The 121,896-nt window shown below is 40.4% G+C and overlaps 6 protein-coding genes across 8 annotated transcripts; 3 read left to right on the forward strand and 3 right to left on the reverse strand.

Annotated features, from left to right (window-relative positions):
- Positions 1–1,773: 1,773 nt before the first annotated feature.
- LOC129171364 (uncharacterized) lies at positions 1,774–3,025 on the reverse strand. Its single transcript, XM_054759946.1, has 2 exons — positions 2,922–3,025; positions 1,774–2,865 (listed from the first exon to the last, which is right to left on the reverse strand). The coding sequence occupies exons 1-2, from the start codon at positions 2,946–2,948 to the stop codon at positions 2,272–2,274; spliced, it is 621 nt and encodes a 206-aa protein (XP_054615921.1). The 5' UTR covers positions 2,949–3,025; the 3' UTR covers positions 1,774–2,271.
- Positions 3,026–10,193: 7,168 nt separating this feature from the next.
- mrpl37 (mitochondrial ribosomal protein L37) lies at positions 10,194–29,735 on the reverse strand. Its single transcript, XM_054759945.1, has 8 exons — positions 29,281–29,735; positions 22,757–22,940; positions 20,984–21,099; positions 20,454–20,642; positions 18,306–18,460; positions 16,999–17,130; positions 15,587–15,661; positions 10,194–10,836 (listed from the first exon to the last, which is right to left on the reverse strand). Exons 1-8 carry the CDS (start codon positions 29,657–29,659, stop codon positions 10,759–10,761), a joined length of 1,308 nt encoding a protein of 435 aa, XP_054615920.1. The 5' UTR covers positions 29,660–29,735; the 3' UTR covers positions 10,194–10,758.
- Positions 29,736–37,091: 7,356 nt separating this feature from the next.
- rpl23 (ribosomal protein L23) lies at positions 37,092–41,577 on the forward strand. Its single transcript, XM_054760579.1, has 5 exons — positions 37,092–37,173; positions 38,369–38,452; positions 39,634–39,762; positions 40,398–40,511; positions 41,446–41,577. The coding sequence occupies exons 1-5, from the start codon at positions 37,161–37,163 to the stop codon at positions 41,526–41,528; spliced, it is 423 nt and encodes a 140-aa protein (XP_054616554.1). The 5' UTR covers positions 37,092–37,160; the 3' UTR covers positions 41,529–41,577.
- Positions 41,578–45,999: 4,422 nt separating this feature from the next.
- Positions 46,000–70,370, reverse strand: engase (endo-beta-N-acetylglucosaminidase). Its single transcript, XM_054760481.1, has 14 exons — positions 70,205–70,370; positions 69,575–69,651; positions 69,258–69,459; positions 67,432–67,580; positions 64,629–64,780; positions 63,730–63,878; positions 62,388–62,559; positions 61,358–61,461; positions 57,486–57,597; positions 53,178–53,365; positions 52,932–53,074; positions 50,496–50,592; positions 49,993–50,104; positions 46,000–47,623 (listed from the first exon to the last, which is right to left on the reverse strand). The coding sequence occupies exons 1-14, from the start codon at positions 70,303–70,305 to the stop codon at positions 47,216–47,218; spliced, it is 2,166 nt and encodes a 721-aa protein (XP_054616456.1). The 5' UTR covers positions 70,306–70,370; the 3' UTR covers positions 46,000–47,215.
- A 5,648-nt stretch (positions 70,371–76,018) lies between these two features.
- On the forward strand, positions 76,019–91,479 carry LOC129171365 (serine/threonine-protein phosphatase 4 catalytic subunit B). Its single transcript, XM_054759947.1, has 9 exons — positions 76,019–76,143; positions 76,713–76,980; positions 78,438–78,489; positions 78,572–78,622; positions 78,783–78,884; positions 81,220–81,393; positions 84,169–84,295; positions 85,581–85,770; positions 90,989–91,479. The coding sequence occupies exons 2-9, from the start codon at positions 76,871–76,873 to the stop codon at positions 91,116–91,118; spliced, it is 936 nt and encodes a 311-aa protein (XP_054615922.1). The 5' UTR covers positions 76,019–76,143; positions 76,713–76,870; the 3' UTR covers positions 91,119–91,479.
- Positions 91,480–102,173: 10,694 nt separating this feature from the next.
- aldh3b1 (aldehyde dehydrogenase 3 family, member B1) lies at positions 102,174–120,535 on the forward strand. 3 transcript variants are annotated; one of them, XM_054760209.1, is made up of 10 exons: positions 102,174–102,314; positions 103,413–103,603; positions 103,754–103,864; positions 106,539–106,659; positions 112,716–112,801; positions 116,639–116,720; positions 116,847–117,239; positions 119,123–119,289; positions 119,363–119,462; positions 119,851–120,532. In XM_054760209.1, exons 2-10 carry the CDS (start codon positions 103,442–103,444, stop codon positions 120,036–120,038), a joined length of 1,410 nt encoding a protein of 469 aa, XP_054616184.1. In that variant the 5' UTR covers positions 102,174–102,314; positions 103,413–103,441; the 3' UTR covers positions 120,039–120,532. The 3 variants fall into 3 exon arrangements, with proteins under 3 accessions (XP_054616184.1, XP_054616186.1, XP_054616185.1); XM_054760211.1 differs by lacking the exon at positions 116,847–117,239 and having other exon boundaries at positions 119,851–120,535; XM_054760210.1 differs by lacking the exons at positions 102,174–102,314; positions 103,413–103,603; positions 103,754–103,864 and adding an exon at positions 109,819–109,867 and having other exon boundaries at positions 119,851–120,534.
- Positions 120,536–121,896: the final 1,361 nt, after the last annotated feature.

The following is a 121,896-nucleotide window of genomic DNA, read 5'->3' on the forward strand; positions in this document are numbered from 1 at the left end:
TAAAGTAATCTGAAAAAATTTCCAAAAAGCGTCAACAATGCTCCGTGTGTAATGTAATGTGACATGTATATTAACCAAGCTACAGCAACATTGTTATGATTATTAACGTTGTTATGCCGATCGAACTACATTACTGGCGTATTGACACTTAGCCATAACACACCAGCTAGCTACTAGCTTCACCACAGACCTGTCCGAAGCGCATCAGACGCCTCAAACCACTACAAAAAGGTGAGGCTACAGTACATACACTGCTCAAAAAAAAATAGAGGAACACTTCAAAAACACATCAGATCTAAACGGGGAAAAATGATCTTGAATATCTTTCCTGATAATAAGTGGGTGATGTATTAGTAACAAAATGATGCCACATAATTTGATAGAAATGAAAATGATCACCCTATAGAGGGGGGGGAAATCAAAGACACCCCAAAAATGAAAGTGAAAAAATGATGCAGCACACTGGTCCATTTAGCTAAAATGTCATTGTAGCAACTCAAAATGATTCTCAGTAGTTTGTGTGGCCCCCACGTGCTTGTACGCATGCCTGACAATGTCGGGGCATGCTCCTAATGAGACTACAGATGGTGTCTTGGGGCATCTCCTCCCAGATCTGGACCAGGGCATCAATGAGCTCCTAGACAGTCTGAGGAGCAACCTGGCAGAGGTGTTCTATTGGGTTTAGGTTTTTTTTTAGCAGTATATTTGAGCCGACACCACTGCTACTGTGTTTTTATTTCTGAGTTTGGAAAAGTTAATGCTAGGTGTAGGTGTTGCATTCTACGACGTAGTTATGTGAAATCAATTCACCGAGAGTTCCGGTAATGCTTAGAATGGCTGAAATACACAAAATGCTGTAAATATTACATGTTATTATCATTACATTATTATATTATTACATAATGAATGTAACGGTTACCACATGCTTACAGCAGGAATAGAAATCCATAAAACCTTGTTGGAGGTTTTTTTTATAGCGGTCTGTATAGGCGGCATATGTGAATCCCATTACGTGCACTACTGAGCGGTCGCTTTTTATCTGTTTTAATATCTTTAAAACGCACAGAAAAGAGAAAGACGTGGTTATTTCTCACATAAGGATTGTAGATGACAGGCACAATTCCAAAAACGTGCACTTTTCGTTGAAGACATGGAGATGAAGATTGGTCACCTTCAAAACACAGAATGTTAAAGTGTAAATATCTCTGGAGTTGCTTATCCTTCATTGATTGTTTTAAATTGGCTTATTATTGAGCGTAAAGAGGTCTTTATAGCCTGTTTGATTGGATATTTGCCTACACATCGAGGATGAATTTTCGCCACGGCCAGCCCCTGTCCCCCACAGTATATTGCGGTGAAAATATGTTTATATATCATGTATAATTTATTTTGACGAGAAATATACTGAACCAAGACCACCATCTACCTGGAGAAGCGTTTGCTTACTCTGCTTTAGCTGAGAGGTGTCACTCCGATGTTGTCACATCTGGAAATGAGACTGAACAGCAAGCTCGTTTGACATGGCTGGTGCCATCAACTACTGTATAAAAGCCTTTTTTGTGATTTACCGTTCATTTTCAAAACCACTGCAGAACATAATTACAAACAAGATATAACATGTTTAAGCAAAGTTGCCTTAATCATATCAGGGACCCTTTAAAAGAGTTCTATGACATAAGCTTTACCTTTCAAGAATAGTAAGGTAAAGCTTGTGTGAGGGAGAGATTGTGAGGTATTGGCCGGCATGAGGATCCCAAGATGCGAGAGCCAGCAGGTGGTGCAATAGGATTTATTACAAAAAGATGCAAACAGAGGAGCCAAAAACAGAGACTAAACAAAGTACAACAAAAGATCACCCGGAGGAGTCACGGGGAGAAAACACTCTAAAGCTAAACTAAAGGAGCTACCAAAAAAGGTGAGGCAGACCGGCAAGGACTATAACTACACTAACAGAAAACACTAGCAGCAGCACTGGGCTAGGCAAAACTGAATACACACCGCAGCAGGCAAGCGTGAGGAAAAAGGTAACAAAAGAAGCAGCAGGACGCTGGAGGAACTGCAGGTTGAAGCGCAGGAGGTAACTTGTACGTCGTGGTGTGTCAGAGAAGAGCTACAATGAACTGGCACCACACTGCAGGAGCCTGCTGCTTATCAATTGTCCTCCTTAAGGAGTTGCAGGTGTGCCAGGAGGGAACTGGGTGGTAGGAGGTGCACTGAAACACAGAGCAGAGGGAGAGAGAGCAGCACACAATTCCTAACAGTACCCCCCTTTTATACGACGCCCCCTGGCGGCATACCTGGTTTGTTCGGGTGAGACGAGTGGAAGTCACGGACAAGGGATGGGTCCAGGATACAGGAGCGGGACACCCAGGAGCGCTCCTCAGGGCCATACCCCTCCCAATCCATCAGGTACTGCACACCCCTCCCCCTTCTTCTCACGTCAAAGATGGCTCTCACGGTGTATGCTGGCTGGCCATCAATGATGCGCGGAGGAGGCGGAGCCTCGGCAGGAGGGCACAGCGGGCTGGTGCTCACTGGTTTGAGGTGGGAAACGTGGAAAACCGGGTGAACCTTGAAGGAGGGCGGCAGCTTCAGTCTTACAGCGGATGGGTTGATGATGGCCTCAATGGGATAAAGTCCGACGAATCTTGGGGCGAGTTTTCTATTGGTGCCCGCCAAGGGGAGGTCCCGGGCCGAGAGCCACACCTTCTGTCCACGACGGTAGGTGGATGCCGGAGTTCTGCACCGGTCCGCCAGTTGTTTGTTGCGGGCGGCGGTGCGGGACAAAGCGGCACAGGTGTCTCGCCAGATGCGGTGGGCCCGCCGGAGGTGTAGGTGTAGCGCTGGGATGGCAATCTCGGCTTCCTGGGAAGGAAACAGGGGGGGTTGGAAACCATAAGCTGCTTTGAACGGTGACATACCTGTGGCCGTGCTGATCTGGGAATCATGGGCGTATTCGACCCAGGGGAGGTGCGTGGCCCAGGCGGAGGGGTGCCGGTGGCAGACGCAGCAAAGAGCCGCTTCCATGTCCTGATTGGCCCGCTCTGTCTGGCCGTTCGACTGGGGATGGTATCCCGAGGTGAGGCTGGCCTTGGTGCCCAGTGCTTTGCAGAAGCCCTTCAGACGCAGGATGTGAATTGGGGCCCTCTGTCGGAGACGATGTCCATGGGGATGCCGTGGAGGCGAAACACGTGTTGTACAAGCAGGTGGGCCATCTCCGGTGAGGATGGGAGCTTCGGCAAAGCTATGAGGTGTGACATCTTGGAGAACCTATCAATGATGTTGAGAATGACGGAGTTGCCGCGCGAGGAGGCCAACCCCGTGACGAAGTCCAGCACGATGTGGGACCATGGGCGTGGCGGCACAGGCAGTGGTTGCAGCCTGGTTGCTTCTGGCTGCAACAAAGCTTTTTATGTCGGCGGACATCGACGGCCACCAAAATCTCTGAGCGGTCAGGAAATGTGTTCGTCTGATTCCAGGGTGGCATGATTTTCTTGGAGGAGTGAGCCAATTGAAGAACTTCAGACCTGAGTGCGTTGGGGACAAACAATTTACCTGCGGGGCACCCCTCCGGTACGTCCGTGTCAGCAGTGGCCTCAGATACGCGTCTCTCCACCTCCCACTGGATCGCGCCCAGCAGTTTGGCCACAGGTACTATGGGTTCAAGAATGTTAGTGTCCGCTGGGCTGAAGATCCGGGACAATGCGTCAGGTTTGGTGCTCTGGGATCCGGGTCTGTACGTGATTGTGAAATTAAAACGTGTGAGGAATAGTGACCAGCGTGCCTGGCGGGAGTTCAGTCTGTGCGCTGAGTGGATGTAGGACAAGTTCTTGTGATCTGTGATTACCACAACCGGATTGGCGGCGCCCTCCAGCCAATGTCTCCACTCCCTCAGCGTGAGCACGATGGCCAGCGGTTCCCCACGTCATAATTTCTTTCAGCTGGTGTGAGGCGGCGCAAGAAGAACGCACATGGGTGCAGCCTCTGGTCGACCGGGGACCTCTGGGAGAGCACAGCGCCCACTCCTGTATCAGACGCATCCATGTCAACAATGAACTGTAATGAAGGGTCAGGACGGGTTAATAAGGGTGCCAAAAAAAACAGATGAGTTTTTTGAAAGCTTTCTCCGCCTCCGGGGTCCATTAACCGATGTGAGCCTGGTCAGAGGTCCGCCATACGGCTGAAGTCGCGGATAAACTTCTGGTAGAAGTTTGCAAACCCCAAGAACCTCTGTAGGTACTTCTTTGATGTGGGAGAAGGCCTGGATTTTGGCGGGATTGGCTCGAAGTTGGCCCTTCTCTACTATGAACCCCAAAAACGTGACGGAAGCGGAGTGGAATTCACACTTTTCAGCATTTTCAAACAGCTGATTCTCAAGGAGGCGTTGGAGGACCTGTCGCACATGGTGCTCGTGCTCCTGCAAGGTATTGGAAAAAATTTGGATGTCGCTAAAACAATGTTGGCCAATCATATCTCTCAAAAAATCATTAATCAGGCATTGGAATACCACGGGAGCGTTGGTGAGTCCGAACGGCATGACGGAATATTCATAGTGCCCCAACGGGGTATTAAACGCCGTCTTCCACTCGTCCCCCTCCCGTATGCGCACCAGGTGATATGCGTTGCGCAAGTCTAGCTTGGTGAAAATCTTAGCCGTGTGCAAGGCTGAGTCCATTAAAGGTAGGGGGTATTTATTCTTGTGTATGATGTCGTTTAATCCCCTAAAATCTATGCAGGGACGGAGTGAGCCATCCAAAAATGGCCACAAAGAAAAAAATGGCCCCCAATGGGGATGACGAGGGGCGAATGTGACCTGCCGCCAGAGCTGAGGAGATGTCCTCGCATAGCGCCTTTTGTTCCGGCCCGGAGATATTGTATAACTTGGCGCAAGGCAAGGGCGGGTCAGGCAGTAATTTTATTGTGCAATCATATGGCCAGTGTGGCGGCAGGCTCAGAGCCGAATCCTTGCTTAAAAACCCAGCGCAGGTCGTGGTAAGCCTTGGGTACCCCAGAGAGGTCTATGAGAGTGGAAAAAGCCTTAGAAGGGTTCCCCCGTGTGAATGGCAGACCGCAAGCACCATGCGTAACATCTCCCACCCCACGTGACTATCTTCCCCTGTTCCCAGTCAACCACGGGATTATGAAGGCGGAGCCATGGAATACTTAGGACTACCGGAGCGGCTTGGGAAGGTATAATGTAGAAGCGTATCGCTTCGTGGTGGTTTCCTGATAATAGAAGTGACAGCGAGTGAGTCTGATGTGTTACTGTGGCTAGTGTTATCCCATCAAGGGAACGAACCTCCCTGGGTTTGTGTAACCTAATTATAGAAATGTTGTCTGTCTTCACAAACCCTGAGTCCATAAACGACTCGTCTTCCCCGGAGTCAATAAGAGCCACGACGGGAATCTGTCCCCTTCCTCCCGTAAGTGTCCCACAAAGCTGGAGCCTATGAGTCGTCGGAGGAGAGTCACTATGAGCCCCGCCCCTAGCTTTATACTCACTAGGATGAGCGTCAGGATGATCCCGGCTGGCCTGTCGATCCACTGGAGGTGACTTGAGTCGTCACGGGGACTGATCCGGGCACCGCGCCAGTCGATGATCGGCCTCGCGGCAGTAAAGGCGCAATTGGAGTTGTCGCCGGCGGTTGTGTTCGGACGTCGACAGGCGCCGCCCTCCCAGCTGCATCGGTTCCCCGTGTGGTGAGGGATCCCTGGTGAGTTCCTTGGGGCCTGAGGTCCGACTTTCCGGATACATGGAGGGTGTCCGGCGCAGCGGGGTTCCTGCCTTGCCTCTGTAGTCCCTTTCCTCCAAATACTCGCGGTCACGCTCTCGCAGCCGGTTGTCAAGCCGGGTAGCGAGGTTGATGAGCTGGTCGAGGGTAACAGTGTCATCCTTTACTGCCAGCTCATCCTTGATGCGGGGGTGTAACGCCTTCCGGAATATGCCGCGTAGTGCGATCCTGTCGTAGCTGCTTTCGGCGGCTAGGACCCGGAAGTCCACGGAGAATTCAGCTACAGACCTACCCCGCTGTCAGAGGTTGAGAAGGGGGCTTCCCGCTTCGCGACTCCTGATGGGGTGGTCAAACACCTTGAACATCTCCTCCAAAAAGAGGGTAAAAGAGGAGCACACTGCTGGCATTGAACGGCTTATGGCCATGGCCCACGCGGCTGCTTTGTCAGTTAAGAGGCTCATCACAAAAGCTACTCTGGAACTGTCCGTGGCTTACGTGTGAGGCTGCTGGTCAAAAACCAGGGTACATTGGTGCAAGAACTGCTCGCCTGTCTCACCAGAGAACCTAGGAGGGGCTGGGATGCTAGGCTCGCGACGAGGCACGAGGGGAAAGTCTGTGGTGGGTGTTTGCTGCACTCGCTGGTCCAAGTGTTGTAGTCCGGTGGATAAGGAGGCGAGGGCCTTCCTTATTTCTTTCATAGAGCGGTGGTGATCACCCACTACTTGCCCATGGGCTGCGTGGAAATGGTCCAGCTCCATGGGATCCATGTAGGCCAGTTCGTTCTGTGAGGTATTGGCCTGCGGCCGGCACGAGGATCCCAAGATGCGAGGGCTAGCAGGTGGTGCAATAGGATTTATTACAAAAAGATAAAAACAGAGGAGCCAAAAACAGGGACTAAACAAAATACAACAAAAGATCACCCGGAGAAGTCACGGGGAGAAAACACACTAGAGCTAAACTAAAGGAGCTACCGAAAAAGGTGAGGCAGACCGGCAAGGACTATAACTACACTAACAGAAAACACTAGCAGCAGCACTGGGCTAGGCAAAACTGAATACACACCGCAGCAGGCAAGCGTGAGGAAAAAGGTAACAAAAGGAGCAGCAGGATGCTGAAGCAGGGTGCTGGAGGATCTGCAGGTTGAAGCGCAGGAGGTAACTGGTGCGTCATGGTCTGTCAGAGAAGAGCTACAACGAACTGGCACCACGCTGCAAAAGCCTGCTGCTTATCAATTGTCCTCCCTAACGAGTTGCAGGTGTGCCAGGAGGGAACTGGGTGGTAAGAGGTGCGCTGAAACACAGAGCAGAGGGAGAGAGAGCAGCGCACAATTCCTAACAGAGATGTTCGTCACAATCCTCGTTCTTCTTCTGGCTTTATTCTAGCACCTGCCACGAAAAAACAACAAAAAACAGTGAATAACTCAGGGACAATAATAACAATAACAAACAATGCAACACAGGAACATTATTACATGCTTCTAAAGTTTAAAATATCAGTCTTTTATGGTTTAATGTTGTAATGTCACCTTGTCAGAACAACATGAGAAATTGAAAGCTCACTGACCTATATGAAGTCTACCAGATTCTTCAGTATAGTGTGGAGACGTGCATTATCTGCTGCAGACTTCTGGACCATCACACTGCCCTTCTTGGGGACACCCTTTCCTCTGGTGGCCTTTGATCCTCTCTCTGGATTGACACCAATGAAGCGCCTGAAATCAGAACAGTCTATGACAGGGGTCTTGAATTAAAATTGAGTAAGGTCTGTTTATGCAATTTTTTCAGCGCCAAGGCCCAAACCTCATTTTGTCTTACATTGCATCAAACAGACTAGCTTATATGAATATGAAATGTAATGAAACCCCGCAATTCAACACAACACAATTATCTTGGCACCTAAATTACATTTTAAAGAAAACAGGACCAGAGTTCACCTAAATAAAACGTTTGACTGTACAAACAATGAATGAACACAGGCGGTTTATTTTTAAGTTAAATAACACCACGTCGGTTGCTCTGAAGATATTATAATTTAATAAGTGTCTCCTTAACAGAAAAGCTGTAACAGTACATCCTCTTTGATATTTTCTTGGTTGTGACATTGTGATTTGCCTGATGTTGTCACATAATTTGTTTACCTTTGAGTAGATCTCAGCAGCAAAAGCACTCCTTCACAACTCTCCCGTCTGTGAAAGATGTTATGTTTTGCTCCAATATCCACAAATTGCAAAAATCGTTACACGTCAAGTAAAAGTTGTTTTACCGAACAAGAATTGTTAGCTTACTTGCCTGAATTACAGTGTAAAAAAGTTCAAACTAAGTAAAATAAAAAAGTAAAATAAAACTCACCGCATCATCTCTGTTAGTCATTTCACTGTTTTATCTCCCACCAACTGTAATTCACTCCTAATATTCCCTTAACCATTCTGCTAGATGTAAATACTTTCTAGCTCTAAAACGTACACATCATCCCCTTGCTGGCGTTGCTTGGCTGTGCTAGCATTAAGTGCAACAGTTCGCACAAGTGAACCAAATCAAAGTAAAATGTAAAAAATGAAGAAATAATAAAGATAACGTACACAGTAGCTAGACAACTTGCTGAGCAACACCTCGATTTTTTTTTTTTTTTTACTTACCGTGTTATTTGTAGCTGCACCATTCAGTGGAAGCAGAAGAAGCCGGACTTCGAAGTCCTGAAGATGTCTTCTTCTTGTTGTCTTATTGGCGGTTGGCAAGCAACATATGGTGAAGAAGCAGGACTCTTTGGGTTTGCAGCAACACATCTGCAACGTTCTGGCAGGAGAACTTTCCTGCGCACGCAGCAAATTAAAAAAATACTGTAGCTTGATGTAATTTATCACATTAACATACTGTTTAAGACCTGTGTGCTACTGCATCATGTTGAACAGCCCACAATGCATTGCAAACTACAGTACAAAAACGTATTACGTTAATACCATATATTGCTGTTGGAAATAAATTAACAGCAATTGCTTACATTACCCAACTATGGTCTGCTCTATTTAATTTGTCAATGCTTTGTCTAACCACTACCAAGGTCAAATTTATTTATATAGCACAATTCCAACAGTTAACTGGCCAAAGTGCTGTACAGCAGCGAATAAAACACAAACTACACAACACACCTGATAATAAATTGCACAACTGAAAGGTAAAAATGATGGACAAAATTATTGACACTAATGAAAGAATAAAAACATTAAAAAAACAACAATAGAAACAATGCCCAGGTTAGCCTGGGCCACACTTATTACTCTTCGTTCCTTTGTGAGAACAATGTCTATACTCGCCCATTATCCAACTTTGTTCTGTTCTATTTGTCAACACTATGCGTAATTACTACTACACTTAATAACTCTTCATTATTGGGAGTTCATTGTCAGTACTCTCCCATTATCCAACTATATTGTATTTTATACTTAGGATTGTAAATATGATTTACGGTGAGAAGAACTTACTACATTGTTACTTTAACTTACCATTTTCCTATATATTTTAAACTAGCAAAGAGTACATTTGGAATACAGGAAGTGAACAAATGCATTGCAACTCATGTGAAACAGGTGAGGGGTAGGATTAAATAAGCCTTGCTTCTTCCTACTCCTTTTGGACATGTGGCACTGTGAATTGTAATATGTGATGTATTCCGATGTAACTTGTATGCATGTTTCAAATAAATTAAACCATAACCATAACCCCAAAGTTGTTGATACATCATTGGACAAAATGTCAATTATTATAGCAGTGTCATTAATATGTTGTGATTTGTCAAATGATGAAAATGTTAATCAGATTAATCACATGGCCTGCTGTGAAATTAATCACAATTAATACCCATTCCTTATTGTGCTTGATGGTGTCACCTTGTACAACACATCATGAAATGCCATTTGAAAAAGAAGCCTGTGTCCTTGACAATATTAATCTGTAGTCGCAATGCACTTGCCAATTGTCATCACAAGTACTTACTGACGGCCTGATGATCCGTGCGGGTGGTTTTGGAGCAAGCCAGTCGCCATGCTTGCCGAGGTACTTGCAGAGGAAGTCCCGACTACTGTATGCTTTGGGTTGGTGTGGTACTTTAAACTTGAAAGTTTACATGAAATGAAAACTCCTTCTTGCAGAGTACAATGAGTCAATTGAGTTGGTTTTGAGATGTGAACATTTCCGTGTTATGCTAAGCAAATGTTACTTGTTTTTAAGTTTACTTGATCATGTATCCTCTGCAAGTAGATCATGGCAAATATTTTCAGCAAGTGACTTTTTATTAAATCCATGACGCAATAAAAAAAAGTTATTGTTTGGTTTTGTGAAAGGTCAACAGAAAGAGGCCTATTTAAATTAGTAATCTGTTATTTAGGCATTCTTGTCATGTTATAGGCCACTGGTGTACTAAATTTCAATGTCATACTTTAGAATTCAGCAGTTTATCCATCCATCTTCTTCCGCTTATTGGAGGTTGATCGCAGGGGCAGCAGCCTAAGCAGGGAAGACCAGATTTCCCTCTCACCTGATACTTTGTCCAGCTCTTCCCGGCAGATCCTGAGGCATTCCCAGGCCAGTTGAGAGACATACTGTAGTCTCTCCAACATGTTCTGGGTCTTCGTTGAGGCCTCCTACCTTGGACGTGCCCTGACCATCTCCCCAGTGAGGTGTCTGGGAGGTATCCTGACCAGATGCCCTCTCACACAAAGCGGACCTCAGACAGACACCGATGACAAGGAAGATACGTAGACCTAATACACCAGGGCCCCGCTGGGCACAGCCCAAAGAGGCAACATTGGCGGTCCGATCCTCAGCTGCAGAAGTTAGTTCTCGTTATGAGGAATTTCACCTACTCAGCAGTTTAAAGTAACGCAACCAAATGGCCGTTTTTATTATTAGCTTGTGAATGGTCAACACACATGATTACACAATGGTATGGAAGTCTTGGGACATGACAATTTTCTTGTTTCCTTGTGCACACAGAAATATTGACTCATAGATGGTACAGAGAGTCTGTCGTGCTACACAGCACCGTGGAGGTATAGTGCAAGGAACTTGGAGAATGTCTCCGGCTTATATCCTGCTAGACCAGCTGGTACCTACAGTGGAAGAAACGGAACCAATCAAAATCTTGTTACATTTCACAGTCACAGTGTGTTGAATAATAGCAGTTTCTTAAAATGTGAATGAAGCTTAACATCCTTATACAGTGGAAAGTCAGTTTTCGTACACCCCGGTTTTTGTAGGATTCGGTTTTCGACAATATGATGCCACAAATGTGTCAGTTATCGTATGGCCAAACAGTGCACCTGAGCAAACTAGTCAATGACACAAACAAAACATCCCCACGTCGGTGATTTGGGTCTCTGTGAGGAATGGATAGCGCACGCCTGCCAACATGTACGCATTTTTTGTACTCCACACATTTTGACCCTTTATTACGCTTTTACACTTTGCTGCACTCTAGGTATGCATTTTGTGCTTTATGTGGTTATGCCTTTATAAATGCTTCTGGACATGCCACTCCTAGCAAGTGCTACACCGAGTTCACTTCATTCAGTCAATACCTCAAAGCAAGCGAGAATTACCAATGACTCGCTGCTGCTATTCGACTGCATCTGCATTTGTGTTATTCATCTATTAGCGTTGCCAACCGTCCACTGAAAAACAGAATAGTCCTGTATTTATAAGTAAAATGACGCATCCCGTATTGAGCTGACAAGGGACACACTTTGTCCCTTTATACAGTAACTGTGAGAATCAAAACTAGTCTGTAAAATGTCAATGTTTTCGGTTTGCCAGTTTGCCATAGGCTATGCCGATCGATTCCAGTGTGTATCTGATCACTCACCATTAAAACTCATTGCCGTTCGACTTTTCTGGCACCTTTGTTTACACACTTTTCTTGGCTATGACTGTGCGAGCTAGCGCCAGTGTTCAGTACTGTAGAGTCTAGCTAACTACCTAGAGTTATCCGCCAAGTGTCTGGTCCAAATGTGACTTTTACCAACAAACAAGCAATGTGGTTAATTTCGGAGCTAGTTTTGTCCCATGGCAAAGCTACAAGTGGCTATCACATTCATGGCGTAGGTGCTAACTTTGTGTGTAAAGCATCACTGAACAACTTCTCTCTCTCCTTGTCATAATAATTATGTCTAGTCCTCAAAACACTATTTGTGTGTTGAAGTTGTTTAATTAACATAAACACATAGTGTGTCCAGCCTTACAATAGTGACATTAACACAGAGGTCTCCAACGCACACCAAAGGGTGAAAGAATAGACGCTGCAGGTTTTCTCTCCAACCAGTTTCTTCAGCAGGTGATTTAAGTGATGAGCTCCTTACCTCAAACTGAAGGTGTTTATCATTAAAATCACCTGCTTTAGTGACTGGCTGGAAAGAAAACCTGCAGTGTCTCGACAAATGACAAGTTGTATGACAGTGACAGTGACAAATGACCACAAAATAGCATAAAGACAATGACCACACTGTTTTGAGTGGAGATATGCTACTAAATAAATACAATTTAAATGTTGCCAGTCATAAATAGAAGACATACCTCACATTCGTTTTGTCAAAGTAGCTCTAATAGTGATGAAAGCCTTGACCGGACACTTAATTTATACCGTTAAGCAGGGCAGATTTATATTTCTGAAAAATTTGTCAAATTATTATTTTATTCTGTTAATTTTGTTATTTCGAACTTCCGGATGTAACGTCGAAAAATAAATTATTGAACAATTTTTTTAACAACATGCACCAAACTCAAGTCAGGTTTGTTTCAATTAGTACAAAAATCGTTTCACACAAATAAAGGCAAAAAAAAGACAATCAAGTCGATCAGCCCTGCCGACAAGGTGTCCCTTATTTATTTTTCAAGGAGTTGGCAACCCTACCGTCAATGCAAGCAGCATTTAAAAGGTAAAATACGAGTTATCAGTGTCAACATTTCAGCTTTTTTCTCTCCATCACATTATGCCAGGAGTCCCGTATGTCAGTCCAATTACTAACAATTATTAACAAGCAGTAAAACACAACACTGAGTAAACACGCTCACAATGCCTGAGTCGCAAACACACGCTCATGCTCTGCTAAACTAAGCTAACTCGAGCCAGTTTCGAGTCACGCTCTGTGACGAGTAAGAGGCGAGTTTCCCAGTTTTTCACCAACTAGGCTGGTGTTTAGTACAGGAGGGGGCAGATTAGTATTTGTGTGGAAATACGGCATGAATGAGCGGTCCGCTGGAGAAATATTTCCCCCTACAAACTTTTGTCTCTTCACGATGACAGATTTCATTTACATTATGTCAGTTTCCGTGATGTCCTCGTTTAACAGCTTGATATTATGGTTTCTTTCCTTTGGTTTTGTTCTTCTTACTTCTGAATGCTGATGAAATGCGTCTTAAACGTCCCTTCCTTTGTCTCAAATTGCCATTTGAAAGTGGACATCTCCATCACAGCTATACTCTGCTGGCATATTAAGATCGACTTGTTGGAGGGAGTATGAATGAAAATGTTTCATTCCATTCGTCTTTCAATTGCCGTTTTTTGCTGTTCACTTTGACTTTAACAGCAAACTTGGAACATGGCATTTTTTGTGCAATCTAGGCTCGAACAGTTGGCCAAGTGTCAATATTCAAATTGCTCCAACAACAAAAGTTAAAAAGCAAATGCAGCACTAAACTGTCTGATGCAATACTGGCTGCCTGACATGGACAATAAACATGCGCTGACCCAAACAAAACATTCAGTGACGGAATAACAATTACAGGGCCACAAATACATTAAAATATGAATGTGGGAATTGAACAAGTTTGCGAAGTATTTACGAGATTGATTGAATTTGCGAGATTGAATCATTGCAAGATCCTTGGGGGTCTGATTTTATAAGTGTGTATGGAAATAAAAGCTACTAATATTTTGTGTTTTATTCACATTTTAAACACACTGCTATTATTCTGAACACACCTGCATGTCCCTACTAACACAACTCATCACAGTACTTTGTAATTTGGCACACAAGAATGTCCTTTCGGTTGACACTAATGAGGATAAGCGGCATAGAAAATGAATGGATGGATGGAATTTAGAATTGTGTAAAGGTTCACATTCGAGGTATTCAAAAGTAATAGTCGTCCCTCGCTACATCACAGAGCGATCATTGCGCCCTCACACGGTCACGTTTTTTCAGAAATTAATAAATGATTGCTAATAAGCATTTTCAAACATAAGAATGGCTCAATGAACTAAAATACAAATACAAGGCAAAAGAAGCCTCGTGAGTGAATGAATGAAGACGTGTATGTAGTATTCCACATTGGCCACAAGGTGTCGGTGTTGTATGAGACAATGACCAAAGGTGATTGCCAATGCATTTATTGCAGGTTTAAAATGATCTCCCAACAGGCACAATAATAACTAGAGAAGCACTCGGAAAGTGCAGACCTCCGCCAAGCGCCATAATTCCCCCCCAAATTGAGATTCGCACCAAAATAAAAATCCTACATTTTTTGGATCAGTCTTTGATATTTTGTTGAACCTGTTGGAAACTTGTCCTGTATTTTTGTTCCAAATGCTCTCACCACTTTTTGTGGAGTTATATGCACAAATGGCAAAAATGGTTCGATCTCGCAATGTTAAAGAATCCTTGTGTCTTATCTTCTCTGATTATACCTACAATATTGGGGAATACAAATGTAAAGGCGACTACAGGGGTGTTATTTCATGTCTAGAGGGCTCTAATAATGTTACAAACCGTATTTAGAAGATTGTAAACAGGTTTCTATGTCATAACAATGAAAATATTCCATATATTAATATTGAATCCTACTTCACAGAAATTCACTTATCGCGAATCTGGAACCAATTAACCGTGACAAACAAGGGGCGACTGTACATAAAATAACTGCACATTAGACATACTGATTTATATGAGTCATATTAATCAAAGTTAATTTTACATTCACAGATTTTGTCTGTATCCACGACAGATGTGGTAACAGGAGTTGCCTGAAATATGGAATAAAATGTGAAAAATGAAATGTATTTTCATGATTATGTTGTGGTTTGTTCTACATAAAACATTGTAGGACCAGGGGTCACCAACGTTTTTTCTTGCGAGAGCTACTTTTAGAAAATGAAGATGGCCACGAGCTACTCATTTTTGTAGAAATGATTTTCATACCTTATTTCAACCCAAACAGTTCAAATATGCTTGTTTTACCAAAACATTCACAAAATGCTGGTATCCACAACTCACATTTTATGTCTCAGAATACTTTTCTTTCTAGTGTTCTCACATTATTAACTGAAAACCTAAATGAAAAGCAGGCTTGCGGGCACCTCATGTGCCCGCGGGCACCACGTTGGTGACCCCTGTTGTAGGACAATGTCTCAATTTACAAATGCAATTTTACAATTTTGCAACATTTAAGTAACATTGTACAGCAATGCTGCCGAAATGCTGCACTTCAACGTTGTCTCAAATTACAAATACAACTATTTTGCAACGTGTAAGCAACATTGCACTGCAACGCTGTCTCAATTTACAAATACAACTATGTTGCAACGTTGTTTCAACATTGCAGTATCCCATCGCTTGAATTTTACAGTACAACATTACTTAAATGTTACACTTCATGTCTCAATTTACAAATACAACTATTTTGCAACGTTGCACTTTAACGTTGTCTCAATTTTAGAAACTATTTTGCAATGTTGTTTCAACTTTAAATGTTCAACATCATGAATGTTTATTCAACATTGTGTCAACGTGGTGTGCCTGATGGGTAGTCGCCAAATCTGATATCTCAATTTCAGTCCAACAGCGTTCTTGGAAAGGATTGTTTTACCTTCACTTGCTTTTTGACGATGAGTGGTCTGACTTTTGCAAAATCGTAGAGTTCTGCATCTTCCTCCAGCCACACCTATAACAATTAATTTATAATGAACAATGATCTCTTACATCAATTAATAAAAACAAATTAAGCTGAAACATTTGAATTTTGAATAAGTCCCTAAATGGAAAACTCAACAGGCAAAACAGAGGAATGTACAGGGACCAAGGCTGTTCTTTCCAACTTAAAACTCATTGAGGCTCTGTACATGGCATGTATGTCCAAAATTATGTCCAAAATGGCCATAAAGGAAGCCTAAAACTGTTCAACCTGTATATAAATGACATCTGTAAAGTCATGAAACACCTAAAGCTATTATTATTATTATTATTGTAGCTCTACTTAAAACCTCATTAAGACCCAAATGTGCAAAATGCAAATTCTAGTAATTTTTAAACTGGTCTTAAGATTTTGATCAGGTCTGTACTTACCTGTGGTTGTTCACACGAGGCGTTCGAGCGCATTACGTAAATATCAGTGTTTGGCACTAATGTAGTCAAGGTGTTTTTAAATTTTATTCAAGTACCCCCTACGGCAATCTGCATTCTCCTACAGCATTTAAGATAAACTAAAAATATGAACTGAGGCTTAAAAATGAACTTGTAATTCATTGAGTGAAACATATACTTGATCGCTATGGAAAAAGTGGCTTAATATTTAACGGAGAAACCGTTGTTGGCAAGCACATAGGATAGATGTTTCTTGTAGTTACAGTAGTCACCAGAGTTATGCAGATCAGGGAATTTAGGTCCATGCCTTATGGAATCAAAACATTTTTTTTAATATATTTCTCTCTCTGTGTGTTAGGGCCAGTTGATGTACTTGCAAGGAGGCAACCTCTAAAAAGTACCTGTGAACCAATTATCCATTTTTCTCACAGGGCCATGTAGGTTTAGATTTTTTTCTCCCTTAATAGTAAAAGGTTTCATTTAAAAACTGCATTTTGTATTCAGTTGTGTTGTCATTGACTAATATTTAAATTTGTTTGATGATCTGAAACATTTAAGGGTGACAAACATGCAAAAAAAAAAAAAAAGAAATCAGAAAGGGGGAAAACACTTTTTCACACCACTGTAGATAAAACTTAACCTTAACAGCACCAAGACAAGAGGTCATCATAGACTTTGGAGGCTCAGGAAGACCTCAAAATCCTCTCTCCTCTATAATCGGGAGAATGTGGAATCTGCATCAAATCCTTGTGAACCAACAAAACAAAGAATGGGACACGGACATTAAGTCTGATTAAAAGAGCCCGGTCAAAACTATTCTTGTGGAATCTGAAACAACCTGGTTTTCTCCCCGAACTGATCATTTAACTTTTAATTAGAGTTTGAGACCATCCATTGCTGCATAGTGGTGTATGGAACCTGGTTTTTGATGCCGTCGTCTCGTGTCAGATCTGTAGTGTTGAGCTGGAAAACGATGTACTGGAAGATTCTGCCATTGGTCCCGACTGCCTGTATTGTAATAGGATTATCTAACACACGCTGCGTCTTGGTCTTAGCATGTGTATGTATGCACAGACAGACCCAGACATGACAAAGAGACAGAGACAGACACAAAGAGAGAAGAAAATAAGTTAGACCACTTTCACATTCCCAAAGATCAAACAGACAGCAGAAGCAATTTTTAGTTTAAAGTGTAATAGCTTTTTTTTTAATATTACTGCTGCTGAGCTGCTGATTTATATAACTATTTTTAATTGAGTCACCCAATATTGCAGATTTTATGTTTTTCGTAGTGACCGTAGGGCTTCAAGCCCATTAACAGGATATCAGTTACCACTGGACATGCCTGCATTTAACACCCGAGTATTAGAGTATGTAATGGACTGTGTTAGGGCATTATTGCACAGCCTGCACCTGGGATCTTTTCTGGTGTGGTAGACCGCAGTCTCTATCGACCTTGCACAGCTCTTTTCCTGCCACAAGTAATGTCCCTGTGCTGCCTTTTACACCTTTTCCGGTCAATGGTAGGTTTTATCAATACCGGCCACTTCAGCTCAAAACAATGGAGCCTGTGGAAGAATAGCTGGTGGATCTAAATGTAGGATATATGCCCAAACAAATTGACGAAAAGCTGAAGAAATTTAAGCAACATTATAAAACGATAAAGCACACACGCAGTGGGTCCAACAAGCCATATGACCAACTCCGCTCACTGCTGCAAAAAAGCATGAGCTCGTTGCTTGAGGATGTGTGGAGAAATAGAGGACGCAGTAAACAAGTAGAATAAAGGTAAAACAATATCACAATATTCACTACTTAGTTTGTTACATGCTGTAACAGTAGTCAACAACACATTTGTTTAGTTACAAAAGCCGAGTGAACTCGAATGCAAACAGGCTACCGCTAAAAATACGTGTGTTCGCATATCACTGATATTTATTCTTTATGTACTGTTATTTACAGTCTGAATAAAAAGCTGCAGCAGCAGTATAGCATAAACTGAGTCGGGTTGTGGTCCATTTAATTGCTTCCTTCAGGGGAGGAGAATATTTGTTGCAAAGTTTGAAAACCTTTTTTTATGTCTAAATTAAGCAGAGTACCTATATTAATGTAACAAAGAAGAAAAGACGGTTGGCCTATGTTGCAGTATTACAGTATATCAGATATGAAGATGTGTTATTAGGTCTTTCCTAATTTTTATACATAAATATACGTTCACAACTTACCCCAAACAGTTTGCATGCATGTGCCAGAGCAGATCCAAAAAGGAACATGATCATCTTGGCTCTGAACTGTTCTGGTTTAAGCTTACAGCGAACATCATCTCCTTCCAGGAAGTAAAGTGTGTGGGCATGAGGGTAAAAATATTTATCTCCAAAACCTAATTGAAAAACCAAAGAAAATACACTCAAACAATCTTATATGAAGGTTTGCATCTAATATCACACTCATAATATAATATGAGCTGGAAATCTCACATTAAAAATATACAACGTAAAGTGGGAAGAAATACCTTAATACTGAATAAAGCAAAATTTGTTCTGGACCAAAAATCACTCCATATTCTCTATTGCTCTCTGGCTTTACCATATCTAACTTATTGTGTGGCGATATGGGGGAAATAGCTATAAAAGTACACTTCATGCACTAACTGTACTACAAAAAAGGTCAGTTAGGATAATTTATAATGACACTTACAGAGAACATACACACCCCTTATTCCTAAAACCAGAACTATTCAAATTTGCTGATCTGGTAAACTTTCAAACAGCTAAAAATTATGCATAAAGAAAACAATAAACTGCTAACCAAAAACGTAATACAATTCTTCTCAGCAGCAGAAGAGAAATATGACCTTTGGAAAAATGTAGCTTAAAAACACTTGCGAGAACAACGCTAAAAACCTTCAATATATCAGTATGTGGAGCCAAATTATGAAACAGATTGAGTAAAGAACTCCAACAATGCACTAAAATGAGCGATTTCAAGAAACAGTACTAACAGTTGATGTTTACAAATTACAAGGAAGAGGAGTCCTGAACCACTTCTGTACAGTGCTATAGTATGTCTAATCAGTCTTGCACTTATTACAATACTAACTTTTCATTTCTTAGGACTTTGTGAAGTATTCCATTGTTTGTCCTCACTAACCTTTTCATCAGTTACAGTATAACTATATATTTTTGATTATTTATTATGACTGTCATATAATTTATTAACAGTGATTATAAACCTTGACTCCTGTTGTACCCGCATTGTTATATCGCCTTATCATTTTCCTATGTATTTTAAAATTGGCAACGAGTACATTTGCAATACAGGAAAAGAACAATGTATTGCATTTATGTGAAACAGACAGGAGGTAGGATTAAGCTTTCCTTTTCCTAGTCTTTTTTTGGAACTATGTGATGTATGCCAATGTAACTTGTATGCATGTCCAAAAGAAATTAATCCATTACATTACCATTACTATTAATGCTGTATAACCGCTCATAATTGCAAGTACAGTAATCCCTCGTTTCTCACGGTTAGGGTTAGGGCCAACTCTGAACCCCCAATGTCACTGCCTGTCTGCCTGCCAGTCAGCTCCCCTAGGGAACACATTTATAGCACAAGTCTTATTTATGTCTTAAATGGCTTATTTACTCTTATTTTGTCTACTATATTGACTAATACAAGTGTAAGAGTGACTATAGGGGTGCTAGGTCATGTCTAGGGGTCTCTAGTAATGTTGAGAACTGGATTTAGAAGGTCGTCATGTTTTCTAGGCTCTATCAAAATAGTAAATTTATGAACAAGAAATCCTACTTTGCAGAAATTCAACTATCACGGACAGGTGTGGAACCAATTAACTACAATAAACGAGGGATCATTTATTATAATGTGTTATTAGAGGCCGCATGGTGGCCTAGTGGTTAGCATGTTGGCCGCGCAGTCAGGAGATTTGGGTTCATAACTATGTTGCAACATCTCTATGTGGAGTTTGCATGTTCTCCCGTGCATGCATAGGTTTTCTCTGGGTACTCCGGCTTCTTCTCACGTTCCAAAAAAATGCACGTTAAGATAACGGGAGATTCTAAATAGTCCATAGGTATGAATGGTTGTTTGTCAAAATGTCCCCTGAGATTGGCTAGCGATCAGTCCAGAGTGTACCCTGCTTCTCGCCCCAAATCTGCAGCACTACTGGAGATGGGATAGTCTCCAGCTTATCCGTGACTCTAATGAGGACAAGCGGTATAGAAAATGTATCGAGGGATAATATATTAATGCATTACAAGTATGAGCAAAACACTTTAATGAACTACCAAATACACCTCATCCAAATACACCTCATCAAAAGTGTTCCTGACATGAAAGAGAAAGCCTGTCCTTACCTGTGCAATTCACCTCCTCCTTGTACACATGTACTTTCTGCAGGTCCACCGTAGGCGACACAGGATAGAAAGTTTCAAGAGTGTGATCTGCTGTGGCTAGCACTTCCTGTAGTCCAGAAACCCTTGGGAGAGGATCCATGCTGTTATACACCAAAGCATTTTGACCCCGAATCTGGAACAAGTTGTCGCCTGGTACACAAACAAAGCATTAGCTGACATCTATCATTATAATTTATGTCTTTGTGAAAGGTGTCATAAAGAGTGTCCTCCTAATACGATGGTAGAAACTCTGGACTGAACTATTTTAACTGATACAGTTTCTTGTATATAGTGTATGCACTATTGCTAACTGAGAGCTCAACAAACACTCTTCTTTCACACAGTATGTACTTTTTTGCATGTTTTATTTAATTTTTGGACTCTTTAGGCAACGTCCTTGTTTAACTTGCACACATTCTTGGCAATAAACATGAGTCTGATTCTATTCAGAACAGGTGTTAGAAACATTTGGTAATGAATTAGGTATATACCTCTTTTCCATGATGCTGCTAATGAGCATTTCTCAACAAGCATTCTCCTTCTAGTCAGTGGATGACTGGACTGTAGAGTGGCACAAAGATGGAGCAGATTGAAGAGGAGCGTGTTGCTGAGAGAAAAACAAAACATTTTAGGAAGATTTGGAACATTTTAGGAACGAACTTGGGTTCTGCAGCAGGACAATGATCCAAAACACACCAGGAAGTCCACCTTTGAATGGATGAAGAAAACCAAAATGAAGACTTTGGAGTGGCCTAGTCAACGTCCTGACCTGAATCCTATTGAGATGCTGTGGCATGACCTTGGGAAGGTGGTTCATGCTGTGGCTGAATTATAACAAATCTGCAAAGATGAATGGGCCAAAATTCCTCCACAGTGCTGTAAGAGAATCATTGCAAGTTATCGCTAACCCTCGATTGCAGTTGTTGCTGCTAAGGGTGGCCCAACCAGTTATTAGGTTTAGGGGGCAATCACTTTTTCCACACAGAGCCATGTAGGTTTGGATTTTTTTTCCTCCCTTAATAATAAAAAGTTTCATTTAAAACATGCATTTTGTGTTCAGTTGTGTTGTCATTGACTGATATTTATATTTGTTTGATGATCAGAAACATTTAAGTGTGACAAACATGCAAAAAAATAAGAAATCAGGAGCGGGCAAACACTTTTTCACACTACTGTGTATACACACACACACACACACACACACACACACACAAACAGTGTTGTGAAAAAGCGTTTTCCCCCTTCCTGATTTTTTTTTGGTGTTTTGCATGTTTGTCACACTTACATTTTTCAGATCAAACAAATTTAAACATTAAATATTAGTCAATGACAACAAAACTCCAGCGCACCCACCACATGCGTGCTCATGGAGTCAGTGGCTGCAGAGGGCACACGTGTCACAGGTCATCCCTCGCACGACGCAGCCCCGCATGCAGCGAAAGATCCTCGTGCACTAAAAGTGCTATATCGTGTCTGCAAGCGCCACCCCGGCGAGAAATTTTTTTGGGGCATGTTTTGCAGGGTGCAAAAAAAAAAAAAAAAAAAAAAACACAGGAAGGCCCACACACAGCAGACATGCTTGTTTTGGCTCTGTGAAGGGAAAGCGGGTGGGAGACAGTCGCTATAGGCTGGATGCTGCAATGGGAGCGGAGGTGATCGGCTGAAGCAATCCGAGTTATAAAGCAAGTATTGACCAATAGCAATCCGAGTTATAAAGCAAGTATCGACCAATACTGATATCGTGCTTTTTCACGGAAATCAGCCGATACCGATCGGTGGCTGATAATAATAAATTAAAGTTGTAGGCCGCACGGTGGTTAAGTGGTTAGCATGTTGGCCACACAGTCAGGAGATCGGGAAGTTGGGTTCGAATCTCCGCTTGGGCATCTCTGTGTGGAGTTTGCATGTTCTCCCTGTGCGTGGGTTTTCTCCGGGTACTCTGGTTTCCTCCCACATTCCAAAAACATGCATGTTAGGTTAATTGGACTCTAAATTGTCCATAGGTATGAATGTGAGCGTGAATGGTTGTTTGTCTATATGTGCCCTGCGATTGGCTGGCGACCAGCCCAGGGTGTACCCCGCCTCTCGCCCGAGGTCAGCTGGGATAGGCTCCAGCATACCCCTGGAACCCTTAATAGGATAAGCGGCATAGAAAATGGATGGATGGATAGAAATAAAAGTTGTGCACCCAGTTTCTTGTTTTGAAAATAATCAAATATGTACAGTGTATAAGCATTCCAAAAGTCACACTGTTGACATAGTACCTGTATTTCACTCCATCTGGTCGCGCCTCGGTTGTGTCCCAGAAGCGGGCATGTTTGATGGCGTTCTGAACACGACTGTCCTGATTTGGTAGCTGATTAGCAGGGCTCACTGCCGTTGAGAGAAGCTCTGGTGGCAAACCTGAGATGACCTTGCTTTTGGTTAACCAAAGAGCCTGACGAACACCTAAGGGCAGATTACAAAGACATTATACAAAGATGCATCTGGCAGCCTACATTCTGTGGTTCATGAAGTGGTTTTATGCTTGTTTCAACCTAATGAAGCAGAAGTGCAATAAGAAGTGTTTTAAAACCTTGCTGAAAGACCACCTTGCAAAGCACCAACTTTAGATGGTCAAGTCAAGCAGACAAAAACCGGTGGCTATGCATTTTTGAACAATATGCAGGGTTTCCGCTACATGTAATTGATCGTGGCACACCGCCACTACAAATTAAAAGCCTTAAGTTTTTTTTTTTTTTATTTGAAAACTATATTAAGTAATATATTGTATGAATGGATATATTGTATATCAGGGGTCCGTTTATGCGTCCGAACCTTATTTGCCTAAAATTGCGTCAAACAGACTAGCTCATGTGAATATCAAATGGAATGAAACCATGCACATCACTCTACAACCAGTGCTTCTCAAATAGTGGGGCGGGCCCACAATATTAGTGGTACAAACATGTATGAATTTGTGGTACACAGCATGCAATTTGAATGTGCTTGTATGCTTCACGGCTCTCCAATTTGTTGCATTTTGCTGGTTTAGTCTGTACAGTACAGATAAATAAATAGGTATTATCAGTTTCTCAATAGTATTTCGAATTGGGAGGACGCGGAAATATTTCTGTCCCCAGTGGGGGCATGACAGAAAACAATTGAGAAGCACTGACATACAACACACTTACTTTAGCACCTAAATTGCATTTAAAAGGAAACACACAAGCGATAAAAAGTATGACTGTACAAACAATGAATGAACACAAGAGGGTTATTTTTAAGTTAAATAAAACTGCACTGGTTTCTCAGGAAAAAAAATCAATAATAATTTAATAAGTGTCTCTTTAACAGAAAAGCTGCAACAGTACACTTTTTACCTTTGAGTAAGATCTTTGCAGCAGAAGCATTCCTCCACCACTCCCCCGTCAGTGAAAGAGGTTTTGTTTTGCTCCAATATCCATTCAATCATTAGTGAAGACCCATTTGCACGTTGTTGTGCTGTTAATTAATTTGCTATGACTCTCATAGATTTAGGGCTGGTTATTACTAAGTTATTACAAATGTTATTACAAAGATAGTCCTTTATAAAAGGGAAAAAAATCAACAAACAACCAAAGAAAATGCAGAGAAAAGTGGCTGCTGAGCCTATGTCTCACGTCGAGTGGAGCTGAGTATGAACATGCTCAAATTTGCAGTAACAAACAAAACTTGTCAAAACTCAAAAATGCTCATGAAAATGGGAAACAAAGAATTTCCTCACAACAGAAAACCATAGAATAATTTCTACCCAAGTACCCAATTATTCAATAAACAAGATAAATACACCACCAAGATTACAAATCCAGCTCTGCTGCAACAAAATAAAATGAAAAAGTAACACATGAAGGAGAGGGCAAAAAGTTTGCACCAGCTATAATCGAACCGTGAAGCAAGCAAGTTACATGTCATTACATCCTCCTCATGGTGTCAAACAAACTACAAATAGCAACGCAATAGGTGGATGAAAACATACAAGACAGTGAGCTAAAATGCAGTGTTGCTGATATCTCCCAGGCAATTCCTACTGTTGGCTTTTCAACCATATTGAAAGGTTGCATTTCTTTTGCAATGTAGCGAGTGACACTGTGAACGCGCACCATTTTGTGATGTTTCATTTAATGTAATGTACTCCGCCGATGAAATGCCTCAGTAGCTGTTGACTGTTGGGAAGAAGGCTTTGCGTCACATCCACACTGGAACTGTGGCATTCGGCGTACAAACGATTACTTTTGTGCCTTCATTCATAATCGGGGAGGAGGGGGGTACACAATATATAACCGAGGGTCCACTGACGTTGTGAAAGTTTAACATGAATTAAAAACGACTACCAACAATGCACTTCTGGCTTTCACATTAAAAGCGCTGCGCTTTACATCTTGTCTGACTGCAATGAACAAAAGTCTCAGAAAAGTATCTTCCAACAGTAAGAAATTAAAAGCACAGTTTGAACACAGACTCACCATTGGTACCAGCCTAGAGTTTGTTTTCCATGGGGAAGATTATCACATAGTTTTTTAATGTATGGGTAACAGCCAGTGTGCTACCATGAATTAACTTGACATAGAATAAATACGAACACTTGCACTCAACACACCCATAATAAGGTAATCAAACTTCACTTTGATGTATTCACACCCAGCACCAGTATTTTGGAACAACGATGAGGAGAAAGAACAAGAGGAAAAATATAATTGTATTTGTGACTGCATCGGAGAAACTTTTACTTGTCTCGTAGCACATAACTATGGCGCTTTCGAGGACAGCTGAGAATAACCACCCCACGAAACATAATGAAACAAAGCGACATAAACATGCAAAACCTCTGGGCTTTCTAACAGTATATTATACAGTATTTCCAGTAAAATAAAAGCGTATGTTTCCTACAATTTCTACATATTTACATAAAATTCTGTGTAGTTATTTACAAAACTATTTCTACAAACATGTTTTTATTTTTTGTTGCTATTGCTCCTGAAAGCTTTCCACGCTCTTGGTTCTCGGTGGTTGGGAACGCCTGCTCACAGAAACAGCAACATAGCAACATATAGCAACATGCACGAGCACAAGTCTTATTTATGTCTTACTGTAAATGGCTTCTTATTATTAGAGGTGTCACGAGACACTCAGTTCACGAGACCAGACGATACACGGGATTAAAGATTTTAACTTTACTTTTAAGTAAAGTTCAATTAAAAAATATTTTAAGAAATACTGTTTGATCGCCTTGTTTTCAACTATTTCATGTCTTTACGCAACACACTATGTACACACACACACACACACACACGATTGAAGCAAATAATTTCAAGGATGCGCCATTGTTGAAGTGGCGCGGTCTGCCTCTAACTCACATGGTTACACCCCGGCAATAAAAAGAGCTGGATAACAGTGGATAACAGTAGACAGACTACAAACAAACATATCAATCACAAAGTCACAGCTTCAAGTGGACAATTTGGAATATGAAAATAATACAGGGAGTGCAGAATTATTAGGAAAGTTGTATTTTTGAGGATTAATTTTATTATAGAACAACAAACATGTTCTTAATGAACCCAAAAGACTCATTAATATCAAAGCTGAATATTTTTGGAAGTTGGAGTGTGGCTTTTTTAGTTTTAGCTATTTTAGAAGGATATCTGTGTGTGCAGGCGACTATTACTGTGCATAATTATTAGGCAACTTAACAAAAAACAAATATATACCCATTTCAATTATTTATTTTCACCAGGGAAACCAATATAACAGCTCAACATTCACAAATATACATTTCTGACATTCAAAAACAAAACAAAAACGAATCAGTGACCAACATAACCACCTGTCTTTGCAAGGACACTCAAAAGCCTGCCATCCATGGATTCTGTCAGTGTTTTGATCTGTTCACGATCAACATTGCATGCAGCAGCAACCACAGCCCCCCAGACAAAGTTCAGAGAGGTGTACTGTTTTCCCCCTTGTAAATCTCACATTTGAGGGACCACAGGTTCTCTATGGGGTTCAGATCAGCTCAAACAGGAGGCCACGTCATTAGTTTTTCTTGTTTTAGACCCTTTCTTGCCAGCCACGCTGTGGAGTACTTGGATGCGTACGGTGGATGCATGGATGCATTGTCCTGCATGAAAATCATGTTTTTCTTGAAGGATGCGGACTTCTTCCTGTACCATTGCTTGAAGAAGGTGTCTTCCAGAAACTGGCAGTAGGACTGGGAGTTGAGCTTGATTCCATTCTCAACCCGAAAAGGCCCCACAAGCTCATCTTTGATGATACCACCCATACCAGTACCCCACCTCCACCTTGCTGGTGTCTGAGTCGGACTGGAGCTCTCTGCCCTTTACCAACCCAGCCATGGGCCCATCACTCTCGCCCATCAAGACTCTCTCATTTCATCAGTCCATAAATCCTTAGAAAAATCAGTCTTGAGATATTTCTTGGCCCAGTCTTGACGTTTCAGCTTGTGTCTTGTTCAGTTGTGGTCGTTTTTCAGCCATTCTTACCTTGGCCATGTCTCTGAGTATTGCACACCTTCTGCTTTTGGGCACTCCAGTGATGTTGCAGCTCTGAAATATGGCAAAACTGGTGGCAAGTGGCATCTTGGCAGCTGCACGCTCGACTCAGTTCATGGGCAGTTATTTTGCACCTTGGTTTTTCCACACGCTTCTTGCAACCCTGTTGACTATTTTGGATGAAACGCTTGATTGTTTGATGATTACGCTTCAGAAGCTTGGCAATTTTAAGAGTGCTGCATCCCTCTGCAAGATATCTCACTATTTTTGACTTTTCGGAGCCTGTCAAGTCCCTCTTCTGACCCATTTTGCCAAAGGAAAGGACGTTGCCTAATAATTATGCACAGTAATACTCGCCTGCACACACAGATATCCTTCTAAAATAGCTAAAACTAAAAAAGCCACACTACAACTTCCAAAAATATTCAGCTTTGATATTAATGAGTCTTTTGGGTTCATTAAGAACATGTTTGTTGTTCTATAATAAAATTAATCCTCAAAAATACAACTTGCCTAATAATTCTGCACTCCCTGTATAATTACAAAAAAAACTCAGTTTTCAGATATGTGTTTAAACAGTATACAATGTATTAATTTCATTATTACGTGTAAAGACAATGATGCAACATACACAACAAAAATATAAACGCAACACTTGTTTTTGCTCCCATTTTTTATGAGATTAACTCAAAGATCTAAAACTTTTTCCACATACACAATATCATCATTTCTCTCAAATATTGTTCACAAATCTGTCCAAATCTGTGAAAGTGATCACTTCTCCTTTGCTGAGATAATACATCCCACCTCACTGGTGTGCCATATCAAGATGCTGATTAGACACCATGACTAGTGCACAGTTAGTGCTTTAGACTGCCCACAATAAAAGGCCACTCTGAAATGTGCAGTTTTATCACACAGCACAATGCCACAGATGTCACAAGATTTGAGGTAGCGTGCAATTGGCATGCTGATAGCAAGAATGTCAACCAGAGCTGTTGCTCGTGTGTTGAATGCTCAATTCTCTACCATAAGCCGTCTCCAAAGGCGTTTCAGAGAATTTGGCAGTACATCCAACCAGCCTCACAACCGCAGACCACGTGTAACCACACCAGCCCAGGACCTCCACATCCAGCATGTTCACCTCCAAGATCGTCTGACACCAGCCACTCGGACAGCTGCTGAAACAATCGGTCTGCATAACCAAAGAATTTCTGCACAAACTGTCAGAAACTGTCTCAGGGAAGCTCATCTGCATGGTCGTCGTCCTCATCGGGTTCTCGACCTGACTCCAGTTCGTCGTCGTAACCGACTTGCGTGGGCAAGTGCTCAAATTTGATGGCGTCTGGTATGTTGGAGAGGTGTCCTCTTCACGGATGAATCCCGGTTTACACTATTCAGGGAAGATGGCAGACAGCATGAGTGGCGTCCTGTGGGTGAGCGGTTTTCTGATATGGGCAGGAGTCTGTTATGGACGAAGAACACAGGTGCATTTTATTGATGGCATTTTAAATGCACAGAGATACCGTGACGAGATCCGGAGGCCCATCCAAGAGCATCACCTCATGTTACAGTAGGATAATGCACGGCCCCATGTTGCAAGGATCTGTACACAATTCTTGGAAGCTGAAAACGGCCCAGTTCTTGCATGGCCGGCATACTCACCGGACATGTCACCCACTGAGCATGTTTGGGATGCTCTGGATCGGCGTATATAACAGCGAGTACCAGTTCCCGCCAATATCCAGCAACTTCGCACAACCACTGAAGAAGAGTGGACCAACATTCAACAGGCCACAATCGACCACCTGAACAACTCTATGCAAAGATGTGTTGCACTGCACGAGGCAAATGGAGGTCACACCAGATAATGACTGGTTTTCTGAGTCCCTGGACCACCACAATAAACCAAAACTGCACATTTCAGAGTGGCCTTTTATTGTGGGCAGTCTAAGGCACACCTGTGCACTAATGATGGTGTCTTATCAGCATCTTGATATTGCACACCTGTGAGGTGGGATGGATTATCTCAGTAAAGGAGATTTAGACAGATTTGTGAACAATATTTGAGTGAAATGGTGATATTGTGTATGTGGAAAAAGTTTTAGATCTTAAGAGTTCGTCTCATACAAAATGGGAGCAAAAACAAAATGTTGCGTGTTCAGTGTAGAATCCTACACACATATAAATTGAGAAACTAGCACCAACAGTACATATAATGTAATACTGCATATGATACTGTATGTCAGACACGATACCTTCCAGTGCGTTGGTCCTCTGGTTGAACACATAACATGGTTTCTCTTTGAACAAAGGCATCTCTTCTTTTGGCGGAGACTTAAAATATTTTGGATCCTTGTAGTCCATTTCCCATTGTGAGTAAACGGGTTTCGCTAACCACGGGACATAGTGCATCTTTTCTCCATAGGTCACCATGTCCAGCCCTGGGACATGCACTTTTTCCTTGACCTCCCGCTGACTTGAAGCTTTTCTCGCAATTCTGTGGCTGACAGAGAAGTGTCGGACTTGCAGTCCGCTTCTTTCTCCACATGCAGACAACCGGCTAAAATGTCTGCAGAGAACCCATTTCGAAAAGGCAAGCGCCACTGGGGTCATACACACAGTTTCGGAAAACATATCGATATTTCGTATGTAGGACGTTTGTAGGATTGTTCTCCTTCCGCGTGTTCTTCTTCGTCTTCTTCTTCTTCATCCTCTTCGTCTTCTTCTTCTGGTTTAACGGCGCGTTGCAACCATGACTTCAAAGGTGCATACCGCCATCTACTGTACCGGAGTATGTAACATGGGCCATGCAACCTACTTTACATTACTTTACAAATACATAAATATGAAAATAACACTAGATTCAGTTATATAATCCTGTGTCCTTCAAATACTCACTACCCGTGTGTGTGTCTCTAACCCCTCTACAACTGCTCCCAAAATACCCTCAATGTTCTATTCCTTCTTCCCTTCTTTATCCTTTCCCTTCTCTATCTATCCCTCTTCCCTGTATGTCTTACAATGTAAAACATTTTTCCTCTTCACCCGCTGTGGATTGATAGATATCTGTACAATATAATATTTCTTTACGCTACTATCTCGGTCCCACCGGTTTGCCATTTCTCCTTTTATTTTTTGATAATTGCCTTAATTTCTCCTTTTCCAAACATTATGTTTACAATATCTGTCATCTTGATTGCTTTTTTTTTAGCAATTCTGTTTCCTTGTTCCCTTTCACCCCCACATGTGCAGGCACCCAGGAGAGCCTAATTTCTAGTTTTAACATGCGAAGTAGAAATAGACTGTTGTATTTCCAGGAGTGAAATCCTCTCTGCATGCTTCCATACTCTTAATGCTATACAGAGCTGCAACGGAGTCCACACAACATACCATTCTGCCTGGTTTAATTTCCTCTATACATTGTCGACCGATGATAACTGCCATGATTTCTGCTGTATAAACTGAATGCTGATGTGGTCATCTTTTTACAATGCTATAATTCATACATATTCCAATCCTAACCGTCCCTTCTTCTTTTTATGATCCATTTGTATAAATATCCAAATAATTATAGTATTTGTTTGATATACAATATATTGGCTTGTTTGGGGTCCTTTTCTAAAAGTCTACTCATTTACTTTATAAATGTACCTCAATTTTTGGAAATAACCAGTATGAACATGTGTAAGTGTAGGGGAGTTAATATAGATGTTCTTCTTCCCATTCGTATATTGCTGCCATAAAATAGATAGACGGATGGCGTAGCTTACACATGCCTGTCACTGTCCCTACGCAATAAGTACCGGAAACGCAATCAGTTCTACCGATGTGCAGAACGCGTCTACATCCGGTCAGTCTATTTTTTGGCAGTCACATGTTAGGCATGTGTAATCAATCAATAAACATCAGTGCAAATAGCTATTCTAAAATCTACTTGTAATAAATATTTAGTCACTCAGCTACGAAGTTAATAAAACAATATTATCCTACAGTTCTCAGCAGCGTGTTTTGGTTTTTTTTTCCTGCTTGGTTTCCCTGCTATTACTTATCTAGCAGGGCTTTGGGTGTATCCTTTTGTGGCGCAATATTTTTGTGTTTTTGGACTGTACAATTTTGGTATCCTGTTTTGTATTCCTTTTTGGACTCCTGTAGAGATACTGTATCTTTTTGTATTAAATGTTTTGTTCTCTACCACTGTCATCTCTGCATCTTGGGTTCCATACACTGGCTTGCGCCGCTTGTGACAAACGGAGCAGAAAACAGACACAAGTTGGTAATTGCTCTGTGTGCATCATATGAACAAATAAGTAAGTTTGATGATACTCTTGAAGATTTAATTTATATTGATGTTCCAATTCCTGCACGGCACAGTGGTGAAAACCAGCTGTCACTGTGAGTGGGGATTCCCCCCTAAAACGAGGCTTTATCGTTGGTTGTATGTATTTTTATACTTCAGGTACTGCTTTAATCATGATTATTAAACCTTCCCTTTCAATTTGTTATTAAATTAATATGCAGACTTAAACTATAGCACATCGTGAGTGGACAAAAAATGTGATGCTCAAATTCAACCCATTCCAACGGAAGGATGCCAGCATCAGACAAGAATAAAATATATGTAGGATGATTACTTATTTATCAGTGCTCATGTGAAACTTTATCAAAATGTAACCCTGCAAAATACAAAATTTTGACCCGGAATTACGATAAAATGAATTAACCAATTATGTTCAATATTTCTAAAAGAGATGTCCATCCATCCATCCATTTTCTATGCCGCTTCTCCTCATTAGGGTCACGGGGACATGCTGGAGCCCATCCCAGCTGACTTCGGGCAACAAACGGGGCACAACTTGGACTGGTCGCCAATCGCAGGGCAAATACTGTATAGACAAACAACCATTTATACCTATGGACAATTTAGAGTCACCAATTAACCTAACCTGCATGTTTTTGGATGTGGGAGGAAATCGGAGTACCCGGTGAAAACCTACGCACGCACGGGGAGAACTCCACACAGAAATTCCCAAGGGAGAATTGAAACCAGGTCTTCCCGATCTCCAGACTGTGAGAGAGATGTAGAATGTTCTATTTATCAGTGCTCATGTAAAACTTTGTGAAAATGTGACCATGAAAAATACACATTTTGACCCGGAAAAGGTTGCGAGTGACAGCAACGTTCCAATGAGCGGGAAAGCCACTTTCTTGAATTCAAGAAAGAAGTCAGCACAAAAATTTGAAGTTGCTGTCCGTGTTGCCGATCTCGCCAGGATGTATGGAATCAACAATAACGGTGTTAACAAACCAGAGACCACAAACCATCGAAGACTTTGAGAAATTGTTGCTGGTGTGGATCAATGGCTTGTTTACGTATGTTGTGTTGTTCCACTGTAAATGTTGGAAATTTACAAATACACATAATCAGATTTGACCGGAGAGATCAGAAAGGAACCGCCTGGGAGGTGACGTTCCGGCTCTTTGAAGTGAGCTGAGTCAGTATAGGCAGACGCCTATACTGCCTATAGGCAAATGGAGGCACCTTGGCCTCCAAGGGGTGCAAAAATTCAGTAAAAAAATTCACCTCCATTGTATAGGGTTATTCAAAAAGAATGAACAGATTTCACGACGCATTGCCTCAGTTCTCAAGCGTTGTCTTGGAATGAGTCAGTGACCATTTGAAAGTTTTGAATGGCTGCCACAAAGTAGCTGTAGTCGCATCGTTCCTATGGCAATGTTGGTTGGAAGGAGGCCCAAGACCTTGCTCGTTCTGCTTGGCCTGTGAGATCTCCACACCTCACCATGTGTGATTTTAAAATTTCTCATTTAGATTCCACCTTTAGTCACTAACCTTGATGACCTTAAACACTGAATAACAACAGCAATCAACTCAGTGGATGGTGATATGCTGATACGTAGTGATGGGTCCGGGAACATTGATGCATCGGCGCATGTGTCGAGCTGATAGAGCAAAGCCACGTGTCAGTGCGGATATCAATTTAAGAAAAAGTCACATGACCAATAAAGTTGCTGTTTCACTTTTCACTGAGGTGCCAAACTGTGTTTATAATGAAGCCAGCCTGACTTCTGTCATCGGGGTGCAACGTCTCTGCAATAGAACAAATCTTATGAGGCACAATTCTTCCATTTAATCGAGTGTGACACGGAGACTGATAGAAAATAAAGATTTACGACGTGTGGGGCCATTTTGATTTTATATTGGAAAAATAAGCTATTTGTGTGTATGGCCTCAGGGCATACTGCAACGTACATACTGCAACATATTGAGAAGGGTGTAATATTTGACCACGTTTATGTATATAATGCAGTATGATAGCCATACAGAATGTTTGATGCAGCTGTACAGGCGTACCTAATGTTGTGGCCAGTCAATGCATGTGACTGTCAGTACTGTCTTTGTACTGTCAACTGAAAATTAATAAAATTCTTTTATCGTAGGTAGCACACCTGTTTTATGATGACTTCATGGAATAGAACAAAAACACATGTCAAACCTAATAAAGTGGAGGCAGTGGGCAACACCACACGAGCCGTTTTCAACTTGCCAATTGCATCGTGTACGTGAATGAGGCACCGACCAACTCCTGGTGGCTCCAGCCTGCACAGTCTCTCTTGGAAGGGACCGTCGCTGTGTGTGACTGGCCAATCACAGAGCATGAAGAGTGGATATATAATGAGGATTTTCTTTCATCTCGATTCCGGATAATGACGACATGAACTGTTTCATGCTTGTATTCGGCAAAAATGCATTATCCGCAATGGATACTCGATAACGGGTATTCAGCTCATCCCTGTAGTCCCTACTACATGTCTCAACCCAGTCACCTCATTCCAACATCAACTCATTCAACTAAGGACATTCGTGCTATTATCCACAACACAAAAATTCCCATTTTTCCTGACACGAGCATTCACACGCAATGTCTCCAGACATTTATTTCCTTATTTCATGCTGTTCCTCTGAAAAAGTTAATCTTCTCTTGAGCTATCAGAATTCATCAGCACTCTTAGCTGAAAATATTTGTTTTATTTTCTGGAAAAGCACCTAATCAATACACATAGGTACAATATACAAACATTTTACTACTTCCTCAGAAGTAGTTGATATTAAATTCATTTAATACTTGATTTCAATAAATTATATTAAAATTTAGACTAAGGGATTTACAGTATAATTCACACTGGGCCCGCGCCATCCGCCATTATGAGCCTCCCTTTCTTTTTAAAGAGCAGGTGTCTAGGGTTGGTCTTGAACGTATCTGCATTGCGCCATGTACCGTTACACCGAAAGAGCCGTTCAATGTGTCTGTGTCTGCTGTGCTTTTTGGTTTTGTTTGGTTTAAATGTCAATACGCTGGAACAATTATTTTCTTGAATAAAAACAAATTAAAAAAAACTCTTCCCTGCCTGAAAGACAATAGGCGACATCACATTCACAACACTTTCATTCTGATTTCCAAGTTATGACACACATTGTCATTATTTGTTGATTACTTAATTGAACGATATCAAAACTATTTTGAACTTGGATGAATATAATAAAAAATTACAAACGTCCTTTTTTCAGTAAAGACACTCAATGGTTGGGATCTACGGTGCACCCTCTGCTAGCCAAGGTAGCAGAATGTACCCTTCTGATGTGTCACGGCAGTGATGCGCATCCTGCCACATCCAGCAGGTGTCAGTATTCAGTGACACGGTATCGACACAGTATCACAGTATATATACTTGTATATATCTATATACAGTATGTCACAAAAGTGAGTACACCCTTCACATTTCTGCAAATATTTTATTATATCTTTTCATGGGACAACACTGAAGAAATGAAACTTTGCTACAATGTAAAGTAGTCAGTGTACAGCTTGTATAACAGTGTAAATTTACTGTTCCCTTCAAAATAACTCAATACACAGACCTTAATGTCTAAACTGCAGGCAACAAAAGTGAATACACCCCAAGTGAAAATGTCCAAATTGGGCCAAAAGTGTCAATATTTTGTGTGGCCACCATTATTTTCCAGCACTGCCTTAACCCTCTTGGGCATGGAGTTCACCAGAGCTTCACAGGTTGCCACTGGAATCCTCTTCCACTCCTCCATGACGACATCACGGAGCTGGTGGATGTTAGAGATCTTGTGCTCCTTCACCTTCAGTTTGAGGATGCCCCACAGATGCTCAATAGGATTTAGGTCCGGAGACATGCTTGGCCAGTCCATCACATTCACCCTTAACTTCTTTAGCAAAGCAGTGGTTGTCTTGGAGGTGTGTTTGGGGTCGTTGTCATGTTGGAATACTGCCCTGCGGCCCAGTTTCCGAAGGGAGGGGATCATGCTCTGCTTCAGGATGTCACAGTACATGTTGGCATTCATGGTTCCCTCAATGAACTGTAGCTCCCCAGTGCCGGCAGCACTCATGCAGCCCCAGACCATGACACTCCCACCACCATGTTTGACTGTAGGTAAAACACACTCGTCTTTGTACTCCTCACCTGGTTTCCGCCACACACGCTTGACACCATCTGAACCAAATAAGTTTATCTTGGTCTCATCAGACCACAGGACATGGTTCCAGTAATCCATGTCTTTAGTCTGCTTATCTTCAGCAAACTGTTTGCGGGCTTTCTTATGCATCATCTTTAGAAGAGGCTTCTTTCTGGGATGACAGCCATGCAGACCAATTTGATGCAGAGTGCGACGTATGGTCTGAGCACTGATAGGTTGACCACCCATCCCTTCAACCTCTGCAGCAATGCTGGCAGCACTCAGGCGTCTATTTTCCAAAGAAAACCTCTGGATATGACGCTGGGCACGTGCACTCAACTTCTTTGGTCGACCATGGCGAGGCCTGTTCTGAGTGGAACCTGTGATGTTAAACCGCTGTATGGTCTTGGCCACCGTGCTGCTGCTCAGTTTCAGAGTGTTGGCAATCTTCTTATAGCCTAAGCTATTTTCGTGTAGCGCAACAATTCTTTTTTTCAGATCCTCAGAGAGTTCTTTGCCATGAGGTGCCATGTTAAACTTCCAGTGACCAGTATGAGAGAGTGTGAGAGTGATAAAACCAAATTTAACACACCTGCTCCCCATTCACACCTGAGACCTTGTAACACTAATGGGTCACATGACACTGGGGAAAGAAAATGGCTAATTGGGCCCAATTTGGACATTTTCACTTAGGGGTGTATTCACTTTTGTTGCCTGCAGTTTAGACATTAAGGTCTGTGTATTGAGTTATTTTGAGGGGACAGTAAATTTACACTGTTATACAAGCTGTACACTGACTACTTTACATTGTAGCAAAGTTTCATTTCTTCAGTGGTGTCCCATGAAAAGATATAATAAAATATTTGCAGAAATGTGAGGGGTGTACTCACTTTTGTGACATACTGTATATATATATATATATATATATATATATATAGAGAGAGAGAGAGAGAGAGAGAGAGAGAGAGAGAGAGAGAGAGAGACTAATAATAACTATAACTAATGATATCATTTATTATCATTTATTCACTTATTTACAATAATTGTCTTTTATGGTAAGGTTTTTTTGTATTAGTTTGTAATTTAACTATATAAATTGGCTGACCGTTATCTTATATATTAAAGACAATAGTAACAATAATGCCATTCAATTTATTTTGAAAGAGTATTTAAATTAACGCAGCAGGGGGACGCCATATAAAATCTCGCCTAGGGCGCCACGTTGTGTAGCCGCTCTATTGGGGTTGGTTTTTAAAAAGAGCAGAACTTTTCATCACTACTCTAGCGCTTTTGTGCCCGAATTATGCTTTTACTGTGAATAATTTAGGTAACTAATTTGGTGGGGTGTCTCTGCTGTCGGTTCTTTTTTGTTGTTCCTTTGTGAAAAAACACAAAAACAATTAAGATTTCTGAATTTTGTGTTGTAATGAACACAAATTATAGTTTTTTTAATGCATCTGAATTATTATGCTATTTGTCCAGAAAAATGTTCACGACAGTATTGGTCACAAACCACACTAACGCTCCTGTTTCCGACGGTTATAAATGCAGCACATGCATCCGTCACGACCCGGATGTAGAATTCTTTATTTGCTACATTTCTTTCCGCCTTCGATCTCTTTCCCCTGTGCAGCCATGTCGAAGAGAGGTGAGGAATCCGCATTGTAAAATCTGTATCCATCAGCTTGTTCCATTTGCCGATCGAATGTAACCATGTAGTCGATGTGTTTTGTGTTATAGTAATTGGCTTTTTATTCAGGTTTGTTATTGAGCACGGCACTTTTCGTACATAAAATATTAGTTGTAGTTCTATCTGAGGCCTTGTCTTTTTACTCCCAATTAGAGCACCGTACCCCAGTTTTGTGTATCTTTGTGTATCCTCTGGGTTCTCCAGAAAGGGTTCACCGTACGTAAACTCAATATAATACGTCGTGTAACGCCCGCAATTTGTGAGAGATAGCTAATGCTAACATAGCAGTGGTCTTAAGGAGACTGAGAAACTTGAAAGCTTTTCTGTCGGCCAACAGGCTTATTCGTAAGTAAATATCGAATATTAATGCTACCAACCAGTGGCATGTACTGGATTCCACTGCAATAATGGTTATTGTAGCCATTTCCAGGTGCAGTACAGTGGAAGCAGTCGGCGTTACGTCACATAGATTATACAGTTTTTTTTTTAACAATGTTACCTCAGTAGATTGTGGATTTGTTTGTGGGTTGTGCCATATACTGTCCACCATTTGCAACGTTGTGGTTTTTGGCACAATACACAGAATAGTAAATTGCAGTATTGATATTATAGCAGCAAGTTTGGTCGCAAGAGAACATTCAGCCCAAATGTTAGACCCCGGCATGGCACCATATATTTACCAATGAATCTGATAATTACCACTCTGTACTTTTAATTATGCATACTTTAAACTATTAGTAGTTTTACTGTACATGAGACTGTTTGCAAATGGCTAAAGAAAAAAACAAAAACACCAGCTAACATGTTAACAGTAGTGGTTTAAAAACAGTTGGGGAAAAATAAAGCATTTTTCACAATTACAAATTAAATTGAATTAAAAATGGTTGTGCGACCTGAATGTTACTTCCCTTCATTACTGTCACATGCAGTGTGTCTTGTACGTACACATGCACATTCCTGGAGGAGCAACCAACAGTTTGCATCAATTTTGTTACAATAAGCTATACAGTACATTCAATTATTTGGCACAGCAAGAAGCATGGGGGGGGGGGGGGTAAATCTACATCTACGCATCAACTGGGTTCAAGATAACCTTATGAGGTGGAGCTGAAAGCGAGTGATGGTACACACTGAACAATGCTTCTTATTACAGGACGTGGTGGTTCTTCCGGGGCGAAGTTCCGCATCTCGTTGGGTCTGCCAGTGGGAGCTGTTATTAACTGTGCAGATAACACAGGTATGCTTGAAGTAATGGGTATGACTTACGACAATACAGTAACAACTCTTACGGTAGAGATTTTGCGCAATGCTGTGCTAGCAGTGTCAAAAGTGCTTTGAGTGCCTTGAAAGTGAAAGACCATTTACCATCTCAGATACGGTATTTCATTTGCTGCTCAGTTAGCGCTAACCGCTTTTAGGCCTGTCACGATAATCAAAAAATCGCGTAATTAGACTATAAAAATAAGGTCTAACTTTGACGGCCTTGATAAATTGACATGCATTTACAAATGCCTGTTCCTTTCCTCGTCTCGCTGTACCACACAGGCTGGATGTAAATTAAAAAGTAGTAGTTGGCTGCCATGATTATTGATCGCAAACACTCTTGTTCCTGTTGATGCAAGTAGCGTTCGATGGTATGGTCTCTGAAATCAATGCGCGCAGGAAGGAAGTTCCGGTAATGTTTACAATGACCAATGCAATAAAATACTTAAACTAGTACGTTATCGTGAATGCGCCTGTTACTATATGGTACAGCGTTTACATAAAATGATAAAAACATTGGTTGCGGAAGTGTTTTTAATAGAAGGCACTGTAGGTGGACTCGGTAAATCCCATTACCTGTATTGTTAGCTGCCTTGTGCTAGCAGTTTTTCTCTATTTTGAACACACAGGAAAGAGATCTGTGTTCATGTTTCACATAAGGATTGTAGATGATGAGCAAAAGTGCTGTTTTTTACGTACTTGTTGGTGAAACCTTAAATGGTAAGCAGAAGCCAGACATTCCTTGTGCCTGGTCACCAGGAATGTGTACTTCAAAGGAGGCATATAACCCCTTCCAAAAAGCACTTGCTTTGTCTGTCCTGTGACCAAGTGAGTTGTCGATGAAGGGGATAGCAATGTCATCATTGTGGGTGAGATGGCAGACATCTTATGACTGACCAATCTCAATCAGTGATGAGACATGATGGCTTACTATAGTATGTCTTGCTCATTGAGGGGAAACTTACTTGCCACTCAATGACCTGTTTCTATTGTCATGTAGACAAGGTGACACCTAAAGTTATAAGACAGCTACTTTAATCTTCTGATGGTATTTTACTAGCGTTTTTGACAAATTACCCCAAGCATGGATATTACACACAGCCATATGATGGCTTAACTGTAGCAAGTCCCATTAAGGCTATGTCTTGTCTTAAGGTGCCAAGAACCTGTATATCATCTCTGTGAAGGGCATCAAAGGGCGTCTTAACCGTCTGCCTGCTGCAGGAGTGGGTGACATGGTAATGGCAACAGTCAAGAAGGGCAAGCCAGAGCTCAGGAAGAAGGGTGAGTGAAACTTTCAAGTAAATGAGCATGCCATTTTAAAGCAACAGTTGACTTAGTTTTAGTTTTGACTTTAAATTTCTCTTTAAAATTTCACCAGATTGTACCGTTCTCTGCCAGTGCGACACTGATCTTTTTATTTAATTTTTTTTGGTGGTGTACAATACTGGGGAATTCTGGTCAATTTGTCACTAGTTCAAATTTTAAAATGTTGTAAATATCTTAACTATTGTCATTTTATTTTGTAAATGTTTTGTGGAATGACTCATTCAAAGCACTTTATGAACTTCCTGATTCTTTGAAGGCTGCCAGAGTGTATGAGTTGTCATCTTGCAAATTGCTTAAATAGAAATCAAACACAACATGCATTGTTTGCACTGTTGTTTCTTTCTAATATGGGGTCCTAAGTGTTTGCCAAGAAAAATTCTGGTCCTTGGATGAATTTAATTGACCCCCGCTGTAAAGTATTTCATCCAATTTGTCGATTAATCGAACAAAATAATGGATGGATTTAAAATGATAAAAAGCTGCATCCCTGGTGCAAAGCTTAAAGTACTTGGAGGCAACTATATATGCAAAACAAATGTATTTGGAAATGGCAAGTGGACGTGTGCACTAAGTAAGTTTACTCTCAACAGTACATCCTGCGGTGGTGATAAGGCAGCGGAAGTCATATCGGCGAAAGGATGGAGTGTTTCTCTACTTTGAGGACAATGCAGGTGTCATTGTAAACAATAAAGGTGAAATGAAAGGTGGGTTCTGTTTTTATTATTTAAATTGCTACCCTCTTCTAAAAGCACTTGCTCTGTATGAACCGTGACAGGGTGAGTTGTCAAGCAAGAGGATATTAAGTTCACAACTGTGGGTGAGATCGCAGTTAAATTTGTTTCTGCTGGTCTCAATCAGTGATGAGACAGACTTTTTGCCGGCTGCATGTAATGTTACTTATATAATTCATGTTTAATTTATTACTATTGCATAATGCCTTTTAGTTATCCAAATGCCCAAAAATAATTTGCACCAGCCCCATGATTGGTTCACTTTTATTCAGAATGTTAGCATTCTGGGTGTTGTAAAAGTAGGGGTGTCACAAGGTCTCGTGAAATTGAAACGAGAAGATTTGTCATTCAGAAAGTCTGATGGGCACTAGGCCTGGGACGATAATCACACAATAAATGAAAATGAACTTGATCATTTTGTCGGCCTCAATATATTGCCATGTGCATGCATGTCTGTTTTTATCTCTCTCCTCCAGACAGGAAGAGGGTTCACTCTGCGTTGGTGTACGGCACATTGGTTCCATAGAACGGCATGACCAGAGTGCCCTTTTGTCAGTCATACAGTGTCTTTGTCTCTGTGGGTGCAGGCGGGGCCGGTAGCATACACTGAGTGCAGAAGAGTAGAAATTGGTAGATTGCAATATATCATATTTAATTTTATCATTGTAAGTCTTTTTTTTAAAGTGATGTTAAAATATCGTCTCGTCTCGACACCCCTACTTAATATTTAAAGTACAGTAAATTAAACTGGGGAAGGGTGCGGCGCTGGGGTGCAAATGAGTGCGCTCACGCTTGTCAAACCTGTCGTGCTTAGACGTTAAGTAGGCCCAGGCATGGCACAGTTGGTGCGCGTATGAGGGGTGAAACAGCCTATCAAGTGGATAAATACTGCATTTTGTTTCCCCAGGTTCTGCGATCACTGGCCCAGTAGCAAAGGAGTGTGCTGACCTATGGCCCAGAATTGCCTCTAATGCTGGCAGCATTGCCTAAGCCTGACTGGCATTTGTCATTTTCAATAAAAACGATGTGTTGCCATCTGTGTTCATTTCAGTTTATGTACTGGATGATGTACATTTCTGTTCTCTAATGTATGTTTTGCTGTCAATCTTGGTCCGCACTGCAGTGCAAATTCACCTAACCTGACATGAGCTCATAGTTGGGCATTGGACTCTGGAAAACTGGTATAATTACATCTGCATATGAACGGGTTTGATTTTCATGTACAGTTGGTGTACAAGTGTTTTCCACCAAAGGCTCTGCATACTGAGAAAAGGATTTCAGCGGCGATTTTGATTTTATTTTGCGGCATAGCAAATGGATAAATGCAGATGTATAGAATTATTTTTACTTTTTGAATTGGAAGTCGCTCAAAAGATGTTCGTTGGTTGTGTCTTGTCTGTTATCTATGTACTTGCTGTGTGATATTTTTTTTTTTTTTTTTTTTAAGCCCTTTAAAAACACCGTAAGAATGGCATGTGGAATAAGATGGCAAAAAGAAGCAGAGTATGATGCAAAACCATGCAGCACCAGAAGTTGCTGTAGTTAGAAGTTATTTTATTATTGGGTAGCTTCAGTATAACAAAAAGAATTATAGTAAACGAGTTATATTCTGAAATTGTTGGTCTTGCTTAAATTCACACACTTAAGTTGTATTCAATGTTAAATAATATGGCGCTCAGAAATAACATTTTAAAATATGTGGCTTTCATGGCTCTTAGACAAAAAGGTTCACGACCCCTGGTATAAACAAACATGAGTTTACAACACTTCTACCATTTGTTTATTTTTTAACTTCCTTAGTATTCTTTTAGGTGGGGAGCTGTGAAGCCAATGAAAAGGCCATTTATGTAAAATGATTTATAGTAGACAAAGATTTAGTTTTTAGGTATGTGCTTCAATGTAATTTTTTAGACCTTTCAGTTTTTTTTTATTCCACAATTTTATCAGTTGTATTAAGCATCTCATTGGGCTTTTATTACTTTTATCACTTGGTGCTCTATGCAATAGTTTTTATCCAAATGATTATGGGGTAACGGGTGTGCAAACCTTTCCAGAAAGGCCACAGTGGAAAAATGACAAGATGCAAGGGCCACTTTGATATTCTGTAAACCAACACGTGTAGATATGCTAAAAAGTTATGTAAACACTACCGATCTGCTGTACCAATTTTTCCAGGTATTTACTGAAAATCAAGTCGTTCAAGTCCAATGAATAGCTTGAAATGGTACAAAGGTAAGTACGGAGCCCCGGAGGGGACATGGAGAAAAAAAATATGATGGGTAAAAAAAAATGAACGAACTTTTGCGAGATAACGCAATACTGTTTTGCGTTCCCTCGCAGTCTGACATATTGATCTCTGTGAGAAGCCGGCAGCGAGACCGGAGCGCAGGGACCGTCTACAAATGTCTTCTTCTTCATCTGTATTATGGCAGTTGGCATCAATGTTGACAACTCCTCAGAAAGACAAGTATCTATTGGCTGTCCTGGAAGGCCATAGATGACGTTGTTGGCGAGTTTGCAGGTTTTTTGCAAATTATGTTGTAAGAGATGTAGGAAAATAAGTATTCCACCATTCCACCAATGGTGGTTTGAGGTTTAATTTGGACCCTGTGTTCAACAGGTTACTGAGACCAAAACCCACAGCTCGTAGTCTTGCAAATGAGGTGAAGCCGCGGCCGAGCCAGAACAATAGAAGCTAACGAGCCAGTATCAGAGTCGTTCATACCCAACTCAGGGAGCTACACTTCCCTTTTATCGAAGGTGTTAATAGCAGGAGAGGATTATACCACTACTCCGCCCAGGTTTAGTGTAAAGAACCAATAGAAGGAGGGGGTTGGCACACCAATTCCGCCCACTCTTACTGTATTTAAGGCCTAGGCTACCAGCACTTATTAGTTCGCTGACGAAGCTCTTTGGATGAGGAGCAAAACGTCCGACACCTTCTTCACAGAAGTACAGATGACGTCTCAAGAAGCCTTTCCCTCGATGGACAACTCCTGTATGACTGAGAGCCTACACAGACGCACAGAGATCAATATAAGTCAGACTGCACAGAACACGGCTCGTTTTGATAAAAAAAAAAAACTGGGTTATAGCTGTTTGTCTGTGTTGCCACGGTTGGAAAGAGGTATGGTTTGCTGTGTTAGAGGCATTCACTTGGGAGTTATTGATCCCGGAAGTGTGAATATGTCAATATGTTTCCATCTTTACCACAGTCGCTTTTGCGTTATCTTGCAAAAGTTTTGCGAGGGAATGCAAACGTTCATTCTTTTTTTTCTTTTTTCTTTTTTTCCTCCATGTCCCCTCCGGGGCTCCGTAGGTAAGTGAAGTGCCAGAGGTTAAAAAAAGGTATGGTTACCAAAAACCGAAAAATAATGTGTATTTCAGAATTCCACAATAAGGCCTGTTTCAGGGACCACGAAATGGGTCAACAACTTAAAGCTGTTCTGCAGAAATGGAGGTTGATCAAGCCTTGGCAGGTGTTCCAAGCTCTGGAGTACTTACCACCTCCTCTGGCTCCATAAAACCTGTTGGGAACACACTGAAGTACTATACCCTCAACATCAGTTGAACAGCATTGTCCTGGAGAAAGTAATTTGTTGCTCCAAAAATGGCAAGACAAAACAAAATTAACAATGGAAGAGAGGCAGACCATCTAAACACTTACAAGGAGGTTTTTCCTCCAGAGAAATTGGACTATTGACAGGTAGTGTATATTTAAAGAAAGAACTCAGCTTTGCAATATTGGTGAAAAAGCTCATTATTACTATCAAATTCTGTCTGTCCTCTTTTGTCCCCCATTTTTGCTGTTTTTTTTTTTTAATTTGTCAAATATTTCAACTTCTCAAATAATATAAAGAAACATAAATTTACTCCTCGTAATGTTATTACTTTATTCCCATATTGTAACTTTTTCCCCAACCTAATTTTCCAAAATTGATAACTTTTGTTTTGTTTGTTTCTCATAATATTGTCACTTAAAAAAATATATATTTTTAATTTAATATGTCAACTCAATTGCTACTAAAATGACATTTTCCCCCATATTACAAGTTTATTCTTGTAAAATTGCGACTTTTTTCTCTTAATATTTTGACTTTATTTTTGAAAAATTACTGCTGTTTTTTTTCCCATTTTAAATTTTTTTCAGGTATTTCAACTTTCTTGTAAATTTTCTTCACGTAATTCCCACTTTATTCCCATAATATTGTCTTTATAACTTTATTAATTGTTTTTCGTAATAAGATGACTTTTTTTAATATTAAAACTTTATGCTGCCACTAAAATTACGTTATTTTTCCTCATAATATGACTTTATTCGCATAAAATTATGACTTATGACTTGATAGAATATATTTTTTTCTTGTACTATTTTGACTTTTTTGTAAAATTACACGAGGTTTTTGCATTTCATTATATTTTTAGAATGTGCTGCAGGCCAATCAAAATACAGCTCATGGCCCCAGAGCCGCACTTTGGACACCCCTGTTCTAGTTGGTCTGAAAGTGCTCATGACATCAAAAGCACTTTTGTTATTTTTGCCGTGCAAAATAATATTGACACCGTTAGATGCGCTCAAATGTTGACATATTTTATATCGAAGATTATAAGAGAGTGGATTAGAAGGAGAAAGTGACGTCACTTCGAGAACACGTCCTCTCAGTATTAAGTATGGAATCCATAATTTTCATATTGTGGTGCATTTTTTTGGGTGATTTTCAGTTATGTATTTTTTGATATTACACGCGCTTGTTGTTTGACAGGCTTTTGCTCGAACACTTGACTGAATGTGTTACCAGAGGGTGCTTCCATCAGTTGTGCCGACTTTCTTTCCTCAACTCAGAACGGGATCTGCAAGTGAGGTTTAAAGATGAAAGGTTTAGCACCGAATATACAAACCAGACATCATCAAAAGTTGACATTTCAAACTATCTGGTGGTCCACGCCTCCTTTTACACTTGACAAGGAATTTAAGAATTCCGCATACTGAAAAGTTAAAGGATGCGGGGGGACCACTAGTGGTTAGCATGATGGCCACACAGTCAGGAAATCGGGAAGAAATGGGTTCGAATCTCCGTGTGGAGTTTGCATTTTCTCCCTGTGCGTGCGTGGGTTTTCTCCTTTTTTGTCCTGGTTTCCTCCCACATCCAAAAACATGCATGTTAGGTTAATTGGCGACTCTAAATTGTCCATAGGTATGAATGTGAGTGTGCATGTTTGTCCTTGCCATTGGCTGGCGACCAGACCAGGGTGTGGGCCGCCTCTCGCCCGAAGTCAGCTACATCATTAAAAAGCTATTCAACAACAGGTTGGGCAAATTTATGAATCAGAATGAATTACTTGCGCACAGCCAATACGGATACTGAGCCAACATTTCAACTTCCTTGGTACTAATCAAAATGACCGAAATCACCAATGCTGTATGTATAAGAAAAGTAGACTCTCCAAAAAGTAGCCACTTAAGTTACAATTGAATATTTTCATGAAATTTCTTTATTTGCATATGTTGGTATGGACATCATCCTTCGGTTCATACCAAAATTTTTTGCATAATTGCATGCATGACTGAACACAAGCCCGTTTTCCCGGTGGACAAAAAAAATCCTCCAAAAAATTAAAGGGCTCAAATTTGAGGAAGGATAATTGGTAAAGAAAATTGATGGATGGATGGAGAATATCAGGAAAAGTGATAAACTGTGATGCAAAATGGGAATTTTTGTTCTTCTACACTGCGATGGCCAGATTATTCCGACAAGATTAGTCTTGAAATAGTTTTAATTGTTGGACCGTACTTTTTACGCAACAACATCAACGGTGATGATTATCTCTGAATGTTCTGCATGTCGTTCATACTCTCAGAGGAATGCCGCATTTTCGTCTTCAAGGAAATGGTTAGTTGGCACGTGCTTGGTGGGCCCAAGATGGTGCTCCACCACACCGGAGGAGAACTGTAACTGATCGGCTGACAGAGCTTTTTGGTGATTATGTTATTGCTTTGAACTGCCCAGTGGAATGGCCCTGGAGGTCACTTTTTTCTGTGGGGCCATCTCGAACCAAAAGTGTATGTGACACCACATGACCTCGATGACATCGAACAGCGAATCAGAGCTGAAGTTAACATCCTCCGGAGGGACAGGGGACTGATCAGGCAAGCAGTGCAGGACATGCGGAGGAGAGCGCAACTGTGCATCCAAAGTTTTCCTCCAGAGAAATTGTTGACAAAAACTTACATCCATTATTACCCCAGTGGAAGGAGCGTGCACACTAAGCACAGAAGACTCATTTTAGATTTCTGCCCTGTATTTGATCTGGAAATGTGCAAATTCAGCTATTTTTACTTAAGAAAATGTTAAAAACAATTGGAATCATACAGAAAATATTTATAATACAGTTCATTGGACGAATATTAATATTTATTTTATTTTTCATCATGACAGGTGAAGAGCCTCACCTGCCTCCCCAACTGTACATAGAACACTTCATGAGTTGGGTGACTTAGATGGGTTGTCGACATAAACGGGTTCCTCTGTAGTATAGTAGACAGTAAATCAAGTATGATCAAAGTCATTCTTCATCTATAATCTTTGTTAAAACAGTAGACAATACCGCTTTGTCTTGATCAGAAGCTTTGTCTAATGCAATATGGTGTCATATTGTGACACGGTGGACTTGACTTTTCAACAGTTTTTACATTCAATGTCAGTGTAGCTAACAGTTGTTCTTGCCCAGCAGCTCTCTGGCAGTGGGAACGCCTTCCTTGTGATTGGCTCCACTACCAATTCAAGCAGGCCTGGGGGCTCAAGGACTGGGAGTTCTGTTATCCTGTACAATTTTGAATATGCCCGGCCCACCGCAACCAGCTGACCTGCAGCCATTCTGGGATCCGGTCCACCAAGCTGGCGATAGTATACCTTGAAATGCCGTACAAGGTCGGTCGGGTACTCCCAGCGTAGTGTCGCGTTGAGATACAGGCAGCAGTCAGAGGACCCTGGAGATGACCCAGCACCACGCAGCCACACAATGTCATGAATACAAAAGTCCTGAACCTTCTCTGGGGCTGTCTGTTGACCGGCAATATCTAGGAACTTACAGAAAAGAGGGAACAAAATAATCAAAACGAGTACGAGGAAAGAATTCAACATTGTCAGTCAAGAACCGACTTTTGCTTCTTCTTTACATATATTGTGTAGCGACGTGGCCTTGCACTGGCCAAGCACGGAACCCTTTAATCTTTGCTGATGACTGTTATGATTAAACCCACCGTTTGGTTTAGTCTAGTCTAGCACTCACAAAACAATGTAAAAATCTAAATCTGTGACCCAATACATGACAATAAAAATGTGTGTTCTTATTGTTCTTAAGGAGTGTATTGTACGAGGAACCATGTACTGTACGTCCTACAGCCACCAGCCTTGGTGTCTTAAACTTAATAAACAGATCAATGCCAGTGTAAAATCTTGCTTTTATCTAAAATGTAATAATTTTAATCTTTGCAACATTTAGAACAAGTCATGCCTTTATTTTGTCACGTCTGGACTACTGCAATGCGCTTTACTTTGGAGTAAGCCACAATGCGCTCTCTCGCTTACAGTTAGTCTAGAACTCGCAGCACATCACGCCAATTCTCGCCCCCCTGCACTGGCTGCCTGTTCGTTTTATATTTTCGTTTTAGATTTTACTTGTTTTAAGGCGTTGAATGGACTGGCCCCTCGATACATCTCGGATCCCAAATTTACACTCCAGCGCACACCGAGGTCCGAAAGTCAGCTCCAACTAGTGGTGCCCAAGACGAGACTTAAGACCGGGGAGTCTGGGCATTTTCTGTCATCGGCCCCAAGCTGTGGAACACTCTCCCCCCTCATGTAAAAACGGCCCCCACAATTGAATGCTCCAAGTCTTGTCTTAAAACCCACTTTTATTCTCTGGCTTTTAACTTGGTCGTCTGTGTCTTTTATTCTTTTCTTTTTTGTTTGAATTGGTTTTATTTATCCTAGTTTTTATTTGTACCTATTTCTTTTATCTATTGCTTTTATTGTGTTACTTCTTGTTTTAAATATTTTAATGTTTTAAATGTCTTTGATTGATTAGTTTTTACTCTCGTAATTTGTACTTTTACTTCTTATTTATTGTTTTACTAGTCTTTACTAGCACTTTGGAAGCAGTGTTTATAAATGTGTTCTACAGTGGATTGGGTTGGATTAGGAACTGACACCAACACAGCACACCACACGTCACGATCTGTCCAACAACACAGACCTGACTATAACAGTCACAGGGTCCAAGGCTTGATATCAGGATTTTGACCTTCATCATACACTGTTCTGTTGTATTTGGCTTATTTGAGAGTGTGTTCATCAAAGAGTATAACAATTCTGACAAATCTGAAAAAAACCCATGTGTTCAAAAATCTAACGCAAATACGATGCAAAATTGACTTGTTTGACTCCTATGTGACATACCTATGACATGCATTATATCAGTGATTCCCAATCCCCGGGCCGCATTTGGTACCGGGCCGCACAGAAAGAAAAAATAATTTCCATTAGTTATTTTGTTTTTGGATGTTTTATTTTGAAAAGTGGCCGGATTCTCTCTTGCATCCATCTCACTTGACGCATGTCCACTGTGCGTGTGCTAACTTTGTCTCATGCTACTACCGCATTTTTACCATTTTTCTTTAACCTCAAATTTGGTGTCAATAAAAAAACTCCAGGCTTGAACTGGTGGATGGTGGGTTGGCATTCATTTTGTGCTTTTAATTTGATGTTATTCATGTCTTAGTTTTACACAATACATAATAAATAAAATAAATTAGATTTCTATGATGTACGACCCCCCCCCCCGGTCCGCGAGAGATTTGTGGGAACACAAGCCGGTCCGTGGGTCAAAAAAGGTTGGGGTTGGGTTGCATTATATGATGCTAGGTGGCTGTACAGAGTGAATAATTGGTAAATAACAAAAGGCACGACTCGAATGTCGTAACAACTACCCAAATGTTGGTACCAAGAGAAGACTGGAGAGACCACAGTTATCTAACAACTACTGTTGCTTCTTAGATACGACTGTGTTTAGTCTGAGTAGAAATTTGATGCTATTCCTCTTTGAATCAAAGATTAACAACCTAACCAGACAAGCTCCTGTAAGTAGTTCCAAGTGTGAAATAAAACTCAAGAATCTACTGGAGTTGAGTTGATAAAAGCGTCCTCTCTGATCTTCTCAGCCTTTTCAAGTGCAGACTGGCATAAGTCCAAAAGAACTTGACATACACAAGACAAGACTGGTTGCCATATGAACTGTAGGATTTACAGTAGCTGGTTTAAATTTAGGAATGATTTAACTCCATTGGAGGGCATTTTAAAAGAGACCCAAAAATCTGAAACAATCACAAAACTGTCAGGCAACATATAATTGTAAATTAAGATTCGCCTCACAAAACACAGCTGGATGTTCTCACCATGATTTCCCCCAGCCTGCAGCTGAAAAATGTGTCACAAGGCTCACCAACCGGCTGGATGTTAACCAAAACCTCTCTAAGAATAAAGCCGTAAATGTCCAACTTCCAAAACCTAAAAACATGAAAATAGAGACCGTTCAAATGCAAATGTCAGTCAAATATTGCACCCATAATGTGTAAACACAACTGTGAGTACTTCTCTGCACATTGTTTTTTTTAAACACTGTTTTAGCTGTCAGGATGAGGGTGAGGTGTGGAGGAGGCTGTCTGAAGTTTTCCCAAAACAGCGTCGCATACTGAATGCAGGGAGCCACTTTGATAAAAAGGCTTTAAAATAGTTCATATATCTAAAGACAAACCATCTTTTTACTAGTTATTATCAACAATTTGGGGGGGTGGAGCCATGGGCCCATCAAAAAAACGAGCAGCAGGAGCACTGCACACCCCTGCTTTATGCATTTCACCAGAATGTTTCTTAAATGAGATATCTGAATTGGTTTCACCTGACTGTCCAACCTGTGTCCACATTTCCTTGTTGATGTGTCAACTGCCGCACTAACTCGTGCCCTTCATGGAGTAGAGCTGGAGAAATACTTGTTACTGCAACAAAACAAACATTTGAAATCATTTTCAAACATTTAAAAGCCAACATGAAACTCTTAATGAATAATATCACAAACAAGAACATCCCTGGAGGAGGAACCGTAAAGCAAAAACAATTAAAACAGACAACTGTGATCACAAGAGTAGGAATCTACTCAAAATGTCTGGGTTGTTTGTCGATTTAGTACATTTTGTCAATGTAAATGATGTATGCACGCCAGCACGTCATCTTACATTTAAAAACCATACTAGACTGGACAAGAGTGTAGCTGGTCCACCACGTATTCCACCCTAATGGTCAACATTCCATCTTGAAAGATCAGTGTGAATCTAGTGGTGTCAGTACATCCTTCTATGGCACGAGTGTCATCACTCGATCTATTCTATTTTATAGCCGTTATAATGACTCATTTTCCAAATGCCAGTAATAATAAACAGCGTGCATATCTTGAATGAAGGTGTATAGTTTGGTTTGGTTACAATGGAATACATCTCATGAACGATTCTTTCATGGTTCCACATGTCCAAAAGGAGTAGGAAGAAGCAATCCTACCCCCCCATCCATTCCACATCTTGTACAGTACATATTACTCACTTCCTGCATTCCATCTCATTTTTTATATGACAGTCATTATAATAATAAATAACAATAAAAAACAAAAAATGAGCATGACAGAATATCATTGTAATGATGAAGACTCTTCTGCCTTGTATTTAGCAAACATCAACTGCTTGTGTTGTTTTTTTAATTTGCTCATCTCGGTACATTGTTTAAGTTTCTTACTCAATCCGTTCCATAATTTAATTCCACATACAGAAATGCTGTGGGTTTTCAGCGTAGTTCTCACGTATAAATGTTTTAAGTTTAATTTTCCTCTAAGATCATATTTCTCCTCTCTGATTGAGAAATACTTTATGAGGTTTTTGGGTAACGAGTTGTTATTAACTTTATGCATTATTCTAGCGGTTTGAAGGAGTACTAAATCTGCAAATTTTAATATTTGTGATTTTAAAAATAAAGGGTTTGTATGTTCTCTATACTCGGCATTATGAATGATCCTCACAGATCTTTTCTGCAGTACAGTGAGTGAGTGAAGATTGCTTTTGTAATTATTACCCCAAATCTCCACACAATACATTAAATATGCTAATACTAAGGAACAGTACAGGGTGTGGAGTGATTTTTGGTCAAGAACATATTTTGCTTTGTTCAATATAGAGATATTTCTCGCCACCTTTTGTTGTATATTTTTAATATGAGATTTCCAACTCATTTTTTTGTCTATTATGATCCCCAGGAATCTGTATTCTTTCACTTCTTCAATGTCCACTCTGTTTATTTGTATTTGATCGTACGTATCCCTTCTGCTATTTCCAAATAGCATTATTTTAGTTTTACTTAGGTTCAAGGATAATTTTTTTTAAAGTAATTTTTTTAAAGTAACTTTGTTACTTTACAAATGTCATTAATGTACAAATTAAACAGTTTTGGTCCCAATACGGACCCCTGGGGTACTCCACACGTGGTATGTAAACTCCCAGATGTGTATTCTCCTAGTTTTACAAATTGCTTCCTCTTTGCTCGATAGCTTTTAACCCAATTCAAAGATAATCCTATAATTCCATACCTTTCTAACGTTGATGTTAAAATATTGTGATTAATTGTATCGACAGCTTTTGTCAGATCCATAAATACTGCACATCTTCTGTTGTCTATAGCAGTGATTTCCTCCGTGATTTCGATCAGTGCCATAGAAGTTGAAACATTAGCTCTGTATCCATATTGACTACCTGCTAGTAATTCATTCTTATTAATAAATTTGTCCAACCTATTTTTAAATAGCTTCTTCATAATTTTAGAAAATTGAGGTAACAAGGAGACTGGTCGATAGTTAGTAAAATTTATGTTTATCACCTTTTTTAAAAATTGGAACCACTTTGGCTATTTTCATTTTGGTGGGAAATGTTCCAGTCTGAAATGATAAATTACTAATATATGTTAACGGGTCTACAATCACACTGATAATTGTTTCCATTTCTATTCCATAACCATCAGTTGATGTTTTTGTCTTAAAGTTTTTAACAATATTAGTGATTTCCTTTTTAGTTACCACAGTGAGAAACATAGAATTGAGATTTCTATCAAAAATATCATTCCACTCGTCCATTGTGTGTTGTTTTGGAATTTGTTCTTCGAGTTTTGGTCCAATATTTACAGTGGCTATTATAGTGGCTGACTTGCGTAGAGGGTGAGAATCTTGTGCGGCTTTCCCCCCTTACGTGCCAGGCTTCCAGGACCACAAATACGTATAAAGTAAAAAGAAAGAGAAACCTACATTTCATATCATAGCTGTGCTCCTCTGTGAAAAGACCAGTACGAGTCATCTTGAGCTCCAGTGAAACTGTGACTTGAGAAGATGACTTGTATCTAATGCTGACCAGGGTCTTGGACGCAAGAGGCACATGAAGGGAGAAGATCCTACAATTTTAATTAGCACAAGAACAGGAAAGATGAGGGGACCTCTAAAAGCCACATACGCCAAAAGAAAATGATGGAAGGCAGAGTAAAGATCAGGACAAACCTGGCACAAACTGGTGAAGCATGACTTGCAGGGATGAATCCATCCAGGAGTAATGAAGATCCTCCATTCCAGGCATCCTCTGGGCAACCACGGCTCCTCACCCAGCCCAGATCCTCCAGCTCATCACGGTAGTACCATGGCTGGATTTCTTGGGCAGATAAGTTGAACCACTTTCTGTCTTTTTCCCGCTAAATACACACAGATAAAATATAACGTTCAGTACATGAAGAAAAAATTACGCTGCTGAACTCTAACTGTTCCTTGTTTGCGACTGTATACTGTACACTAAACTCAGAATCAAGCTAGAAATGAACTTATTTCACAAAGTGCATGCCCGGTTTTAACATACGGTAACTCTACTTTGTTTAACTAAAACCTGGCTCCCAGTACGATACAGAACACTCATACACTACAATAATTACACACTGTATTGTTCAATTCTAGTCCAGTGAAGAATAAACACTTCAGCACTCCAAAATACCCTACATTACTTAAGTCCCACCAAACACCAACTTGTTTAAAAATAGACAAAAAGAAGCCAGTACGAACAGTCACATTGGTAATACAGGTGGTACATGGTACACTGGTACCAGTGTGACCGTACTTTTACCAGTTGTCATACCTGTAAATATCAGTTACAAAATCCTGGAAAAGGCAAACAAAAGGCAAGTCAATTTTACTATTGAAAGCCTCAAGGTAAAATTTGACAAAATACTCCTCAAATGACAAATGATTTTGCCTGAGGAAGTCTGTGAAAAGGTTAAGTTCATGCCATGACACCACAGCAAGTTCCAATAGGTGATCACTGCGACAGAATCAGCTATTGAGAAAAATAACCTAACTGAAACCGAAGGGGTACAAATTAGGTTAAAAGAGTCGGCAGCTCTCTCTACTGCCAAGGCTCCACCTTCTAACCTTACCCTCGAGGAAAGAAAAGCTGTGATATCGCTGAGCAAAGATGAAAACATCACAATCTTGCCAGCAGACAAGGGGAGATGCACAGTAACTCTTAACACAACACGTTATTACACTTCTCAATGACGCAAACACACATGAGAGACTAAAAAGAGACCCAACCAGTGGGTATAAGAAGAGAATCATAGAGCACCTGCAAACATTACAGAAGTCAGAAACAATTAGCCGTGCACTTTATTACCTATTATACCCAGCATACACCAGATTGTTCTTCTGGGTATGGGGTGTCCTGTCCTTGGAGTGTACCAAACTCTGTCTCAAGTGTTAGCAGGTTTGGAGTGTACAGGTATGTTGTGTTTTTAAAAAAATCCTTCTGAGTTTCTCAGATAGGCCTGAGACGGGATGACAATGTTATCTGTCTGCTAATCTTTTCTTCCTCATCCACTTTTCTTTTGTTGTTCTTTCTGGAACGAAATGCACTTCCCACAAACTACCAGCTGGGGTAACCACAGGTTTTGAGGGCACCCCTCAGGCGCTTAATGCTCTTTCGCTTGGGCCTGCGAGCTGGTGGGAACATTATCAGCTCAGTGTTGTGGGGTTCTGATAACGTCCAGTTTGTGTTCCAGGGAGTGGCGCAAAGCAAAAAGTAGGTATTGGTCAGTGTGTGTGGGTGTCCTGTAAACACCAACAGTTGTTTTTATCTTATCTATCTAACCTGTTTTTATTCTTGTTTTTACTCAAAATAAAAAATAAAAATACAGGCACAGAATCACAACTAAAGTACATATAATCATCATGTGTCATAAGCCAGTCTGATTAAATGAGTTTTTAAAAGAGATTTAAAAACTGACAACTCTGTAGTAGATCGTAGCGCAGGTGGAAGGGAGTTCCAAAGTGTGGGGGCAAACGCAGCAAAAGCACGATCCCCCCATTTTTTGTATTTCATCCTTGGGACTTCTAATGTTGTGTGTCGAGAACAGCGCAGGGTCCTGGAATGGTGACGGACAGTTAAGAGCTCAGCCAAGTATGCTAAATAAAAGGACTTTAAAATTGATTCTAGAATGTACCGGGAGCCAATCGAGAGAACGGAGAACTGGAGTGATATGGGCATATTTTGGAGCATTAGTAAGAAGGCTAGCAGCTGCGTTTTGTACCAACTGGAGCCTGCGGAGGAGGTACTGATTTACTCCAGTGTAGAGGGCATAACAATAATCAAGCCTCAAGCTGATGAAAGCATGAATCGCTTTTTCAAGATCTGTACTTGACAAAAAGGGCTTTACCTTTGCCAGGAGCCTGAGGTGGAAGAAACTTGCTCTGACCACAGAACGAATTTGCTTATCAAACTTTAGGTTTCCCTGTGCTGTGAATAGCGGGTAAAAACAATGTACTCCGTTTCTGAGACAGCCATTGTTTGATGTAATGAAGGCAGCTATGGAGGGGATCTAGTGTGTTCTTGTCACTGAACATTACTGGTAGGTAGAGTTGTACGTCATCGGCATAAAAATGAAAATGCATATTGTGTCTGGAGATAATTGGTCCTAATGGTAGAATGTATAGTGAAAATAAGGTGGGGCCAAGGATGGAACCCTGGGACACGCCAGAAGAGAGGGGAGTGGTTGTAGAGAAGAAGTCATTAATCATTACTGAAAAAGTCCTGTTGGTGAGATATGACATGAACCATTTAAGAACAGAGCCACGTAGGCCAACACACTGTTCAAGACGAGGGAGATGAGGACTGAGTGGTCCACATGATCAAAAGCAGCTGTAAGGTCTAAAAACACCAGCACAACAGAGTTTTTAGTGCCAAGGGCTGTGAGGATGTCATTGTGTACTTTCAATAACACGGATTCTGTGCTGTGACGGGTTCTAAAGCCAGATTGAAATTTGTTAGCAATATTATGGATAGACAGATATGACTGGAGTTGTGAGAAACAAGTTTCTACAGAAAGGGCAGATGTGAAATTGGACGGAAGTTGGACAGACTTTGATGGGTCTAGGTTTGTTTTTTTAAGAAGTGGTCTAAACTACAGCTTGCTTAAGGGCAGTGGGGACAATACCCAGCATGAAGCAGCTGTTCATAAATAGAACAAGGCTGGGAACAATGGTATCTATAACCTCCTTCATTATCCTTGCAGGGACAACGTCTAGAGGGCAGTTGGTGGGGTTTAACTATTGGACTGATTTTTTTCAGAAGAGAAGTGGAGATTGGCTCAAAGTTCTCAAAGGTGTGTTTTACAGGGGAGTCAGGCAGACTAGCAGTTGAAGTGTACTACATGTGCGTTCAGAAACATCATTAAAAACAACAGTGACAGGGTTAATGACAGAATTAATGGTGCTAAATAACACTCTGGGGCGATGGCTATTGCTAGAAATTATGTGTTTGATAAATATTCTGTTTTTGCTTCCTTCACGGTTTTGTGGTAAGTGGCAAGACCTGTCCATTTGGTCCATCACCATCATTACATCTGAATGAGATGCTAACGAAGGTAATACCGACCAACAACCATCGTTGGCGGGCAGAGGCCCCACCCCATTGTATCCTAACGATCATCATTTGACACCACTAAAGAACCAACCATTTCTGTCTGGACCTGCCTCCTCCTTTAGAGGATAAATGGATTGGATCTTGCACCAGGCTTTCAGACTAGAACTGTCCTATCTGGTCTGACTGGTGTGTGTCCCACCAAGTCTTTGAGCATGAACTAGACTAGACCTGTCCTATCTAGTCTGACTGGTGTGTGTCCCACCTAGTCTTTCAGCATAAACTGATGAAGCCTGCTCGGATAAGAGGCAAAACGTCTTCGACAACCTGAGAAAGCCCTAAGGCCATGACCTGGATGAATGAGAATATTCACAGGCATGTTGGGTTATGTGTTTGTAGTTGTGTTCATGCAGGGATTCTCAAACTGGTGTCCACGAACCATCGGTCAGAGGTTTGCCAAGTCGTAGCATCATGCATTTGAACACTTCAATCTACAATAGAGTGAAACCGCTAAAGTCAAACACAAACCAATTTGTTAGGATTTTTTCAATATAAAGTAATGGAAATTGATTTAATCAGTTTAATCAAACTGTAACCAAAATAAAACATAAAAGTGCTAACAGTACACTACAAAATGTGGAAATCAAAGGTCAAAATCAAGCTTAAAAGTGCATTTTCTGTTAGACCAATTTGCTAATCGTAAGTAATATTTATGATGGCCTCTGAGATGTACTGTATTATTTAAAATAAGCTAATTAATCTGCCAACAGAACATGAAAATTTGTCTTGTTCTATTGGAACATTATTTTGCTTAACACATACTGTACATATCTGTACAATAAGTACTAATGTCGATGACCAAACAAAGTAATGCTTATAATGTTCATATTCCACATATTTCAGAGTGTTACCTTTCCATTCCAATAGAAAGCATTCCCAAAGCCCTGACAAAAAGAAGAAATGAAGGGCAGTGGCACAGATGGACGATGAATGTATAGACTGTTTTTCAGCAGATCCCAGAACCTACAGAGAGAACAGACTTGTTTCAAAAAGATAATCCCAGTCATTAGTTCCCTATAATATAAAAAGTGAAATACTGTACAGTGGCACCTCGGTTTTTGCCATTAATCCATTCCAAAAAGTCGAAAACTCAAACGGACAAAAACAGAATCAATCTTTCCCATTAGAAATAATCTAAAGCCAATTAATCCGTTACAGACACCCAAATATTAACACATTTTCATAGAAAATAAATATAGTTTTACATGCAGAAAACAAATATATATACAGTGCCCACCAGTGGTGTTGGAACAGTGTCTTTTTTTTTTCGCTGTAGAGTGAAAACATTTGTTTGTTTGTTTTTTTTAACCCGTTTTTCAGGTGAGAAAAAGTATTGGAACATGTGACTGATGTGTGTTTTGTTGCCCAGGTGTCCTATTGCATTGATTATTCAATCAATAATTAGCACTGAATGTCTACGCTCAGTTTCAGATCGTGTAGGATAGTTTTTATTTGTGTAGTCTGCATTTACAGATGAAAACAACCTGAAAACCAGAGAGCTGTCTATGGGTGGAAAAACAAGCAACTGTGAATCTGAGGTATGATGGAAACTCAGAACCATTGCACAAACACTGGTACATTTGGTCATAGCCAGTACAACAATTTGGAGCGCCCCGAAGAAGAAGGAAACATCAGCAGGCAATGACAGAAACATTGTGAGAGATGTACAGACACACCATAAAACAACTGAGTGACATCAGCAACAGAAGAAACTTTTGTTCATGCAGTCTTCTATGAAAAATAGATGGTGATTATCTACTCTTCATAGAAGACCGCAAAACTGCAGAACAAAAGTACAATGGCTACTCCAGAAGATGCACACCACTCATTAAGAAAAATAGGAAAACCAGGATGGAATTTGCCAGAAAGTACAGAAATGAGCCTCAAAGTTTTAAGACAAAGTTTTGTGGACGGATTAATTTTTTAGGCTCATTTCTCAATAGGGAGGGACAGAGGAACCACATTGACACGAAAGTCATGCCAGAGCATCTCAATAAGATTCAGGTCTTGACTTTGACTAGGCCGCTCTAAAGTCTTCATTTTGTTTTTCTTCAGCCATTCAGATGTGGACTTGCTGGTGTGTTTTGGATCATTGTCCTGATGCAGAACCCAAGTTGGTTTCAGCTTGATGTCGCAAACAGATGGGCGGACATTCTTCTTCAGGATTTTTTGGTAGACAGACATTGTTCCATTTATCACAGCAAGGCTTCCAGGTTCTGAAGCAGCAAAACCCAGACCATCACACTACCGACATCACGTTTTGCTGTTGGTATGATGTTCTTTTTCTGAAATCGGGCGTTACTTTTACACCAGATGTAATGGGACACAGACCTTCCAAAAGTTCAACTTCTGATTCGTCAGACCCCGAGTATTTTCCCAAAGGTCTTGGGGTTCAATATGTTTTCTGGCAAAACTGAGAGGAGCCTTAATGTTCTTTTTGTTCAGCAGTAGTCTGTTTTGGAACTCTGCCATGCAAGCCGTTTTTGCCCAGTGCCTTTCTTATTGTGGAGTCATGAACACTGACGTTAACTGAGGCAAGTGAGGCCTGCAGTTCTTTGGATGTTGTGGGGTCTTTTTTGAACTCTTGGATGAGTGGTCGCTGTGCTCTTGGGGTAATTTTGGTTGGCCGGCCACTCCTGGGAAGGGTCCATGTTTGCGCCACGTTTAAGTATCCCATCCAACTATTTTCTTTGCCGCTTATCGTCACTAGGCTCGGGGTATGCTGGAGCCTATCCCAGCTGACGAGAGGCAGGGTACACCCTGGACTGGTCGCCAGCCAATGGCAGGGCACATATAGACAAACAATCATTCACACTCACATTCATACCTATGGATAATTTTAGAGTCACCAATTAACCTAACATGCATGTTTTTGGAATGTGGGAGGAAACCGGAGTACCCAGAGAAAACCCATGCGCACACACGGGGAGAACATGCAAACTACACACAGAGATGCCCAAGCGGAAATTTGACAGAGACAAGTAAATAAGTCAAAAGAAAAACAGGAAAAAGGGCTATAAATTCATATAAAATAACAGAATAAATAAAGAAACCCACAAATACGTACCAACACCGTGGCCACAAAAAAACGGAAGACATCAGACATGCCCCATGCTTATTTTAAGTTTTAGTACAAACTGTATTACTTCAGTAAAGGATGGCCAAGGTGCTGCCCAGGGGCCATTTTTCGCACCCAGTTTGTTTTTTGTTGGCCCTTTGCATGAATTATTTACGTACACACGTGGACAAAATTGTTGGTACCCTTCGTTCAAAGAAAGAAAAACTCACAACAGTCACAGAAAGAAACTTGAATCTGAAAAAAGTAATCATAAATAAAAATTCTACAGTATGAAATTTAACCAATGAACGTCAGACATTGCTTTTCAATCATGCTCCAACAGAATGATTGAAAAAAAATAAACTCATGAAACAGGCCTGGACAAAAATGATGGTACCCCATAACTTAATATTTTGTTGCACAACCTTTTGAGGATCACTGCAATCAAACGATTCCTGTAACTGTCAATGAGACTTTTTGACCTCTTAGTAGGTATTTGGGCCCACTCCTCATGAGCAAACTACTCCAATTGTCTCAGGTTTGAAGGGTGTCTTTTCCACATGGCATGTTTCAGCTCCTTCCAAAGATGCTCAATAGGATTAAGGTCAGGGCCACTTTAGAATAGTCCAGTGTTGTCCTCTGAGCCATTCTTGGGTGTTTTTTAGCTGTGTTTTGGGTCATTGTCCTGTTGCAAGACTCATGACCTGCGACTGAGACCAAGCTTTCTGACACTGGCCAGCACATTTCTCTCTAGAATCCCTTGATAGTCTTGAGATTTCATTGTACCCTGCACAGATTCAAGACACCCTGTTGCAGATGCAGCAAAGCAGCCCCAGAACATAACAGAGCCTCCTCCATGTTTCACAGTAGGGACAGTGTTCTTCTCTTGATCTAATTCATTTTTTCGTCTGTGAACATAGAGCTGATGTGCCTTGCCAAAAAGTTCAATTTTTTCTCATCTGTCCATAGGACATTCTCCTAGAAGCTGTGTGGCTTGTCAATATGTAGCCTGGCAAAGTCCAATCTGACTTTTTTATAACTTGTTTTCAACAGTGGTGCCCTCCTTGGTCTTCTCCCATTAAGTCCACTTTGGCTCAAACAACGATGGATGGTGCGATCTGACACTGATGTTTCTTATTGTTTTTTGGTAACTAAGATGTATTCACTTATTTTAGTACTATTCTTAATTCACATGTTACCCACAACAATACAAATTTTAGCGGAAACGCACTAGTTTTAGGGTGTTACTGTTTTTTTTTACACAACCTTGACAATTTTGTTATTCTTGTTATTCGATTGGTAATTTTTTTGTCGAATATAACTAATTTCAGTATGTTTTTCCTTGATTTTAATGCTGACCTTTTAAAGTATACATTCATAATATAACATTCATACATAATCCAAAAGAGGCCTTAAAATCCGGGTCAATACCTTATCGAGAAAAAAAAAACAACAATACTTAAAATAAGTAATATCGCCAGCAAAAAGGAAAACTGCTAAGACAAATAATCTTACCCAATTAAAGATAAGCACAATATACCTTGTCTGAAGATATTTCATCTTACTACTGTAAGATTTCACTTTTCCTAGTGCAAAATGAACCAGCATCCACATGTATTTTAAGCTTATTACACTGTATGTAATGCAAACTTGTGGTTATCTTACTTATCCTGATTATGACGAAACTCAGTCTTGTCTTGGGTCTCGTACACCCAACCAGGAGCAAAGATGGCGGCAGAAAAGTTGTACTTTCGGATCATTTCAAGTGCCTGTATAAACGAGAAGGTGCTTGCAGTGAATGATCAGCTGATAATCTAACAATTATTATGGAGACAGACATTTTGTTATGACATGCTTCTGAATTACACAAATAGTCCACAGCCTGACTGAAGTCTTGATAAGTCTGGTAATAAAAATAAATGTGTCACATTCTGTGTCTGTCCTTTTTGCTGCTGCCTGTCTGCTGTGTCTTGCAGTTGCCACCAAGCCGACGGAGGCGGAGATACCCGCACACACCTGCAAACTATTACAGGCGGTGTGTACTTAAGCAGGACACTCGGACTTGTTAGTCGCCAGATCGTACCTTCAGCTACGTCGCTCTTCGAGCTCTCGTCTTAGCTATTCCCGATTGGTCCCCTAGTCTTTGACCTACAGCTTCCGTGAGTACTTCTTCCTGCTTGGCTACCCCAGCAGCGCCTCTGTACCGGACTCTCACCTGTTCCCTGCTACCTTTTGTAGTGGTGCTTTTTAGTTGTCCAGGCCTTTTCCCTACTACCTTATGTAGTAGTGTTTTTTGTTACTTCTGCTAGGCTCGGCCTGTGTGTTTTGTTGGACTCTCTTGCCGCCTTTTTCTGTTCCTACCCTCTGTTGTACATTAAAACTTTTTGTTAAACCTTCAAGCGTCACTCTCTGCATTGGGATCCTTACTCCGGCTTAGCCGTTCATGACAAAATGTTTCTACCGCCATTTCCATTACCACCAAGTCTTTTTAACGGCATACCTGCCTATCACCTCGTCATCTCCTCTATTTCCTACCATAAAAATTCTGGACGGGCTGTATCTTTGTAATGGGGTAATCTTACAAAATCAGGAGGGGATTAAATACTTTTAATCCTCTGCTTAAAAAGAGGAAAAGATTAAATACTTTTCCTCCAATGCATACTTGTGTGAGTGTATAACACAGTACAGTTTGTACCTTATTGGTTTCAAACATCCCTCCCACCACCTCGCCACGGGCAAAAACATCCACCCCCACATAGATGTCAGCCTGGCGACCGTGGGTGTGATTGTAATCAGTCATCCACTCCAGGTTTTGTGCTGTCCAGTTGTAGTTGGTGAAGAAACCATCACAAGCATTGAAAAAAACCCTGTTGTGGAAAGACAGAGTAGCACTATTTAACTGGTATGTCAGCATGATAATCATTTATGGTAAATAAGATACATATTTCAATGAAATAGCGGCATGCATGCCCCAGAACATTCCATCCGGCCCCCAGAATATTACAGATGGTCGTTGGGTTATATACAGGATGTAACTGTAACGAGTTACAAGTTGTAACGAGTACTGTTGTCATTAACGGCGTTAGGCAAATTATGTTCATATTTACTTACAGAAAAATACATTTAATTACTCTTTCATAAATGTAATCAGTTACCAGGAAAAGTAATCATTGCATTCCTTTTTTTAAAAACCTTCAAATATGTCAAAGTTTTAGCTTTGGAGTGCCGTTGAGGTTCGAGGTACTCTGAACAAACGCGGACAAACACTTGGCTCTGGGACATAATATACATTTCACATGTATTGTATTGCCTTACATCAATGATGTTTAGTAGTGCCTGGACTTACATGCTGAAAATGACAGTCTTACGTTCTCCTGTTGCATTCCTGCTGTTCCTATTATTTTGTCCGTGCCTTTTCCTCCTCTTTCTTTTTTTCCACAGAACTCCCTTCTCTGGCAGGAGGCGGTTCCACTGGGCACCCCTGTAACTGATTGCAGCAGCTACTTCTGCTCACTGCTGTAAGCTGAGTATTGTTGGGTTATTCCTTTGTCTTCCATGGCATTTAGACAGCCGCTCTTCTTCGGTATGTAAACCTTTTCCACCATTTAATTCCGCTGCCTTTTTTCTTGCAGTTTGAGCGCTACACATTTTTGGACTAACTACTGCCGTCCTGCCATGTTCGGGAGTTCTTTTGTTTTTGGACTGCTCCGTGGTGTGCCTTCTGCCCCATCGCCTTGTGTTAAACCTTTTTGGACTGCATTAAAGAATACATATATTTTTGTTGCAACTCTCTGCATCTGGGGTCCACCAAACAACAGACTTAACAGACAGACCGTTTCAGATTGTGTGGCTGTGGCGCACCAACTCTAGCACTAATTGGCTCACTCTACTTTCTACTTTTACAGTTAGTAACACTGTCAAAGCTCTTTGAGTACCTTGAAGATAGAAAAACGCTATAAAAGCTAAAAGCCCATTTACAATTTACCATTAATTTTATTTACATGACTCTGTAATGAGGTACCTTGGTCAGATTTTACCTGTTGGACTGGTTTAATTCATTTTGCCATTTTAGCTGTCCAGTCTCTATGACACTGTCGTACCACAGGACCATGCTGCCAGGAATTTGTTCATGCATCTGATCTGTGAGATAGCGTAGGAACAAAGGTGTAGTCTTCACTGCAACCTCCTGCAAGCAGACAGAATATAGAATGTGTGGACCATACAAAGCATATCACAGTTGGCATAATGACACAGCCAAATTTGATAAAATGAAAACTGTAAAAATTCCTTTGACTGAATCCTTCAAATCACAGGCTGACCAGTGCTACTCATGTTGGTTACATTCAACTTATCTTAGAGCAGTGCATCTCAAATAGTGGGGCGGTGGCTCGGTGAACTGTCGGGGGGGATGTAAGAGGCAGGGAGGACTTTCAATATTAGTGCAGACCTGTCAACGCGTATGAACTTGTCCTACTCAGCATTTGACTCTTGAACACGCTTGTATGCTTCATTCCATTTTGTTGCGTCTTGCTGGTTTCAGTTTCAAGTTCAGTCTGTCCAGTACATATAAATAAGTACATATGATCAGTTTCTCAAAAGTATTTCAAATCTGGTGGGGCGCGAAAACATTTCTGTCCCCCAGTGGGGGCATGACAGAAAATAATTGAGAACCACTGGCTTAGACCAAAGATCCCCCTCCCTCCACCTCCACCCTCACTTCCAACAGATTTTTCTCACTCACAATAAGTTATCACTTTGCTGCAGGGATCATGCAGTGCTGCCATAAAAAGTCTTATTTTTATTTTTAAATGTTACGTTCCTATGCTTTTTCCCTATATTGGTGCAGTTAATGTTTCGTTTTTTTATGTAATACTGTGCATATACAAGATATAGTGCAAGAAAGCACCCCCCAAAATGTGGAGAAGGCAGTACTTACACTGAGTGTGTTCTCTATGTTTATGAGCCAGCCATCAAAGCCATAATACTGACTCATTTGAACAAGCTTATCAGCTACTTTCTGATAGAAGTCGTCTTTAAGGAACGCCTCACATGTCGCTGCTCCATCAGTCCATTCTGTGATGAAAGTCCCTGAATTGCAGAACAACAACAATACAAAATATTATTATATAAGGTATATATTTAGTTTGGATAAAAGAAAGTAAAAAGAAAGAAAGTAAAACTGAGTGATGAAGACAGAGAAAAACACGAATGCACTGTAAATTCACTGTACTGTTGTGAGACCGTAAGTTCAATAAATTTGCTCCTTCATTTTTCATTTTTGTGATCCCCACAAAAATTGCTTGTTTTTACAGTACATTACCAACGTGTGAAATGTTTAAAAAAAAAAATAAACACTGAAGCAAGAGCGTTATTATTTTGAAGTCACAGCCAAAACTTTTGGCCGTGACTGTACTTCCACATTTCTGAATCGAATCAACCATTCCAAAGTGAAAATGTTCAGCTCTTTCAGGACATTTTAGCTCACTAATCATTAGCTGGTTATTTCTAGCAGACAATAGTGTGTAATGGAACAAGGAAGTGTGTGTCTCACTCTCTTGGTTGATGAATAAAATGTAATGGCCTCCACTACAGTAGTTGTCTTAATTTTAGTATGAACATGACAGAAACTATCAATCTTATAAAAATATTTGCCTTATTTCTAGTCAGACGGTTTAAGCTTAGGGTTCATAAATGCACAGCAATAAAGTTAACGAATAAAAGAAAGATGATTGAGTGGCAGCTTCGACGGACAACAGTTAACAGAACAGGGTGCACCACTGCAGAACTTAAAAAAAAAAAAAAAAAGTGGTCAGATATCAAGGCACATATTTTCATTTTAGTGAGCTGGTTTTTAAGATTTTTATCTAATCCACATTTTAGATTAAGATAAGCTTAGTAAAAGCTATTTAATTTAAAAGTGTGGCTATATTCTCCTACATTATATTACGGTACACTTCAGTACTTTGAAGTACTTAATGCAACAGAAAGTCAAAACATGGATGAAGTTATGCCACAGATTAATTGCTATATTTCCAGACGGATATTTCAAAAATATTTAAGGTTATGCTGACAAACACCATGGAAATATTAGTATTATTAGTAGTAGAAGTAGCAGCAGCAGTAATATTTGGAAGTAATTCTGTGTATTGGATGAATCACAACAAAAGAAAATACCACAATTAACGAACTCATCATTGGTGGAAAAGTAAAACTAATCATATTCTGTCAAGTTAAACCCATATAATTACTGAAATTATTATTAATAACATTATTCTAACTAATGATTATCAAATACATAATAATGTTGTCATTATGATAAAGTAAATATACAAATATACAAGTGATGCGGTATGTATCTTTTAGTCAGGACACTTGTTCATAATGGTGTTTGATACTTTAGGACTGCTACAACAGCTACACTCTAGACTGACAAATAGCTAAAAACAGCTACCTGACCATGAACACACACCGTAATGTACAGCGTCTGGAAGACAACACGCAGGACATGCAGGTGTTTAATTTCTTAAGCGGTGGACTGAGTCAAATCGGTGTTTTTTATCTTCAAACAAAATACAAACACTAATCCAGAGTGTGTGTAAACTGGCAATGAAGACCTAAGTAAAAACACAACTATAATACATCACAACTTGAACGGAACATTTCTGCCATATATTGTTTTTGTAATGTACAAAATCTCACTGCTTGAAGTTTGGTATAGAAGAGGATAGAGAAAAGGAAAGGCAACCCCACCACAGGCATCTCAATGCACACTACTTCCACATGCTGAGCAACTGTTGTCTTTTATATTTTTTTTTTTAGAATTCCATTAACTTTGAAGAAAAAGATAACATTTGTGGCCAATGTTCAGGCCTCATGTACTGATACAACTACATAACATTTGAATGGGATCCAAATAAAACTGTGACCTGTGTTTGATGCAGGGTGTAACAGAAATTGGACAATATTTTTTTAGTCGAATAACAGACAGCTTGTGCAAATGATCTCAAATTTTAGATGTGTAAATGTTTTACTCTTTTTTTTTTCAGGGTGAAGGATGACATTCACCAGCAATGAAAAGGCATGTTCTATGTTAGAAAATTCTGTCCAGTGTGCAATTTAAAAAAAAATCAATAGAAATACATCAACTAGAAATCAGATTTGGACACGGCACAAAGAGAGAAAGGCTGTCTGTGCAGGGCAAAGGGACTACCAACTTGACATGTGTCATGTCACAGGTGGTACATTTGTGAAGCTTTTAAAAAAAGTTATAACATTTTGATCTATTTGACCATCTTCTTAGAATTTTACCAATTTTTTAAATGTTTCTCATAAAGCCTACTTAATTTTGTTTCCCTAGGACATGTACTGTAGTTATGCATCCATCCATTCATCCATTTTCTATGCCGCTTGTCCTTATTAGGATCGCGGGGTATGCTGGAGCCTATCCCAGGTGATTTGGGGCGAAAGGCGGGGTATACCCTGGACTGGTCGCCAGCCAATCACAGGGCACATATAGACAAACAACCATTCACATTCACATTCATACCTATGGACAATTTAGAGTCTCCAATTAACCTAACATGCATGTTTTTGGAATGTGGGAGGAAAAGTACCCATAAAAACCCACGCAGGCATGAGGAGGACATGCAAACTCCACACAGAGATGCTGTAGTTATGCAGTCATATTTCAAATTATGCCCAATTTTATGGGACATCCTGTACTTTGGGTTTTGGCTCACCAAGAACAAGAACTCCATGTTTATGTGCAGCACTGGTCCAAACAGCAGGCGGAATGGTCACTAAGTTGTGTGTGAAGTAGTTGAAAATATCAATGTACTGCCAGTGGTAGAAGGCATATGGAGCTTCTGCAGCTGTCCCCTGTACAAACCTTCATATAGAGGAAAATCCTGTTACACAGTGATTGCAGTAGTAACATCTACTCAAGCCACTCTCAGTTCCTCCACAGTCAAAATGACCAAAGAAATTGGAGTTTATGATAATTATAATATTAATTACTGTATACTAATAAGATTAGAAAATAATATTAAAGGGATAGTTCTGATCAAAGTTGGTTGAATACACTGTTGTATTACACTGTTAAACACTGCTGGGATGTCATACAACTTCATGTCAAAAAATCCGAACTATCCCTTTAACACACAGCATATAACATGTGAGGAGCATCAGAGTGATCTTACTGGACATGCAATGAGCAGTGTGATTATGTTAGTTGACTTTTAGTTGGAAAACATGATTTGAAGGTTGGAATTGTGACTGGTTGTACAATCGCCTGGTATGAACTAACAAAAAAAAGGTGGGACGGAGGACAGAGCTGTCTATGCTACCTAGGCCAATGAAGGCTGTTTGGATGATGGGCGAAACATCTTCTATGACAACCTGAACAGTCCAGTTGCAACCAATTCAGTGCCCTTAGAATACAATGACCTGAATGAAGGAGAATATTCACAGGAATTTATTATGCAAAACTGTAATTATACAATATAACTTTGCAGATACATTTAAATACATAATACTACATAATACGAATACTAGCTCCAGAGACTTCGAAGAAAAAGCTTCAAGTATTGTGTTTTTTTCCTTTGGTGCAAACTAGGGATGTTCCAATCAGGGCTTTATGCTGCCAATTCCAATACCGAGCATCCATGACTGAGATCGGCCAATTACATCCATGCAACTGTACATTTTTTTATTTATTTATGATGAGTGCTATTGGCCAAGGTCATCATTAGACAATTCCAAGGGCCCCTGGCAAATAAGTAATTTTTTTTTTTTTATTACTTTTGGGCTGATTGTTTTGTTGTTGCTGGGTTTTTTTGCCTTTATTAAACCTGAATTTCATTTGAATGCATGTTAAAATAATTAGAATAATTGGAATAATACAAATACATGAGAAATATTTTTTTTAGTTCAAAATAACAAAATTAACATAATCAAATAATACAAATAAATATCTTTATTAAATAGAAATTTGTCCTGCTTAACCTAAAACAGAATAAATTCAGTGTTCAGGCTGCAAATATACACTACTTTATTTGCCAAGCACATCTCCACTCAGTGTGGACATTGTGTTTATGCTATGTTCATCATGTTTTCAGGACAAGACATGATTAATATAATGACAACAAGATAGTAAAATTGTTCAGTGGCACTTAAAAACCCCATGAACGTGATAGTAAATCCACTTCTCCCATTTATCGGCATAGTCTTTGCCTTGTGCAAACCATTCCAAAAGGCGCTACAACCAGTTTTACGTATTTACATTGACGATGCAGCTTTTCGCTCTCAATTTGCGGGTTGTGGTTAGGTTGCATCATCAACATGTATTATCGCAACAGAATTAAAACCCATCGAGGGCCAAATTCATATAGTTTCTATCACGCATTACTGCTCTAAAGTACATCCAAGTTCCATTCCTATAGCATTGTCCCTTGAGGAGATATATTATAATGGTTGCTGAAATGTGAGGAGTGTTGTCATTTTTGTGAGGCACTGTAACTCATCCAAAGACAACTGGACAATTTCAGGCCCAAATACACATCTGTACCTGTCATCTAGGTATCCACCCATCATGTCATGAGATACCAAGGTGCGACGTGAGCAACTGCGAAGTGCAGGTTCCCGCTCTGCCAGAGGGACGACTGCCCCATTAAATGGGTTTGCCTCACTTTGATTCCACGACAACAGCTCATCCAAAGTCTGAAGACCACAGCTAACTGGCTCTGTTGTATCAGCATCATAATGTTTGACTGAAAAGGAAAAAAGATGAGTGGAAGATCCAGTGGAAGTTTACCTAACAGTCAATGAGGGCCGTTTTTTGCAGACCACGCAATTCGGTGAACCGATGTTGATCAAGTCACCTACCTGGTAATGGTGAAGGCATACACTTGATGACTTCATGACTACTGTGTGAGTCGACAGGCTGATACAAGGATTCCAACCTAGTTAGACAAACAGACAGCATATGTTATACTACTCATTTAAGACATAAAACACCTAAAGGAAGCTGTCAAAGGTCAACATTTCCAATAGGTTGCTATACTTTTTAAAAACAGGGCCCCTGAGCGTTGGTACATCTTACACATTACATAAAAATAATTTACAGTGAAGGGTGTGTATTTTTGAGTGCAACTGTAGCTAGGATACAAAGTTGAGTATGACTCACACACTTTGGTCACTGTTAGTAAGCACAATAATTGCAGGGCAACATATGCAACCATTTCTTTCATCATGTTCAAGAATAAGCTAGGAGCTACCTTTCCCAATAAGTTATAAATATTGACAATAGTGACACTAAGTGTGCATAGTTAATGCTTCCTGTACATCACTGTAATCATTATAGTGTGCATCATATTCGCATGAGTGCGTGTACCATAATGTGTAGTAAAATCTCGATGGGTAATACAAGTACAGTATGATCCGTTCCAAAAGAAGAACACAAGAAACAGATAAATAACATGTTACTAAACCATCTGAGAGCAGAGCAGACTTTACCTTAACTTTTTCGTGTTGTCGATTATCCCACTAACATCTGTGTGACCTTCATCTTCACTTTTACTTCTTGAAGTATTATTTCCCCCTGAATGTATTGACATTTTTTGCAATTTATCTTAAAATGTAAAGCTTATCCTTTTCGCCACAGAGCCACGACAAACAGGAAGCCGTGGTAACCAAAGACGCTAGATAGATGAGACTGTTGAGTCCCCGTCAAATGCATGTTACAGACTGTGGTACGTCACGGAGCAGAAAGTCCGCCATGATGGGAAGCAGGAGAATAAATGTATTCACGAGCTCTGAACTGAGTGTAAAATAAAGTTATGCGCATTGAGTACACTTTGATAAAATGAATGAATGTCATTTACTTAACAGAATGAATATATTTATATACTTACCATTTACCATATAAATATATAAATGTGTAAAAATCTATTGCATATCTATCTAAATATTGAGCTCTACTGCAGAAATGACCTCCATGTAGATAAAAACGTGAGCATAACTTTGATTTACACATTTGAGGTAGAAAACATCAGTGCATTTACATTTTTATCTTTTAAAAAATCTTTTACCCTCATGTGTCACTGAAAATACAATGTATTTAAGAAATAACATTTTATAATTTATTTAATTAAACTACCAGTGTTATAAATCTTTTTAACGTTTTTATCACACACACGTATTTGTCTTTGGGAACCCCGAAAATGACAAATATGGTCTTTTGGACCGTCTATTAGTGCAATTAATGGCTGAACAGTGTGCAGAGTACATGTGCAAAATGCAATGTTTCTGGATTCTGATTCCCATCATGGCGGCCAAACCTGAGCAGGCATACTACGAAATAGATGACACACGAGTCTTATCTCTGTAGCGTCTTTGGTGGCAACTACACCATCCGTACCGGAAACACGATCCGTTCCTTACGTACGTGAAACTACGTCACTTTCTTCACTCGAAATTTTTACGACAGAGCTTCTGTGATTTTTTTTATTTTTAATTTATGAACATAAATGGCCAATAACCATACTTCATATATGTAATTTATTGGGGATTCATTGATTAATAATTCTTATTAAAAGACTTCTCCAACATGTGGATGTTTCTATCGTCTGTATTCACCGACAGTGACCCTACATAAAAACCCATACAATGCACGAGGTGGAATTGGAATTAAAGTGTTATATTATTAAAGTATTAAGCTAGAGTTTCTTTGTAAACAAAGAAATATCATCCATCCATCTAAACATGTCTTGCCAGCAAATGTTTTTTTCTGTTGTTTTATCAACTTAAAATAATGTATACAACCAAGAAAAGAAATTTAGGATAAGCGGCATAGAAGATGGATGGATGAATGGATGGATGGATGGATGGATGGATGGACAGATGGATGGATGGAAAATAAATTTCTCCACTTTGCATCCATATATGATATTAGAAAAAATGATAAATGATATATTGCCATTTCTTAAAACTATATAATGTTTTGGGGGATGGGGGAGTGACATATTGCACATGGATAGTACAAATTTGGTAGCCTGATTTGCAACTGCTGTAAAATAGGTCGACTGATGACGTAGTTTACACATGTGCAGTGCAAATTGGGTTGCCTGACAGTGACTGGAAATTAACTGACCCCTGCCCGTTACCTCTCAATGCTGGAAACAACAAGGTGGAATGTCCAGCCGCTCTTGGACTACATTTTATGTTTTTTTCATGTTATTATATAAATATTGCATTTGGCTGAGCGGCAACTTTACAAGTACTGGCGATCACCGCGCAAGTTAGCTACTAAGGCTCCAAGTTAGTAGCAGAAATGAAAGTCAATAGCGATCAGTCACAATGTATTTTGAAGATAAAGGGATAAGTGGGTGCCTTACTTCATTAATAATGGTACTGTGGCGACCAACTCGCTTCATCGCACACGTCATGCATAGAAGAGATCTGTGTTGACAATTTAGGGCGATGTTTAACAAGCAGGGGTGCGCATTAAAAGTGAGACAGGAACTGTTTCTTGCGTTATTTATTTGGTGAAGTATCTGCCAGCGGGAGTAGAGCTCCACCTCCGATTGTGCAGGGATATCACCATGTAATGTGGGTCTGAAAGCTGCATAAACCCTTCCGCAATGCAACCTAACCCCTGACCAGTGATAGAGCCAAGACGACAGAGCTTGGACACACTCCTCCATTGCCTGGCAACACCTTGCCTTCCTTATTTACTCGACAAGTAAATAAGACAAAAGCAGTGATCTGGCATTGTTCAACTACAAGCTGGAACTGTTAATGCTGGCGCTTATGTAAACTGTAAGAGTTTGTTTTTTAACTGATCGGTGTAGTGGGTACCAACATCGGCACTTGAACAAGGGACTGGGGTTTGAATGGTAACGTATGGCAATAGCTATTATTATTATTAGAGATGTCCGATAATATCGGCCTACCTATATTATTGGCCCGATATTGGCATAAAAATGTAATATCGGTCATTATCGGTATAAGGATTTTTTTCCCCATAATGAAAGCTGATAACAAACATAATGCTGTATATAGACCTATGGGCTTCCATATTTTCCAGCACGCAAATGATGACATCGTGAAGTGTGTAAACAACCTTGGGTGGCTAGTAGCAAGCTAGCTCACTCCTTCCATTCCATGCATCAATTGTTTATGCTGCTTATCTGTCCAACTTTAAAGGGATAGTTCAGATTTTGTGACATGAATTTGTATGACATCCCCATCAGCATTGTCGTCCAATAACAGTGACTTACCCCCCACTCCTTCTCGTAAGTCCAGTTCTGGTCAGATTTCTGTGATGAAACATTTGCATCACAAAAATGCCTTCTCAAAAAACTCAAACCTCTGCATTAAATCTGTCTCCCACCGTATCCTGTGGGTTCATGTGAAGGTGACGAAGACACTCGCATCTTCTTCCGCTGTGGAACACATACGTAAACAAGATGGCTGCGGCGAAGTAGATCATGCCAAGCATTTTGTGAGGTCTGAATTTTTTGAGAAGGCATTTTTGTGATGCAAACATATTAATCTTTTGAACGCATATTGTTTTGAGAAGCCAAACTCTTTACTTAATTGTCCCCAGCAACTAAATGGAACTACGTTCTTCATCATGGAAATCTGACCAGAACTGGACTTAGGAGACCAAGCTTTCGATACAATTAACCACACTATTTTAATTTCAAAATTAGAAAGGTACGGAATTAGAGGTTTAGTCTTAAATTGGGTTAAAAGCTACCTAGCAAAGAGGAAACAATTTGTAAAGCTAGGAGAATATACATCTGGGAGTCTACACAATACGTGTGGAGTACCACAGGGGTCCATACTGGGACCAAAACTGTTTAACTTGTACATTAACGACATTTGCAAAGTAACTAACAACTTAAAATTGGTCTTATTCGCCGATGATACCACTGCTTTCTGTTCTGGTGAAAGCACACAAGAACTCATTAAAAAGGTCAAGGATGAAATGGTCATATTAAAGTCATGGTTTGACAAGAATAGATTATCTCTGAATTTAAGTAAAACTAAAATAATGTTATTTGGTAATAGTAGAAAGGACACGTACGACCAAATACAAATTAATGGAACGGATATTGAAAAAGTGGAAGAATATAAATTCCTTGGGGTTATAATAGATGAAAAAATGAGTTGGAAATCTCATATTAAATATATACAACAAAAGGTGGCGAGAAATATCTCTATATTGAATAAAGCAAAATATCTTCTTGATCAAAAATCACTCCACACTCTGTACTGTTCCTTAGTATTACCATATCTAACGTATTGTGTGGAGATATGGGGAAATAATTACAAAAGCAATCTTCACTCACTCACTGTACTGCAAAAAAGATCTGTGAGGATAATTCATAATGCCAAGTATAGAGAACATACAAACCCTTTATTTTTAAAATCACAGATATTAAAATTCGCAGATTTAGTACACTTTCAACCCGCTAGAATAATGTATAAAGTTAATAATAACTCGTTACCCAAAAATCTAATCAAGTATTTCTCAATCAGAGAGGAGAAATATGATCTTAGAGGAAAATTAAACCTAAAACATTTATATGCGAGAACAACGCTGAAAACCCACAGCATTTCCGTGTGCGGAATTAAATTATGGAACGGATTGAGTAAAGAACTCAAACAATGTACAGAGATGAGCAAATTCAAAAAACAACACAAGCAGTTGATGTTTGCTAAATACAAGGCAGAAGAGTCCTGATTGTTCTGTCAGGTTTGTTATTTTATTTTATTTATTTTTTTATTTTCTATTTTATTTTATTTTATTTTATTTTATTTTTTTATTTATTTAATTAAATTTTATTTTTTATTTTTATTTATTTATTTATTTATTTATTTATTTATTTTTATAATTTTCTTTGTTGTGTTTAAAAAAAAAAAAAAAAAAGCTTTGTTCTTATTTATTTATTTATTTATTTAGTATTGTCATCATTATTATCATTATTATGAATGTTCTCTCTTTTTTTTGGGGGGGGGGGGAGGGTTATCTCACCGTTATCTATTATGTGTTATCCTGACTATCACTGAAAACATGACATGGAATCCAGGAAGTGAACTACATGTACTGTACTAGATGTAGAATGGATGGGGGGTAGGATTAAATAAGCTTTGCTTCTTCCTACTCCTTTTGGACATGTGGAACTGTCAAAGAATGATTCACGAGATGTATTCCATTGTAACCTTCATGTTCAAATAAACTAAACCAAACCAAACCAAACCAAGTGGGATCAAAAAATCCGAACTATCCCTTTAAGCCTTTTAAAGTCATGTATCAGAGCTTCAGGACAAGATAAAAGGTATGTAGGATATAAAGTCACTTTAATATCTATCTGCAGATGAAATTTCATTAAAATCTAATGGTGCGAAATATGTTAATTTTGAATTACTATGTACTTGCAATTTGTAGTGTGGCGTGGAAACGAATACAGCGTGCTGCTGCACTAATAGTGATAGGCATACAGTACATGAAAATTATGAGACTTGATTTTCTTCCCTGGACTTTTTGATGTTCAAAAAATGTAAATGGTTACTCTGCTGACTTTTAAAACAAATGTCACAGCCTAAGCCTAATCGCAAGTATTTCTCAGATGTTTTATAATGTTGTACAGTGGTGTTTGCAGTCACATTGGGAAGTTAATTGCTGATGCTGTAACCATTAACAGCACAACAGATATGTTGTGTTCATTCCACGACAGGAGATATGTGATATTACACATATCGGTATCAGAAATTGAGAGTTGGACAATATTGGCATATCAGATATCGGCAAAAAAGAAAATATCAGACATCCCCCCTTTTTTTTAACAATACTGGCCCTGGCAGTGTCCCCACTCAAGGCCCACATACCAAATGCACCGCACTGGTAGAAATACACCATTCCCCCTATACATTATCATCATAATTTAAATAAATTATGATGAATTGAATAAATACATAAATTAATTAATTACAAAAATAAAGTCAAAATAACTAAACAAAAGCAAAAACTACTGTTGGCTCTGATTCACATCTTTCAAATCTAACCTTTTTGCCCCCAAAACCTCTTGTCCAATTAGGACATATTTCCTGTGGTGAGTTTTTGTTTGTAAATAATATCACAATATTAAGCAATATCAACAATTTCACAATATGAAATTTAAAAAATAACAAGATTTTTGTGAAAATAAAGAAGAGAACTGAAAAAATCTATTTTTATCAGTTAAGAATCTATCCCATGCTGACATTATCTTTGGCATCGATACTACTGTCACTTGTTATGACACACCGACCCCTGGGAGTGGCGGTAATGTACTACTCGGTATCTGTCGGAGGAAAAAAAACGTTAACCGGAAATGACGACACGAGCAGAAAAGGAGACGAGCTGGTGAATGAAGAAGAAACTCTCCACGTAATGAAACAAACTGGTACTTATTCATTCTTATTCCACGCGGTAATAATATCACATTGTGGTTGGTGTGGATCATTTTGATATGTCGCTATTATTGGCTGTTTACAAACTACTACCCGTATCACTAAATGCTGCTAATGTTTACGTCGTCAAAGCGTGTTTGCTCGTTAACCGTCACAATTTCGTACCTAAGTTACTATTTCATCTGTGTATAACGTTGTATAGATTGTTATTAAAAAGTGACAAAGTACATCAAGGCTGCTCTTAGTAAAAACTAGTTATTTAACATCGGTTGTGGTGAACTCTCATGCTAATGCTCGCTAGTTAGCATAGGCCTCACGCTCTCGGCCTCTCAAGTGTTCTTTGTGATAGTATTTTTTTCATTTTGGGAGAAATTAATATAATATTATAATAATTATTAAGATTAAGTCCATACTCAACATCATTTCTTTGCGAGCTGTACAGTAACGAGACACAGTTGTACTGCATACTGCAAGTTGTACTGCAAATTGATAAGTTGACTTGTGTTTAAAGTCTATAACGTTGTTCATGTCTGGAAATGTTCTCTCTCGCCAATCCAAATAGATCTTCAGTGTCTTCAAGTGAGCGCCTAACGTGTAACAGTCGAAGAATTAGCTGCTCCAAGGGAGCGGTCTCTCCACAACCTGTGTGTCAAAGCGCCTGCTTACTAGTGACCGGGTGGGATAACTGCGTGAGGTCATAGTGAGTGAGGAGCTTCACTTATGTGTGTGACGATGGGCGACATCAGCGACTTGGACCGACAGATTGAACAGCTCAGACGCTGTGAACTTATTAAGGAAAATGAAGTGAAAGCACTTTGTGCCAAAGCAAGGTAATAAACATATATACATATACACTACTAATAAAGCTAAGAATATTGGGCTTTTGGATGAAATTACAGATTAATCTAAAATGTAATACAGTATAACCTTTACAGGTGAACTATACCATTGAATGCACATGTCCAGCTGTTCAGTGTTAAAGTAGTTTTTGCACAACGGGCTGTTCACAAATGGACCAACAAATGTCCAGTATTCAAACAGTCCTCTTTCATCATGCAGTTCACACTTTGACATCATGAGATCAAGACCACACCGAACAATTGATCAATCAACAGTACCTTGCCATGGTGAGGCTTCAAACAGGATGTTCTCAGAGGGAAGTGGCCAGTGTCAGTAGGTTGCAACAGAGATCCAGAGACAAACAGCGGATGTCCACAGGCGTCCAGGATTTGGTGAAACATTAATAGTTCAACATGTGAATTTAAAAGTTTAAAGAAGGTCAAAAGTTCACCTGTAAAAGGTTATACTGTAGTGCATTTTAGATTCATCCTGAAATTTCACCTGAAAGCCCAATATACCTAAGTTTATATACTGTAATGCATCCACAAAACACCTGTTGGTAGAAACTGAGTCCACACTTTTAAAAAGCAAATAGACACTGCACTGAATGCTATGAGAATCTCTTGTCTATGTAGAACAGGTGCTTTACAAATTTTAATTTGCAATTTTGTCTCATGTATTGTGTTATATTACATCTGACAATTCCCAATGTCTTTGTTAAATAATTATAGCGTTTAATAATTTTGCTTTATTATATGTTGTTTTTGTATTGTTTGTACTGTTAATATATAGTTTCTGATATATATATTAGGGGTGTAACGGTACGCTGTAATTGTAGCTCAGTACCTTGTTTTTAAAAAAAGGTTAATTTTCGTTAAAGTAATCTGGGGAAAAATGCAAACCATAAAACTGCCCAGCTTTTGTGTAAAAAGCTTAAGTGATTTTTAAAATAAAACTAAAACTCCAAACTGCTTGCTGGTAATTCTGCAATACTGTTAATACAAATCTCAAATAAGTAAAAAAAAAATGAGAATATATAAGTCACAACGTTTCTTGTTAGGAACTTGCAACAATGGTGATAAGTGCAACAGTAGCTGTTTGAACAGTCAGAATTATTAGTTTATTGTTTAGGAAATTAAAGGTCCTTATTGCCTGAAAAACAGCATTAATAAATCCAGCTTGTCTCCCCATTCCCAACCTCGATTGAAGAAATGCCAGCACAGTGCTTTCCATTACTTTTTCACTTGTCTGTGTATGTATTTCAAGGTAAAGGTAAAATTATTCCAAACGGGAGACTTTCAAGCTCCGGCTTCTCTGTGACACTATTTTATAATTTTTTATATCTGATAAATCACCTCAATTTAAACTGAAATATGTTAAGATTCCTTTCAACCTGCGTTAAATTATACACGATGAATAATATGTCATTTTTGACCTATATTTTCAGAGAGATTTTGGTGGAAGAAAGCAATGTCCAGAGAGTTGATTCTCCTGTTACAGTAAGTCATTTTTTGATTTTTCTTGTTTGCCCTAAATTTGACCATTTATTATCATGTGTGACAACCAGTGTTCATTTTACAGGTGTGTGGTGATATACATGGCCAATTCTATGACTTGAAAGAGCTTTTTCGAGTAAGTTATTTCTTAATCTCTTGTCGTAACATGTAATTTTAAAAATGGCCCATTTTCACAGTTTCTTGTAAAATGGTGGAATAGGGTGTTACTGGGAATGTTTTCAGTTTCTAAACTCTTATCACTATTGTCATATTTTCGTTTTGTTTGTACACGACAGGTTGGTGGAGATGTTCCAGAGACAAATTATCTCTTCATGGGTGACTTTGTAGACAGGGGCTTCTACAGTGTGGAAACATTCCTTCTACTTCTTGCTCTTAAGGTACACACGCCTGCTTTTATCTTAAAACATTGTCACATGGTAGTCACATGCCCAGGCAGTGGCATAGAAAATACACGACATAAGATAAGGGCAGTATTTTGTTTCACTGATTAAAGGACTTGCCTTAACCCGTCTAAGAAAAGAAGACTCTGGCCTGTACTGTGTGGTTATGCTTCAGCTTTTATTTACTCAGCCACTGTGTCCGATTTTCCCAGCCAGTTATTTAAAAAAAAAACGGATTCTGTGTTTGCAACATTAGTGTGCAGGCTACGGGATCACTGCAGGGCCATAAAGGACGGTCGCCATTCATAGCATATAGCAAGCTACCGAGCTAACTAGTTAGCCTCCAATTTATTTGTTTTAAACTTAAAGTGTTTCAGAGTGAGAAAGAAGGACAAAGTAGGAACCCAAAAACATAAAACTTCCACACTGTGTTCATGTCAGACATGGCATGACTCCATGCACTGTTAAGGTACTGTAATCCAAGGAAATGTCTCATCAGTGTAACATTACTGTCACCTGGTGACCAGAATACTTACTACATGTGACTTGTCTTTCAAAGTTTTTTGCCTAAAAGGCCACAGACGACCACGAAACAACTATCATCAATTCATTTGTGAAAACCCGCGATGTAGCGAGGGATGACTGAAAATATATTTTTCTCCTCAAACTGACATGAACAAAGTTTTTTAAAATGTAAATGCATTAAAAACATAAGAAATCACTTGTAATGAACATGTAATGTATTCACACCCTTTTCCATGAAGCTCAAAATTGAGCTCAGGTGTGTCCACCTGCTGTAAAACTCAATTGGACTTAATTGGAGTCCCACAGTTGACAGTGCATGTTCAAGCACAAACCTAGCATGAAGTCAAAGGAATTTTCTATAGAAGGCTATAGGAAAATTTCTGCTGCTTGAAAAGTCCCAATGAGCACAGCAGGCACATGGCAGCCCGCCTGGAGTTTGCCAAAAGACACCTGAAGGGCTCTCAGATCATGAGAAACAAAATTCTCTGGTCTGATGAGAGACAGATTGAAAAGTTATTATATACCTGGTATTCACTTTTCTTTTTTTTTTTTTGCCTGATTCTGATGTATGTCCATAGGGACATGCATCTGCATTATGGGCGCGTGGTGGACGCATATGCCAGAATGCAACCGAGACGCCTGCTATTCCTGAACCCACTGTCAGGCTGATCATTTACATTGGACATTGAACGTGGTTCTGTACATGGCTATTCAGGTGGAGGTGCAAAATAAAGGTTCTGGCATCATGACTATAATGAAAACTGTTGTCTATTCTCAATGAAAATTAACCAGAAAAGCGATCACCAGTGACATAAAATCATTCTCAAATCCTTGGAATTTACAGCTGCTTCAAATTGGAAAATATTTCAGGAAATTGAGCTAAAATGGGTTTCTCCTAGTACCGGTAATTTTATAAATGGAATGTTTTGGCTTAAACGATATATTCCAAGGATAAAAATAACAACAAAATCTTGAAATTAAGGACATAAAATTGGCCTCAGATATCACCAGATTGCAGGAAATGAGGTCTTAATTTTTTTACATTTTCTAGGGGAGGGCCCCCAAACCACCCGCTCCATTTCCAGCACACACCCCCCATTTTCAAAAAAGCTAGATCCGCCCCTGACTGAGGCAAGTGAGGCCTGCAGTTCTTTGGATGTTGTTGTAAGTTGTCGCTGCTCACTTGGGGTCATTTTGGTTGGCCGGCCACTCCTGGGAAGATTAACCTCTGTTCCATGTTTTCGCCATATGTGGATAATGGCTCTCACTGTGGTTCGCTGGAGTCCCAAAGCTTTAGAAATGGCTTTGTAACCTTTTCCAGACTGATAGATAATTTGTTTCTTTCTCATTTGTTCCTGAATTCCTTTAGATCTTGGCATGATGTCTAGCTTTTTGTGGCTGTTAGTCTACTGCACTGTCAGGCATGCTGCCTATTTAAGTGATTTATTGATTGAAAACAGGTGTGGCAGTAAACAGGCCTGGGTGTGGCTAGAGAAATGTAACTCAGGTGTAAACCATAGTTAAATTGTTTTAACACGGGGGCTTTCACTTTCACACAGGGCCATGTAGGTTTGGACTTTTTTCTTCCTTAATAATAAAAAGTTTCAATTATAAAATGCGTTTTGTGTTCAGTCATCGACTGAAACATTTAAGAGTGACAAAATCAGGAAGGAGGCAAACACTTTTTCACACCACTGTATGTCATATAAATAAGTGTATCTTCATGCTACATATGAATTACTGCTAAGGGCTATGTAGCAAATGCTGGGTTTTTAGTCCCTCTGATAGTCGTGTGTTTCATTCTCAGGTCCGGTACCCAGACAGGATAACTTTGATTCGGGGAAATCACGAGTCTCGGCAAATCACCCAGGTCTACGGTTTTTATGATGAGTGCCTCCGCAAATATGGCTCTGTCACCGTCTGGAGATACTGCACCGAGATATTCGATTACCTGTCCCTCTCTGCTATCATTGATGGCAAGGTGAGATGCATGTTTTATGCTTTGTTATATCAAACGCAGTATACTGTGTAGAGAAAATAAATGTGTTGACCATTGTTAAAAATGCATCATGTGGAAGTTGAGCCTTTTGTATCAACAAGAGTATTTATCGCAGCCACTTATTAGAAGCAGCAACCAGCACGTGCTGCAATTAATTGAGGCTTGACTTTCTTCTGCGTAAAAGGATAAGCCTGCTGGCAAGTCTGGAAGTAAAAATGTGTTCAGCAGCAGCCATATGATGCTAAAGCTTAATAGAGAGCCAACTTTGATGCCAGATGGTTTTGAACTAGAAGCAGTAGTTGCTGTTGGGGCACCCCTGTAATATACAAGTAATAGCAGGGGAAACAATATTTTAGGAATTAAGTTATGTTGTGTAGAAATCTGCAATCATCCTAAAGCAATGTTGTTGTAAAGCGCAAAGTTTCAAACACAAGTCGTGCGGGCCAGACATGGCCTGCCACATCATTTTATGTGGCCCACAAAATCCAGGGAATAATGTGTCAATAATGCACTTCACCTTTTTCTTTCTAAATGTATTGGTTCTGTTTTGTTAATTTTGACAGAAAAATTGTACTGTGTGCAGTTCTGCTAACTTTAATATGTGATCATGCAGAAAGATATTCCAAGCATTTTTTTTAATCCAAATTAAATACTTGAATATCTGCTTGACACCTTCACATTCTCACTTCACTTCTCATTTCAAAGCAAGTTATCCATCAATTTGTTAGTAAAGTATAATCAAATGCATAGGAAATTGTGTAATAATATGAGGTTATATTTATATTCGTATATATCGACAGTTTTTGACAAGCCTTATTCAGTTATTGTGGGTCATTCTACTGAAAGGGGTACCAAAAGTGTGACATAGCAAGCAAAATTGGTTATTTTCTAACCAATTTGCATCTTAAAATAAAGTATCAGTTGTTCTGTTTGAAAATGGAAAATGTGAAAAAAAGGAAATTGATCAACTATGACAAATTATTAGTAAACAAAGTTAACACTGGGGGAATCTACTGGATTCCAAATATTGGCAGCTCTGCTCCATTTGATGTGATGGAGGAAAAAAAATCCTGAATATGACCCCAAATACACCATCCCTACAAAATGGAAGTGGAAACATTCTGCTTAGGTATCCCTGCTAAGGGTACAGGAAGACTTAGACTGAGTCCCAGTTCTTCCCCTTAGCCCCTTGTCTTATCCCTCCCCCTTACCCCTTAAAACCTAGGGCCAAGGGGAAGAAGCCACTAAGGAATGGGACACCACTTGATTCTTATTACGCCATCACCCTTCACAGCTTGGTGGCTGCAACATAGCCTAATTAAATTGTTTATAATAAATGTTTCCTACCTTAAAGTAAGGTGCATACATTTCTACATTATTTCAATGTTATATAGCCAGAACACCTCAGAACAGAACACTTTTTTTTAAATAAAAGGCACACATTTTTACAAACTGACATTTATTGCAAAACATCAAACAATTGTAATAAAGAACAGCTTACAACCAGCACTGTAACAACATTTATACAAATAGAAAATGTAGCAAATATAACTATGAAATAGAAATAATAATACACTAAGTCCCCAACTAACGAACACAATTGGTTCCAGACGACCGTTCGCTAGTCGAAAAAAAAAGAAAAAAAAAGGTAGTGTTCTGTGGGTGGTGTAGAATTAAGCAGGCCTATTAACTCTTCATAAACTTTAATCACACGATCTGTCCGGGTTGCATGGTACAGCTCCAACTTGTCTTTTCTTCACATCTCCTCCCCCTGGACTTCATCGCCTGTTGGTCCCATTAGCAGTGTCACAGTGCCCTCTACTGGTCAAGCATGTGAATATGGCCTTAAACATAAATAAATATGGACTTATAAGGCAAAATACATGACAATATAGACCAGTCGGCTTGTGTCTGTATCTCCGAATGTTCGTAAGTTGGGGGCTTAGTGTATAACAAATGTCAACCAATGTCTAAACCTTATCAAGCATCATTGAAAGGCTTAAAAACCTCTGTTTTTTCCTCGCCCTCCTCATGTCATTGATTATCTCTCTCAGATTGTTTTGTAAGAAAGTACAGAACTGCATTTTGTTGTATTTGACTTTTCCATACTGAGATTGTATCTTTTGAAAGGTCTTTGAGTGCTGTATTGTGTAGCAGCTGACTTGAATTGGCTCAGCATCTCCTGCAGGAATGACACATACACATGAATGATGGGCTACAACTGTTAACTCACTGTAAATACAATAATAATAGTAACAATGGTATAATAATAGTATGCTGAAAACTAATAGTCATGATATTTAAAAAAAATGATGGGTTAGGAAAATACTGTAGATGAAAAAATAGATTCCAAAAGTTGAATAAAGTTGAATAATGTGGTGTGCTGTCCACATATGATCATGTTGTTTACATCTTTTATTTAGCGTACTTCCAGGACATCCATACTGTATGCTGAATACAACAAACGTATCTTATAATTGTTTGTGGATTACAGTCGCTATAATTCACAGCCAACGGACATCACTACGATGTGCTGCGTTACACGAACGATTAGATTAGAAAATGCCAATGTGACTGTAAACTCTGAAGCGGGGAGAGACACCTGCCATGGCCGGGCGAGGTGCATCCGACCAGCCTCCGCACTGCCACGGACTTCGGGAGTATAGAGCGGGGGATCCACCCGCCGTAGTTTTTTTAGTTTCTGATTTCATTTATTGTGGTCCATCTGTTTTCATTCAGTCCTTTGTGTCCCCTCAGATATTTTGTGTGCATGGTGGCCTATCTCCTTCCATCCAGACACTGGATCAAATCAGGACTATTGATAGAAAACAGGAAGTGCCCCATGATGGGCCCATGTGTGACCTGCTTTGGTCAGACCCAGAAGGTAATCAGTATCTTATTTTCAAAGTGATCAAATTTACACAAAAATATAAATGCAACACGTTTGTTTTAGTTCCCATTTTTTGTGAGCTCCAACATGTAGAATATTTTCTATGTACACAAAAAGCCTACCTCTCTCAAATGTTGTTCACAAATCTGTCATTTCTGTTAGTGAGCATTCATGACTCAGAATCAATCCTCCTCACAGGTGTGGAATATCAAGATGCAGATGAGACAGTGAGATTATTGAACAGGTGTTCCTTCTGTTGGCGGGGGGGGGGAATCAATACACATGTGTACCGAACATTGACCCTTGTATCGAACAATACACAGTTTCATATTTATTTTATCAACTACTGATGCCGTTCTGTGCTGAAAGCTCAGTGTATCTGCGATCAACTATGGCTTAGGTTGCATTGTCAAGCACATAGCCACTGAGCTCCGCCTCCCACATTCATACCATGCTGAAAATGTAGAAAAATGGGACAAATGTTGGCAATTTCAATCAAATTAAAATAGGCAAGGCAATTTATTTTTTTATCAAAAAAATAATGAACCGTAACACAAATGTATCGTACCAAACTGAACCGTGAGTTTTGTGTATCGTTGCACTCCTAGTATCTGGTGTGACCACCTTTGCCTTTAATGGCGTATACGCCGATCCAGAGCATCCCAAACATGTTGCAATCTTCAAAATGCCATCAATAAAATGCACCTGTGCTTGTTGTCCATAACATATTCGCCTGCCCATACCATAACCCTACTGCCACCATGGGCCACTCCATCCACAACACAGATGCATTTTACTGTATGGATGGATTTTGAAGCTGAAAACATCCCAGCACTTGCATGGAGAGCGTACTCACCTGACATGTCATCCATTGTGCATGTTTGGGATGCTCTGGATCGCTGTATATGGTATTTAAGGCAAATGGTGGTCACAGCAGATGGTGACTGGCATTTTGGAGTGTCCTTTTATTGTGGCCACCCTAAGACACACCTGTGCAATAATCATGCTGTCTCATCAGCATCTTGATATGCCACACCTGTGAGGTGGATAGGTTATGAATCATGAATGATGAATGCTCACTAACTCAGATTTAGACAGATTTGAGTGATATTCGAGCGAGATAAACCTTTTGTGTACATAGAACAAGTTTTACATCTTTGAGTTCAGCTCATGACACATGGGAGCAAAAACAAAGTGTTGCGTTTATATTTTTCTTCAGTTATATGTTGGAACCTTGCAATGTAAAAAATGTAGTCTCACTTTGTGTCCCTGCTCTCAGACACTACAGGGTGGGGGGTGAGTCCTAGGGGTGCTGGCTACTTGTTTGGTAGCGATGTGGTGGCCCAGTTCAATGCTGCTAATGACATTCACATGATTTGCCGAGCACATCAACTGGTCATGGAAGGCTATAAGTGGCACTTCAACGAAACTGTGCTCACGGTGTGGTCAGCACCCAACTACTGCTACAGGTAAGATATAGAGTATTTTTAATGTTCTATTTTCTTCCAGTTTGTGTTTGTATGGACATCAAGAAGTCAGTCAGCAATGTAACCTACCAACCTGTATGCAATCCCTTAGAGGTGGGGGGAGATGGCGATCCCCTGGATAAAACTCTTTAAGGTGCCAGCATTGCCAGCAATGCAATGTTAATAAGTGCAACATTAAAGGGATAGTTAAGATTTTGGCGTTGTATGACATCCCCATAAGCACTGTAGTGCATCAACAGTGACGGTGACCCTACTTTGTCCTGTGAGCAGAGTTCTGGTCAGTTTTTGGCAAGTGGAAAGGTACGCAACAATTGATAGGCGGCAGAGCGCAGTGATACAAAGGGGAGAGACCATAACACTCAGCAATTGTGAGGTCAACTTTTCGGGAGGAATGGTTTTATGATGCAAATGTTTTACTCATTTGAACGCATATTGTTCTGAGAAGCAAAACACTTCACTTTTGTGACCTCAGCCAACTACCCGGAACTACTTTTGTTCGGCACCAAAAACTGACCAGAACTCTGCTCACGGGCTGAAGTCGTGGAAAAGTTACTGTTGATGCGCTACACTGCTAACAGGGATGTCATACAACTTCATGTCAAAAAATCCAAACAATCCCTTTAAGCAAATTTACCTTGTAGGCAGATCTGCCCAACACCCAAGTGTCCGAGTTTATAGACAGATCTTACTAACCCCTCAAGGAGAACGGTCTTTTGTAGCCAGACTGGAGCTGTCCTACGTATGGTTGAGCATGAACTGATTAAGCCTGCTCAGACGAGAGGCAAGAAATGGTTGAAGACAACCTGAACAGTCCAGTTGCGATTGACTCAATGCCCTGAGCATAGTCTTCCCTAACATGTATTGTTGCTTGAATACTACACACAATAAGGAAGTGTTTCTTTATTGATTGGCTGGCAGTTCCCATATTCGGCAAGAAGATTAAGACTCTTCACACTGAAATCTCTAAAATCTCCCTTTGTGTCGGAGGCTTCATTCCTGTGATGTAATAACACACGGAAAGTGTCTTCTTTGACCGGCTCGACTCCACCTCTGAACTAACTCATCACCAGCACTAAAGTTTGCTGTATTGGAATTGTAAATAAAAAGTGTAGAACAAATACACAAAGTTTAAAAAATCATGAAATTAAATTATAAACCAAAATTTACTGTAAACTTTTCACTTAGCTACTTTTCAAGTAGCTACCTTTAGGCAAAACACACTTGCGCCATTCTTTTTACAACGGAAAGCAAAGTTTTTACGATTGTTGCAGAAAGACCCATAATGTGTTGAACTTGCAGCTTGCTTAGAATAGTCAGTATAACTCACCACACAGCCTTTTTTGGCTAAATGACTGAAATTGAGTACGCCTCACAGTGAACCTATCCAAAACTAGCAAATAGTGGCCATATTTTCTGTGAACACATTGTTCTCTAGCAGTGAAATGAGAATAATTTTATATAGCACTTTTCAAGATACCTAGTGATTTTTACAGTAAGAATCCATTATCCATACTGACAGAAATGTGGCTGCCAATTCAACGGCCTCTCTGACCACCACCAAATATTTATTCACGTTAACAGTATCTCACGAGCGAGTACACCCCTCACATTTGTACAAATATTTTATAATATCTTTTCATGGACAACACTGAAGAAACAACACTTTGATACAATGTAAATTTGTCAATGTACAGCTTTGATAACCATGTAAATTGGCTGTCCTCTCAAAATAATTCCGCTGGCAATAAAAGTGAGTACACCCTTTGTTTAACTGTCCTAATATGCATTTTTTTTCTCTTGTGGTCATATGACTCGTTAGTGTTACAAGGTCGTCTCAGGGGCAACTGGGGAGCAGGTGTGTTACATTTGGTGGTATCACACTCACACTCCCTCATACTGGTCAGTGGAAGCTCAAAATGGCACTTCACTAACTCTGTAAGGATGTGAAAAAGGAATTGTTGCTCACTGAAAAAAAATTGATTAAAGATGATTGCCAACACCCTGAAACTGAGCTGCAGCAGGGTGGGCAAGACCATCCAGCGCTGAAGAGGACAGCTTCCACCCTCAACAGGCCTCACCATGGTTGATGAAAGGCGTTAGGTGCACATACTCAGCTTCATATCCAGAGGTTGTGTTTGGAAAGTAGTCGTACAAGTGCTGCCAGCAATGCTGCAGAGATGGGGTCAGCCTGCTAGTACTCAGACCACACACCGCATAATGCATCATATTGATCTGAATGGCTGTCGTCCTAGAAGATTATGCACAAGAAAGCGGAAAATCAGACTACAGACATGAATTACTGGAACCATGTCGTGTGGTCTAATGAGATCACGATAAACGTATTTGCTTCAGAGGGTGTCAAGCGTGTGTGGAACATGTGAGCTGGATCGGCCAGGCATGTCTCTAGACCAGGAATGCTCACCCTTTTTTAGCCTGCGAGCTACTTTTAAAATGAGCAAGTCCCAAAGATCTACCCACTACTATAAAAATATATATATTTACTGTATTTATATTCAAAAATATGAGTAGATATTTATGTATGTTTTACATGTATATCAGGAGTGCATGCACTTTCTCAGCATGCAAGTACAAGTCAAAATGATCTACTGCTTTCTATAAAACATAACATATACAAAATGTAACCAGTAAACTCTGAAATTCTATTGTAAATATTAATGATTAGTATTTCACAGTCACATTTTCAAAGTTTACAGGTAATCCAAGTAGTTGCTATCATAATTCACTTCAATATGGAAATAAAGATAATTACACATAACTCCTAAATAGTTGTGTACATAACCTGAGTACTGGTAATATGTCAGTCACATTAGCTATGTAACGTTCATTAGGGCAAACACTTAGTGTATTACATCCAGTTAGCATTCGCTATCAAACATTACCGATATACAAGAATTTAAAATGATTATGCAAAAGACAATGCAGCCGAAGTCGAGGCAAAATATTGAAAAGGTTTCACCAATGAGCACATTTTTAATTTCATCATGAAATCATAGTTTAAGAAGCGAACGTGTAGAAAACACTGACTTCTGTAGTGGAGTTCATGACGCCAAGCAAAGCCAGTAAACAATACTTTTTTTCTACGTAACTAGCCGCTACAAGTGAAGATAACTTTTGTTATAGATATAGACATCTTACTGCAGAGTTAGTTCATCCACAGTCACAATAATAAAGATGAAAGTTGCATCTTCGTGTGTAGCTTCAAACGCTGCGGGGGAGCGAGTGCGAATCAGGAGGGGAGCTTAATGTCAGCTGACTGATGTCATATGACAACTACAAAGTGACGTTTACGTGATCGACCCAAACTTCCTTGGCGATCTACCGGTAGCTTGCGATCGACGTAATGGCCACCCCTGCTCTAGTTGATTCTCAACTGGTGGGTCGCAAATTCATTTTCAGTGGGTCGCCGGTCTTGCCGAAAAAATTTTAATGACCCAATGTCCCTGAATGCTCCTTGCATATGTGCTATTTGCTTTGTACGCCACCACGAGGTGCGTGCCATTTTTATGGGCAACCTGGCCAAGCTTGAGCAGGAGGTGAAGGACATCTTAACTTAACGTGCCATTCATTCCATACACAACTAGATTGCCTTTATTTCTGCTGGAGAAGAGCGTGCTATAAAGAGACGAGTGTCTCACCGCTCCAGCTCATGTTGTCTTGCATGGGCAATTCCGCCTACAATGGCGACTCACGGGTACAGTTTCATGCCCAGTTAGATATGTTGGACTAGGCAGAGGGGTGGTCTACAGAAGAAATGGACCTCCTAATATTAAATATTGGATAGTTAACACAGTGGAACCTCGGTTAGCGTTCGACTTGGTTCGTGTGTTTTTCGGGTAACGTAAAAAAATGTAGCCAAACGTTTTGCCTCGATTTACATGCATTTTGAGGTTAATTTTCTTCATGTGTTATCACAAAATGCCCTTTAGCTTGCTAATACATGGAAACAGGAAACGCAAGTCAGCTCCGTCATCTATCTACACAAAACACGTTGTTATAGTTTTACATGCACAACAATTTGAAATGTAAAAAAGAACATTTTAAGGTTATGTTTACCTTCATTGAAGACGTGTTCTTGCTAAAGACAAGATGTAAAACTATAATTGTAAAACTATGAAAACGTGTTTTGGGTTCCCATTTTTGGCTTTCTCAAACAGATGAATTGGATTTACATTATTTCTTACGGGAAACATTTATTCTGTTAGCATACATTTCTGTCAGAACTGATTGACGCTAACAAAGGTTCCGCTGTACTTGTCATAAAAGTGATTGCTGAAATCTAAGGGATTACTTTGGTGAGATACTGTATTCCTTTTAAAGGAAAACTGCACTTTTTGGGGGATTTTGCCCATCATCCACAAACCTTTTGTGAGACATGAACACGTCTTTCTCTTTTCTGTGCGTTTTAAAGATATAACAACATATCAAAAGAGACAGCTCATTACTGCACATATGGGACATACTTATTCCTCCTATAAAGTCCCCTAAAAGCACCAACAACACTCTATTTACATGTAACGTATTAACCAAGCTACAGCGTCATTGTTATTAACGTCGTTACGCCGATCGAACTACATTACTGCCGTATGGACGCTTAGCCATAACACACTGGCTAGCTACTAGCCAGCTCCCAACTAGCTTCACCACAGACTTCCCCATAGCGCGTCAGCGTCACGCTCACAACGCCTCAGACATTACCAAAAGGTAAGGCTACGTATTCGTACTGCTGCTGTGTTTTTATTTCTGAGCTTGGAAAAGTTAACCGCTAGGTTTCTCCGATGTTGCTACAGTATGTGAAATAATACTCCGAGCAAGGAAGTTCCGGTAATGCTTAGAATGTCTGAAATACACAAGTATTATTACATGGTCACATGTATATAAAACCATCAAACGTTGTTTTTTGGAGGTGTTTTAATAGCAGTCTGTGTAGGTGGCATAGCTGTATCCCATTACATGCACTACTGAGCTGTCTCTAACTGTTTTTATATCTTTAAAGCGCATAGAAAAGAGAGACATGTTCATGTCTGGCATCAGGATTGTGGATGATGGGCAAAATTCCCCCCAAAAAAGAGCAGTTTTCCTTTTTAAAACCCCAAATGTTAGATCTTGATTAATATCATCGTAGTTGTCGATCGCTTGTTAATGAATTATCACATCTCTCTTTTTCTATGTGGATACACAGATGTGGTAACGTGGCCGCCATTTTGGAGCTGGATGAACATTTACAACGAGAATTCATTATATTTGAGGCAGCACCGCAGGAGACCAGAGGCATTCCATCAAAGAAGCCAGTTGCAGACTATTTCCTGTGAAGGTTCCTCCCCCCCCCCCCCAATTCAGAACTCAGTGCAGTTTGACTGGAAACCTGGAAATCCCATTAATCTCTGGCAATGTCAAATTCAGATCATTTGTTCTTCTCTCACACCTCTTCTGCCCTCTTACTCTGTAGTCCTCTCCTCACTGTTGAAAGTTTATTTTCAAGCTAGCATGTGATGAGTATTTTTTTTTTTTTCCAGAAAAATACTCCTGTAGGTTTCTCAATTTATATTGTAAGAGCTGGCCAAACTAAGGCACTGTATTTACCATCGTTTTGTCTTTTTCCTTTTTAATTTTCAATTCTGTAGGTCTATCCATTTTGATATTGTGAGAATAAAGTTTTTGTATTATTGCAGATTTTTCAGGTGTTTTTCATGTCTCTTGTTAATGTGTACAACAATGTGTGGTTCCTTTGGTCAGGTTTAAACTGACCTGGCAACTTACAGTACACTCCTGATGGAAATCTTAGGACCAGTTGAAAATTGCTAGAATTTGCATTTTGCATATTTGGATCTTAATGAGGTTTTAAGTAGAGCTACAATATGCAAAAACAAGGGGGGAGTGAGACAAAAAACATGTGGGGCTTGTAATTTACACCAAAAAAAACTGTCTTTGGTTAAAAAAAACTGCATCAACTGTCTGGAACTGATGGCCATTTTTATAAACTTCCCTTGCCATCCATCCCCAAATGTTCTCTATGGGATTTAAATGAGGGGAACATGTTCCCTGAAGAAGTCCTTGGTCAAGCGAGCATTGTGAACTACAGGGTTGTCCTGTTGAAAAACCCAGCTGTGACCACACAGACGAGGGCCCTCAGTCAACAGGGATGCCCACTGCAACATCTGAACGTAAGCAGTCACCGTTTGACGACCCTGCACCACCTGAAGCTCCAGTGTGCCACTGAATGGCCCCGTGTCTTGATGGACAGCCAACTGGCTCCTCCAGCTCAGAACAGGTGTGATTTTTTTTTTTTTGGGTCTACCACTTGACTTTTTTGTTCCATAATGTTCAGGATCTGTCAAAAAACTTAGAATGACTGTCTTACCGCTCCCAACCTCAGCAGCAATGGCACGCTGCGAGAGGCCTTGCTTATGCAGCTCGACAATTCAACCACATTCAAAAAGAGAAAGCTTAGCTTTAGCCATCAGGAGGGCATGACTGTGCGAATGCCTGACAGAAAATGAACATTTTGAGCAGATTTTATAGTCTGTGGTCCTAAACTTTTGATCAGGTGATAAACAACGTATTTCATTTTTTTGTTTGTTTAAATTACAAGCTCCAATTTTTTTTTGTCTCACTCCCACTTTGTGTTTTGCATATTGTAGCTCTACTTAAAACCTCATTAAGATCCAAATATGCAAAATGCAAATTCTAGCAATTTTTCAACTGGTCTAAAGATTTTGATCAGGAGTGTATCAGCGGAACAAATCACCTATTCCAAATTGTCCTGGTGTGGTTCAGTCTTAGTGAAAAAGTGAGACCTCCAGTCGCTCAAACCAATCAGGTTTGACTTTTAGAAATTATAGTAGTGATGTTCAAATTAAATCAATGACTTGCCATACAGGGTCAAGCAACTCATCTTTTTCAACGTGAAGGCATGCGGGTCCCAGTGAAGGTGCTTTCTGCTATTTGCTGGTGTACCGTAAGCCCAGTAGGTTTTACAGACAATTATGAAGGGCTAATATGTGAGGGTGATGATCAGGACAATAACCAGGGCCTGTACTCACAAAGCATAAGTGATCGAGAAAAACAAACTATAAATTCATTGGAAATCATTTCCATGCAACCCACACAAAAGCTTTTTAACACTATGTACGGCAAAAATATAAATTGTAAAATAGAAATAAAAATGTGTAAATAAAACAATTAAAAAATGAGGACATGATAAAAAATGCAAATACAAAATTGTGTTACTCTACTTGGTGTTTGTGCGCCTGAACTACAGGTTGTCAAAGTCTCTCTACTATTTAACCAATAGTGGGACCTTGGTTTGGGTCATTAAGCCTTTCCAGAAAGTCAGACTCAAACTGCAACATACTCTAATTGAATCGGTTGTTTCCATAAATCATGTGAATCCAATTAGTTTGTTCCAGAAAGGCAAAAATGTTGAAACGCCAGGTTGCTCCTCAGACTGTCCAGGTACCGCAGTGATGCCCTGGTCCAGATCTGGGAGGAGATCCCCCAGGACACTATCCGTAGTCTCATTAGGAGCATGCCCCGACGTTGTCAGGCATGCGTACAAGCACGTGGGGGCCACACAAACTATTGAGAATCATTTTGAGTTGCTACAATGACATTTTAGCAAAATGGACCAGTGTGCTGCATCATTTTTTCACTTTCATTTTTGGGGTGTCTTTGATTTCCCCCCTCTATAGGGTGATCATTTTCATTTCTATCAAATGATGTGGCATCATTTTGTTACTAATACATCACCCACTTATTATCAGGAAAGATATTCAAGATCATTTTTCCCCCCCCATGGTCATTATGGTCATGATGTGGTCATGTGGTCAGTATCAGCTGATCAAAAGTTTAAGAATTGCCCCCCCCCCCCCCCCCCCCCCCCCCCAAAAAAAAAGCAATTATAAAAAAAAATGTTCATTAAAGTACTCAGTAATGAGTAGCTGCGCCATTGCTGTTAATCACCTCACATCTGCTGGTTAGCCTGCAGTCAAAAAGACTTTGGAGAGCTGGTGCTCCAAGTGGACTGACATGAATCACGGCTCCAACACGAGAGATGCCACTTGAAAGACAGGAGAGGATTATCAATCTTGTTAAATAAGGTAAACCATGACGCAGCGTTGCAAAAGATGTTGGTTGTTCACAGTCAGCTGTGTCTCAAATCTGTACAAACAAGTACAAACAACATGGGAAGGTTGTTAAAGGCAAGGGATGATGAAATCATTTTTCAAGATGATAATGCATCTTGCCATAGATTGAAAAAAGACACATAAAGTCAAAGTCATGGCCTGCAAATAGTCTTATCTCAATCCAATTGAAAATCTGTGGTGGAAGTTGCAGAAAATGGTCCATGAGAAGGCTCCAACCTGCAAAGCTGATCTCAATCAGAGAAAGATTGATGAAGAGTACTGTTTGTCACTCATTTAAGTGCAGTCCTCAGAAAGCGAAGGCTGTTAAACCAGAGGTGGTGCAACAAAGTAGTAGTGGTGTGTTGAAGTGTTCTTTTGTTTGTTTGTTTTTCATGATTCCATCATTTTATTCCTCAGAATTGACTACCAATTTTTTTTCTTGATTTCTTTTAGTGTTTCTTAAAGCCAGAAAGTTGCCATTTGAAATTACATTAGTTTGGTGTCATGTCTGTGATCTGCTTTTTTCTTTTTCTTTTTTTTGCTGAATGAACGTCCTCCAAGACTGGTGAATCCATCATTTTTAGCATTGGTTGTACAAGAACACACGTGTTTCGGTTAATATAAGAAATGTATGAATGAGACTAAGAAGTACAGTCATCCCTCGTGTAATTCCTCAACACTTGCTCATTGTCACTACACGATCGCGAGATGCATTCAGGGACACTGCGAACATCACAACGATGTCTTTATTATGCGTCTAAATAAACAGAAAGACAAAGAAAAACATTAAGTGGATATTATCACTCACTTTTGAACTCTAAATGTGGAAGTACAATTTTCTGCCTTTAAGTATGCTCGGAAATCCCGGAAAATACACTCAAAATGTGAATTGTACTTAAATGACGGGGTGTGTTTGAACGCAACCCCTCAACGCGGTTCAAATGTGATTCAAATGTTCTGCTACTATTAAAGAAACAAGTGTAGTAAATGGATTTTTTAAGACATGTGGTACCTTTTAGCGTGATTGAAATTTTCAGTTCATTTGGAGTTGTTAATACATGCAAATATATATATAATCCATTTATCTTTCTTTCAATAAAATACAGTAAAAATGGGCATATTTCAGACATCATTTCAAATGTGGATTAATCATGATTAATCAAATGTGGATTAATCAAACCCATGATTAATCTGATTAAAAAATGTTAATCATTTGACAGCACTAATAATTATATATCTAATTGTAACTGAAACATGCAATAAAAGCCTGTTCTCCTGGCGATCAAGTCTGCTGCTTCTCTCACAAAACAATTACTGACACCTAGTGACCAATGTAGAACATTACATTCACAAGTTGAATGGCGGTGCTAATGGCTTATGCTGTATTTGTATTTTAGTTCATTTAGCCATTTTTATGAAAATGCTTAATTTTGGCAAAAAAAATCTGTACACCCTTACCAAAAAGTACTATACTTAAAGTTCATTTTATTAAGTATGCTTTGGTATAACTAAAGCAAGCGTACTACACACAATGTACTAGAAAGTAATTTAATACTTTTTCAGACTGAACTGGAACAAGTTTATCAAAGTATACTTTAAGTAAACTTTTAAAGTTTGCAAAAGTACACTTGAAAGTATATAACTAGTACACTCATCTATACATACACATATACTATCAATGTATTTGGTATTTGTAAACTGCCTGCTTCCCACTGCCAGTGCCAGGGCTTGAACACAACACCTTCTGTATGGGAGACAAGAGCGATGACCGTTGGGCCAACAGCCCAGACTGCTGAGCCAGCGTTCAGCCTGCTCTTAAGGCCACACTGGCTGGCATCCAGTCCATATATCCCTGTAGTATACTTAAAGTATACCACAAGTACACTCTTTTTAGCTTATTATAGTATACTTACAGTATACTTTTATAAACTTTGGTTATTTGACTAGTTTACTTGGTATACTTTAAGTTTGCTTGCAGCTTACTATTTATATACTTGAAATATACTCCTTAAAGTATTCTTAAAGTTTACTCATGTATGTACACAAGAGTGTGATGCATTGACAAAGAATTTTAATGATCAACCTACAAGGTTGGATACAAGAAATTAAATGACTCGTGCGTATTTCACTCCTCCGACCGTGCCACGTTATCCTGGCGCTGTTCGGCTGTAGCGTTTTTGTATCCTAATTAAACAAATTACTCCTTTCGTCGTATTTTACTCCTCGTCTTCTTCTTCGTCAAGGAGGATAATGAAGATTCATTTACAGTATTCCATAACGGCGCCGTACAGCCGTGTAACTTCTGCCACCCTTCAGCATGTCCAGAAGTACAGGTTTTTTGTGTGATGGCTGAAGACGCAGAAGACGATGGGCGGTGCAGACAGAAGAGAGAGAATAGAGAAAAGCACAGAAACTACAACACTCAACTTCCCACAATGCAATTCTTCTTAAAGGGCCAGGCTCGGCTGTAAAAAAAAAAAAAAACAACAAAAAAACACTAAAATTGCTCTTTAAAAGATCGGCGAAACAGCGAGTCTGCGAAAGGTGAACCACGATGGAGCGAGGGAACACTATTTGTATGTTCCTCTCTTAACATACTTTTTGCTCCAGACTTGCGGTTGTCGTCTTCTGCTTGTTTTGAGATTGAAATTTGTCAGCCAGTTGACTTATTTTGTACATTGTGCTTTTTGCTCTATTTTTCCCATTTTTTATGTTTTTGTTTAATTTTTAGTTTCACAATGTGCAGCAGGTCAAGAAAAAAATGAGCCACGGGCTACAAATGGCCCCTGGGTCGCACTTTGGACACCCCTGCAAAGCAACAGAGCGTTTTGCTTTGTGTCACAAGAAACGTGTGACATTATCTCATTTTTTAAACCTAATTTAACAACAGAACATTAAGTTATTGACTAAGGGTGTTCACTATGGTTCCTGGGCTCCATGTAAGCGAGCGCTGATTTGAACGATAACGTGCACGGTGCGGTGTGCGTGATTAGTCAGTGATAATAGAGGTGATCGGTAATTACGGCTTGTTTTGAGGCATTGACTGAACTGAAGTGAACACCACGTTGCACTTGCAAGGAGTGGCAGCTGCAGGAGGCAATTATGAAGGGAGCACCCTGATTCACTGAGAGCTTGTCATTCCACCACCGTGTCAACTTGAAACTGAAAGTGCAAATGCATACCTAGAGAGCAGCAAAACGTAAAAGCGTATTTAAAGGTCGCGGCCTTTTAGGGGGCTCCCGTGGCCCATTGACCGCATGGTTAAGAACCACTGCTCTGGGAGACATCAGAAAATTGTACAATTCTGTCCCGCTTGAGGAGTGAGAAGTCCACCTGCACTGGTACTTGTGGTGTAATTTGGAGAATGAGGATCTGGAACAGTATGCAATCACCAGAGTAAACATTGGGGACAAGCAAGCACGTTGTATAGTGCAACTCGCCATGAGAGAGATGACCAACCTGCTTCAATTCAGCCACGTACTACATGAGCAAGTCCTACATGAATACTGCTACCTTGATAGCATCTTGCCTCAACTGCCGCGAAAGGTTCAACGTCATCATAAAGAATGTGGAGCAGATTATAAAAGCAGGAGGGTTTGCGCGGTCCTGCCAAACCAAATAAAGGAAGACCATAACAAGGCACTTGATCTCGGCTCCATCGTGGATGATGACACGCTATATGTCATGGTCAGAGTAAACTTGCTGCAAATGCCAGTCGAGCTCCACGGTGCTGGGCAGTGAGCACAGGGCCCACTACTGGACGCCGGGCCCTCAGGCCAGCTTCATGAAGTCTGTTCCTGATTGTTTGGGTAGAGACATTCACACCAGTGGCCCTCTGGAGGTCATTCTGTAGGGCACGAGCAGTGCTCAGCCTGTTCCGCCTTGCACAAACGAGCAGGTATTGGTCCTGCTGAGGGGTTGAGGACCTTCTACGGCCCCGTCCAGCTCTCCGAGAATAACCACCAGTCTCCTGAAATCTCCTCCATGTTCTGGAGATTGTGCTGGGAGACACATTAAGACACCTTCTTGCTGCAGCACGTGTGGATGTGCCATCCTGGAGAAATTGGACAACCTGTGCAAGTTCTGTAGGGTTAAGGAATCGCTTCATACTGCCAGTAGAGATAATTACGCAAGCCAAAATCAGCACGAGTGGAAAACCAGCCAAAAAGATCAAGAGGGAGAAACTTGAAATGACCTCTACATGTAAAACCAGTCCTGTTTTGAGGGTTTTCTAATTGTTGACACTGAAGTGCACCTGTTGTTAATTCCATGAACACCAATACAGCTGAAATTGATTAACGAGGCCCTCAGCTGCTTAACCAACCAGAAAATTATCAGACAGGTTTAATTCAATTCATGCCAGGCCCAATAAAAAAAGTGTTCCTTTAATTTTTGTGAGCAGTATATATATGCTTCTCCTCATTAGGGTTGCAGGGGTATGCTGACTTCAGGCGATATAAAAAAGAACTTCTTCCCTCACTCACCCCCCAACTCCCCTGGTAGGGTGGGTGGCTGTTCATCTCAAGCTCGGGTCCTCCACCAGAGGCCTGGGAGCCTGTGGGGAATCACAATCACAACAACACCACAATTTGACAGCAAAGTCAAATCTGTGGAAATTATTACAAAACAAAGAGTAGATATTTAAGTTTTTTTGTTTCATTTCGGTACTCTATTTCTTGCCAAATTTGCATAAACATTGCCTCATCAAAGATGACAATGACATCAGAGATCTTTTGCTTCAAGGCGTTGATGGCCCATGTGAATTTCTCTTGGAGATTAAGAAAGTAGCTATATATCCATCCATCTTTGTTTGATACTTAATATCTTTCACATAAACCCATAGATAGAAGTCCAGAGGAGTTACATCTGGTGAACATGGTGGTCAGGGAATTGGGCCATCCCTAACAACTAACTACCAACAACTTTTATTAACATTTTTAACAAAAAAAAACACCAAATTTATTTTAACTCTGAAAGAAAGAATATAAATACTTTGTCAGTTAATTGGCAACCCTAAATTGCCCATAGGTATGAATGTGTGTGATTGTTTGTCTACCCTGCGACTGACTGGCAACCAGTCCAGGGTGTACCCCGCCTCTCGCCCAAAGTCAGCTGGGATAAGCGCCAGCATACCCGTGACCATAGTGAGGATAAGTGGCATATAAAACGGATGATGATAGAAAGATAAAGAATACATTTGCATTTATACAGTTACAGTATTTTCAACTGTAATATTCAGGCCTCTTTGGGTCTTTCTCTTATTTGAACGTTTTCTAGCTTAAAAGAAATCTGCCTGCAGAGACACTGTAAAATCAAACAGCTGCTGCATGGTTCACTTTCATTACTATGGGCAAACAAGAAATTCCAGTATTTTGGATGGATGGATGGATGAATGGAATTTTAGTTCCTCCACTTCCTCATTTGGTGTACAGCTCAGCAGTCAACTGCATACGTGAATATGAAACACAACGACAACAATTCAGGGTTCAAAATATACATTTCCAAAAATAATAGCTCATTAAATGATTTCTTTCATCTGGTTAATGTGATTTCTGCTCATGAACTTCATCTGCATAGCGTATTTACACAGCCTGTTTATGTTCCTGTGTCCAGGTGAGCTCCTGTCCTCCAGACCCTCTTTGCTAACTTAACGTACAGCTGTGGCCAAAAGTTTTGGGTGTGACTTAAATTTGGTGTTTCAGTTAGTCTGCTGCCTCAGTATTTTTCAAGGAAGCATTTGACTTGACACTTTTGTGGTAATTACAGATTTGAAAGTGAAACAGCAAAGTTATTGAAGCATAACATTTACATCACTCCCAAACCTTTGGCCACAACTGTACACCAAACTGGAAAGTCTATACTGGCAAATACGAATATGGATACATGTATCATGTGATTGGTCAGGCTTTTAGTGAAGTCAAAACTCGTTTTGTCACACTCTGCAGGACAGGAGGGAGCGTCTCCTGTCCTGCGCTCTTATTTTGGCAGGCTGTGCCTTCTCCTGAGAGGAAGAAGCAGTCGCTTCACGCCTGGTGGCCGCGCAGCTGCGGCTAATTAACAGTAGTGGCGGTTAAAAGGCCAGCGCCGTCGAATGTGCGGGGCTGGTTTATTGCCGCCCTTGTTACCCTTGTTCCTCGTTTCCGTACTGGTGCTGTCACCTGAAAAGCATACTCACCTGAACTATCTGTACCCTGTTTCACAGAGCCTTTTTTCCTCTGTCGCTTTTTGTTCCTGTAGTGCAACATTAAAGGTCTTTTGTTTGAAAGCCGCTGCCTCTTCTCTGCACTCGGCAGCTGCTACCAGCTCGTGACAGAATGAACCAGCCAAACTTACCCCCGCAGAGACAGTGCACTGCAGCATTGCGGAGATAGCCGCTCGCTGCGAGTGTATGCTGCAGGACTACAAGGCACCTGGCGGGCTCAAGGAGCGCCTCCGGGAGCTAAGGACCAGCGTCGCTCTCAGCCAGGCGACTGGACGCAAGGCCCTCCAGCCCCTTCTCCACCCTTCTGGAGACGTCTGGGATCCGTCTCTTGAGGTGGGGCCGATGGTCGGCTATGCATCCCCAGCCGCACAGCCGCTTCCGGAGCCGGCCGCAGGGAAGACAGTTCACCTGGGCGAGGTCAGGTCACCTCCGGCGCCAGCTAACCTTCCACACGGGGCCGAGGTTGGATCACCTTTGGTTCCGGTTCCACCTGCAGCCGAGAGTAAGCCTTCGTCCTCCGCAGCTGTTCCGTCAGCCGAGAGCAAACTGCCACTCGCCGCAACTCTTCCGTCAGCCAAGAGCAAGCCTTTGCCCGCCGCGGCTCCTTCTCCTCCTGTCAGGACAGGACAGGAGCAAGTGTCTCCTGTCCTGCGCTCTTATTTTGGCGTACAATCAAGGAAGCATACAGCCCACCTTCACGAACGCCTTGTCCTGGATCAACATTTGCAATAAAAGTGACACTCTCCCCAGTAACCCTTTCCATCTTTAGTTGCCATTGTTCACTAGCAACAAAGGAGGCTAACTCACCAGAAAGCACTTCTCCTAGCGTTTCAGTGGAGAATTGTACAGCACATGCTCAAACCGGACGCAGAACTTGGGATCTGGGATCATGACTGCTTCAGAAGGTACAGTGTCTTGATTATGCAGGAACATACACTGGCTAGAGCCAGGCCAACCATTTAAGGGGTGTAGTCAATTATGCGAGATACTTTGTCTGCTATGTCCTTAAACTCATACAAAATCTGCAACCAAGTCTGCGTCTATGCCAAAGAAAATCAGCGCCACCTAAGTCCAAACATTAAGGATTATTTGCCAGGTCAACAAACAGCAAACCCAAATGGTCCTCTGTAACATATCCCAAACTAGGGATGAGCGAGTACACCACCGGCTCATCCCTATCACAAAACGATGCATGATGGCAGAACATATGACTCCAGGACCCACAAGGCAAGTACACAGGAAATATTAAGTATCTAGTCTTGGGTTAACCCTAACGCTAATGCTAACCCTCACCTTCAACCCAACCCTATACTCGGCCTGACCTATATTGTTTACTAACTATATATCCTCAACCTACAGTTTATTTATAAAAAATACTTGATACTTTTCTATTGTGATATGGCCAAGATTGCAATAGAAAAAATGTGGACAAGTTAGTGGATGAAGTTGCAACCCCTGTTTTCTAAGACCAGTCCAGTTGCGATCAATTCAGTTGCCCTGTGAACCTGTTTATTTATAATATATCATTCATTATTCTATATTTTAACTTTTCTACTTATAACTATTAACTACTATAACTCTACTAACTTATGTTATAAGCATACAGTACATATAGCATAGCTGAAATTACATGTTGTCACGTGATTAATTCTAACTATTTCTCTCAAACACACTTATCTCCCAAATAGGGTTGCCAGCCATCCCTTGAAAAATAGCATCGTCCTGTATTTAGAGAAAAAAGTACGGTACATGTTTTTGTTGAAATATTTCAAGATCATTGAATGACTGTGATTTTGCCCCTAATTTGTTGATACTAAAATTTTTCCCTTCTAGTACAGACATTTTTTCCGCAAAATATAGACAGTAGTGCTACATAATTTAACAAAAAACAAAAAACTACTATTAAAAATGTGATATCAACCATGTAACAATCGGAATACGTCGTGTTCATCACGCTGGGCTCGATCCGATACTGACACGATCATTGGTATCGATACTATCGACATTTAGATCGATGGACCACCCCTAGATTTCATAACCCGGAAGTCAACTTTCACAAGCAGCAAGACTCGTTTTTCAAGATCCGTCGAAAAGCCTCCCATCCCTTAAGTGTGAGCTCACTAACGTACAACGGTGATCATCGCTGCTCCAGGGTGGCTAAAACTGCAGGGACAACTCGGGTACGTTAATGATTTACTATTTCGTCAAGTTAGCTAAATATTGTAACTGATCACTTCTGCGTTCGGCTGTCATCTTGTGAAGTAGAGGAAGTAAATCACACAAAAAGCCCGCAACGTTATTGTAAACACAATCATTGTTAACTTGAATTACGAATGGTCGATCAGAATGAACTTAACTCAGTTATTATCCACAAATCACGCTACCAACGACGCCCCTATTTGTAAATGAGAAAATATTATTATTGTCATGGTAGTATAGTATTGTCATGGTTTATTTGTTTCGGTTAATTTATTAATGGTTAATTTTATTTGCAGCACGCATACAAGTTACAATGGAATACAATACATCACATAGTGAGGAACATTACTCGTTTACACTTGCACACTTCAATGTGGAGTATGAAGAAGCAACGTTAATTGAATGCTACCCTTTTACCCCTTCTCTATGTCTATTACTGACCATCAAAATAAATATTTAATAATATTAAAATAAAGAATATAAAATAATACAATTAATGCACATCACAATAATTCACGTTTGCATTTTTGACTTTGATAAGTTGTTTCACTTCCCATGTTTAAGTGTTTTACTAATTGGAAGAGAAACAATAAACAATGTGTAACAACGGCCTAGCAGCTTATGGCAGTGATGAAGGAAAGAGGGTAGAAACGAATCAAATACAGAATAAGCAAATAGGGCAAACTGACAGAATATAGTTTGCGCAGTGATAAAGGACAAAGAAAAGAAGAAATAAAATATGTTAAAAAATGTAAGAGCTAAGAATTTTTTTGTTTTGATTTTTGTTCCCTTACTGTACCCAAAATGTATCAGTGATTATGGCGTACCGTCACAGCCCTAGCGCATATAGAGTTAACTGGAATGGTGTTTTGCACAGTGTATAGCGTTGTCTAGCCTAGTAAATCTCGACAACATCTGAGGCCTTAATCTTAGCAAGTTCTGTGCAACCCAGAAAACTCGAGCACAGATGGCCAGCAGCCCAGTTTAATTTGATCAAACTAAAGTAATAATCATGGTTAATGAACAACTTATGTTCAGTGGTTCCTGTAATAAGCACTGTTTTATGTCTCAATATTTAGTTGTTGGTGTGGGTCTTCTACATGAAAAAATGGACACCAAGAAGGAAATTGTGGACAGATTGCGGTTGGCTTTTCGTTCTGGCATCACATTGTCGGAGCAGTTTCGCTCTGCACAGCTTACTAAACTAATGTTGATGATTAAAGACAACGAGAAGGATATTGTGAATGCTTTGCACAAGGACCTTGGCAAGGTAAGCTCACGATACAAAGTACACATGCATTCACATATTGCAAGACAGTTGGTTACACAGTATGACGTACCTCTGCTGGTATATTAGAGAAAAATGTTCATCAATATCTTTTTACTTTTGTCATTTCTTCAATGCTCTCTTTCCCATCAGCCTAAATTTGAGGCCATTCTGGCTGAGATTGATATGGTGGTCAATGAGATACACTATGCCATTGATAACCTACCAAGCTGGATGCAGGCTGATTATGTCTCTAAGACTCTGGTAAGTTTAACTCTTTGTATTTGTATTTATTTAACTCTACCATATTAGTCCATAATCTGCATATTAATCTAAGCCAGAAATTCTCAATTAACCATTACGTTTTCATGTTCTCTTGCCAACTATTTGAACAATGAGGCGCTCCTTGACAGGTTGAAGCAGGTTGTGGGCAGAGCCACGCTTCAGTGTGAATGAGTCAAGTTGGAGACATGCTCAAACCTGGCTGTATTTATATTGAAGCCACTCTAAAAAAAAACCCAATGTACTGTAATCTTCAATATCCGTTCAGTTCCTTGAAGTGTTTGACTACAAGCACTTTGGATTCCTAGGGGCGGATTGGTGGATGCATGTTGAGTACAGTAGTACTTTTTCTGACGCTTTGAACCCTGCAGCTTATGCAGCGATGCAATAATTTGTGGTCGCATTCTGGTTTCCCGACATCTTTTGTGCTTTGAAGCAGTCATTTAGTGTTTCGTGTACACGCCCTTTCTTCATTACCTAGTTATCAGTTACCACTGATTTCTTTTCCAATTCGATACAGAGTCAAATTCAGGCTGGTGTCAGCGATGCCGATTTGATACTAATACTTTGTGAAATTACACCTAACGTGTCGGATAAAATTAAAAAAGTAGAGCATTTCAAATCATTGCATAGCTCATAAAATAAGGAATATAAGACATCAGAGTAATTTATTTACTTTAAGCAACTGTATATCATTTCGACAAGGTCTCAATTATTTACCGTAGTTACTTTCCGCTGTGCTTCTGTTAATGATATACCTTACCTCAAATGACTGAAAGTATCAAAGGATCTATTTTGATCTCAGAATCAATTTTAGAGCCTGAATGTATCGGAGGTATTGATATTTAAGAATTGATCCACACATCACTACTCATCATGGAGAACGCGTGCAGGGGTGCAAGTGATGCGCGGCTTTCAGGTTGAAAGCGATTGACTTAGCAGCTTTTGCTCGGGTCTGCCGGTCCCGGGTCTGGATCTTGGCTGCGTGGAGCGATGTTGGGAGGTTCACTGTCGCCAGTGGATTTCAGGAGGCTGGACTGCTGCGTGCTAGGAAGAGTTTACCTCGGGGCAGGGGTGACGCTAGTAGCGACAACGAAAGAAGGAGAGAGAATGCCGGTGTGTGTGCTGCGGGAATTGTGGAGCTGTTCAGTTCCAACACTTGAAGAGGACGACACTAGTGGTTTTAGTTCCCAGGAGGAGGACGAGAACAGCGATGAATTACTTTTTATGGTAGGCTACTACTGTTTAACCAGCCGTGATACACCCACTGTTCACGTGTTTGGAAAGAAGCATTTATTTCTTTAGTTAGCTAAAAAATATTTCTGGGTACTAAATATCCCACGTTATGATGTGGACACCTGCTCTTTAAATTTAGTGGGTGCAGCTTAAATACCAGTGCACGCTATAGTCTGGAAATTACTGTACTTTTCAGTTGATCTATACTACTATACAAGCTGTACACTGACTAATCTAAAGTATAGGTGGGTGTCAGTGTCAGTTTAAATGGTATTCTGTCTTTATGAGCGCTTTATTGTGGAAAAAAATATTTCTTAAGAAAAGAGAATGCCTGAAATAAAGAAGGGAGTATTTATTTTGCAAAAGGTCAGACAACATACAGAAACATACAGCGTGCTTGGCTGCAGTCTGCAGATGTCTGGCCAAGAGTGGCCTCTTGGCTAAAACTCTTATACCCCATAGCAGGCAAATGAATTACAGCATCGGGGGAGTGACAAGTGTCAAGTGTCAAGTCAAGTGTCAAGTCCAGTGTCTTCAATGTCCTGGATGAAAACCACATTGCACCTCCTATAGTTGAGGTTGGTCGTACAATTTTCTCCAACACCCCGGTAGAGACTTTCCAAGGGAGGCTGACAAGTATGATCTTCCCGCAGTTGGAACACACACTCCAGTCACCCTTCTTGAAAAGGGGGAACAACACCCTGGTCTGCCAATCTAGTGGTACTGATCACGACTTCCATGCAATGTTGAAGAAACATCAACCAAGACAGTCCCACAACATCCAGAGCCTTAGGGAATTCAGGGCGAAACTCTGAGCTTTGCCACTCAGCAGTTTTTTACCGAGCTCAGCTATCTCAGCCACGGTGATGTGTCTTCCTTTGTGTCCTCAGAGTGTGAGGACACGAAGGAAGACATGCTTCCTCTATGGAAGGTGGGTCAGTGGGATTGAGAAGGGACTCAAAAGTATTGCTTCCACCACCTGATTATATCCTAAATTTAGGTCATCAGGCTGTAAACCGTATAGACAGGGCACTGCTTCCCCTTTCTGAGGTGTTGGACAATTTACCAGACCCTCATCCAAGCCAATTGTGCTCTATGGCTTCACCAAACTTCTTGTACATTCGAGTTTTTTGTTCAACCACCGCCAAATCTGAGTCCCACAAGCCAAAGTGATTGTTCATTCATTCATTCATTCATTTTCAATGCCGCTTGTCCTCACTGGGATCGCGGGGAGCCTATCCCAGCTGACTTTGAGCAAGAGGCTCGGTATACCCTAGACTGGTTGCCAGCCAATCATGGGGCACATATAGACAAACAACCTTTCACACTGACATTCCTACCTATGGACAATTTAGACTCACCAATTAACCTAAAAGTGACCCCAAGTGATTGTAATATTGTATATTATGTTTAATTGCAGGCCACAAAATTGGATGACTGTTTTGTGCGGAGAGAACCATTGGGAGTTGTGCTTATCATTGGAACATGGAACTACCCGCTGCAGCTACTGATTTTACCCATGGTTGGTGCCATCGCAGCAGGTACGATGTACAATCATTTCACTAAATCTTAAAGCTCCATCAAACAGTGGAAAAAAATCTTTGTTTTGCATTGTTTTTGTCAATTCGGTCACATGAAAATCATAGCACACCCTCTTTCAATAATAAGGATTTCCATTCTAAAACATTACAGAGGACTTGATGGCGACAGTCAGTACGTTTGCATGCACACAATTGTTACCCACGTAGTTAATTTTCTCCGTTTAGTTTACATGTACTGGGAATAATTAGATCTTTTGCCAAACATATATCCGTGTACATTGGCACCTTAGTTTTTGGTATTAATTAGTTACAAAAGCTCAGATGAAAACTGAAAATATGAAAATCAAATCAAAGCACAGACGATAATATCAGTCCAATTCATCATTTCCAGACACCCGAAAATGTGAACAAAATAGATTTTCTAGAAAATAATTTTAGTTTTGCATTCAGAAAGCAATGCAAAATAAAATGATGAGTGAAATGGATAAATGGACATTTAACATTCCAGTGCTGCCTCTCTTAATGTCCGCCTCAGTTGGTGCGTGTTTCAGTTAACATCCAAAATTTTTGCAAAAATTTTGCCTCGGTTTGTGTTCGCCTGCTTGTTTAGCATTCGGTTTGTTTACGCCGCCATCTTGGATCACGTGCACAAGACAATCTTGTGATACTTGCTCATGATCGGGCAATGCATTGTAGGCTGTGGTGCCATTTTAGAGCATTGGTTTATATCAGAGCTTTCTGCTGCCAGAGATACACAATGTAACAAACACACTGACAGCACAAAAGACAAAAGGTGATGGACCATACCGAGGCAAGGGTGCAAGACCTCTGCATTTTACAGCTTAAAGAGAAAATGGACGTAATCTCAGAGGTATGTAACACATACACATCTACCCCGGTTCCCGCATAACAGTCTATCAACCCGACGGCGTGTCGAGGGTGACACTCGGGGTTTCTGCCTGCCTCATTTTACATCCATAACACTCATTTCTTGTTCCAACAACAAAACATAACCAGTCAAACTTATCGCCAGCGCACTTCTAGTTTTTAAAATGTTTTTTGTGGGGTTTTTGCCAACAAAATTGAATTCTCTATTATTTATCTATGAAGTGTGGCAGTATAACAATCATATACCATGTTTGTGGCATTGTTATTTGAACGTAAAACTGTGCATGTTAAAAAGCCTAAAGCCTTCAACAGACCTCCCTGCATAGATTTTTTTATGGCATGAGTGCAGAAACAGTTAAACCGTCCAAACATAATCTGCTCCTTTCCCCTCACTCTTTGCAAAACGAGGTAAAAGTAATGTTAAATGTCCATTTGCCATTTGTAATTATTTTTGCATCATTTTCTGTATGTAAACATGTTTGGGTGTCTGGAACAGATTCATTGGATTTAAATTATTTTCTATGGGAAAACTGACTTTGGTTAGAGTTTGTTTTGGTTTGAGTCGGACCTTCTGGAATGGATTAATGACGTTAACCAAGGCACCACTGTACTTTTACCTTTTTATTGAAGACTCTTGTTGGCAGACAGGCGAGGAACGGACAAAGAGAAGGGGATGGGAAAAGACACCTTTACCCCTTTCACAACATAAGCTTCCTTGATTAAATCCTTTTCTTTTCCAGGATGGAACTTACTGTTGATGCGGCAAATGGACTAGTTTGTAAAACATTCTCCTTTGATTTTGCCACTGAATGTGCCTGAGGTTCCCAAACTGGGGTAGCCCCAGGGGTACGCAAGTAGTCATGGGGCTACATGAATAAAAATTAAAACAGAGTGAATATGGAGCCTTCCTGCATTGCTACAAATTACACATATCTAAAGGCGACGCTCTAAAGCAGGGGTGTCAAACTCGTGCAGGTTTTCTTTCCAGCTGGTCACGAAAGCAGGTGATTTTAATGATCAACACCTCCTTCAATTTGAGGGAGGGAGCTCACCAATTAAATCACCTGCTGGATAAAGTGGTTGGACAGAAAACCTGCAGTGTCTTGGCCCTCCATTAAGCGCTAGAGAGCACTTGTCCCTTTCCTCTCGTGTAGTCGCTCATTCAATGTATTTGTACTAGTGGATTTACGCGACCACTGTTTTTTTCGGTGCAAAAGTTCTGTTGCGTAATGAAATGAAATCTTGACCGTTGCAGAGATATTTAAAAACCAAGCAAGTTCATTTGGAAAAATAAGCCACAGGATTTTTTTTTGCGACAATTAAGACCAGAAAAACTGAATACACCATGCCTTCATCAAAAAAGACTTTTTCTCTGCGCATCAATGACATGAGAGAGGATGTTTAAAATTAGCTACTACAGTTTATTGGATGGAACCAGTGAATTTTACGCACTACAGCAAAATGAGTCAACTGATATACAGTAGCCAGCCTGGCACATGTCCTGGTGTATGTGCGGTCCATTCATGAAGGAACAATTAAGGAAGAAATGCTCTTGTGTAAAGATTTCTTTTTCCACAAAAATGTTTAACATAATCATATAAATAATTAAGTAAATATATCAAACAGGTGAAAATTAATTCAGAGTAAAATGTTTTATTGTGTGCTTAAACACACCAGTTTAATGTTATTTAAGTGTTCAGGAGTAGGGGGTACATGGCTTCAGGTCAAATGTCTGATGGCTATGGGATTGTGAAAACTTTGGGGGGGTCACCTGGCCTACAGTATACAGTACTATTGTGTAAATAACGTATCGTAAGATTTGGTGTTGGGTGTGTGATCCAAAATGGCTGAATAAACAAGCAATGCTGGGTGTAGCCCGTCCACATTTTCATTAATACCACAAGATTCAACATACGAAAGGCAATAGTTTGCAATATTGCAAACTATGCAATATTATATGATAACCGAAACAGTGTATGAGAACCAATTTTGGGTGAAAATTTATTTGAAAACAGAATCATATGAAATCGGAGGTGTTAAAAACTGGTGGTTTGACTGTAAATCATAGCCTGCTATTTTATCTACATCACATCAAGGAAATTGTGGGTTCCCAATGTTACCAATGTGAGCAGTTCAAGGAATAACTTACCATAATGTAATTCTGTAGTATTTTGTGTACCTCCCAGATACTCGCCATGTGGTCTGGAGCATGCGCAAAGACATTTTAATGCATTTTTAATGCAGTTGATCCATTTTCTGATTGACCGCTAGGTCCCCAGTCATGTTTGCTGCAAAAGTCCTTCCCCCAACATGCTTGATGGTAGGTATGCAGTGTTAATGGTGATATGGTGGAAACAGGATTGTGTAAAAACTCCAAATATGAATATAAATTTGTAAGTAGGGCGGCATGGTGGCGTAGAGGGTAGCATGCCACACCTGCAGGAGATCTGGAAGATCTGGGTTTGTATCTCTGTTTGGGCATCTCTGTGTGGAGTTTGCGTGTTCTCCCTGTGCGTGTGCTGGTTTTGTCCATGTTAGGTTAATTGGAGACTCTAAATTGTCCATAGAATGAATGTGAGTGTGAATAGTTGTTTGTCTATATGTGCCCTGCGATTGGCTGGCGACCAGTCGAAGGTGTACCCACCACCACCACCCGAGGTTAGCTGGAATAGGCTACAGCATGCCCCCTGGTGAGGACATGTGGCATAGAAAATGAATGACTATTGGAAACTATTTCATAAAAGAACACAGACCAACCATGGATGACAAATTGATTGCAAAATGCTCGTAGGAAGAAAAACACCATAGAGAGAATAGAAATGGCAAAGAATAGAAATAGAAGTATTATGTAATACAACTCTGGGACAGTTTAAGTAAAGCCAGTTTAAGCTTTACGTACAAGCATTAAAGGAACACTGACATGATTTTTCAACTTTGCTTAAATATTTTCTATACTGTTCGTAATTATGTTCTACGTTGTTTGTTTGTTTTTGTTTTTTTAAAGCAAACGTTCAATTAGTAAAAAAGGGTGTTTCCCAAGTGACGTCGGCGAAGGCGCAGTTCTCATCTTAGAGTAAAACGAACATGAGAGTATGGACAAGATAGAAGGTGTTTACAGTGATTATAGCAAATATTTGAGCGACGTTTCATTAGTTTTGGAGGAGGAAGAAACATCTGGAGACGAAATAGAGAACTTGTAGAACATGCAATTAAGCTGTATTTATTCAAACCACCGACAATGGTTTGCTGAGGTGTCGGATGGCAAAGATATGGAGATGAAGATTGGTCGCTTCAAACACAAAATGGTAAGCATAAATTACCTTGGAGTTGCTTATCCTTCAATTATTGTTTTAGATCAGCTTCTTAATGAGCGTGAACGTAAGTTTTATAATACTGTATGTATAATGCGTTGAATGCTTGTCGCTATGGTGGCATAGTGTTTACAATACAATACCTAAATAAGACATGACTTACTGTGTTCTGTGGCAACTATGACTCCTTTCTCCTTCTTTTGTCCCGTGTAGCACAGGGATAGCATTCAAAATCCGTTTATGCCGTACGTTCAAGCAAAATGCTTCTTGTAAAGGTGTTTCTTCATAGCAGTCTTCAGTGAAATGAACGCAAGGCGGTGGTCCATATCACACACAGCGAAATTAGTACTTGCTTCGTTCTCCTGACCCCCTCAGCTCTGTCCGTGGCTGCTCGGGGCAGGTGGCTCACTCTGCGCTATGCTGTGGTTCTCCTGACATCCACAGCTCCAGCCGGGGCTGCTCACAGCATGTCTGCTTACAACAATTCACCTTCCTCGGCTACAGCGGGTGGCTATCGTACTTGCTTCGTTCATTGTCTTCTAAACCTTCATCTTTTAGAAAAGAAAACAAACTTACAGTATCACTCGGGACACTGTGAACAGCCAGCGGCAACACAAAGTTTTGGCATGACGACTATATTGATGAAAAATTACTGAACAAAGTCGACGAGCTAACTCTAGTGTTTGTTTACTCGGCTTAAGATGAGAGCCGGCCCAACGGCGTGTCACTTGGGAAATGCTCTTTTTTTCTGATGACTGCCGAACAACATGGCCACCGCCACGCACCAAAATTTTATTTTACGTTCGTTTTCAAAAAAAGAACAACGTAGAACATAATTACAAACAATATAGAACATATTTAGGCAAAGTTGAAAAATCATGTCAGTGACCCTTCACGGACAAGGAGAAAGCAGAATGCTGCCAACCAGTGATATCCATCCATCTTTTTTCTATGCCGCTTATCCTCATTAGGGTCGCGTGTATGCTGGAGCCTATCCCAGCTGACTTCGGGCGAGAGGCGGGGTACACCCTGGACTGGTCGCCAGCCAATCGCAGGGCACATATAGACAAACAACCATTCACACTCACATTCATACCTATGGACAATTTAGAGTCTCCAATTAACCTAACATGCATGTTTTTGGAATGTGGGAGGAAACCAGAGTACACGGAGAACACCCACGCACGCACGGGGAGAACATGCAAACTCCCAAAGCCCAACGGAGTATGGCCTGACTGTATGGCCAACATGCTCACCACTCAGCCACCATGCGGCCCCGTGTCTGATATCATACAACATACTGTAATTCAGTCACAGGGCAACCAGCCCAGGGTGGAGCCCACCTCTCGCCCAAAGTCAACTGGGATAGGCTCCAGCATACCCACCACCCGAGTGAGGACAAGCGGCATAGAAAATGGGCCAGCCGGCCGATAGCTCGATTACTAGCTGTCAGTCTGGCAGAGCTCTGGCAAGGCAAAAAAGAACAGTGGCTAACTTTCAGACCTTTGCGGAGGTAGATAAGATTGGTGGATAAGGATCGCCGATCATCGAGCCCCCAAAATTAAGGAAATCATTGTGCTTAGTATTTAGCAAAGGTCGTGAATTCTTGTTGACATTATGGGGTGTTGTGTGTAGAATTTTTAGGGAAAAAATGATTTTACAGTATTCCATTTTGGAATAAGCCAAAATATATCAAAATGTGGAAAAAGTGAAGCGCTGTGAATACTTACCGGGTGCATTGTACATCTTGGTCTGTGCCTTAATACGAATTGTATGTAAATGTTCTTTTCTTCTTTCAGTTGCTTTAGAGCGTGAGAGTCTTTTGTTTTTACTCTATGTTTTTGTGAATCCACCCAGGAAACTGTGTGATCATCAAACCCTCTGAGGTCAGTGCTGCCACAGACCTGCTGATAGCAGAGCTCATCCCCAAATACCTGTCACAGGTAAAGAAACTTTTGAGGGTGCAAGGGTGCTTAACAGTGCTGTTGTCTTCTAATGATGTACAGACCATGCAGGTTTTCCTGATGAGCCTCTTTCTTAAATTGTGGCAATCTCAGGGTAACTCTTCAAAAATAATATCAATATCATATTTGTCCAACTACATAAGTATCACGGTACAGTGATTGCGTCATATTCAATCACCTAAATTACAGAGCAATGCCTAACTAAAGAAGGGAGAACTTCCAGTCAAACGTCAATGTAACAATAATACAATTATGACGATTATGGTAAAATTAAGAAATTGAAGATATTTTTTTGTTTACACTTGTTACACTTATGTTTACACACTGTGAATTTTTGTAAACTATGGTGTATTAATTATATTATATACATACAGTATGTTAGCTCGAGTGTTTGGAGCATGACAAACATAATGGGCCAACTTAATAAAATAGTGTATTCGTGCTGTACTTTGGTATACAGTCGTGATTCAACAGTGGAAAGAACAGGGACTGAAAATACAGTCGTCTCTCGCTCTCACGGTTCGAACATCGCTCCTCACTCTACTGTGTTTTTAAATAATTAATCAATTGACGACACGGCTTCAGACCCAGGAACCAATATGACTATGAGGAAGAACACAAGCACATGAGGCAACCACAACAGCAGCAGGACACTCACTTCAGGTGTGAACTTGTGGCTGGGCGAAGATCACGTCATTCAGGGGGTTGAGGAACCACCAAGGAAAGAGAGGGTGCTTGAGAGAGCAGTGACAAGGGCCTCACATTGACCAGTACTTCCTACGAAGCAACCACTCAAATCAGTCGATTGAAGCACAGCGACGGGACAAAAACCAAGGTTCGCAGAGCATCAGCACCCTTGTCACTGAGGAAGATAGTACAAGCACAGGAATGCTGGTGGAGGAACCCACCCAGCCACAGGAAACCTCCTAAGGAGGATAAGACCAAAGGGCGCAAACCAAGTGTGAAGTGGCCCAAAGCTGTTCAAAAGAGTGAGTGGGAAACCGTCAACAATGATCTGACAAAAATCCTGGAACAACAAAGGGGCACAGCAGAGAAAAAGTTGGACAAGATGGGAGACATAATATACCAGTATGGAGAAGGACGCTTTGGAGTGAACATAAGGAAAAGCAATAAAGTAACACCGACAGCAGTGGAAGAAGGCCTCTAATGCAGCCAGAGATGGTCTTACACTACTCCAGAGAGACATCAAATCTCGGTTGGCGTCCTTACGAAGAGCAGAGAACTTGAGGAAACTGCGAAAGAGGAAGGAACACACAAGAACAAAATTCTATAAAACCCTTTTCAAGTTTGTAAAGGATCTCTTCTCTAAGGAAAAAAGCGGAACCCTCAAAACTCCAAAACAAGAACTGGAAGAACATTTGGAAAAGGCCCACCATGACAAGGAATGCCACAAACCCCTAGTGCTCCCACATGATATCCCACCTACTCAACTTCCCGAATTCCATCTGGAGACTGGCCCTCCAAAATGGAAGGAAGTAGAGAACATAGTACGGCACGCAAGATCGGCATCAGCCTCTGGACCAAATGGAGTGCCTTCTAAGCTTTATAAGAACGCACCAGATGTTCTACGCTATCTGTGGATGTTCATGAGGACAGTATGGCAAAAGGGAATAATACCCGTGGCAACGCCTTACTCAAGGATGGGGTGTGGGGGTAAGGGAGGAGGCTGAGCAATGACCTGGTGGGCGGGGCAGTTTTTTTTAAATTTTCTTTATCCCAGGTCGGGACCTTACTGCCTAGCTCATCTTCCTCCACTTTCCAGGCACTACTTTACTGATGATTGGGCATGGGACACAGGCCCAGGCTTGATCACCCTGTAGTTGGCCGCCTTTGATGAGGGTGTCTAATGTTGAAAGGCCGAAACACCCACTGATTCAAAGGTACACTACCAATGATGTGTCCCAAAACGTACATCCTTCCCATGGCTGAGATAAAGTTCCCACGCCACTCTCAACATCCACGCCTCATGTGATTAACATCTATTGGCACAAAGGACTTTTCCATCAAGTCCAGTGTATTTATGAACATGAATTAATGAATGACCACTGTTTTGTGGTTGACTATGGCCTATTATTAGTTAAAAAATATTGGAAGACAAGTTGCATGTCGTATTCTGGTCACAGTAATGTTACATTGATGAGACATGACGTTAGATTAGATTACCTTCACCAGCATGTAGTCAGCCTTGGCATGTCCGACATGACATAGTGAAAAGAAGTTCTCCCCCCATTTGTGTGGAAGTGGTAAGTTTTTGGCTTATTACTTGTCCTTCTTCCCCACACCCTTTGAAACCCTTTCTTAAATTTAGAATAAATAAATTCAAGGCTAACTAGTTAGCTCGGTAGCATGCTATGTTTAAAGCGGTCGCCGTCTCTTATGTCTTATGTCCCTGCAGTGACCCCATAGCGTGCGCATTGCAGGAGCAATGTGTTGTAAACCCAAGCTTCCCAAAGTGGGGGGAATTGTGATGGGTGTACGTGAATAAAAATGAGAAACAATCAATGCCTGAGTGCGCCTGAACGCCTCACGGCGTTAACGCAAAAACAAAAGCAGCACAAACATTCATTTTAATTGCACAAAACAGCACACACGCAGCACTAACACTATTTGACTAGAGTTTTGAGTGGGGAGGGGGGCCAACTGCACTCAGGTCAGAGACCCAAGGAGCCAGAACGTGAATTTGTTCATTGCTCTGTGTGCATCACATGAACAAATAAGTAAGTTTGATGATTATTTTGTGCATTAAGAGTGTTTCACTTGAAGATTTCATTTATATTCGTGTTCCAATTCCCACACGCCTCAGCCGTGAAAACCTGTCACTCTGTGAGTGGGAATTCACCCACTCACAGAATGTGGATACCATACCAAAGGCGCTAGTGGGTCTTTTAGAGTTGGGACACCATGGAAAGATTCTGGTCAGATAATCATTTCGTCATCTTTATTATGCAAGTGGATCGGCTGCGTTAGCAAAATTTGCGTATGGCCAGAGGAACTTGGGTTTGTCCAAAGGGGTGTGTGTCCCCAAAAGGTTATGTGTGATCTTGTTGAGTCACACAACGCACACAAATGATGGACACTTGATATTCAACAAGGATCAGAACTAGCAAACTGCTATCAGTGTTTAACTAGCTTTTTTTGTAAGAATGGTGCATTCAGGTGCATCACATAACTGCTAGGGCACAAGTTGCTGCTGCACTCACGGACACTTGCAAATCACAGACAAACTCTTGAAATTAAGGACATAAAATTGGCCTCAGATATCACCAGATTGCAGGAAATGAGGTCTAATTTTAAAAAATGTTCTGGGGGAGGGTTGGGTTGAGAACCACTGTTGTAAACAAATAATAATAGGAGTGTAAAGGTGACTATAGGGGTGTTATGTCATGTCTGTGGGACTGTAATCGTAGAAATTGCACTTACAAAGTCATAAACAGGTTTTCTATACGCTAACTATGAAAATATTCCCTTTACTAATATTGAATTCTACTTCTTATTCCTAAATTCATTTATTGCAGTCAGGTCTGGAGCAAATTAACCGCAATAAACGAGGGACGACCGTTCTAGTGTTCTAGTGTTTTTTTTTTTATCCAGATGGCTTGATATACAAACTTAAACTGGTCTTATTTTGGTGAAAGAGTGCTGATAGAGCATTTTGCCACCAAGCAGTGGGCCAAGACCCTTTAACACAATCCACTTTATCATTAAAATGATAAAAACATGGCATTAACCATATGTTACAATAAATACAACGCTTATTATTATTATTATTATTATTAATTGTTGTTCATTTCACAGGACTGTTATGCAGTGGTTAGAGGTGGAGCAGACGAGACGATGGCACTTCTACAGAATCGCTTTGACCACATCTTCTATACCGGTAACATTTTCTGGTCCCTGTATATACTATATATTATATATGCTCTATATAATACAGTATTTAATGTGTGCATTCGATCATTATTTGTTTAATTTCAAAATAGCAGTGACTTTTCTCTTTTTCCAGGTTCTCAGGCCGTGGCCCGCAGTATCCTGCAGCAAGCCTCAGTCCACTTGACCCCAGTTACAATGGAGCTGGGTGGCAAGTGTCCATGTTTAATTTATGGAAGAGTGGACATTGCGGCTGCTGCCCGCCGCTTAGCATGGGCCAAATTTTTTAACGCCGGACAGAGCTGTGTGGCACCAGACTATGTACTGTGTTCCCAGGCCACATGCGATGCCCTTCTCCCAGCCTTGCGTGAAACCCTGAAGGATTTTTATGGCAAGGAGCCTCAAACATCTCCTGACATTTCTCGCATTGTGTCACAGCGACACTGGACTCGTCTGACAGAACTACTGAAGAAGTCCAGCGGCAAGGTTGTCGTGGGAGGAGAAAGTGACCAGGAGGACAAATATATTGGTGAATTAGTCTTGCAATAATTTTAATCTTATCTAGTTCAGTTTACAAAGACATGAACAGTCCATCATTTTTACACATCTCGAGTGGGATTTGGGTCAGACAAACATCGCCATGTTTGACAGTAGGAATGGTGTTGGGGTCATATTCACCGTTTCTCAAATACGTTGAGGTGAGTTGATGCCAAAGAGCCACATCACCTTCTTCCAAGCCTTGTCTGTAGCATTCGGGTTTTGATTGTCAAACTTCAGAAAGGCTTTTCCATGTGACGTCTTGAGCAGGGGGACCTGGCGGGCACTAAAGGATCTCGGTCCATTCCAACAGTGACTTACTAATGTTCTTCTTGGTGACTGTTCTCCCAACTCCCTTGACATTAACAAGCTCCTCCATTTTAATTCTGGGCTGGTCCATCACCTTTCGCAGCATCATCTTTACCCCACAAGGTGAAATCTTGCATTGAGATCCAGAGCGACGGCCATTGACTGTTATGTTGTACGTCTTCCATTACCGAATTGCCAATAGTGGTCTTTTTCCCACCAAAGTTCTTGCTGAGGGTCCCCGAGGTCCTTTGACAGCTCTTTGGTCTTGCCCGTGGTGGTGGAGAGGTTTGGAAGAGAGTTTCTGTGGCAAGTGTCTTTTATCCACATAATGTGTTGAGATGAGGAGTACGTTCCTAAATGGGCAGGACTAATTTGTGTGCTTCATGGAAACGTAACCAGTCTGGGGGGGTCAGAATACTTGCTAGTTGCCTACATGGGTTTGCCAGCGACGGAGGAGGAGACAGTCATGGCTAATGAGGCTGGACCACTGGGAGTACAGGGTCTCTGGGTTCAACAAGGAAACAGCTGACCATGCTGGTTGTTGGACTGTTCCAACCTGCCTTTGGACGCGGTTGAAGGCACAGGTTGATCGTCACTCTGATCGCATTGCAGTTGTGCTTTTGCTGGGTTAGTGTCCTTAACACGCTGAGCTGCAGGCTCTGTCGGGGTCGTCTGTGTTGCAGTCTGAATGACGTCATTGTTAAGTGCATCACGCCGGGTTGCTACCATCGGGGCGACTGCTTCTGACTGCTTCCCGTTCCTCTAGGCGCTAGCAGTGCCGACATACTGTAGCATCTGCATTGGTGTGCGTATATACTGTATGTACTATGTACAGTATAATATAAGTACACATACTCAACAGAAAGTTTGTCGGTCGAATTCTCTCCCCTGCCCACCTAAATTCCCAGTTCAGGTTAGCAGGTTTTTATCTACACTGTTTCGGCATGTTTTTACTTCGGCCGAGGCTGCGGCTGCCTCCGTGAATCACTACCCTCATGCGGTGTAAGGGTTTGAGTGTGATTTATTTGTCTTACTTTGACGTCATCCGTTTTAGTGTGCAATTCTGCAAACTCTTTTCTGCTTCTTGTTTGTGATCAAAACATGCTGGAACAGAGTACAATATAATTACATGCAGGGTGGAAGTCCCTCTATGGGCAGCGATGCTAACTAAAAAGCACAACAAAACATTCCTTTGGGTGTCCTCTTGACACTTTCATCGTCTTTTCTCCCTTCTCTTTACTCTTCTGCATTCAGGTGAATTGTTAACTTCTTGTTGCCCTAGGAGTCTTGTTGTCGGGGTTGTATGGTCTCCCAAGGCGTACTGGTCCAGGGTGACAATCCAGATAAAAGAGTGATCCAGTAGACTCTTATTTTTTTAAGTGACCGTACCTTGCGCAAAAGTGGGACACAAGTGCCCGGCCAGGCCAGTTGGACTACCACAACTGGGGACAATGGCTTGAGTGGCAATCAAGGGCATGAACCAGGATAACCTGGTCTCCGGTTGCCAAATCTGGATCTTTGTTGAAGAAGTTGTTGTAAGCTAATAATGTGTATCATTTCTTTCAGCTCCCACAGTGGTGGTGGATGTGGCTAAAGATGATGTGCTGATGCAGGAGGAGATTTTCGGCCCCATTCTTCCCATCGTTATTGTTGATTCTCTGGAGAAAGGCATTGACTTTGTCAATGACAAGGAGAAGCCATTGGCCCTCTACGTTTTCTCTGACGAAACCTCTGTAAGGGAACACATAATTGTCATCTTTTGTCTTCAGGTTTCCACAATTCCTTTGGTGTTCTTTCTTCTTGAAGGTTGTAAAAACAGTGCTGCAGAAAACCAGCAGTGGGGGGTTCTGCTCAAATGATGGCATTATCCACATTTCGCTGCCAGGACTGCCTTTTGGGGGTGTAGGTAAGTGTCAAAGAGAAAAATAATATTTTTATGTACAGTAGCTCCCTGCTTTTTGTGGGGGTTACCTTCCAAGGGCCACCAGTGAATGGCGAAAAGTCCTGAGTAATTGATATGCTCGTAAATATAAATATATACACACGGCTTGCTTCTCCCCCTGCAAACTCTTCTGCTAGCTTGACATTGATGTTCTCCTCCAGTTTTGGATCAACATTTGCAATAAAAGTCACAGTGTAGACGTTGTTTCAACTATGGTGTGTTCAAGGACCGCCGAATAAATTGTGAAATCTCAACGCTTGATGAAAAAGATTGAAAAATGAAAGGCTAAATAACAGGAAATAACGGAGAACCACTGTGTTATGGTGACATCCATCCATGCTTACACCCTTAGGGGCCAGTGGCTGGGGGTCGTACCATGGCCGCTGGGGCTTTGAGACATTCAGCCATCGGCGGGCCTGCATGATGCGTGGCTGGGCTTTGGAAAGACTGAACGGCCTGCGCTACCCACCGTACCGAGATGATAAACTGAGCTGGCTGCGCTGGACTGCCTCACCCAAGACTTTTTGCTCGCTTATGTGACCACAGACAGTGTAATAATAGATGTAACCATGTGGAATTTTGCATCACTACATTTTAAACAGAACGTTTGTCATTTTGGGTCTCTGTCATTCCTTATTGATTGCCATGTTACTACATCTTCAATTTCTAAATCATAACAAAATCTGCTTCTGACACATTTATGGTCTCACTTTTTAAGCTGACCTTTATTGTGTAAATCCAGAAAATGAACTGTTCTGTATAATGTATGAGTTACATTAGCTTCAGCATTCAATACGCATTAACCAGTATTCAAAGATGCCGAGTAATAAGCTTGGTCAAACCGTTGACGTTTCTGCTTATAATTGCCATTTTACTTTCATGTTGACGAGGATTTAAGGCACAATACTATTTTTAAGTTATCTTATTGTTATTCTTCTTTGGGTTTCCTTTCATGTCATTTAGAGTATATTCACAAAATGATTGCTTTCTATTTTAAATGGAATTTTTACTTACAAATAAATGATATTGTGTAATCAAACAAATCCATTCATCGCCTTATCTGTATTTTTTCTTACCAGCCAATTATTGCTTTGCATTTTCTTCACCGTTGGTTGTCTTTTACCCTCTAACTTGTGGTTGGAGTGTAATACAGTAGACGCCCCTACAACGTAAATAATCCGTTCTGAGAACCTTTATGTTATAGGGTTTTTATGTTATACGAAGCATAAAATACATGTAAATAGCCTAATCCGTTCCAAGATCTTCCCAAACTCACCCCTTTAAGACTTCAAAATATTCAAAGTCTACCAAATATGGTGGGAAAATATAAGAAAACGTGAGCATAAACATAGTAGAGTAACATTCCAATATAAAATAAGGTAATAAATAAGATTACTGTAAATGAATAAAACTGAAAAACAAAAACAATCCTACCGTTCACGAGATGTCTTGATCAGGAGCGCAAGTGGAGGCAGGAAGGAGGAGGAGGACTAGCCTGAGTCGAAACGCGACTCAAAGAGTCTAAGAGTCAGCTGGTCTCACAGACAAACGCACACGCACTACACGATAATGCTGTGTGCAAAATTTTAATTTGTAACTTAACTTAGTTCAAGTTAGTTTCAGGGGGACTACGAAGAGGAAGGGAGGTTGAAGGGACAAGCCTGTCTCTCACACAAACTCACGTACGTGCTGTATAACTCAGCCAATGAGATGAGAGCGTAGGCGGTGCCCTGAAAATCAGCCAATGAGAGCGTGATGCGTCAGATGGCGTCACCAAGTGTTCGTCTGAACTTGCACCGACTTGAGGCATTAATAAAGTTGATTGAAAAAAAAAAAGACTTGCACTGACTTGACGCTTTATGTTATATGGAATTTCTTCTGTAATACGATGCAAAAACTTTACATAAATTCTTTATGTTCAGTGGAATTTACGTAAAAGGAGGTTTATGTTATGCGAGGTACTACTGTACAGTATTTTTTTGAGCCAAGTACCCATTAACCAGATAAAAGCTTTTTCATTCGAAAAAAAGGAAAAAAAACGTGTAGACCATGGGTGTCAAACTCGTGCCATGGAGGGCCGAGACACTGCAGGTTTTCTTTCCAGCCAGTCACTAAAGCAGGTGATTTTAATGATCAACACCTTCACTTTGAGGGAAGGAGCTCATCACTTAAATCACCTGCTGAAGAAACTGGTTGGAGAGAAAACCTGCAGCGTCTCGGCCCTCCAGGGCACGAGTTTGACACATGTGCTGTAGGGTGAGGAGCTCAGAGTAGAGTTGCTGCTCCTTCACATCAAGAGGAGCCGGTTGAGGTGGCTCCGGCATCTAGTCCGGATGCCTCCCTGGTGAGGTGTTCTGGGGATGCCCTGCCGGGAGAAGGCCCCAGTACAGACCTAGGA

This window comes from Dunckerocampus dactyliophorus, chromosome 18 (genome assembly GCF_027744805.1).
Source record: "Dunckerocampus dactyliophorus isolate RoL2022-P2 chromosome 18, RoL_Ddac_1.1, whole genome shotgun sequence".
Lineage (NCBI taxonomy): Eukaryota > Metazoa > Chordata > Actinopteri > Syngnathiformes > Syngnathidae > Dunckerocampus > Dunckerocampus dactyliophorus.

Excerpts from the sequence above, each read along its gene's own strand:
- mrpl37 (XM_054759945.1), bottom strand. The coding sequence starts at position 29,659 with ATGTTTTCCGAAACTGTGTGTATGACCCCAGTGGCGCTTGCCTTTTCG. Across the intron at positions 20,643-20,983 it reads AGCAGCATCATGGAAAAGAG|GCGACAACTTGTTCCAGATT; the intron begins GTATATACCTAA and ends TTTGTGTACCAG. Across the intron at positions 17,131-18,305 it reads ATGCATGCAAACTGTTTGGG|ACCAAGACGCAGCGTGTGTT; the intron begins GTAAGTTGTGAA and ends ACACATGCTAAG.
- LOC129171365 (XM_054759947.1), top strand. The coding sequence starts at position 76,871 with ATGTGTGTGACGATGGGCGACATCAGCGACTTGGACCGACAGATTGAA. Across the intron at positions 78,490-78,571 it reads GAGTTGATTCTCCTGTTACA|GTGTGTGGTGATATACATGG; the intron begins GTAAGTCATTTT and ends TTCATTTTACAG. Across the intron at positions 85,771-90,988 it reads GCACCCAACTACTGCTACAG|ATGTGGTAACGTGGCCGCCA; the intron begins GTAAGATATAGA and ends GTGGATACACAG.
- aldh3b1 (XM_054760209.1), top strand. The coding sequence starts at position 103,442 with ATGGACACCAAGAAGGAAATTGTGGACAGATTGCGGTTGGCTTTTCGT. Across the intron at positions 103,604-103,753 it reads TGCACAAGGACCTTGGCAAG|CCTAAATTTGAGGCCATTCT; the intron begins GTAAGCTCACGA and ends CTTTCCCATCAG. Across the intron at positions 119,463-119,850 it reads ACTGCCTTTTGGGGGTGTAG|GGGCCAGTGGCTGGGGGTCG; the intron begins GTAAGTGTCAAA and ends TTACACCCTTAG.
- engase (XM_054760481.1), bottom strand. The coding sequence starts at position 70,305 with ATGTCAATACATTCAGGGGGAAATAATACTTCAAGAAGTAAAAGTGAA. Across the intron at positions 69,652-70,204 it reads GACAACACGAAAAAGTTAAG|GTTGGAATCCTTGTATCAGC; the intron begins GTAAAGTCTGCT and ends TTGTCTAACTAG. Across the intron at positions 50,593-52,931 it reads GCACAGCTATGATATGAAAT|TAACAAGTATTTCTCCAGCT; the intron begins GTAGGTTTCTCT and ends GTTTTGTTGCAG.
- rpl23 (XM_054760579.1), top strand. Across the intron at positions 38,453-39,633 it reads TAACTGTGCAGATAACACAG|GTGCCAAGAACCTGTATATC; the intron begins GTATGCTTGAAG and ends TCTTGTCTTAAG. Across the intron at positions 40,512-41,445 it reads CAATAAAGGTGAAATGAAAG|GTTCTGCGATCACTGGCCCA; the intron begins GTGGGTTCTGTT and ends TTGTTTCCCCAG.
- LOC129171364 (XM_054759946.1), bottom strand. The coding sequence starts at position 2,948 with ATGATTCCCAGATCAGCACGGCCACAG. Across the intron at positions 2,866-2,921 it reads CCAGATCAGCACGGCCACAG|GAAGCCGAGATTGCCATCCC; the intron begins GTATGTCACCGT and ends TTTCCTTCCCAG.